The sequence below is a fragment of the Abramis brama genome (genome assembly GCF_963993115.1).
Source record: "Abramis brama genome assembly, chromosome: 16".
Lineage (NCBI taxonomy): Eukaryota > Metazoa > Chordata > Actinopteri > Cypriniformes > Leuciscidae > Abramis > Abramis brama.
Window position 1 is genome coordinate 25,347,845 of NC_139978.1, and position 144,179 is coordinate 25,492,023.

Below are 144,179 nucleotides of genomic sequence, written 5' to 3' on the forward strand. Positions count from 1 at the left end.
TTGTCTTACAATAAAGGTTGGGCTGGATGAATGCAGTCAATACCACAATTTAAATAAAATTGCGAAAATTACAGACCTTTGATGTGGAGCTGCACAATTAATCGTTAAAAGATCGCGATCTAAATTCAAACACCCACACAATCTCATTCCTAAACGACAACGATTCAAAATCACACCGGAACATTCGAATCTGCATTTGCGCTGCTGCTGACCCAGAGAGAGCAGTTACTATAGGTATGAACAAGCTTCACAAACAGTCTTTCCAACCACACAGTGCCATTATAACTGTGTTACAAAATTTCATATTATCACAGAAGTACTGGGATAAAAGTTCATGGTTCGGATGTAAACACTAATGTCTCCGGAAGCGATCAAAATAGAGCAAATCATCTTTTGAAAGTAACTTGTTGCTTCAAATAACAATTGTATAATGAAACAAGTGATGTATTTATGAGTGAGTCATTGAATCATTTAATCAAATTTAAATAATTGATTCAAATTAATTAAACATTTTAAATAGACTGCAGCATTTAACATTTTGTCAGAACCCTTAGTAAATTACATATTAATTTTGTTTAGTTGTCTGTTAAGAATCATGGGAGAATCATCTCTATATGAAACAAAAAATTCTCAATTTATCCATAGTCACGCAACTCTACTTTGATGCACTGTAAACTTGCTATTTTTCACTCTGGTAATAATTTTGTAAATATTAATTTAGTAAACATATCTAACCGTTCTCTCAATATAAAAATATAGGATTTGTGCCTCTTTAAAAAATATTCATGGGATACTAAAGTATGGAATGTGCCAGTTATGTCAAATGAATCATCCTTACTTGGGAATAAAAACATGGTCAAACTGCTGCTATGTCTGTCACCTGTATGCTGGACATGGTGGGGGGGTGAAAGGGAGAGTGGTTTTATAGTCGGATCATACCGTGATCACGCCGGGCAGAACAGACGTTTGGCGAAGGAGGCCCGTAATGAGGCTGCCAAAGGTGCAGGTGTATAATGAGAGCTTCTTCATGCCAGACCTGTGCAGAGAACGCCAGGCAAGAAAGGCAATTAGAGAAAGACAGTTCAGCGCTATCTTTCCTCTGCAGCAGTATAGGATTTCCGTCCGTTTTCATTTCATCCCTCTCTCTCTCACCTACTCTCTCCCTCTCTAACTTTTTGGAGTCTCTTTTTTTCACACAAGTCTCACGTAGCCAGACCTTTGAACTAACTGTGTAAATTCTGGTTCCCAATGCAGCTTATTCTGGCCAAGGACCACTTACTTAGACAGAAAGGGTCCGCCTGATCTACATGGCAAGTGACCAAGAACTTTGTTTAGATTTTACATTTACATTACGTTTTTTTTTTTACACCATTTGATGAATCAATAGAAAATGTACAGAAACAGCTTTTTTGTGAAAGTTTTTTCTGCTTTTGTTAAACTCATATTTCATTTAGCGCCTATAGTTAAACTTGAATTGCGCTCATTTTTGCGCTGAGATACTGCGTACAAAAGTGGTGTGCAACCCAACTCTTTAGCAACATTTTAGTGAGTATCTCTCAAAGATTCGATGCCACTAACCTGACAAATTTGACAAATTCAGTTAATTCACATTAACACACGTAGGTCTAAGATGTCTGTTAAATATCACTTCATCTGGAAAGAATCTGCTGTTTACTAAAATCTGATAGATGTCTTTAAGATGTCAGTTTTACATAAGACATTTTCTAAACGTCTATTTGACATCTGACAGGAAACGTCCTATAGTAGTATTGCAGATGAGCAAACACTCTTAAAAATACGTCTTCCAGATGTAAACACGCACATCAAATAGACGTCTCCGTGATATGTGTGCTATGACAAAAATATATTTTCAGATATATTTTAAAACATTTTTATTTGAAAATATACTTAAGCCATTCTGCTTACAACATATTTAGCATATTTGCTACAATTGGTCACGTTCTGCAAGTTGGCCTCTTGATTCTCACGGTTTGATCCAGCATTGATTTTACCAGCTTTCGACTTTTCCGAGTTTTTCCTGTTTTTGTCTTTTTCACACAAACACCAAAAAAAAAAATACAAAAAAAACAACATCACACTCCCCTCTGCAGTACAACTACACGCTAACACTCAAAGCATCACTTCTCTTTAGAAGATTCCTTCACCTCTAGTTATTTTGGAGGAGAGGTCCTGTCTTACCCTAATGAGCTGTGACAGGCCTTCACCTCTCTACTATAGGTCAGTTTGTGCTCATGTTTCTTGCCTCCATTCTCACCTTGCTCTCCAAACAGCAGTCAGCTGAACCTAGCACAGGCGCTGTCTAGCCTCTCTCATTAGCACCAGGTTTTTGTGCAGCATGCAGCAGATCCCAGGTCAGTGGAATCCTGCTGTTCAGTCTGACAGCTCCATTGATTATTCTCTTTGCTCAGTGCCTCTGCTTTAGCCACATGTCATGATGTAAAATGTCTTACTCAATGCATCCGTTCTCTAATTTGGAATGTGAGGACACTCATGCTATGGTTATACAACATGTATGAAGGTCTGCTGCTATTCTGAATTTGTTTAAGTACACAGTAATTTGTGTAGGCTAAGTAGCACTTTCAAATGGAACCACCTGGTGTGATTAGTGCTTGTCAGAGTGTGCATTGTTGTGCTGAACCTGACGAAATCTCTACACTGCAGTTTTATTATATATCTGGAACTGTGAATATTGTATGTACAAGTAGTGAATGAACACAGATGTGGGTTGCCAGATATACTTTCAGAACACATTGCCTATTAAAGCATGATGTTGTTTGGACAAATAGCAGATGTAATACAACTGCATTGAAACAAGCAAGCCTGAAATTTAATCGCCATCATTCTTACTTCATTGACATTCTTTAATGGGCAGGTACCCTATACAGCTGTCTGGGATCCAGACTGACACATAATAATGGTGATAGTAAAGTAAAAATGACAAAAAAAAAAACAAACAAAAAAAAGTTGCTCCTTGCTGTATTTGTGTCTTGATTGCCAGTAAAAATAAAAATCAGCCATTTAAAAAAAAAAAAAAAACATTTATTACCAATAAAAAATATAAAGCATCCTTGAAACAAAATAAAATCTGTAAAAGTACAAGTCCTACCAAGTATTGCTATTATATGCAACTTGATTTCAAAAGTAACTTTATCTTGTTTTAAGATATTTTTTTTACTAGAAAACAATAAAAATACTGCTATTACTACTACTGCTACTACTAATAATACTTATCTACTATTTTTATTATTTATTGCAGGGAGGTCAATTAGTTATTCTGTCCTTTACGTCTAATTTCTGTAATATTCTTCCGGGACTGGAATAAGACAGAACAATGGATGAGGACATTTCTGAAATCACACAAACTTCAAAACTGTCAGAGAGATATTAACTCAAACTGCAATGAGACGTTTTTGTGGTGTTGAAATGTTGCATTTGTGGTTTTGACTTCATGCAACATTTTCCAAAGAATCTAAAAATACTATGAGAAAACACAATTTCCAGCCTGAATCCAAATCCCACACACCACTAGGTAATTTGACATTCACCAGCAGCTGTCATTTCCACGGTATCACTAACTAACACTACAGAAAGCATGCATCTGTTTCCCAAGTTAATAACAATACAGAAGAATGGCGTCAGTGGACATATTGCCGGCTGTCGGCTGGCAGGTGAAGTCCATTGAGTTGGCATCAGGGGTCCTGACAGCCGAATACAAGCGCATCTGCCCACTCTGTGTCTGGAACTGGAGCTTGTCAGTGGGAATCAGGGTAAACACCTCAGTTAGTCTCAAACACAGATGCTGTAAAATCCTCTAGATAGTTTTGTTTCAAAAAAGTGAGTGAATGAACTCTGTAATATAAAAGTATATGTGACCCTGGATCACAAAACCAGTCACAAGTAGCACGGGTATATTTGTGGCAATAGCCAACAATACATTGTATAGGTCAAAATCAAACTTATCGATTTTTCTTTTATGCCAAAAATCATTAGGATATTAAGTGAAGATCATGTTCCTTTAAGATATTTTGTAAATTTCCTACCGTAAATATATAAAACATTTATGTTTGTGAGTGAATGCAGCACAATCGCAAACATAAATGGACAACTTTAAAGGCGATTTTCTCAATGTTTCGATTTTTTTGCACCCTCAGATTCCAGATCTTCAAATAGTTGTATCTCGGCCAAATACTGTCATATCATAACAAACCATACACCAATGGAAATCCTATTTATTGAGCTTTCATATGAAAAAAAAAAAAAACAACCATGTGACTGGTTTTGTGGACCAGGGTCACATATAATATTAATAGTGATTTTGATACAGTAGGGCTTAGATAGCCTATCTGTGTACATTAGTTTAATTAGTCATCCACCTGTTACTTTCATTAACATTCACTAATGAAATGAACACTTTACCTGTATGTATATCACAGTAGAGTTCAATGAAGTGAATCTTTTAGCTTCCTATCTTTGTGATTGCTATTGATTACAAATATCAGCTACAGGACATAATGAGATTTTGCTGTAATCTAGCTGCCAGGTAATGATGCTAATGATGCAATGCTAAAGGAAAACCTGCCATTCAAGGTGAGCAATCTGTTGCTCTTTCCATCTGGCACCTTTATTTCCCCTTAAACGCTCTCTTTATTTCAGATTTCCCTGCTCTTTAACCCTCTTTTCAAACCGATTCAGGCAAAAAGGAAATGCTGGGGTTGGTTCAAGGTCCTCCAGTTTGGATTGATGGATACGTGGCAGGTTCAGTAGGTGTTCTCTAGGCTCAGGTGCATGCAGTCGCAGGAGCAGCTGTTCCGGGCTTTGTTACAGCTCTCACTGCTACAATTCTCCCCTCCCAAGCTGAGCCAACTGCCGGTTGTCTGTAAAGAGTGTCTGGGCTATATTTAACACCTCTGGGGTTAATTAATAGGCTTCTATTAATAAAAATGAGAGCAGTTCCAGATCCTCCTCTCTAATTTTTTCTGTCTCCCTTTCTAAGTGAGCAACAGCTTTGCTAGTGCCCTATGGCCATTCCTCTATCTATTATTGATGTGGCCAATGCCTCTTACTCGCTCTTTCTCTCTAAGAACTTTATCGTTCCCTTGGTTTTGTGCACACTCTGCCTTTGAGTCATTCTACAAAATGGGTGCCATTTGTGTTCATTTTATGTGTATGTGTAAAAATTACTTTAAAGGGTTAGTTCAGCCGAAAATTTTAATTCTGTCATCATTTACTATGAGTTTCTGATGTGGAACAGAAAATAATACATTTTGAGGATTTCTACTGGTTGCTGTTTGTCAAGTAATTGCGATGAATGGGAACAGGAGCTTTCAAACTTCTTAAAGGGATAGCATTATAGCATTAAAGGAATAGATCATCATTTACTTAAAAGAAGATATTTTGAAAAATGTTGGTAACTAAATAGTTTTGGTGGCTTTGACTTCCATTGGATGGACTAGACAATTCTCTAAATATCTTATGTGTTCCACAGAAGGAAGGACCATACAGGATTGGAACGACATGGGGGTGAGTTAATGAATGATGACAGAATTAAAATTTTTGGTTGATCCTTCCTTTTGAAGGGACACACACACAAAAAAAAAAAAACTGAAAGTATCAGAAACGATATCCAAATGACTCAAGTGCTATATGCAAGTCTTCTAAACACATACAATAGTTTTGTGAAATGAAAAGACTGTTCTTTAATTCTTAATTCTCTGAATGGTTTTGTGAACTGAATCAGCTGATTCATTGGAAAGATTTGACTCAAAAGAGGATTCAGTCCCGATTCTGTCACTGCTACCTCTCTCATGAACTTTTTTCCCCAACTTACTCAAAGCTGTTGTATGGCTTGAGAGAAGACTTGAAATATAGCACACAAGTCATATGGACCACCAACTTTCATTGTTTGTCATTTTGAAGTTTCTTTCTAAGAAGCACCTTGTAGTACATTAATTATTATGTTAAATTGATGTTAACGGTATCAGCCCTGTTACCTTTCTGAAAGCATAATTCTATTCTGAAAATAAATTAAAAGGTATTAGCCTGGGATGGCACAATGAAATTATTTACCCAACTGAATGTTTAAAATCTTACAAATATTGACCTTATTTGGAAACTGGAAAAGGTGGGTGTTTTATGTAAGGTATCCTAAAGGGGTCATTCTTTCTCTGAACCGCCTCTCTCATCCAATACTAAATGTGTGTTGACTCATGCACAAAGCTAACAAAGGTTTAAATGAATGAAAGCCAAGCTTTGGTGTGCCAGGTATCCTGTGGAGTCCTTCAAACCATGTAACAAAGAACACAAAAGAGACAGAAATGTGATCCAGCAGAAGGACTATGCATCAAATAAAATGCAAATGCTAATTATTGAGCTACAACATGAGTCATAAGTTTGCGCTACATACAAATCTGTCCTCTGACTCATTGTTTAAGGCTTTTAATGGAGTTCACAGTCACTTCTTTGACAGCACTGATATGCTGAAAGAAATTTAAAACTAATTTCTATCTAGGTGTGAAGTCAATGAAAATCGTTCTGAGAGAGACAAAGTGCAATATACTGTTTATTGTGGCATTATTCTTCCACAGCAATTTATCCAGTGTGGAAAAGGCATGCGAATCAGCAGCTGTGAAACAACATCAACTGAGACATTTACATAGTGGAGAAAAACACTCACCTTAATGATATTGTGCCGTTTTTTCTTTATTTTCTTATTGCAAACTGTGCTACAATGACAGGAAGAAAGGTAGAATTGCTCCCAGCCTCACACTGTGAAAATGAATAATTTTCACAATACTTTGGACATCCAATGCCATTGACAAATTGTGCAAGCAAAGTGGCAGATTATAACAGGACTCCCTGTGTACTGGGATCTTGAATGGAAAATTTCCGCTGTGTTCAAGGAAGAGTGAATGCATGACTTAACCTCAGCGCTCATTTAAACTCCCCAGGAGAATAAAAGCAAGCCTTTCTCTCACGGTTTGAGGAACCATCAATAAACTGCCTGCAGCCTGCTGAACTGCTGTAGCAGAACGCCAAAGTACTCTTAAGTTTCTCATGCTTTGAGATATATGCCCCCCTTCCTTTTCGGTATTGGGTAAAAAATGGCACATGCACAGTTCATATTGAGTTACACTCTGCGAGTCATTCTAATGATTATTACAGGAATATATTTGTTGTCAGCAACATTCTGAAATGAATGGTGCTCATTTAAGTTAATTGGTCGAGCTAAAGGTCAAAACAGCAGATATATATTCATTCACATTCATGTGATTTTGACCTCTTTTCCCACTTGGTTTGGCCCAATTAGTTAAATGGGCAATTTTGCTAGCACTGAAGCAATCCTTCAAGACCGCAACGTAAATTATAGAGTGGCAAAACTGGGAAATCATTATCTATGCATTAAATGCATTTCCAATTCCTCAGGCAGTTCTACAGAATGCAGCTTAACCTTTAAAATTGTTAGGTACAGTATTTCATGCTGTTGTTGTGGGCTAGTCATAGAACATTTGCATACGAATGCTTGATACCATTTGTTTTGGCCGTAATCAAGACAGAACATCTAATATTCTGCACTATAAAGAAATGTGAATAACTTCTGTGTTCTGGGGTCTTTCAAGAGAGTTCAGACGTATTTTCGCACCATCTGTGTGTTTTTGCTACAACAGTTAGATGTAAAATTTATTCTCTGTATCCGTATTTTTGTCTTGTTTCCCACTAAAAATATCTAAACATGCCTAAAACAAGATCAATTTACTTGAGAAAAAAAAAAAAAGTAGGCTATAGAAGATATTAAGACTTTAAAAAGTGTTTCTTATAAAGTTTTTTCTGGATTTAGACAAATCTAACCAAAGTGAAACCTGTCACGAGTTTAAACAAATTTTGGACGCGGAAAAAGTGCGGAAAAAAAAACAGCAAGAGCAAGAAAGGAAAAAAACACCCAGACGTCAAAAGTAAGTATTAACAAAGAAATGTATATTTTTCGTATCTCTTTTAGATTTTTCTCTCTTTTAGTAACTCTTGAAATGAAAAAAATGAAAAAACAAACAAAACAAACAACAGTAGGCTATGTGCCTCTTCACTTGGAAAATCAAATGAAAAATAAACAAAGACAGTGTCTCAGTTCAAATGCAATGTCTCAGTTCAACTGCAATATCTCAGTTCAAATGCAGGAAAATAAATAAAAACGATGAAGAAGAGGGGTCACACGGAAAAAATGGAATAGTGGAAAAGAAAAAATATTCGGTCCAGTAAGAAGAGAAGAGAAATAAAACGGAAAAACTAAAGTGATCAGAGAGGGAAAAATGGCTTGTCCTACCAATCAGGGGCACCCCCAAAGGGTGGCCACCCCTAGTATGATTTTGCAGGGTACTATTAATTTGAATAAATGTAAATTCACAATACTTCATGAAGTGAAATAAAATAAAATGCAACACCCGCTGCAGCCACCAAAAAATAAAATAAAAAATTGTAGACTGATTGGCGCCACCAGAGTAGCTGTTTCACTGCCCCCTCTCCAATCCCGTCGTTGACTGCTCAGTCAGTGCAAGAAGCAGGACTGTCTTATTCAATCACAGGAGAGCATCTAATTTTTTTGGAGAGACGACAAACGGCAACGGGTATGTACAGTTGGTACTCAACCAGAATAATACTTTTACTGCCACCGTTCCCACGTATTTGCTGCCTTAGTTTTACCGCTAAGAGGCGCTACAATCACAGACTTTGAAAAGTGTCAGTTTATTCTCTCTATTGCGTAATCTGCAGCAGCGCCGCGAATTAAAACCTTAATTCTATTATTGCATCAAATTTAAGCAAAGTAGGCTAAACGTTAAAACTGTGTGTCCAATTTTTCTATAATTTAGAAAGGCTATGCATGTCAATAGGTTATGCGTCTTATAGGCCTACTTCGTGTTATTTCAAGTTTTCAGCAGATTTATTAACTGAAATATAACGAAATAAATGAAACTATGATTGTAAAATTAAAACATTGATCAGGACTTGCTAACCGATGTTAGTCGGCAGCATTTGTGTTTAATTTTCTTATGTTTTAATTTTCTTTAATAAATAGTGAAAACATTTCAACATAAAACATTGCAATAGAAAAATATTAGGCTACATCAATGAGCCTAAAGACGTTAAACTCACTATAGCTTTCAGATGATAGCTCTGTGGTCAACCCAACAACATGCGCCTTGCGGAGCTTCAAGTGTTCCGAGATTGAATCTCAGCTCTACCATCTTTATAATTTTGTCTCTAGTTTAATATTTGTCAAAAATTAAAACTTTTGAAATGTTCATTTATTGATTCGAAACACTTTTCGGAGCTTTGTTGTGTTTGATTTGATTTGTTGTGTTTTCCTGTTGTGTCTTCCTGTTGTGTCATTTTTATTAATAGGCGTTTAGACGATATTGAAGCCTACATGCTGTTAACCGATGTTGGCCGACAGCGTTTATGTTTTACCGTTCTTGATGCTTAAATAGTTAATAAAGTCAAGCATTTTGTTTAATTATCAATGGCACATTACAACATTCATTTGCTACATTCCAGTAGAGCTGCTGCACAGACGACAAAACTGCCAAAACGGCTGTCAGCTGATCGTACCAGAAAATGAAGATGATGAAGCTCGTCTTTAATCTGCTAAATTATTGTTTTGTGAATCATTCACGAAATTGAGATGACTGACAGTGATACCCGGCCATAGCAAAAACAGATCCATACATTGAACAAATCAGAAAAAGACTGATTTTGTTGACTTGGCTACCAAATTTTTAACCAAAAAAAGTTACGGACTGCGGCTTTAAAGTCATATGTTACATTAATCAGAAACAAACATAATAGTAAACAAGTATAACACACATTACACTGAATTTTTTGTTTGTTTTTGGTGCCACCCCAAGATTTTGTTGTGGCCTGCTCTGGCCACCCCTATTAAAATTCTCTGGGAGTGCCACTGCTACCAATTAGTCTCAACATTAAAGCAGTTTTCCATTAAAACAGCACATTCCCATATAGATGCACGTTGTCACATTCAAAATCTCAAACGCATCTTAAATAAACAGTAGAAAATACTACTCACCAAGGAGAATATAATCCAAATAATGAGAAAAAAAAAGAAACGATTCTTCTAAAAGCACATTGATTAGGCCCCATTTCTTCAATAAATCGTTGCTGCTTCTCTTCATGCAAATCTTTCTTTTCTTCAACTCAAAAGTGTCGACATTTAAAAAATCTCGTGTTTAATAGGCTACAATCTATTTTCAAGGTTTCATTCTCAATTTAAATGATTTGTATCTCTTATCAAAGCTCTGTACAACACTCGCTTTCGATCTCTAGGGGCGGGACTGACCTCTAGCTTCAACCAATCAACGATCACATTACTAGGTTCCACTTGCATAAACAATTATTTTTATAATTATTTATCTTATTATTATGATTACATTTTGAGTGCTATAGATACAATTCTTTTAACATATAAAGCACTTTTATTTCTGAAGTTTCTATTTTAAAACAAGGCTAAATAGCCTACTGATCAAAGATGTTGTTGACATGTTTATTTTAGTTTTAGAGTAACATTTGAGTAATGTTAAAGGATAATTCCGGTATTTAGCACTTTGAGTCTCTTTTCTGGTTTGTTTTGGATGAACTAGAGTGGTGGACACATACATTTTGACGATGGGTCCTGTTTCGACTGACTCGAACATGTCCTTAAAACAACCCTTAACGTTCGTTTTCAAAACTGTGCAACTCACGAGTGGTTAGTGGTGTTCTTGATGTTCCAATGTTATGTTCCAATTTATGTTCTAATCAGTGTTCCAATACAATTGTATATTGTAATTGTATCACAATATACAATTGTATATTGTTTGTTTTGTTCATTAATTATTTTATTACATTAACAGTTAAGCTGACTGAATTCCAACTAAATAAATAAGTGGGACCCTCCTTTCAATTAAATGAAATGTTCTCATTAATTTATGGAGAACAAAAGAAAAAGACTTGTTCAGTAAATGTAACGTTTTTACAAAAATTTAAAACAGCAACATATGATGGCAGAGCTTTCAGTTTATAGATTCCCCTTTTCTAGAGAGAGTGAATTGCTAAGTGCTAATCTGTCTAGATATGTAGCCTAATAAACATTTTGCAAAAGAAAACCTCAAAAAGGTTAATTAACCTGTTTTCGGTCAAAGTCCACAGTAGTCGATTGTCGAGTTCTCCACTGTTGCTTAGTTACCTATGATCTTGTGCGTGAACTCAACAATTGACTACTATGGACTTCGACCGAAAACAGGATGTAAATACAGATATGAGCGCTGGCCGAATTAACTTCATTTTTATTCATATCTTTCACATCTACTGCAGTCAGATTCACCGTGTTCACTCTGAAGGAATCACTCACATTGGCTGGGCACTTGTAATGACACATCAAGGATGTTAAGAGGCTAAAAGCAGGTTTAAAACTTGCCCCATTGAAGTCAACAGGGTGCAAATTTTTAAAAGGGGATAACATGGTGTAGGCAACACCGATTTTTGTCGTTGTTCTCTGTACTGACAGCACTTTAAACAGCCAAATTATTTGGCGCTGTTCGTGCAGCATTGAGTGTAGCTTTTGAAAGGGAACATGCTATGTAACGGACTGTGTTAAAATGCTTTTTGGGTTTTCATGCTTGCTAATGGAGTACTCCAATAGGGATCTCTGCAGTTGTCTTTTAATACAATGGTTATACAAGATGGCAATCTTACAGTAGAGTCTGGAAAAAAAATCTGAATACATCTTATGGCAATACACAGAACACAAGTACAGTCTAATGAAATATGGTCTTTCGTGTGTTTTATCAACACTGGAGACATATCGATGCAATTACAGCACAGTCAACCATATCTGGAGAATTTCTTCTAATAAACAGTGGAGGTGTCGATTGGCAGCCAGCGTGTGAAATATTAATTGAATGGAGCTGAGTGTCGTAGATGTAAAAGGCTGAATATTAACTGAGACTGAAGCCTTGATGATGATCAACATTATCATCATCTCGGAAAACGAAGCCATTCGCTCATTAGTGATGCGTGATAAAGTTCCCAATCAATATGCAGATGAGAGGCACTTCAAATTGCAGGGCTCTCTGCTGTCATACCCTCCCCTACCACTTTGAGAGATGGGATGGCTCAGGCCGCTGTCAGCCGTTGAGATGCATATCTGTGGCACAGTCACTTCTCTCATTACAGTACTTCCTGTCAACTCCGCTTAAAAGAGTCTGTGGAAGCTCCTCACGGCGCCTGCCACCGCAATCCTTAGGGGACTTGAGCAAGATTCTGGGTACTTTATTTTGATTACCACATTTCAAAAAGCCTGTCACTAACGATAATCTTGACTTTTGAGAAGAGATTAGAGGGTCGTGGAGAGATTTATGTAGTTTTAGAAGTTTTGGTTCCGCTCTCAAGAAGAAACAAATTATCTATCGAATTAATTATCAGCAGGATAATAGTCGGATTGAGGTCTTTTTAATTATGATATTGGATGGGATTTAGATAAGAAAGATGATTTTTAAGCTACACCCCTATCTGCAGCATAAAAATAAGTCTATCTAGGCAGGTCATCTACTGTACATTTAGATTTTTGTCCTTTAGGCCAAGTTGAGATGTTACTTACCAAGGACTCGCTGTAGACCATTATTAACGATGTGATATCACATTTAGACCCTCTCTCCTGTGCTTATTTGACCCTGGCGTACTGTAGAAGTGTACCTTCTGTACTGTTGAGTGATGACCGATGTGGACTACACTGGTTAAAAGCACTGACAAGGACACTCCAATGGAAGCATCTGCCAGTAAATCTGCTGGTGACATAGAAATAAAGTGTGTAATTACTCTTTCTGACTGCTGTCATGTTATTTTTTAATTAATGATATGAATAATTTATTTTCATTCAAACTCTCTTAAACCCATTTTGAGACCATACAAGCAATAACCTCAAAAGCTCTGGGAAGCACAGTGTTCACTTTTCATAACAGTTTTTTTTTTTTTTTTACAATCGTTATAGGACACATTTCTCAATACTTAGGTCACTTTTTCAAAACTCTTCACACAGTGATCACAACACCAGTCTACATGAGCTAAACTGTGGATCATTTATCGTTTGGCACAAAATGGATTCAATGACGAACATCTTTTATGAATTCTTTTCTCACTTAGACACAAACACCACGAAAACTTTATTTACTTTATTTATGCTATGTACTGTGTATATACAGGCCAATTTCCACATGTTTACATTCTCTTTTCAAAACTCTTTAACTTAAGTTCAAAACCTAGCACAACACAAAAATGATAAAACAGAAATTTGCAACATTTCTACAGTAATACAATATTGAAATATATTCTAAGTCTAAAAAAAAAAAACTATCAAAGCAATTAGATGTAACTGAACACCTACACAAGTGAGTCTTTTAATTCCATTACCATCTATTCAAAAGGGGAAACTTAGGAATAATTTTGTACTGTAATGTAAACATGAACCATGTAACACATACTGCAGTGAATTATAAGCAACAATTTTACAAATGAAAACATTGTATAATGCTATACCTGATGTTAGTGTTTTTAGGTCTGTGTTGTATGATTGACAGTGTGTGTTTGTTGGGTGAAAACCTTTGTTATGGCAGAATAAGGTGATTTGATACATAGTTTAATTTTTTATTTTTTGCTTACAATTTCTGAAACTATGGCTCCATTTCTCAAAAAACACAAAACCACACAACACGCATTCAAGATGCAAAACGTCACATATCTCTTGCAAAAGCAAACGCTTCAATAAAAACGAATTTAACTCTTCTAAAAAAGAGTGTTTTAGTAACACACAAACCATTATGATTAACCACATACATGCCAACTTCACACAGATGTGAAAAATGTAAAACAGTACTCTCTTGTGTCTTTTGCTTGTTCAGGGTGCAGTAGAGTCTTCAGGAGTTTGTCGTCGCACTCACACGTAAATGTATGCGCACTAATACAATGCATATACAGTATGTAGGCACAATTGATAAACTCTACAGTTATTGAACTGAACTGAATCAACACTGAACTGACTTGAGCTGAATAGTGACACTATTAGTGTGTTAGAACTGCTTTACAGCTGAATTTTAATTTATTACTATTGTGAAGCTGCTTTGAAACAATCTGTATTGTGTAGTGCTACAGAACAGAAATAAAGGTGGCTTGACTTACATATTGAGTATATGTATGCTATAAACAGAAATGCAAGAGGGTAAAAATTATTTATTTCTGATTTTTTAGTTTTTTTTAGTTTTGCTTTCAAGTGATCAATTTATGTATAAGTGTTTTTACACATGATCATTGGGTGTAGATAATTAGGTAAGGATTGTGGTATTTAAATGGCTGTGTTTTCTAAATGAAACACAAGCTGTTAGTTTTGAATGATGTGTCTAATGTTGAGAACTGTGTTTAGCATTTTGTAAAAAGTTTGTTTTACAATTGTAAACCGAGTGTAAAGCAGATAACGTGCTTGCAGTTTTGCAGACTACGTCTGAAGATTAGGTGAGTGAATGGTTTCTCTGAGTGGGCCTAAAGTACCACTTTTAGTGTGTAAGCAATTTTAAATGTAAGTGTTTTGGTAGTTTTAGTGCATTTTTGAATGTGAAATTAACTGCTAAGTTTTTGCATGCTTATTAGGTGGGTTGTCACATGTTGTTGTGATATTTGGTACATCATACACTTTTGCATGTTCTTGCATATTTTCTGCTTCATCATAATAGTTTTACTCTTTACGTTTAGCTGAAAATGTGATGAATAGTGATATTTAACATTAGCTTTCTATTGTGACAAGATGCCCTGCTACTGGCACATGCTGTCATAAGAAATCAGTGTGTATTAGATAAACTTTCTAAAGAATAAGCCAACTAGGGTATATGATAAACCTAACAGAGAATATGACTGTAAAATCCAGAGAGAAATGAATAAATTATATTGAAAAACTATGGAGAACTAGAAGATTCAGAAACGTGTGTGTGTGTGTGTGCGTGTGTGTGTGTGTCTAAAAACAAGAATCTAAAGCCAGGCCGGCAGTAGTACATTAGTGCCTCTCCACGGTTCTCAGTTTCCACTGATCTGCTGGATCAGGGCCTCTGAAGTGAAGTTGTCTGGGGGTCTGGAGTGCTTCCCAGTTTCATCTGAGGCAGGGTCTTGGGAGAGAATAATGTCACATTTCTACTACCTGAGCAAGGCCATGAGGGGAAAGGTTAGTAGACACTGAACCTTGCTCTCCCAGTCTCTCCAGCAGCGTTGGCAGACTGTCAGCAGAAAATCACCCCTGTGTCCTTCACATTACAACAACAAAGCCAAAAAAAAAAGAAAAAAAAAAAGAAAAAGAGAGATGTGGCCTACATTAGTGAAGACCCTATAAGTAACTTGGCACATCCAAGACATGCTCCATATTGCATACATTCATTTTTCCCTGTGTCATTGAACCCTATTACGAACAGAAATCTGGGCTCATATATCATAGCAGGTGTTCTGACTGATAGGATCATAGTGGGAAATGTGACTGCTTCACAGCTCTGCCATTTACATGAAAGATTTTTTTCATGCTTGCATTATCCTTAATGAGCATTAGTCAGCAATATATTGCAGAATGACTGGAGTGTCTTTGTATGATTTAAAAATGGTGCCAACCAACCAAGAGGACATTTAGCTACTATTAAGCTAATTTCCACAGTGGCAAAATATATATTTTTTTCAGACAGATTTTTTTATATATATCAAAATGTAAAAATAATAATAATAATAATAATAATAATAATAATAATAATAAAAATTCCAACAACGTTGGTTTGTCACAGTTATGGTCAGTTTGTTTTAGTTTTCATGGACATTCAGTTTGTTTTCATTAGTCACATGTCTTCCTTTGTTTGATTTTTCCCGCCACTCCTTTGTTACCATGGTCACGTCATTATGAGTTTGTTCTGTTCAGCTGTGTTTGATGAATTACCTCGTTTGAGTTCCTATTTAAGTTGCACCTTCTCAATAACTAATTTTCTGGAAATTTATCTGGATTCCAGCCCACATAAGAGTAGTCGGAAATGAATTAGCAGATAAATATGCAAAAAATGCAACAAATAAAACAGAGGTAGATATGGCAGTAAGTTATAGTAAGGCGGAAGTTAAAAGCATAATCAAAACAGAAATGAAAAAGATGCGGCAAGAGGAGTGGAATATGGAAACAAAAGCGAGAATGTTCTATAGTATCCAGAAAAGAAATATAATAGAAATAAAAAGGAAGAGGACATTATTTCGAGAATGAGATTTGGGCATACTGTATTAAATAGTAGGCCTACACTTAAAATAATAGGGAAACATGAAACTGGGTTGAGTGAGCAGTGTAATAGTAGTGAAACATTAGAACATGTAATTATTAATTGTCGTAGGTATAAGCAGGAAAGGATGATTCTGAAAGATAGGCTATGCAAAGAAAAAATTTGATTTGAAATGAAGAAAATATTACAATTGAATTCAGGGCATGTTGGGTATAGAGCAATATTTAGTTTTTTGGAAAAAACTGGGCTCATTAGAAGAATATGAGTTTAATTGTTAGTAAATATTAATAATATTGTATTAATAATGTTGTGAATGATAATGTATTAATATTAATAATTTTATTAGATATTTATGTATTTATTTATTTAATTAGTAGTGAGTAAAGTAGGCTATTTTGATCCACACTCCATTTCAGAAGGTGGCGGTAATGCACATTAAAAAGTTGTTTGCCAACCGCCATTAAAAATCAGAAGAAGAACTCATTGTCTGGTCACTTGTATGTTTAGTGTGTTGCTCTGCATGTTTGCCTGCTTTATTATTATTATTATTATTATTATAACTTCATGTTGCATCCTGCATGGACTATCATTTTCACTGTGATCCTGTCAAGTTTCATGTTATCACCACAGAGCTCAGTCAGTCCTCCAGTCCTGCTGCTGCAGGAGGATTACAGCCCTGCGCCGTCTCCGGGGATGCCCTGCTGTGATGTCCAGCTGCAGGTTGTGCAACCATCAGCAGCACCAGTGCAAGAGACTCCGCCTCGAGCCTCTGATCCCTTCGCTCCATCTCGGCCTGTTGACTTGTCGGCTCTGCCTTGGCTCCTCCCACCTTTGGCTCCACCGGAGGCCCTCTGCCTTGCGGCTCCACCGGGTTCCCTCGTCCCACCGGCTCCCCCTTGGTCAGTCGTCATTTTCGGTGGAGGCTTGTTCAGTTTTTATTCGTTTTCGTGGACATGAGTTTTTTTTTTTTCCACTACTCCTTTGTTACCATGGTCACATCATCATTAGTTTGTTGATGGGCTTAAAGAAACGCTTTTTACAACATTTAGAAAAACATATTTGAAATGTATTTTGGCCAAGAGAGAATTTTTATATAGTTTAGAAAGCCCTATAAAACAGCTCAGTATTGGTGCTATCAACCATCATAACAATTTAAATAACTCTGGAGCTGTGTGTCCTTTGGTCAATTCAGGGGAATGTGAATCAGTAAAAAGCATTTTTTTAATTGCTAGAATAAATCAAGTTCTTTAGTCTTAATAGCCAAAACAGGTGCGACAGCCTAAATGCAGATGGTACATACTTGTAGTAATAAAATAAACAAAGAAAAGAACAAAGCAAACCTAATTAGAGAATAATTTAACTCTTCAAGAACTTCTATTTTTGTATTGTATAAACTTCTTGCCTTTCTCCAAAATATCTTCTCCAAAATAGTTGCGCTATAAAATAGAGGTCAGTTAAAACCAACTTTGAAAAGTTTATCATGGACAAAAACAATCTTCAAACTACAGCTTAGTGTCTTAGCTTCATTTGTTCATTTTCTTCTTTTATACACTCCTGGCAGAGGCCTGCCGTACTGTAACGGATTACCATCCCAATGATGCTAAGCAGCGCACTAGCAAAACAGCTGACTCACTGAATTGTACATAAGCATGTGATATACCCATTATACTGTATATTTGCACATCTGCAGAGCCAATCCTCAGGCGACAAGGTGTTTTTTTTGGGGGGGGCTTCGAGGTTGCACAACGCTGGAGGAAGTGAAAGGAATTATACAAAAGGGCAGATGACCTCAACATGCATATTTAGGCCTACAAGTAAATATGCACACACATAGGCATTTCACTGGAGAATTCACAAGAAAGAGCCATCTGAAGAACTCTGCTGTGGTTGAAAATGAAAACTGGGTTGACATCAGAAACCAACAGATTGATGTTGAGTTCTGATATCAACCCGATTTTCATTTCCAACCAAAATGCAACGTCTGTCCGACGTTAGAGGTTGACGTCAATCTGACGTTGGGTTATGACGTCAACACGATTTTAATTTCCAACCAAAATGCAACGTCTGTCCAACGTTGAAGGCTGACGTCAATCTGACATTGGGTTCTGACGTCAACCCGATTTTCATTTCCAACCAAAATCCAACGTTGGGGCCCAACTTCAAACGTCATATTGATACCGTGCCGGCTGGGACTCTTTCAAGTAAACTCACAGATCAGATGTTTGATAAGAAGATTTGTGGCAACCAATAAAAACAAATAATGTTGCTTACCCTGTTGTTCTACACCCTCTGTCTCATCATTCACATGCTCGTCTCTATTCAGCTCGCACATGAACGTCAGTATGCCTGGCAACACCCCTTGTTCTTCAAAGAATTCAATGATTCTTCTTGTTGTTCTTCTATTACATTCATAGTCCATTTAATAAGCCGAAGTGTAATGCAAATGGAAATTAAAAATATCAAATTTAGGCTCAAATAATGGATTGAGGAGGATAAATTAAGCATAGTGTGAAGGTAGAACCTCATTAGCATAGCAGATGTCTTTTGCATTCTCTTTTGTCTTGTAGCCAGATGAATCCACACTGAATAATTAAGCCCGTGGAACAAAGACCCTTTATTGTGGAATATATGATGTGTTTTGTCAGCCAGTTTCAGAAAACTATTTTGCCCCCCCACCCCCCCCCCCCCCAAAAAAAAACCCAACAACAACCTAAAACTCAAAAAAAAAAAATGCAAAGAGCGAAAATGCCGTTGTTGAAAAAGGTTGACAGCATCAGCAGTAAAAGAGTGAAGTATTGAACTATTGTCAAAGCTGTATTATGCTTTTTGCCCCTAATTAGAGGTATTTAAATTTAATTCCTCTGTATGTTTAATGTTATCAGAATAGTGTCATGTTTGCAAATGAATATTATTTCAGGGTAATTAATTTAGTCATATGCTGCCTGGTGTTGATTATACATTTTACACCAGCTTATATAATATAAACAAATGATTTATAATTGTAGACTGTTGTCAACATATTTCATTAAACTTACTATAAATATAGAAAATGTATTTGTATTACAAAGAAATCCTGCCTGAAGATATTTAGCATGTTTGTCAACTGTATATTCCATAAATATTAAATGCATTTGGTTAAAAATATATTTTGGTAACACTTTATTTTATATTGTCCTTGTTGATAACAGTAAATTATGCATAATTATATGCAACTAACCCAAAACCAAACCCTGATCCTAACCCTAAGTGCATGTTAATTAATATTACTTAGTACTTAATTGTATAATTCTGTAACAAGGACACAGTAAAATAAAGTGTAACCTATATTTTTAACACAAATGAGAGACTCATCAAAGTGTGTTTCAAGTCACAAGTCTCCTTGGTTGAGTACTATGTTTTGAGTTCGTAAGAATAAAGGACCACACAGGTCTAGGAATCCATTCTTATTCTACAGCTTATTCCAAGCACAAAGTAAAATATGTTTAAATGTCTTTTAAATTTAAATTGTGGTTTATCAGCACTGCCAGAGCGTGATAAGTCTAAGGTTAGCATTCTTGCTTAGAAGAGTCATCGAGTCATCAGATTATTTTACCACGGTATATATTAGCATATAAATTCTGCCACACTTTACAAATCAGTCTCCCCCTACTAGCTCTTTGATCGCTTCCTGCATACAGCAGAAACTCTCAAAGCTGTAGAAAAGAGATGTTTCAGACAGGAAATGACACATCACATTCTCGCATGAAGTAACAAAATCTATTAGTAATTGATGACACAGTCACTCTGATGTTACTGACTGAATTACAACCTGCCACACCATTTGTGTGAGTCAAAATGCAACCAGAATAGTCCAGTTACCCTGAATCTAATCCAATTAAATTATTTAAGTAAATGTACTATATGGGAGACTAAAAGTCACTCTATATGGGTCTGGGGAAAAATCAGGATTGCACAACTGACTCTAACCACCTAAAATTAGTAAAGAAAATAAATAAACTTGTTTGGTTTTTTTTGGCCATAATTTAATTTGTATCATAGTGATTTGCATGAATGACTGAAACAGAATGATATTGTATGTACCAGCTCATTCTTCAGCAGATCATTCTCTGAGTTTCTAGGATTACATTTACCAAACACTGCAGCTAGACCAGCACAATCATTAGAATGAAAATGAGAGATGGTAAATGAGCTTTAACATGATGTATGAACGTGTTGTGTAAGTGTTTGTGTGCACGTGTGTGTATGTTCTTTATGCAGGCTTCATTTGTGAACAATATATTGTGATTTTTTTTTTCTAAAAGAAAATTGATGTAATCGTAAGACACGGCTGGCGGAGCGGGAGAGAGACGAAATAGAGAAGGAAAATGAAAGGGAGACTCTAAGTAAACACTGAAGGAAAACGAGGGGGCAGGTACATCCATATCTCTTATGTAGAGGTTGAGACTCACAGACAGCAGGCCAGGTTTGTTTATTATTAGTGTGGAGTATGACACCATGTCATAGCATGTGTTATGTGGATTTTTATTTTTTTGCTGAGAATGGTATAGGTAAAACAACACACAAAGCTTATCTATGTCAAAACACCAGTGTTCTAACTTGAAGTGTTCAGATACATTTAAATTTCATGAGAAAGACTTACCTGATTGTTCTGAACACCATTTTTAAGGTATTTAGCTGTAATCCAAACAAATCACCTTTGGCTTATGTAGCAGAAAAAAAATGACATGTTCTTATTTTAAACAGTCACTGCAGGCATGATTTGACATTTTAAATCTTTTGTAAATATCTGGAATGAACCAGACTCCCTTTAAATGTATTGTACTGTATATCCTTTGTTAAAATGTATTTATTATATTGGCTTACATGTAATTTTATTGCCATCATATTTGAAGTTCTTGTGTGTTTTCAGTTTCATAAAGACCAAAGTGATAATATAGATTTCAAATATACACTATCTCTAAACTATTGTATTTTTCTCCAGTTTTCTTTAAAAGTTTGGATGTATAAGCCACACACTTGATATTAAAACTCTTTCAGTTTTCAGCCATTGCTTTTTTTATCAACTCAAAGTTCAAACTGTTTATTTTGAGCCTCATTGAGTGAGCACACATCCTTTTTTAACTAAACTGTTTTCAGCCATTTCATTTGTTTTAACCATTCTTTACCTTTTTGCATGTCTTGATTTAGTATTTTAGTTTATTTTTAAAGAGCTTGGGGAGCACTTGTGTAAGCGTGACTACTAATACAAACATCATAGTTATCGCTAATATCAACGCTCAGCCAAACAGATTCAGTCAAAATAGACATTTGAGAATTTATTGTGGTTTTAAAAAACACAAGGAGCAGCAGTTGAAATGCATTTCAAAATGAACAAATGAAAGTCTGTAAACGGTGAAGTGCACTGAATAGACAAAAATAAACAGTCAGCTGGAGGAAAACAGTCCTCAAGCTGAGGAGGCAGAAACACTGTTTCATGAGTAAAGGAAAGTGGTCTCTGGGTAGCTGTACTGATGACATTTATCTGGAGATCCATTTAGTTCTTTTAAGCCATTCGTTTTACTCTCCTGCTTTAGCTAAAAAAAAAGAAAAAAAACTCATATCCCTAGCAGGTTATTCAGAAGTTATTGTTTGCTTCTGGCTCAGGTTCTTTCTATAAATATTGTTGAATATACAATAGTCCCAAAACATTTTCACAGTATGGAAACACTTAAAAATGTCTTTGCATTATATAACAAATTATCAAAGCTATTTATTTGAAGGAAATATAGCACAAGCTCTCAAAACGTTTTGCAAAGAGAAGCAATACTTTCTGGTTGTTTTAGAATCCATTAGAAATGTGTGTGTGAATGACTGAATAAAAGAGCATTCATAGATTTTAAATGATGCTTAAATTAGCTTTGAGCCCTTCCTTTAAATTGCACACACTTAAACTCTCTTTGAACATAAAGTATATGAACATTAACCTTCCAATGCTTGAGATATATTTCAAAATATTTGACCAGCTTACATAGGTAAATTAGCTTTTATATTTTAATTTTTAGATTCCCTATTTAAAGCCACTACAATCTAAGAAAAGTCTGTAAAAACAGGGCACAATGTTAATATGATGGAATCTTCCTTATTGATTCCGAGGTGTTTTAGCCGTATTTCGGATTACCCATTGAATTGTGTTTTAGGGTTATAGGAAATGTCTGTAAACTTAACAGAAAATATCTTACCAGTACCTTTTCCATGGATTTTTCGCATCTCAGTCATGCATCTCCATCTAACAGCATTAAAAACAAAAGAAGTAAGTGATCTACCATTATTTATTCTTTTTTTTTTTCTTTTTTCTACTGGCAACGTGTTCTTGAACAGTGCATGGGCGTCCTGCTGGCTTTGAGCTTTAATAAGCAGAATGGGCTCTCTGGCAGAAGGACTGTGTTTGAGGGTGGGGATGTCGGAGGAAGAATCATGTGATTGTTTAACATTATCAGCAGAAAAAGCACCAGTGCAGATGGGAATGGAGGTTGCATTAGCAGAAAGGCCAAGAAATATGTGACCCAAAAAGATTGTTTCAATGGTGTTAAACCTTCTTGAAAACTTCTCAGATAATTCAATGGGTTCTATCTGAGCGTTGTTCCTCAACAAGTGTCAGACTCAGATTGATAGATAAACAGACTTCATTTATTTAGTCCCAGAGGGGAAGTGGTAAATCGAGGGTGAGCTTTCTTTGACTTGTCTGTTTCCGAGGCACATTATTAGTGTCATAATGGCTTGTGTGTATCTACAGACGCGATGTTTGGCCTTCAGGAAAAGGTCATGTAGTAGCAGTTTAGCAGTACTTTTGGAAACAGCGTATAGAGGTTACAACAGTTTATCACAGATATCCAAGAGCACCCAGTCAATGGATAGAACGTGGTGCCCTTTTCCTAAGGCTTATAATACTACAGAAAATTCCTCTCAAGAGCTCGATCCTCCTCGGCAGTGATTTACCCTCATTTCTACAGACTCTGTGCCCTTTTGGTGAAGAACTATTCTTTCTAATCTTATCGTCTGTGTACGTGTGTCTATGTGTGGGAGCCATTTGTTTTTATTTTGTGTTTTAGCGTTTTTCTGCTGTCCGAAAGTCATATATATCTGCAAAATTGTCAGATGCTTATGCAAATAATGCTTTCAAAAGATTACATTGACATACAAGGTAATGTAAAATGCACACCCCTTCAGCTCTCACATGCATGCATTGAGATTTAAGTGCCAATCAATCACCGGTGACAACAGGCCTGACTGAGGAGATGACAGAGTGCTAATGTTATCGAATCTGCATCCTGGGAAGAAACACTGGTGTCCTTAAGCGTCAGCTACTGCTAACTGTAGATTTGGTGTGTATTTTCTAACTAGCAGCTTTGAGAATTTCATAATATTTAATACATTTTTGAGATTATGGACTGTACTTCTTTCAGTAGTATCTGCAGAGCCATAATTCAAACTGAACCAGGAATATTAGAGATTATTCAGTAATTTGAGTCATTGATGTGAACTTGAGAAGTGGATCAGTGAATAAATCATTGTGAAGTGCATCTAGTAATTGTTTGAAAGGAATCATTCATGAATCAGACATCATTGCTTTCTTCAGAAACTCTGACAAAAATGCCAAGGAGAGCTAGGACAGATGTCAAATTGTTCAGTCAATAACAACTTAAATTTTAGTCCATAGTATGGATCAGTTTTATGGTACTTTTGAAACTCGGATGCTTCCGTTTTTTGTTCACTGTAATTACATAGAAAAGAGCATGCAAAATCTTTACTTTTGTGCTCTGCGGAAGAAATAAATTCATACATACCTATACTGTAAAGATTTATGGTCAAAAATGGCAGCCAGAACTTTACCATAAAAACATTGTAGCAACATTTTAGGTTTTACATTTAACTTAAATATACATGTACAATAAAAAAGACATATTACATGAACTGATGTAATGTTCTCCCTGTCTCCAGCGATCCTGCATCTCATCTCTCCATGCCTCCATCGATCCACCACCATTCCTGTAAGAAGACACATTCCTTTCACTGCCAGCACACCACTCTCCAATCCAGCATTGTACTTCCTACTCACCTGCTTCCTGTTCACCAGCCCTGTTGTTGTCAAACTTCCTGTTTGCATTCATCTCTGTCACAACAAGTTTCAATCTGCACAAACACAAAACACCATCATGGTAACACACATGACACTAAATAATCCAATAAACATTAAACAACATAATATACAACATAAATGTACATAACCGATAAGTAAAAACTAAGAAGAAACTGTCATTTCGATGAAAAAACATCAAATGTTAAGTCTCACACAGGGAAGTCAATTTAATGTTTTTCCACTGTACATTTTAAGACTTTAGACTGATTCTTTTTCTCTTTCAAAAAAAGGTATTTTGCTGTACAATTATCTGAAAATGTTCCATTTATTTTTTGGTAACACTTTCTATGAAGCCCATGCTTATAATGATTTATAGCTCCATTTATACTTAAGTATTTCATTATATAAATATATTTATAAAGACTCATTAAGACCTATACTGCATTATAAGAACAGTTATAGTTCCATTTATATTATTTTTTATAATTATTTAAGTCATGCATTTATAAAGATGCAACAAGCATTACTATAATGTTATTATATTATAGTTACAATGACTTTTTAGTAATTCAGATTTATTTCTGTTCAGTAAATGAATGTATTGTTAGCTGTGTTGTGTTCTTATAAATACTTATTGTGAGTGATAATACAGTTACTAACCTTTAAGTGAAATGAAAAACATAGGATGCAAATTTCCTAAAGCAAATGTTAAGAAATCATGAAGATGATTGTTAAATGGACAAAAACAACACCGAAATCATTAATACAAACAGCTGAAATTTACTAGCAAAACACTGCAATAATTTTTTTTAAGTAAAATTTCAAACTTTTTTTGCTACGAGCAATACCATGCATATGGCTTAGGAGATATAGATTTTAACAAATCTATATGCAAACATTAGCCATTAAAGACATTGATAACTAATTGGTACAGCAAACAAGTGAAACTATTTCATATTTGATCATATATAAATCAATGTATAATGGATTATGAGCATGCACATTGAAAAAGCAAATGCATGATGGGGCTGGAATTCATCATAAGCATGGACTTCATAGAATGTGTTACCATATTTCCCCCACTGTATAGAGAAATTACAGTTAATAAATTAACAGGTTTTTACTGTAGCATTTACAGTCTTAAAATTGCGAAAAATGTTTTGTGTAGTGGTTAATGCATGTGCTCTGAAAAATTGAGCCATGGTAATTCCTCTCACTTTTCCTTATAAAATAGCACTAGAAAACAAAAGAAAAAGCATTACTGAAAAGCTTTCTCTTTTCCGGCAGTAATAACCGTGTAGAGCTGGGTGAGACATTGAATGAATAGCTGTTTTCTGCCAAGGTTTCGCACGGTCATTGATTGGCACCTCAACTCCTCTAGCCTGACTCTCAGATGTCCAAAAGTCTATTGAATGATTTTGTTCTGGGTCTGAGATGGATCCAAATGGACCGGAGCCATGCCAGGGTGTTTGAATGAGCTGATGAGGTCCATCATCAGGGCCCAGAGGGTAACAGTGTACTTAACTGATTAACACCAGTCAGCCACAGTGTCAAGTCAAAAGACCCAGTGTAGGGTTATTAATGAGAGGTCTTTTGCTTGCTCGATATCTCTTTTGCATTCCTCCTGTGTGTCATTGCACACAGTAAAAACACAGATTGTCCCTGTGTCCTTTCCTCTCCATTGCATCTCTGCTGTTCATTATAAAGCTGGAGACTGGATGCTATGAATGGGGCCAAAGCCTCTGTTACTACAAACCAGAATGTGCGTGAACTTCCTTGACGTTTCGTCCTTTCATGCTTTTCACTTTGCCAGTGGCTGTTGCCATGGCCACAGCAAACTTCTTTCATTCGGACTGCTGCTCTACCACTTTGCCAGATGTCAGTTCCTGTGATGAAAGCACAATGAAAAAGCAGATAAATAAGGGAGGCATCATTAGCCACTTATTATTGTGCATGGATGTGCTGTTGTGTTCTATGTATCTGTGCCTCCAAGCTAAAGTGATTTTGTGTGTGTGCGGGCCGCTGTGCCTGACAGCTGTACATCATAACAGTAATAGCAGGGGCATCGGGTATGTTTGGTCAGGACAGCGGGGCCATTGAAAGGATCCATAAAGCGCTCTTTCACTTACTCACTCTCTCTCTCCCAGAGATTAAAGACAAGCTGAGTAGATGAGGCTAGCAGAGAGAGAGTTGCCAGTCTTCACAGAGACCTGCAGCTGGACACTTCCTGTGCTCTGATATGAGGACTGATGAGTGATGGCTGTGTTTCTTCATCTCTGTGGACTCTCCTGACAGGAAGCTGTTACCTCACCTGACATATAGTATGGGCTTCAGGTGAGGAGACAATTATTCCACCCATGCAAGCCACACAGTAAGACTTATGTTTATAAAAGTGAATCTTTGCATAGCCAGACTTTTGTCTTGCGGCATAAAGTCTGGTCCAGTTTGTAGTTTATTCTGGCCTAGAACCGCCAAGGGCTCAAGGTATGGCAGGTTAGCATGGCCCATTTAGCCCCTGCTGGTAGATGCTGTAACTACACCATCTGGCAACGAAAAGCATTTTTCTTCATTGATGACTATCAAAAAGTAGTGTATATTCTGAATGATATTCTCAATATATATATGTATAATGTTTTTTATGAATTAATATATTAATATTAGTATATGAAATTATAATTTTATTTCTGTTATTTTAATTAATTTCATCATAATAATAAAAAAATACTCAACGAATATGCAATATTTATATATTTTACTGTATTGTATATTACAATATTTATATATTTTATATGTGACCCTGGACCACAAAACCAGTCACAAGGGTCAATTTTTTGAAATTGAGATTTTCACATATAATATATATTTATATATATATATATATATATATATATATATATATATATATATATATATATATATATATATATATATATATATATATATATATATATATAATTTATTTATTAAATTAAAATTAAATTAAGCAATATTGCAAATGTCAGTGATTATTTGTCTTTTTTAGTTCTATGTGTAGTTCTATGTGTATGTTTTTTAGTTCATATTCTGAGTGTGTGTATTCTATGTGTTGTGTGTGTGTGTGTATATATATATATACATATACACAGTAGTGCTGGTCAGAATTATTTGCCCCCTTGGTAAATATGATCAAAGATGGCTGTAAAAAATAAATCTGCATTGTTAATCCTTTTGATATTTTATTTAAAAAAATTAGCACAAATCGAACCTTTCATTGAAGTAAAATAATTGAAAGTGGGAGGGGAAATCACATTATGGAATAAATGTTTTTCTTCAAAACATGTTGGGAAAAATTATTTGCCCCCTTTTATTAAATACTTTTTGCAACCTCCTTTTTCCAAGATAACAGCTCTGAGTCTTCTCCTATAATGCCTGATGAGTTTGGAGAACACCTGACAAGAGATCAGAGACCATTCCTCCATACAGAATCTCTCCAGATCCTTCAGATTCCCAGACCATGCTGGCACTTCTTCTCTTCAGTTCAGCCCACTCATTTTCTATAGGGTTCAGGTCAGGATGGCCATTGCAGATGCTTGGCTTTGTGCTCAGTCACCCATTTTTGTTTTGATTTTTGATGTTTGTTTTTGGATCACTGTCCTGTTGGAAGGCCCACAGCATTAAAGGTGCTCTAGGTAACTTTTTAACCTTAACTGAACAGCTTTGGAGTCAGTGGAATGGTTCTATTACTTATTTCGAGTTGAATGGTGGTGGTTTCGCACCCCCCTGGTGCCCGAGAGCGGAAAAAACTCACTTGCAACTTTGGGCCGGCGGGTCGGCGTCAGGAAGTATCGCGTGATATCAGATCTCGCGATGTAACGAATTGCTTGACGGCACTGCACACGTACACGCCCCCATTCAAGCACCGGCTAGCTATAAGCAAAGGGCAATGATAGATTGAGTTATGGCTGAGGCTGTAAAAAAGATGCAGAAAGCTAGGAAATCTTTGTCGGAGGACCAATGAAAGAAGAAACGGGAGACTGACCGAGCAAGAAGTCAGACTCGAGTGAATATCGGACCGGCTTTTTCAGAATGGGGAGAACTGAGAGAAACAGAAGCCTGCAAAACGGATGCTGATCCTAGTGTTGCACTAGTAAGTATCTTTGGAATAAACTGTGTTTAATATTTAAATTTCAAGTAATTGCGACCTCAGGATGTTTGCTATTGTCTGTAAAGGTTTTTATTATGATCGCTGTCTGTTACGGGCTTACTAGTTCGCTAGATACTATAACTTTGATGTTAGCATTGTCATTAGCAAACACGTTTGATTTCTGTAGTTGTTTGGCCGTTCCTCTGTCAGTTTTATTTGTGTAACTTACACTTTTATTTTATGTCACTAAGTCACTAAGTTCGTTCCCGGTAAAAATAATAGTATGCATGACAACACAATAAAAAAAAATAATAAAAAAATCGCCATCAGTTGGAAAGAAAATATTGCTTTACTTGCCTCGGTAGACCTAACTGGTTTTGAAATAGCCTGTTCCTCTGCTCAGCTGGGTTGACAGCTGATCAGCTGGGTTGCTCCTGGCGAGGGGGGAGGGACAACAGTTCGTTTTTATGACAGAGTGTTTGAAAGCATTTACTACCAGACACTAGGGGGAGCTTTGTAGAGAAAAAACACTCAGACTTGCCTGGTGTCCCTTTAAAGATACAGCATTGTATTTAATTTTACACATGGGATACTTTTTTTTTTATCCCTGTGTGCACCAAACCCATCTTAAAGGATAATTCGGGTATTTAGCACTTTGAGTCTCTTTTCTGGTTTGTTTTGGATGAACTAGAGTGGTGGACACAGAAATTTTGACGATGGGTCCTGTCTTGACTTTTTGACTCATTTAGAATCGCCTTTGACCGCTTCAGAGTAGCTGGCTACGGGCATGCACAAACATGTCCTTAAAACAACCCTTAACGTTCGTTTTCAAAACTGTGCAACTCACAGAGTGGTTAGTGGTGTTCGTTGATCGTTTCCAACACAAGTAGCGTAGCGAAATACAGTTTCTGTCGTGTTTTATTTGGCATTTTGTAAAATCCCATTGATTTCTGTTGGAGGACTCATTGCTCGTTGATATTACTGCTCTACCGGAAACGAAAAAAGACGCTTCAGACTCAAATATCGAGCGGAAGTTTATATGCGGTTGTGAGGTATCTGAAAAAATAGTTCCACTATAGCAAATAACACGGATTGAAATCATACATTGCGCCGATATATTTGTTTTTAATCATCAACGAACATCACTAACCACTCGGTGAGTTGCACAGTTTTGAAAACGAACGTTAAGGGTTGTTTTAAGGACATGTTTGTGCATGCCTGTAGCCAGCCACTCTGAAGCAGTCAAAGGCGATTCTAAATGAGTCCACCACTCTAGTTCATCCAAAACAAACCAGAAAAGAGACTCAAAGTGCTAAATACCGGAATTATCCTTTAAGTGTTTGCTGCCAAAAAAGCTATTTCTTTGTTTTGTTTCATCTGACCATAGAACCCGTCCCGTTTTAAGTTACAGTAGTGTCAGTTACTTTTCAAACGTTCTATGGACAGATGAAACAAAAAAAAGAGCTTTTTGGCAGCAAACAATTAATATGGGTTTGGTTCTTGAAGGGATAAAAAAGTAGCCCATGTGTAAAATGAAATAATCTGCTGTATCTTTAAACCTGTGGGCCTAATTTTCTGGCAAAGGTCCTGGACATCTTGTTCAGATACATGGCATCATGGAGTCGATCAAATACCAACAGATAAAAAAATCAAAACCTGACAACCTCTGCTAGAAATCTTATAATGGGCCACGTTTGGATCTTCCAAAAGACAACATTTTGAACAGGCAGTTGTTACTTCTCCCCTGAGAACACAACACATCACATTTGGTATTGTGCGCGGCTGTGCTTAACATTGCAAGAAGGATAAATTTGCCCTTATGAGAAATGTATGATGAAACAAACATACCTTTTCCGTTTGATTTCTTTGCCATACAGGTATTAGAGTATAGCTCCTTTGTGTGTGCACGCTTTGATGACTGACTGGCCCACTTTGCTTGCATTCTGCTATATATAGAGCAGTAGGGTCCATTCATCACAACCGGTCAACCCGAGCGTAATCTCATTGGTAATGAAACATCTGGGTTCAGAGGACCACCCTGCACCATATACACACATGCAAACACACGCTCAACATACACACACTTTTAACATACACACACGTACACACACTCTATTCTGAGAATGAGGCAACAATCACCAAGGCCAAGATCATTAGCTCCTCTTTTTCCCTACAGGCTGGACACAGAGAATAACTTTTCTCTCTCTCTCCCTCCCTCTCTCTCTCTCTCTCTCTCTCTCTCTCTCTCTCTCTCTCTCACTCACTTTGCGTTTCATTTTTTCCCTTGGCATCTGCAGATACTTGGTTAAATGAAGACATACAGCCACCAGGTCTGCCTGCCTGTTCAAGGTAACCTCTGCTGTCAGTATGCGTTTACTAATGTTGCCTCCTAGCACTTTTCACAAATAATATGCCTTTGAGGTAAAGCCTAATGCATGAAATAAATTAATTTTCATAAGTCAAATTGCTACCGCTATAGTGTTACCTCAGGAACCTTGCCCAAATGTATTTATTTATTTATTTATTTTGTCAGTTAAATCACACATTTCTATACATATCAGTTTTTTTTTTTTCAGTGAGAACAATCGTATAAGCCAAAAACGCTGAAAGGGTAAAATACTGAAGCGTATGTTTTATGGAATTCAATTTAAGGACGAATATTTGCACCAAGCACATGGGATTATCACATTAAAAAGTGATATTTCTCACATTTATGTGTTATTGTCAGTGTTATTGTGCGCAGAGTGGTATCTAACTGAATCGCATATGCTTGCACTCTTTGCGTGCTGAACTCCGCTGTGACAGAGTGTGGAAAACTCCTGGTGTGTGCGAGAGAGGAGGGATGCAGAGTGCCTGCATGCATGGTTAAACATGTTAATGAATGCCAAAAGATTTTGCATAACAGTGCGCACACGCTTGAACAACGGTTCAGACTCGTAAATGTAATCATGTGAGAGAGGCCCTGCGTGCTCACGAACGGCTCCTCTTGTCGACATCAGAGCATTGGTGTTTTTTCTCTCTTTCACACTCTCGTGCCCTTATGTCAGATGCTTTACTTCTGTTTTGGTCATCATCATCAAAATTGCTCATACGATCATTGACATTATTATTATCATTGACATTATAATTGTCATTATCATTACCATCATAATCATCATTGCCTTTTCAACACTGTGCATCCTGTTGATAGATGAACAGGTTCTGGTGAACAGCAGGTTATGCAGATGGAAACAAGGACGGTTGTGCAATTTCTTCAGAGGCAGATATTCAGATATTTTGTATTTTCATAGTTCATTATTAGTGCATAATTCAACAGCATAATCATAGAGGGTACTTCTAGGTCAGAGGCATGTACTCAATAGAGATAATCTAAAGTTTATCGTACATTACCAAATATGACAGTATAAGCTAAGTTCTTGTTAGGACGGATTATGGCAGTACAAGGACCCAGGGCACCAATCGTTTGAATGGCGCCCTTAAAAGAAAAAAAGAAAAATAAGAGTTCAAAAGATAAACATGTTATGATACCTTTTGCGATTTTACATGACACAATTGTGACTTAGTTTTGACCTAATATAATTCTTGCTTGTAATTGGAATTTTATGTTTTGTAAATGCTTAAAAAGTAGCTTTTGAAAATCGAAATGATTTAGGTCTGCAACATAATTTTTTTCATTATCATTCATTGTGTACAGTGGCAGATCATGACTGGCAGAGGCTTCAGGCAACCGCCTAGGGCAGCAATGTTCTCTGCATATCGTTTTCAGACACGTTCTCCACTTGACCGTCGTTTTACAGAGCTGCATGTGTAACATTTTCTGCACATGTGTTTTCCCCATATACTTCTGCTGTGTGTCTTCCAATGAAAAAAAGTCTTTCATTTACCAATTTAATCAATTCGGTGAAATCACAAACGAAAATACAACCAAATGTGTCCCCATTATGTTTGATTTGTTTTAGTTGAGGAGATTGTCACATTCATGTCTTGTCTAGTTCAGAGTTTCATAAGCTACGTTTCCATTACAGATTTGAGCAAAACTTTTGCAATATTTTTTAAATGTTGAAAAAGAACTATTGCGAAATGACAGCGTTTCCATTAAATGATGTTTTATAAACAAAGTTCGGGAGGAGCACTAGCCATTATTTTTAATGGAAGGAGATGTAGGCGGAGACCCTTATACTTGGGAGCGGCACATGAGGTGTTTCTCCCTCATATCTGCTTCAAGGTCTTGATAAATTGTGGCATTTCTTTGTGGTTTAGAATCCAGTATTCACATAATTCTTTTGTCTTTTATGAGTTTAATAAAGAACTCTGTCTTGTCTTCTGTCTAAACATACCACACCATCTACGCCAGGTGATCTGTAAATGCGCAAAAACTGTTTCCATTGCAGTTTTGCTAAATATTCCTTTTTCGAATTGCCTGAAAAACCACCTCATGCGAGCGTAAACACTTTTTTGCGATATATGGGAGTTAGGGTTAGCAAAATTGACGTGTTTCCATTGGGCGTATTTTCAATTCGCAAATTCATTTCGCACAATTTGAAGGGTAATAGTAACGTGGCTATTGTCTTGTTCGGTTTAGTTTCTAGGTCATGGGTTTCTTTGACAGTAGGTGTGCTCGACTTGAAACGGCGCTGTGCAGACCGATCACTGTATGACATCAAAGTACTGCAACAGCGATTACAGAGCAGATGGCCAGAGATGGTCTTATTATTGGGAGAGACTATTGGCTCTATTGGAGAAAGCGTAAAGGCTAACTTGGATCACGTGTGCCTTGATAGCCAATCACATTACAGCCTTGATGTCATTGAATCATTTTATAACACTGAGCTAGTAGAAGATAAGATACAGAAACTAGACCGTGTCATGTGACTGGAACAGATAATGCAGTTTCAGTGTCTGTCTTCTCAAATCCATGATTATGAAGAGTTAACAGGCCCTGGTCTTGTTAAAAGGCTGGTCTTTGTTTTACGCTATCATGCATAAGGTCCCTGGCTCCTGTAAAAGCAATGTGTCCATGCATTTTTTAAGAGCACTTTATAGAAGAGAGTGCTATCTTGATCAGTGTTTTTTGCTTCAGGACCCAGATTTTACATTGCCAGTACAATAAAATACATGTAGAATTTTAATTTGTTTCGCTCTTCTAACTCTGCATGATTATATGGCTGGTTAGGGTTTGTCACTTGCATTTGTCCCATCAGAACAGACCTGCGGCCCATTTTTGGGTGGCGACCTACCAATTCAGAACCACTGATCTAGATCAGGTGAGAGATAGAGAGCATATTTTACACAAGGCTCTTTCTCACTTGTTCTGTACTACCTCTCTCTCTCTCTCTCTCTCTCTCTCTCTCTCTCTGTTTCATTCCTTTGGGAGGTAATTAGGAAAACCTCAGCTGAGATGCAGCCAAGGCTCAGCACAGCTGCTCAAAACAAGCTCCACTTTTCACAATCTATTGTACATTGATGCAAAGCAAGAAAAGAGAGGCACTATGTTTGAAATATGATAAGTAGGCCTCTGAGTGGAAGTGGAAAATGCTCACTTTTAATAACTGTTTTTGGATTGAAATCCACTTCTGCTTGTTTGAATATTTGTCCATTTTAATGAAATAAACAAGGCAATCTGTAGCAACACAACTTCGACAGAAGTACCATTAAAGCTTTGCTACCTATCTGACTCTGTCACAGATTTTTTTTTTTTCTCAGCTGGTCATAGCCTAATCTGTGGGCACAGGAAGGATGGAATGAATTTGATATGCCAGAAAGGTCACAATTATAATCGTTACGATTCAAGTTAGACAATCAAAACAAAAAGTCACGGCTCTGCTTTCCATCCCCACGTAGCATAATCACATTTCGTTGCTGAAGTGATATTTAAATGAGCTCTTGCCGTCCTCCTCATAGGCCATGCCCACAATGTAATAAAAGATAGTCAGAGAACGCATGATGAATCTTCATCTGTATCGGCTTTGATGCTTTAAATGTATCACTCTGGCCTGGGGACACACACTGCATTCTGTGATCACTCACCGTCGTATATGGTTTTGATCTAGTGTTAAATATCCATCCGTTCGGGTGTATTAAGGAGACATCGCATTCTCTGCACGTCGTTACGGAGGCCAAACCACATAGACTCATTTACAAATCACATGAGTTGAGTTTCAGCAGCTGTGAAGGAGCGATTTGAACAGATCAAGTGTCAAACGAAACACATGCTGCAATCATGCACGAGCACCTGCAGACCACAAAATGCTTTTTTTTTATTTATAGCAGTCTAAAATCAATGCCTTGTGATTGTTGATCTGTAAGTTTGACAATGTTGCCGGGGCTGGGTTTGTAAAACCATTTTATGAGTCAAGAAGGGAATATTCAACAGGTGTGTTTTCAGTAGGTTCTTTATTGGTTCTCTGTAGTTTATTTTTGCTGAGTCTGTATATAAGCACAATATGGAGTCAGGTGTGTGCGTATCTGTTGTATGTGTGCGTGTCTGTGATTTATGAATGCCTATCTTTGCTGGCGGTCTCCCACTTTGTTCCTGTCCTGCCAGAGCTGATGTATGGAGCGTCTCAGCTTATTACAGCCTATGAACAGCTTTATGGAATGGCCAAATCTATCTATAGCCTGTATGTGTGAGGACACCTTCAGTTTCCAGCCAATATGATAACTTAGCTTCAACGTTTTTTGTTAAACTTGCGACCTTTTAGATTTGCATGGGGCTGGTTTTTGGAACATGGTACTGTGTTGTTTGTTTCACTTCAGCCTCATCAGCAGGTGGTCTAGCTCAGGGGTTTACAGACTTTTTGATATAATGAACCCCCTTCATTACATGAGGGAACCCTTTCCTAAAATATAAAGTCAGCTATATATTTTCTAGCATAAAGAGCCATTTATATGATAACACATAGGCCCAATCCCAATTCTATTGTATACCCCTTCGCCTACCCCTAACCCTTCGCCTACCCCTTACCCAGAGTGGCAAGGCGTAGGGGTGAAAATATTCCCCTAAGAAATGGGACACCACTACTACAGCGTTACACGTCATTATACGTCGTTCCTAGCGCCTACGTCACAGGAGATGCGCCAATGTTTATCACAAACTTCCAAGATGCCGTCGTCAGCTGTAGTCACCTCAATTGCGTGAGTTACAGCTCTCTTTTTTTTTTGCATTTTTCTTCTGAAGTTCGCAGAAAACAACGGAGATGACGATATCTTCAACGCTTAAGTATTTTTGGACTTCAGGAAACGTTGCTCGTTGTCAGCGCGAAAACGAATGAGCCTCCGGGTTTCCTCAGGTGTCCCTGTTTGATAAAGAACATACAAGACTGGTTGATCATGTTGCAAAAAGCACGAAACTGTGTAAGCACTGTTCGTTTATATCGTGATCACATATAACCACAAGAAAACAATGCGTTCATAGCAGGCGTACGGTAAAAGATAAGCCAATTCCCTGCCGCAATTACATTCACCAGTTATCAGACATAAAATATGTTGCGGGACTATCGTTAACGAACTTCAGCGATTTTTTTTGCAAACGTTTCTTTGAAGAACATGACCGTAAATATGAACACAAGATTGAATGTGGCATAAAGAAAATGATTATTGGCAGTGTATGCAGGTACATTTCTCATACCCCTTCGTTTGAAGTGTGGTCCCGAAAAATCTTCGTTTCAAGGGCTATCTGGCCCTTCCCCCTACCCCTACCCCTACCCCTACCCCTCCCCCTCCAACCAAAAGAGAATCGAGACAACCCTACCCCTTCACGGGAACGCTCAAAACGGAGGGGTAGGGGCAAGGGGTGAATTGGGATTGAGCCATAGTAACAAATATCGATGGATGGTATTTACACTGTAAATATTTCAAAAGTATTTTCTTTGCAATAAGTTTAATTAGCAGTCAGATAGGCTACTATTTGCACCTAAGTGTATTGCAGTACATTATTAAACTAAACATTATAATAACGACAACATATTATGTGTATATATGATCATATTACATTTTTAAATAGATGGCACCTTATTGGGACCTTACATGTCCCTATCAACTAACAGGATGGGCTATTAGCAGTTATTTTAAATATACACTTTGACTAAAATGAATGTCAAATATTACCTTGAACATAATTGTGTGTGCGTGTTTATTATTTTAGTTCTTTTTATTATCAAATTAATAGATTATAAAAAACTATTTTACCCATTTAGAATGCAAAGTTAAATTCATTCATTTGTTTGTTCTTTTACATTTTTACACAATTTTACTCTGAACTTTTCTGCAGACAGCCTCTTGCAGTTCCTAATTTGAACCCCCCTGGTTTGACCTACTAATGACCATCCAGAAACAACAGAAAACCATCTACCATCATCTGACTTGTTTATCTGGGAGGTCTGTGGAAATACGACTGATGCCCATGAGCCATATGCTAATAATATATGCAAGTGTTTTTTCTTGACCGTATACATTTTTCACACTAAATTAATTACTTTCTGAGTTGAAAAATATCAGAAACATGTTTGTCAGTAGAGAAGAGACAATCTACTCTAATCTACTCTAGGAACAGGAGGGGAGGGAATTATTTTTGAATGTGACAAAAAGATGAAACCTTTTTGAGGATATTGCACCACCTCATGCTGTGAGAAAACTGTTTCCACTTCAGAGAGAAAAGAGGGGAAGATAGAATGAGACAGAATGATAGAACTCATCGGCCACAAGATAACTGATATCATTCTGCTGCCTCTAGAAATCATGTGGACCAGGAGGATCAATCCAAAGTCCTGAGTCTTACTCTGAAAATAAATCTATATGGTTAGTATCAATAACGGAAATTTAAAAGAATAGATCACATCATTTACTCACTTTCACTTTGGTCTCTGATCCTCACACAAGTTGTGTGCTGCTTTTATGTCCTTTTTAAAGCTTGAAAGCCTCAGTCTCCATTCACTGCATGGAGTAGAGTGACAATTCTTCAGATTTTCTTCAATTTCTACAGAAGCAAGAAAGTTGTACAGGATTGGAACAACTTAAGGCTGAGTAAAAGATGACAAGAGTTTTCATTTTTGGAGAAACCAAAATTCTGTTAATGCAGTTTGGCAGAGCAGAGTGCAATGATTCGCTGGTATTTTAGGTGAAGTTAGACAGGTGCACCAAAATGGCATTCTCAGTGTGGTGTTGCCATGGTGATGGAGCAGGTGTGTATTGTTTTGCTTGATGTATGAGGAAAGGTGCCCTCCAGCGAGCCAATCTGTCCTTGTGTTTTTGTCCCATCGGAGGTATGATGGATTCTGAAATATAGCAATAACAGGGCCTGATCCGATCGGACTGCTTTATGATGCAATATGAAGACGTTTTATTGGAAATTTTGTCTTTTTGAAAAAGTGCATGTCTGTCACCATACATTCGCCAATTCACTGGAACTGGATTGTGCCTTGTATAGCAAACCTCAATTTACCACAAATCAAACAGCCTTATACAATACCTTTTATATATCATGCGGAATATATAGTATACTTTACAGTGTGTGAGTTATACAAATTTGTGTGTATGTGTGTGCGAGAGGGTGTGTTTTTGAATTATATATCCGGTTGTCTGGAGCTGATCCATTTTGGCCAGAAAACTGCAGCGCCCTCATTTTTACTGAACTAACAAAACACAAACTTGTATCTCCTTCTGCTCAAGAGATGACTCAGGGACCAATGAAAGAACAACACAAATAAGAAGTCTCTTGTGCTCACCAAGGCTGCATTTATTTGATCAAAAGTACAGTAAAAACAGTAATATTGTGAAATGTTATTACAATTTTAAACTTTCTATTTTAATATATTAAAAATGTTCAGCATTATTACTACATTCTTCAGTGTCACATGATACTTCAGAAATCATTCTAATATGCTGATTTGGTGCTCAAGAAATATTTCTAATTATTATCAATGTTGAAAATTATTGTTATTTTTGTGGAAACATTAAGTTTTTTTTTTTTTTTTTTTTTGATTTATTAATGAGGGATGCATTCCCAAACATTTGTTTTTACAAATATTAGGACTTCTTTGAGAGAGGTATACAAATAGGGCATAAGCAAATCGTACAAAAACATACAAATGAGATCATACAAATTCACACAAATTAGCCACCAAATTTGCCAAACTGTAAAATAATTACGAAACGCCATGAGAGTGTGTTGGGTTTAATCAATTGAGAGACCCATTAAATCACTCAAAAAAACGGAACATTATTATTAAATCATCATAGCTCTTTTTGACTGTGACCACTGACTCTAGCCACTGACTTGCATTACACCTTCAACATTTCTCACATTATCACGGTTTAATCGCTATAGTTTAGAAAATGGTAATAAAATATGACAAGAACTCAGTTGAATCAGTTGATATTTGGCCATCCTTCTGTTAGACTGTCTCACAAACGAATTAAGTTGAATAACTGTCAGCTGTTAAAGGAGCTGTATGTAAGAAATCTATTTCAATTAATCATAAAATGGCCCTGATGTGTCACTAGACATTAAGAAATCATGTTAATTTCAAATACTTATATCACTGACAACAGTAGTATGGCTAGGATATTGTCATTTAAAAAGTGGACTTGCAGCCCTCAACTGATGTTGATGTTGTCATTTTGTGTTTTGGCCTGACGCGCCTCCCTCCAGCTATCTACCAATCACAAAGTCATTAAGTGTTTCAGGATCCGGGTTGCCAGCTTTGCTCTAACCTACCCTAGCTCTAGTCGGATAAAAATGTCTAACGTTACTAAATCAAAAAGACCTCGTTATTATTCAGAAATTTGTCGTGACAAAGTCCGAAATAAAACCAGAATTTGTATACGAGATGCTTTTGAAAGATGGAGACAGCTGAAAACGGAGAAGAATTTGAACACAGACGCCAACGTAGCTAATTTTCTCCTGGACAGGTAAGATTCATCTAACTTGTGCTTGGCTAACTTGTACTTGATGTCAATGCACATATCATATATTCATGACAGTCGAACAAAGTTATGCATGTTCGTGCAAAGTAACGTAACGTTAGCTCACATGGACGTATGTTAACATTAGCAATGCATAGGAGCCCGTTTCTCTGTCATTGTGCTGAGACGCTGAGGAAAACAACATTAGCACGCCCATTATGGCAATTTGAAACGTAATTGAGACAGAAGCCTAACTTTACCTCAGAAAAAATGATTCGACAATATCGTGGACTAAGTTACACATGCTGCAAGTTGACCTGTATTTCACATCACATATTTTAGCGTGTTATGGACGCGTGCTGCAGGGGAAGTAAAAAAATACAGCTGGTCACTTTCACTTATAGCATCAGCTAAATGAATAGCTGTATTACACATAGTGACATAGGCTTGTGCTTGTACTTACATTAATGACAGATACATAACGTTACAAGTTAGACTTACAGCTACCGTTCTGTCTGTCACATACGAGCATAACGTTACATCTTTACGATTACTGTCACATACGAGCATACATCTTTACGATACTGTCACATACGAGCATAAATCTTTACGATTATATTTAACTAATGACAATTAGTACATTTTTTATACATAATTACTTATCAAAATATCTCTCATGATGCATAAACATAATTAACAGAAAAAAACTTACTGTGTACGTCTCGTCGGAAGCTCATTGAAGCATACGTTTCTGCTGAATTCAGCTTATCTGGCAACCTCGAGTCAGGGGGGAGGGGGAGGGGATACACCGCTCTATAGTATTTTTAAAGTGATTGCAGTACCAGTTTTGGCCACAATCCTACATACAGTTCCTTTAAATTTAAGTACACAGTTAGATAATACCAATTTAGGTCAACCAATTACCAAGCAATGCTTAATTTTGTTCAGTCTGTGGTGTAAAAAGGTCGCATTAGCAATTAAAGAAAAAACACATAAGCAAAACATGGTCAGGTCAAAGTGTCTGAATAATGTTTGGTCCCAGTTTTTTTATATATATATAAACGTTACTGGTAGTCCACTGTATGAAGAATGTTTGGGTATAATATGTCAGTTACTTTATTTTGCTATCCTCACTTACATAAATGTACTATGCCTGTTCATAAATTAAATATGAACTATAGTGTCCTGCACCCACTAGTAAAAAAATATCAAAAATTATCTGGTGTCTGAATAATTTTTGGTTTGACTGTATATGAATCACCAAGGACTAGGGTTTCAGCTAAATATCTGCTTTACTACTCTATTGAAGAAAAAAAAAAGTCACCTACGTCTTGGATGGCTTTGGATGGTGAGTAAATTAATAGCAAATTTTCATTTTTGGGTGAACAATCCCTTTAATCGCTTACAATGACAGATGCAATATCCCAAAACTGACATGCCTTCCAAACGTTTTCTTTTTCCTCGTTGACATCTCCCAAGGATTCCATTTTTAAATTTGATGTCTGCTTACTGTGCACGACAGGCATTTCCACCACGACAGAATTCCATTAATATTTGGTGGAGGCCTGCGAAACACGGATAAATGTCTGGTACAGTGGTGCGCCACATACACACGCTCACTAACGTCCATCTGTGCTGAAGCGTGCCGTTGTGCATGGTTTAATCGTGGCGACAGATTCGAGCAGACGCATTTCAACACGCTACACTATGATCATTCATCCACACCAATCAAACCCACGGCAGCTCAGAGACGCAGCTCATCCGGCTGTCATTCACAGAGAGCCAGACGCAGGAAGTGACTTTGACACCACAGGAACTGGTCCTTGTCCTTGGCAAGCCTTCTTCCTCTTAACACTTCCAAACGTAACATTTTAGAAAGATTAAGCTATAGTGAAAGGGGGTGGGATGGTGCTGTTTATTCAGGTCAGAGATGGAAAGAGCTGATACTCACAGTTATTCAGACATTAGTAAACACAGCGTGGTGCGTGTGATAGTCTTCTTCAGCATGTGCCCACACTGAAATGATTCACACTCTGGGAATTTGGTGTGGCTCAAGATTAATATTATGTTAGCTGAGGAAGGATATGTTTTTGAAAAGAGCATTTGGATTACACTCGTACCACAGAGCAGAACGCTAAGACACAAAATCAAAGGCTCTCTCTCACAGAGACGCACATACTCTTTCTCTGACATATTTGTAAATGATGAAGACTGTAGCGATCATTTCTGTTGCTTTCTTCACAGTCCTTTCTCTGGGTCACAAACAAAGATAAATCGCTTGACAGTTTTTGTCACAAAATTGCCTAGATAAAATTACAAATAAATCAGTAATGTTTTGACACGTATGTCATCATTTTCCAGCAGTGTTCATTAATTGTTAGTCTTTATTGTCTTATTTTAAGGATTAAACTATTAAAAGGATTTTTGTAAATAAAACAAGATGTTTTACAAAAAAACACTTTTAGTATTTCTACTTCAAAATGTTGTTTTGACCCCTCTGGGGTCTGGGCTGTTTTTGGGGCCCTTGAGATGTTCTGACATGCCCTGACATTTTTGCTTTTTTCAGTTGCTTATAAACATATTAATGGCAAAGGTGTAAATTCACTCTATAAAGCACAAACAGGGCTACCATAATATGTGAGCCACGTGTATGTACATGTTTTCATTTTTGAGAGAATAATGTTTATGCATGGTTATTGAAAAAACTAAAAACTAAAATTTCTGAAATAAGGCCACAAAACACATAGTAAATATGTGTCATTAAGACTTTTGACTAATGGATGTCCTCGCCTAGAGTTTTTTCTTCAAAATTATGTGAAAATAGTCTTGCTTTATCGTTCACATAAAACCATACATTGATTTAAATTGATGTAAAACAGGTTTTGCTTGGAAAGCCAATATGCGAGGGGGGCGTGAACGAGGAGTGGTTTACACCTTAGAATACAATGTCCCACCCACTCTGCATAATGAGCCATGCATTCAGGTGTGAAACTGACTGAGCCACAATGCAAGGACAAAAGATATATTTAGAAGAAGACTTATATTGACCATTTAAGATTTTGCTTACATCTATCTTGTAAATATGTTTTGCTATTTTATTAAAATTACAACAATAATTACAATTTCAACAATATTTCAAGTGTACTCTTTCTTTGTAAAAAAAAAATGATTATAGGCCTACATTTTATCTATGTATTCATTAGTTTGAATATAGTCAACATTGGAACAGCTAACATTTTAGTTGATGACTTTATTTTTGACTTTAGGAATTGCTAAACAAAAGTTTATTTGACGTGGAAGTATATTCTACAGTAAAAACTGTACCCAAATCTAGTCAACAAGATGTTGTCTTTCATATTTCGTCTGATTGTAACGTTGTTTTCATGAAATATTAGGGCATATTGTTAATTTGCAGTTTAATACGTTGCTTATACAAATAGCCTACATTTTATTTCAACATATTTCAGTCGATTTTTACTCATCTCAGTATAGCAATACAGTTTGCTAAAACATCATCATTCATTCATACACGCGATTTAAATTTAATTTCTGGCAAAGATGAAGTTGACGATAGCCTATTGACTCGCGATCTTCGCAGTAGGCTAGTGAAAGCACCGGAGAAATGCACATTTATTAGGCTACATAGTTTTTTGTTTTGGATGGTTTTGTTTAGAACCAGCTTTCTGTAAATATATTCCTAGGCGGAATTCGCTCTTCAAAATGCTGCCGTTCGTCGTCTGTGGCATTGATCGGGGGCGTATGCGATGCATACTAGATCACCTAACTATTTACATGTGAATCGCGCCGGGGGGGCGGGGCGGCCTCAGCTCATTTAGAGATAATGAGGCAGAAGGAAAAACGGTACCTCTCCTTGCTTTCAAACGGATTACATGAGTTGAAAACATTTGTTTTTTATATAAATTACTTCATTTAAAAGAAGAGATTTCAAGCTTCATAGAGACATATCTCACGTGCCTGTGTGAGAAGTATTCGCTGAGTTATGATTCATTTTCGGACGCGTTTCAGAATGGACTACACTGGCAGAGAGAAGGCAGAACTCGCCTCGTGTTTATTTTTCTTTATTTGGCAAAAAGCACAACAGTTTGTTTTTATTGTGAGTATACACAAAAATAATACACATTTAACAGGATCGATTGATGTATAACACAAGCATATAAAATAAAAATTAATATTAGAATTTTGATTACTTTTTGCACTGATAAGGAAAAAAGCGATCAGATCACGCCAGCGTGATCGCCGACCTCTAAGGGTTAATTCATTGTGTTACTTGCTATTTCTTAAATTTGCTAGCAATTTTTGAGTGCAAATCGTTTTAAATTAAATCTACCACATTTTTTCAGTGTGTATAATTTCCAAGCTATTATTGCAAACATTTGATGAAAAAATTGACTGTATGTGTGCAAAAAATGGATAATAATAAAAGTTAAAAATAAATAATAAATGCAAAAATTTAAAATAAAATTGGACAATTAAAATTAGAGATGTAAATATAAAATAATCCATTTAAATTCACAATTTTTAATAATAATAATAATAATAATAATATTAAAAATAAATCCTTACTGTTGAGTCCTGAATGATGCCTCACATTGGGCTGCTTCGTGAGTAGAGGTGAGCAATTTTTTCGAAGCAATCAGACTCACAATTTTTGCCTAGTGGATGAACCTGGTGAAGAAACGCCCCTAGAGACTTATGATAGAGATATATGATAGAGACTTCGGAGTGGCCACTCAAAACCCCTTAGCAACCGGCCAGAACAATTTAGCATTGTGGCTGCAGGTTTTGTCTGGACAGGCATCACTTGGCATCTGTTGTCTTCAGAAAATATTAAATTCTAGTTGGGTGCTACTGGCTGACATAATTACTTATCTCTTGAAAGCAAAATAGCACTTGCAAAATTACAAGCCTGGCAAAAGAAATGGCATTAAACAAAACAAATTTTGACAGACAGTATAATAACAAGCAGTCAAAGAAAATGTGTGTGTTACATGAGAGGGTCTTGCTTCCCCAAAGTGCTTGAATTAGTTGTGGAGGAGCCATTTGTTAGTCTAATACGTGCACGGAAGACGCCGCGTTCCCACACGTCCAGCCGGGAGCTGCTCAGAGATCCACCCTGTCCTAGGAAAACAGGGGAAAGGTCATGCTGGCGGAGTCATGTCTGGGAAATATGAAAATCTCTCATTGTAATTGCAATCACACAACATTCCTCCTTCTCCTCTAAGGAGAGGAATCACGACAGGACGAGGCAATCACAACATGTCTGATTACAAAATGTAGAAATGAGAGCCACCCATCAGGCTTCATTGTGTTCCGTATGAATGGGAGATGCCGATTTGTGGGATATACGTGAATATTTATTGTCTTTAAGAGTCCTTTCCAGGCAGTAGCTGTAAACCAGCCACTCTAACCAAACAACTGTTGGTGGAAACTGGATCTGCCCCGTTACTGTCATGCAGAGCTGCAGATCAGTGCTTGTTTACCAAGCATTCACAAAGCCTGCCGCAGAGAAAGCTGATCTTTTGTTTAGCCATTTGATGAAGTTTGCCACAGGCTGATGTATTTAGGTCAGACCGTGTGGATTGAGTCAGTTGTTCTGTAGGGAAAAGATGAAGATCAGAGTTAACGTGCCAATTGTGGACAAATATTGTGTTTGTGGTGTGATCTCTGTCCTGTCGGATTGTGTCAGCACAATGTTTGTAAGTCCAATGGGCTGGCGAAAGTTAACACGATATTATTACGGTTAATTAAATTTTTCATTCTGCTTTCTAAAGACTGCTCGGAAATCATTTGATTAATCACAGCTGTTACTGACGGTAGTTCAAATACCAGTATGACATGAAAAGCAAATCTCCACAGTGTTTTGTCTCAGTCTTTGTAACATACATCTGTATGCAACATACTGTACAATCTTTCTGTGTTTTTCTCTTAGCTTCCGTTACCATTGTGTTGTGCACGGGGTGTTGCAAGGCGATATTCTTTCCTTGTCAAACTTTTTTGGAGGGATAATTGTGGCAAAAAGGGCTATTCAATGTAAACTTTAATTTAAATAACAATTTTGTTTTTCTTTATAGATGATCTGTTTCACTCAAATGTACATAACAATATGGAAGTAACTACTTCAGTTTCATTTCAACTTTAAGGGTAGAAAAACAGATTTGCTCTGGCTTCAGTATAGCAACAATATACAATCCACAAAGTCAGTATTAAAATCCCTTAATACTGCCATTTTTTTTTTTTAAATAAATAAACTGTATATAATGGCATACTTTTTCACACAGTCTTATACATGAAAATGTTTAGCTGTCCTCGGTTTAATGGAGATTCCAGAACAATGGAGAATGATGGAGGTAAATGCAGAAGAGTAGATGCTAGAGGATGTGTGTGTGAAGGACGGTCTCTGAAGCGGCAGGGCGTGACTGTCAGGAAGACAGCGAGAATGACAGCAGCTCCAGTGAGCTGAAGGTATTTCAGCTCCATCTTACAGCTGCTGTCCTCCACTGTGATGAGGACGTGGGCACTGCCTGCTTAATCGCAATTAATAGACTTACAGCTGGAAAAGAGTGTGTGTGATGGAGTCACTGAGCACAGAAGTGTGCGGAGTGCACATTTCTGTGGATGTCTGTCATATCTTCTGTGTGTGTCTGTGTGAGATGATGGCCTTTTGTCAGCTAGTCTGGAGTGTGTATGCAGCTGTCAAGGGGTGGAAAAGATGCAAGTGTGGCTGTCAGTCGGAATTCATGTATTTGTGCGTGTGTGTGTGCGAATAGAGAATCCAGAATGTGCGTGTGTGTGTGTGTGTCAGGCAGTCTAGGGATCAGAACAGCCTCATATGAATGCAGTGAGGAATCCTCTGGAGCAACAGGAGGCAGTGTGAGAGAGAAACGCAATTTGCTTTTTATGTTTTGTAATATTTACCTTGATTTTATCGCGCGTAATTGCTTTAGCAACACAAATACACTTGTCATGATTACAAAGCCTTTCGATATTTATTTTTGGCGAGTGTCACAGAGAGAAACGATGAAGCTAATGCAAATGTAGGCGTGTTAGTACCCCGGTCACAGGAGCGGCTGGGGTCCCACTAGAGAGACAGCCGAAACACCGCTGCAGCGCTAATGAAGATATGAGCAGCCGGCTGATGGGAAAGTTGGCAATAAAGAGGCAATTTATGCAATTCGGATCCCATCATCAGTTGCCTTGTGTGCCGTTTACCTGCACGTACACCCCATCAGTTTTTTTGTAGCAAAAACTGATCAATAAATAAGCGAGGGTTGTGGATGCGAGTCGGTCTGGTGCCGGGGTGATGCTTTTGTGGGGCTGACTGAAGCTCTAAGCAGAGATGTAAGCGGGTCTGACAACAAGTGTTCCTCTCCTGTTCTCGCTCGCAACACCCCAGCGAGGAGGCGCCCAGTCAAGAGAACCAATCAGATTAAAGAGTCCCATTCGATGGGGACATCAGATAAGAGAGGCAACAAAAGCATTCTGCCTGACAAACATTTATCAAATGGTTAGAACTAAAATAACTATGATGGGAGAGAAATGGAACATAATGATTAATGTTAAGTTATATTGACATTTAAAAGATTATCTGGTTACCATGTTAGGTTTTGTGGTTACCATTGTGCTGAAGAGTAGAATGCGGTTCGGTTCTGGGTGGCTTCATCAAGTTCATTTTACTAACTTTAAGTAATTATTGGTATAATGTATTGACAGGTGGTAGCCTTCACCTAATTTCTTTTAGCGTGTCATAGCTGTTTAATTTAATCTTTACTCAACACATGGAATGAAATCTACCCAAACAAATTGATTGCAAATTACCTAAATTCTGAGTAGATTCTGTAGGTTTGTTTTTACAGAATTCGGAATATAGAATACAATTAAATCAGTTTGATTCAGATGAGCCAAATAGATTCATATCAAATCTGAGCTGCCTTGAACTTATCTTCTGCCACTTTCATTGACTTTAATGAGCAACTTTTCGTAAAGCACCTGCTTATTGGGGTATCCATCAATATGGACAATATTTTGGCATTCTGTCGTGTTGATTTCATGGCACAATACTTTTCACAATCTCGTTCTGTCTCTCAGCCTCCTGTTGTTCCTTGGAGCATGATGGAGTGTTTTCATTTTCATGTTGATCGTCATCAGAGAAATGCTGCTCATTAGGCCTAGTCTTTTGATAAATGGCAAGACAATGTTATATTTTGTGGGAAATCATACAGCGGTCCATCTGGTTAAAACCTGGTAAGACTTTTTCATGTCTGGTGCTGCTGTGGGACAAGTCCTGATGGTTTAGCAAAAAAATACAAAGATGTCTCAAAACAATCTTATCTGGCTCAGTCAAAAAGAGATTAAATGTTCGAAGCTCCCAACAATCTTGTTCACGAAATGCAATTTTCGCAAATAGCGCTGGATGTGTGGAACCTGAAATAAATATTTTCACTAAACAATCAGCAGTAATATGCCAGCATACGTCGATTTTCTTTTTTGAATGACTTTTATTTTCAATATCATTTTCCCAGTCCAAATAACACCCCATAATCATTTTACAAACATTTGATGGTGTTTATAGAAAGACAGCCCATTTCATTTTAACATCTTATTAATAGCAACTTGAGAGAGTACTAAATGTACAGATTCATTCTGATGACAGCTGCATTTACAGTGGCCAAAACACAGAGAGCTTTAGAACAAGAATCAAAATCAATGTCACCTGGAAATGTAACTTTACCAATACCTACAAAAAGAGAAAGAGAGAGACTCAAAGACACAAAATAAAAGTACACAGCACTATTTTGACACAGAGACTGTTAGTTCATACAGCATCCGTGTATGTGTTTTCATGTGTTTTCTTGTTTATTGTGTTGTGTACTATATTCATAGATCTTATATAAAAGAAAAAAGAGGTACTCATCGATATATTAGACACAAATATAAAAAGTTAAGGTACACAAAGTACAAAGTTTTTATTTCTATGGCAACAACAGGACATTTGTCAGGTTGTTTTCGACTGGAATATGGAGCAATGTAATAAATTGTACCTGCAGCAAATCAAAAGCCAAAGACCATCTCAGATACTCCCTGACTAAGCCTCAGCAAAGAGTTTCCGGTTTCTATGTTTAAGCGCTTTTTACGGATCTCTGTCACACAAGGAGGAATTTGGCATAATCTCTCCTGACAGCCCTGGGCTTTTTTTGGGGAGGGGTTGGGGTTTGGGAGTACGTTCTGCACCATATGAAACCTGTCATCGTGAAACATGACTCTGCAAATGTGCGTTGCTAATAATAATAATAATAATAATAGAAAAAAAAGTCTAACAGAACCAAAGCCAGATTCCTGTTCGTAAACATTAAATACTTGTCTTTTATAAAATAACATGTTCATAGATAGATGATGCCTGAGTATAGTACAACATGAAAACAAAAAATTACAACACAACAAAATAAGCCTTTACAATAAGCAGTGTGTGATTTACATGTCAACAATGAGGAGGGCTCTTATTTAGAAGCATTTTTTCATATATATATATATAAGAAAAACAATATATTGCACTGGATTCAGCAGGTATAATTCAGAGAACGTTCTGATGAACTCTAAATGAATGAGAAAGCACATTCAGGTGTAACGCACAGATGAAAACGGTCAATTGACCATTTCGCTAAGCTCCGCCCCCTTTTGTTACTCGTTACTGTTGCCCACTTAGAAAAGCCTTACAGAACCTACCATAGGAAGTGATTGGAGATTTACATAAAAATTATGACTTGCAGTTAAATAATAATTAAAAAAAAACATATATTCTTACATGGGTTGGAATGAAAAGTGCAAATTATAGTTATCCCCCATTTTTTAAAAAGGGAAAGGGAATTTCCATTCTTTAAAGGGATAGTTCACCCAAAAATGAAAATTCTGTCATTAATTACTCACCTTCATGTCATTCCAAACCCATAAGACTTTCGTTAGATCTTCGAAGATCTTTATGATGAAATCTGTCCCTCCATAGACAGCTACGCAACTACCACTTTGACGCTTCAAAAAATTCATAAAGAGATCATACAACTAATCCCAGTCCAAATTTTCTGAAGAGACACGATCGCTTTGGAAATTTGAGTTTGGAACGACATGAGGGAGAGTAATTAATGACAGAATTTTAATTTTTTGGTGAACTAAACCCATAAGGATCTATTTAATTATGTAATAATGTTATGAAATCTTGGCAAAGTCAAGGCTAAATGTTTTACTATAATATAATATAATATATTGACATATTATATTATATTTTTTATTTCCTTGAAACTGCATTTAAAACTATCCAAACACACTTCAAAAAACTTAAAGTAGAGCAAATGCTTGTCTTATTATGCCAAATGGCAACAGTTGCTAAGGTAGAATAGGTCAGTAGTGTTTAAGGCGGGGCTTAGCACAGCGTCAATTAACCTTTTATCCAGCTGATTTTAATTCAACTGATTCTGAGCTCTGTGTCAAGACTGAAGAGCAAATCAACATTCCACACTCAGTCAAACTCCAGACATGTTTATCAGACTCACAGCACAAATCTTAACATCCTGTGCCGGCAGTCACATGGGCCTGTCGTCTATTCAGGTTTATTATTATTTATTTTTTAAATTGACGTTCAGTTTATTGAGCTGTCGACTGAGATGATTTGGAGCCATTGTCCTTCTCTGGGAGAATGAGAATGACAAACACTTGAAGTGTTTTTTAATACAATTTAACCAACAAAACAAAAAGTGTCTCATTTAGCACATTCTTCTTCGGATGGATTTCGAACTGCCTATCTGCCGGACAATCAAGTAAACAAAAAACAATCTTACTCTAGAAACCGGCAAAATGCCTTCAATGCATCTCCCATGAAGTTTCCTAGTATTAAAATGTGACGCAAATGACCTGGAATATCCTAATTATTAAGAGAACTACAGCTACAGCAGAAACAAGTGTTTTTGAGGCTTGGCACAACGTCTGTAACATCTGCAGCGACTTATGCAATGTAAACAAAAACCTTTTTCAAAGCTTTTTCCACTGATCCTGTGAAAAAAGAAAGCTTAAAAAAAAATCACACAAGATAGAATAAAGGTAAATATATAGAAAACACATTTACACATGTACATAATACAGAGCTTTAGTGTTCAATATGATATATGATTATTAAATATCTAACCTGATTGGCCAGTGTGATTCACATGAACTGGTAAACTGGTCAATTAATTATGGACAGTTGGGGTGGGGGTTGACATAACTTTATATGTATTGCTGTCTTCTGAATATGAAAACAGGAATCACAACTCTACTGGTTATAAACATTTTGAGTAACATCTGAAAACCTATGATTAAATTTACTCCAAGACGTTTCACTTTCAGAGACAGACTATTGCAAACAACTTTTTTCCTCCTTCACAGTGTTTGCCTTTGTACAATGTGTAATTGTAACCATTAAACATCTGTTTTTGGGATAAAATTATATAGTTATCCTCCCTCTTATTTTCTATACTTATCATGTACAGAATACTGCTAGCCACAATGGAGCTCTTTGGTCTAGTGATGCTTGAGTAGAGTGTTGTGATCTCAGACAGACGCACGCACACGCACACGTACACGTACACGTACACACAAACACACACACACACACACACACCTCCAAATGTTCGTCTATTTCCACTGGCTTTATCAATAACTGAAACTGATTGGCAAGTTTCGAGCTGTTTTTATATTACTGCATTTTTGATTGCTATTAAAATGATTGGCACTAGACGTTACTGTTTCTGCTGATGGAATATTTGCCTTTCAGTCAGTTCTGCTCAAATAAATCAAACTGTGAAAAACAATAAATAATAAACTATTAGCTTAAATTAAAAAGTAGAACGTAGCACACAAAGAAAGTGACATTCATGATTTTGTTTCAGATTCCAATATAGAGGTAAACTAATTAAATCAAGTAGGCACAAAAATCAAGTACACATACAATTTTTTGTTCGTTTTGAGTCTATGCACAAAGCTGATAACTGTTGAATGTTGTCTTTATTCAAATTAAGCTTTGAAATTAAAATGTTGTGGTTTATTAGCTATTTTATAATGTTCTAATGGGTAACTGATTGTGTTATTTAGGATCGACCCTCAAACTAATGGCTCTCTGAGGGTCTGTGAGTCCGTAAACATGATTAACCAGTACAGGTAATTTCTCATCAGTGATAAGAAACAGAAACTCAACAAGCGTCTGAAGCATGGCTTTGGCAAATCAAATAAGCTTTGAATGAATACTGAATCTGGCATCCATATTGTTTGGTAGCTTTAACAAAAAAGGGGAAAAAAAAGAAAAGAAAAGAAAAGAAAAACCCTTTAACATTTCACTGAACTTCCACTCGCAGATTAACAGTCCCAACAGTCCAGTTAAATTAGGTCTGTCTGACTCATTAGTGTCCTCGTTTGTATAAAAATAGAGACTATTCCTTTAAAACGGGGTCTAGTAACAATGTAGTGAAATTAAAACCTGGGTATTGTACTATTCCTCACTGGGTTCATTTTTTACTTTTTTTTTCTTTCATCTAAATGAATAGTGCTCCATATAAATATTTTTTGGACATTTGTAACACATTTCCTCAGCTATTTCAAAACATATTTCAAATACATATTCATACTTTTTATACAAAAACGGATGACAGATTGATATTGGGAGACAGTCACTGAAATTACTTGATGTTGTGTCAGTAATTTTCCACGAAACTAAACGCGTCCCATCTATATATGTAGTGGCACATAATGGCATTATTGGCACAAAGTTCAGGAGAGTGTTTTCTCCACACAAGCAGACGTGTCGTGTCAGAGAGCGTCCCCGCGGCCTCTCCGCAGCCGAACTCCACTCCAGCACACCCACATGTGCAGTAATACACGTATATAATATATCAGCTCTATATCATCTCTAAAATGATCACATGTCTATGGAAAATAATTTGGGAGTGGTTCCATAGCACTGCATCAGTCTAGAAAAATAAACATCTTCAGTCCATTTCTAGAGAGATCCAACATTTGTACAAAACTGCCAGTTCGTCTCAGTTCCCATCTCTGTGATTGCTTGTCGTTGTTGTTCTTGTGGTTTTGTTTTGCTTTATTGTGTTTTAGTGTTTTTGTGTTTGATTCACAGATTTTCCAATGAGATCCTGAAAGTACAGAAGATTAAATTTTAGTTGAGTTTGAATATTAAACTGATATCACTTTTTAAAGGGTTAGTTTACCCAAATAATTTAATTCTGTCGAGTCATTAATTACTTGCATGTCGCTCCAAACCCGTAAGACTTTCGTTCATCTTCGGAACACAAATGAAGATCCTTTTGATGAAATCTCAGTGCTTTCTGTCCCTCCATTGACAGCCTACGCAACTGACAGTTTGACACTCTTTTTGAGATCGTAAAACTAATCCATTTGAATTGAGTGGCTTAGTCCAAATTTTCTTAAATCTCGATCGTTTTATATGATGAACAGATTGAATTTAGGCTTTTATTCACATTTAAACATTCATCAACTCACACGTCAGTTGTGGTAAACGGAGCTGGCAGTTGTGTAGCTGTCTATGAAGGGATAGAAAGGGAATCTTCATTTTTGTTCCGAAGATGAACGTCTTACAGATTTAGAATGACATGAGGGTGAGTCATTAATGACAGAATTTTTGGGTGAACAATCCCTTTAAATAGAACAAGACTTGATAGTGTATAACTTTTAAATAAAATACTCTAAAAATATATATAATGCATTAACTGACATGTTACAACTTGAAATGTTAAAAAAGTATATTAGTACATGTAGAAATTAACATTAAACTAGATTAATTAATTGGTAACACTTCACAATAAGGTTCTATTTTTTATTATTAGTCAACTATTAGTAAACTAACAATGAACAATACTTCTAAAGAATTTCTTAATCTTAATGTTAATTTCAACATTTACTAATACATTATTAAAATCAAAAGTTGTATGTTAATATTATATATTATTAATATTAATATTGAACCTGAGGAAACTAACAGTCAGCAATTGTATTTTTTTTATAACTAATGTTAACAAAGATTAATAAATACTGTAACATATGCATTGCTCACTGTTAATGTTTCTTAACACAAGCTAAATTTCAACATTTACTAATACATTATTAAAATCAAAAGTTGTATGTGTTAATATTATTATTGAACCTGAGGTAACTAACAGTCAGCAGTTGTATTTTTTTATAACTAATGTTAACAAAGATTAATAAATACTGTAACATATGCATTGCTCACTGTTAATGTTTCTTAACACAATCTAATGAGACCTTAAAAACAAATGACTGTTTCATTGTTAGTTCATGTTACCTAATATAATGTAAGTGTTACCATTGTATATTGTCACATCACCTAATATTTCTGCTGTTGGTGAATGGAGGATAACATTTTTGAAAGTATATGAGCTACAGTACAAGCAACTCATTTAAATTCTATGACTTGTGAACTATTCTTTTTGAACCCCGAGGAACTGTGAATTTCTAGAAAGAACACAAGCACTGGAAAACCATGCCAAAATTACACCATGTGAATTTTAGAGCCATACGAAATATAGTACGTACCAGGACACAAACTGAAGACGTGGGCTCAACCCAAAGGTAGTAAAAGGGCCTCAACAGGAGATCTCGAACCATTTCTCAGACACAAAGGCCACAGGGATTAGCTGCCTTTCAGTGGGCGACGGTCTGAAATAAACAGACAGATCAGCTCTTCAATCCTGCAGATATAAGCACTTCTGTCCCACTCCCTGATTCAAGACTCTCTTTTTTAAAATGGCATTATACCACAAACAAAAGCGCCCACAGTTACATTTCCTCTAAACCCTCTCATCTAGGTTTTGTATTCTGAAGCATACAGTATTAAATGAAGCAGCACTGAAATTATTCATACAATTTAAGCCCATACTCAGTCTTTTATAAAGGCGAGGGCAATGGAAGGACAAAAAGCAAGACTACACAACTGTCTCAACATACTTATCTGAAAAATAATGACTCTCTGGCAGATTAAACTGGTTATTTCCAAAATGCACATTAAAGACTAAATTATTCTATAATTGACGATTGTAGCAAAGAAAAATATGAAACTATGTATTTTCAAACAAAGACACATTCAAAAACAGTTTGAATGGAACAGAATGCAGGGCTTTTGAGACCACTGCATTTTAAAAGTTTTACTGAACTTGACAAGCTGTCATAAATAGCTCACAAATAGCTCACGCAGCATGAGACGCAATGCCAAAGAGTCTGTCTGCGTGTGAATGGCTGCAGTGGTGGGGCATTAAAGAGGATGAATTTAACTTTTCTGAGAAGGTTTTAACATGCAAACTGTCTATAAGCTAAAACACAGCTTGATAGTTAAAAGTCCCACTGTTAAAAATATATAAAAAAAGAATATAAATAAATTAGGTGACCTTGGATGACCTGGATTGTGAAATTTAGTTTAAAAATAGTAAACTGCAGGGGTCAGATGTGATGTGCACTTTAAACAGCAATTTATACATTTGTGCATAATATGGTCAAGTGTTCAAGTTTTCAGAATGAACATTATTTCTGTCAGCACTAAACACTCTAAGCTATGAGGAAGCCAAACCCTGTAAGAAAGTACGGTCAATGCAGTCGACTCGCTTTCCAAACAACTTGGTCAGCAGCTCCAACATCCAGCCCAGTTGATCCTACTGAATATATATGAATCATGTCCTCTTGCCTGTTTCCATTGTAGGAGGTCTTGTAGATGGGTGTGTGCTGGATCATCTCGTCCGTGTACACCGGTATGCCAGACCGAACGCACTCGTGTGAGCACTGTAAACTGTCATTGTAGGCGGTGAAGATGTCCACCTTACTGGGCACGCGGGCAGGCGTGAAGTCGGTCAGATTCTGACAGCTCTCCTCTTGCTGGTTGATCTTTCTCTGATGGCTGCTGTGTCGGCCATTCCCGGACTGCGCACAACTACAAAAACACGCACCAAATTCACAAAGCCAACATAAAATCATACCTTGAACCGCTGTGTCTGTCCTACATTTAACACGAACTGGGGAGACAGACACAGACATATTAGCTCTGTTCCAAAAACCTAGTGAGCTGCCTTGCTGTGAATTTCATAAATAGGCATCCTAATTGAAATGAAACCTCATAAGCCCCTTTCACACAGAAATCCCGATAAATTAACGTAAAATTATCAGAATGACTTTAAGTAAATACGCAAATGTGCTGTTCACACAAGCAACAGTGTTCTCTCTTTACTGGTAAGATACCATTCACATACCACAATACTGGCAAACTCTGAATTCAATCATTGTAAATGACCTTTAAACGCTGAGCCGGTTTCTTCACCCACCTAGATGAGGTGAAGCACTTTAGTTTCATTTTAGCTACTTTTTTTTTTTTGTTTTACTTCTGAGTGACAGGCGTAAGGGGATGATCACACATTTAGGAATGCATATCGGAGCATTTTTACGAGTACGAGTAAATGAGCCCGATACCGGTTCAATTTAATGTTCAATCAAACAAAGGACAAATAAATGACTCACTGCTCTTGACTAAATAGGCTACCTTTAGTAACTTTACAAAAAGATGCATCTATATTTAATTTATACAGTAATAAATATGCAGTGTTTTTTCTCACTTGATTACTGTAGTTTTGTTGTAGTATCAAATTTGGAATAAATAATTGATATTTCACTTTTCTCTAAACATTTGTACCACTGACCCAATCCTCAGCACTGAGCCCTTCTGGAGCAGCTCTAAATATGTGCTGTACTGTACTATTAAATGAAAGATAAAATATGATAGAGCAATATGAACAGTGAAAGTAACAGAAGTTCATACAATGCATTTTAGCAGGCTTAATTAAGCATGAAAATAACTTAGCCAACTAATATGATTGATATTCTTTTGGTTTCTCTACTAATACATTTAAAAATTACAAATGCAGTGAAAATACAGGTATCGGTTACGATATCAGTAAGTACCAAAAATGACAGTATCGGTATCAGACTCGTTCTGGAAAAAGTGGTATCGGTGCATCCCTACTCAGAATGTTATTTTGCTCTTAAAAACACAAGATGAATAATAGTTACTTTAGTACTAGAGCTACTATATTACACAATAGTAACTGCAGAGTCACAGCACTGATGAATGGGAAGCAGATTTTTGATACCAAGCACCCCGAAAAGCATGATCTCTGAATTGAACATGGCACCAATATTGTAATCGGCCGTTATTTGACGTAGGATGGGTCAAGCTCCTGATTGGGTGGGCCAGGGTGTTGTTTATTTACCAGTAAAGACTGAATGTGTGAAAGGGGCTATGACTGATCTGAAACACTTTACATAGGCAGCAGAAGTGACTCGCCTGTCGATTGATTTCACTGCAATAACTTGAGAAGAATGGATACTTCAGCATAAATATAAATATGACACACAAACTAGTGTAAATTAGTACTAATAATTGATTTATGTAATTATGTATTTAATCTCGATAATGAACATTACAGTTTATAATTATTGTCAAGAGATTTTTCAAATCAAAAAGAAGAAATTATCTTAGGTGCCATAAAATGCTGCCTAAGGAGGAAGCTCACTGAGTTTGGGAAAAAAGCGATTGTGTCTGCATTGTTTGGTGCAATAAGGGGTCACTGTCCACATTGACATACAGAGGGATAGAGAAGGACAGATTGAAAAGATGATAAACAGATAGAGGGATATGAATAGGGAGAGACAGACAGACAGACAGACAGAAAAGTCATTGGCACACTGCTGAAAGAAAAGAATGTTTCCTACCAGTTTTTAAGGACTAGAGTAGTGATCAAGGCTGCGACGATCATGATGAGGGACACAGTGATGGTGATGATCTGGTGAACAGCCAGACCTAAGAAGAGAAAAACAAAGAGAGCATAGTTATCACTGTCTCCATGGCAACTAACATGAGCGCCAGTGCCTTTTGTAAGGTATTTGATTGCAATAACACTGATACTGCATCTTAACATGCACTGCTCCCTCTGCGCCACCATAGCTTTTTGTAAGCCCTGTCTGCCACCATGAAAGTAATTCAGTCGGTCCATTTATTTTACCATTTCACAAGGTCTGGACTATGAAACAGCTTGACTGAAAGCAACAGGGAGAAGATGGCAATCACACCAGCTGGCTAAAGGTCAGCAAACAACAATTAATGCAGAACAAGAACTCTCTGTTCCAGAATAAAGAGTGTCACAAGAACTATGAGCTACACTGTCTTTCTCACTCCGTCACTCCTGAATGGATAGAAATGAGACCCCGCGGGGAGCCGCAGTTACAGACTTTTAGATATAAAGAGTGCCACGACTTCCATTTCTTGCTGGAGCTGATAAGAGTGAAGGAAGCAATTTTATGGATTTCCCCATCAATATTAAAGTGTTTGTGTGCGGGTCTGCGAGGAACAGCAGCATCCATATTAAAGTATCTAGGAAATGAGAATGCATTACAGCTGGGTGCATTTATTTAAGTGGTTAGTTTGCAGTACCAAAAGGAGTTTCACAGTTACAACATTAATTTATTCACAGAACCATTTCAGAGTTATAACACTAGTTAACCTTATAACACCTGGCACAGAAGCTTCACATGGGACTAAGCATCAACCGGAATATAGGACAGTTCATATGAGTGTGCACTAATTTGCTATGCAAGTTCTTTCATAATGTTATCGTGGTTACATTTGTCTACTCATTTTGTGTTTTTGATATTTTATTGAAAGACATACACTGCAAATATTTGTATGCCACCTCTGTACATTACGAATTCAAGTACAAAGTTTGAGTCTATGCAAATGCTCCTTAGTGTGATCTATGGGTAGCTGACATGAAATCCTTTTGGGACATTGACGATTAAAATCATTTAAAATTTACAGTTATTATGCATGCAGTTTTTAAGATCTCATATTAATTGAGAGACTAAATGCAATATTTATACAATTGCATAATTTATTTATCACACCACAGGACCCTTTAAATGAATGAATGAAGGTAAAAACGTGAAAAACATAACTTGTGCATCTTGATTTTAGTTTAAATTGACATTTTATGCATCAACTACCCATATACTTTGCTTCTGCCAAAAATATCTGAGGCTGAAACGAGATTTACAGTAATGCATGTTGACTGGATTGTGCTGCATGGAATATTTGCTGTCATGAAGACTGCATCAGGCGTATCATAACCAGGAAGGAATCTGAACAAAAAGTTATCTTCCTCAATTTGATTTTGGTATATTTGGGGTGGCCAGAAAAAAAAAAATTAAGTTAAAACAGTGTTTGGCAGTAAACAAAAACAAACTCAGGACTTTTCTTTTTCTTTTGGAGATTAACAGAATAATTAATTAAACCACAGTCCTCAGTTTGCAACCACTACACTGTCTGACTGTTTGCATTATTCAGTATATAGTAAAATAAGAGATATATCATCTCACAAATGTATTCCTAATGCATTTTTTTTATTTATCTATTTATAACAGGGCAGCACATATAAGTGCCTGTGCTATGTGTGTGTGTTTGTCAAGTTGCACATCATTTCTCTTTCTAGTGCCCTTGTATTAGGCGTGTCTCATTTTAGAGTCAATTACAGGCATGTCTCAGTTCTGGCAGGAAGGGTCAAGTTGTGCTATACTGTGTTGCTGTACGAAGAAACACTGGACCGATTTACTTAACCCTAGAGACCTGTGGGGTGCTGAGTCCCTCAAGTTCTGGCTGAATAATCAATACCAGAAGAGAGAGAGAGAGAGAGAGAGAGAGAGAGAGAGAGAGAGAGAGAGAGAGAGAGAGAGAGAGAGAGAGAGAGAGACAAAAGAAAGAGAGAGAGAGACAAAAGAAAGAGAGAGGGATATAAACAACGGGGAGAGAGAGAGTTAAACGCCTTTTACACACCTGTACATGTATGTGTGAATGTGACGTTACATCTGGGCCAGTTCTGACAGATTACATTAGCCCTGAAGGCCAACAAGCTCTGCTGAGCTGTGCTCTTAATGTTACATTGAGAATGTATGAGAATTGCAAACTCCTCATATTAACTAGTCTTACTTCAGCAAGCATACTAAAAAAGTTGAATAAATATTTGTCTAAGAGAATTAACTGTAACAAAACACTTATTACACTTAATATGCTTCAATTATGTTTTTGTAACTGAAAAAGAAATGCAAATAAATGCAAATTAAATGGCTTTTAAAATCTCAGTAAATTTCACATCGCGTTTTAGCACTTTCGGTTCCATCGTCCAGAAGTCAAATAGGTTTACTGAAGCAGTTTTTGTTTAAATTCCTGAAATAAGTTCTGTGGTTAATATAAGCTCAATATTTTTTCATGTTTTATTCTACGACATAAAATACATCAGTAATACCCCCTTGGGATTTTACTTGTCTTGAAAAAGGTGGTTGCTAACAAATGGCTAAATGGGGGGTTGAATAGAAGTTGTCAGGAACATTAAACATCACACTGAACAGGTAATTTCATCTACTCACTAGTCCACTCTTGCAAACTTTGCTACCTCAAACTTTCACAGAAAATATTTTTTAAATAAAGACTGAAAGAGTTGTCAGATTATTAGTGGTGGTGGCTTTGAAGTCATGCAACCGTGTAGTTCATTTATAGCCTATGTTTAGCTTTTTACTTCTGGCGATTGTATTTAGGCTGCAAAGTTCATAGACGTTGGGTCCATTTGTGAAGATTATCATGACAAACGAAACATGTAAGAATCATAAACTTTTGTTTTTCACAGAGCAAATTATTTTCTGCAAGAATAATCCATAAGCCAATGGAAAAATAATATTGGGTATTTCAGTCAGAAATACTGCGCTCCCTTTTTGTTGCACTCGATCAGTGAAGTCCGTGAAGTTTGCATTCAGGACGAACCTTTTATGAAAAATAGAAATAGAAAACATTTATGTATAAGGATATAGCTGTAAGTCAAACGCTGAATGCACTGAACGGGGCCTGTCAAAGCATCTGAAATGGCAAGCCACGAAGAACTTTAAATGAAGGGCTTCAACCAAACTCACGTGTAAAGCATTCTCACGTTTTTGGACGTCTTGCGTTATGCACGTTTCCCGCAGCAGCTTACTTTGTGACCTCCACTATTTTTTAGATGCATTTTGTCTATAGACATTTTCACTACTGTAAAAATACATTACTGGTAGAGGTTTTCTGCACAGCCCGCAGACCCAGCTCTCTATAATGATACATTTCATTATTAACTATTACCTTAGCCTTTGTTAATAGCATTAAAGAAAAATAAATAAGTAAAAAAAATCCAACAAAACCTGTGAAGAAAATAAGTAATTTATTTACACTTTTAGTTAATAAAATACGTTATTAAGAAATTAATACATTATGACACATTTAATTAATAACAATTCATATATTACTTAATATATTAACCATATAGAATATTTATTAGTAACTGATGCAGTAATCATTAATTAATGGTTTAATTCTTCATGAGTCATACATTAACACATGATTATCTGTGCATTAGTTAAGCATGAATTAATGCATATTAGTGCACCCGTATTGTAAAGTGTTACCGAAAATAATCTGTATGCTCCAATGCCGTTTTGATTCACTACGTAGTTAAAGTCTCTTTAAGACAAGTCATTTAATCCGGCGGCCATCTTTGAAACGCCTCTCAGGGATTCAAATGCAGCTCCTATCTCTTTGAATGGAGATACATCAAATTCTCCAAAGCTGTTCACCAAGCTTATGATTAAATTTCATATTTGAAATCACCAATGAAATCTGACAACAGCTTTACCATAAATGTTGGATCTTATGCTCAAATAGCATTGAAAAAAAATCAACTTTTTCCACCATATTGTGTGTTATACTTTCTCCCATTCATAGTAACATGAGTGCACCGTCTTTCTATACATAAAGTCTTTGGCAGCGCCTTTTTTTGTTTTGTTTTTTGACCTAGAGGAAAATTCGTCACGGTTCAGAGGAGTTCAGGCACATGTTTACTTCATATTGATGTTCTGACCCTTCCTGAATGCTTAGCTGGCACTATGAGTGATGGAAGCATGCAGATGCATCTGGGAAATGCTTGCTTCACTTTCCCTCCCTGTGTCTTGCGTTCGGGTCAGAGCTGGATTAATTTTATCTCAGGCCCTGGCCTGAACACTGCTCCTTGGCATGGAGTCCCCCAGCTACACCAACACATAAACATATCGGACAGCTATTTTAATTTCCCTCTCTCTCCCTCTGTCCCTCTTGCTCTGAAATGGAAGGCAGCAGGTTAAATTGAGAGAGTGTATAGGGTGATATATTCAGGTGTTTATGCATCTGTGAAATTTTATGAGACGAGCTCTCCGTCCTCGACCTTGCTCTGAGTCGAAACGCTCATTGGCTTCTAGGCCTGTTGTTTTATGTATTGATTTCAGTTCGAAAGATTCATCCCCCCATCCCCCCGACCGAACCCATCACATTTGTGTAATATAGAGCTTTATAATACCAGAGTAGACAAATGCAAATGTATCTCCATTATATTCTTATTACTCCGGCCCAGGCTCAGAGAACAGGATGTATATCACCTTGTCTCACCTGGCCCTGCAATGAGAGAGATAGGCACACCAATTCCAATCAGGGAAAGTGTCAAAAGAGGAACACAGGCTGGTGCTGTGGTACCAGACCCCCTCCTTCCTAACTCTGCCAGTGATGGAGTCACCTTGCTTCAGGTGCTCGGGGTGAGCCTTTGTTTCCCTGGGCGCCTTGCCAATAATCAGGACAAAAGAGCCCAACCCTCAGAGGCACTATACTTCCCAAACTCCCCAAACCTCAGAGACGTGCAGCCCTTACACCCAGAGATACTGCTAAACGTCTCTACTAGAAGCTGAACTATTACACTTTTTCTGGAGTGCTGTTTGTTTAAGTTATTTCAAAGAGTTCAAGGTTTGGCTGAATAGCATGATCTAGTTAGCCCCCCAGTTAGTTGATTCTGTAACTACATTACCAGATTCAAAAATAAATAAATAAATAAATTCAGAATGTGTTTTGTGTTTTGTGGTGGTGACGATTCAAATGCAACATAAAATGCAAAACTGCCTGGATATGCTTTCTTAATAAAACATTCCTAGTCTTATTGTGCATGTTCCATCAGTGCATGTTATTCTAAAGGAAAATGTTTGTTTTTATATCTTTCATCAAAACGCAATAACTTTCTCATTCATTACATTTCTTTTATGCTGAAAGATGCATGGATAAAGGAAAATATATTTTCTTTTAAATGTTAACCAATCAGGCGTGTTGTGTGGGAAGAAAAGAATCCTCATTTTGCATGGTTGAGTGTAAAAGATTTCACCCCTCAAACTGAAATGACAAGAGAAGTTTATTCAATTATTCATCAAGACAGTTTAGGTTCATTCCTGTGATAAAAACTAGTCAATTTACTGTATGTTAAGACTTTTTAGTAAAATCAAGTAAATATTATCAAATAACCCCAATTTTATCATCTCTACACTGGTTACCTAGTTCCATATCGATTACAAAGTATTGCTACTGACCTATACGGTCATAAATGGTTTAGCTCCTGTGTACTTAACTGATCTTCTATCGCCTTACAATCCATCACGCTCTTCAAGGTCACGAAACTCTGGACTCTTGGTAGTGCCTAGGATATCTAAGTCCACTAAAGGCGGTAGAGCTGTTTCACATTTGGCTTCTAAACTCTGGATTAGCCTTCTTCATAATGTTCGGGGCTCAGAGGCACTATCCCTCTAAGCCCTTATGTTTATGTTGAAGACACATCTATTTAGCCAAGCGTTTACATAATACATCTCATAAACTTGCACTCCAGTTATATCAGATGAAATGCGCATGACTATCATCTTTTGGCTTGAAAAGCAACTATGCAAATTATTTTCCATTTGCTTTCTGTTTCTAGAGAACTAGAGATTACGCCAGCTCCAGTTTGGATTTCAGGTGACCGAACACCTGTGAAGAGATGATGCCAACTCCTGCGAGGACTTCAGATGACGCCAACTCTACATCGACATACACAACTGCCAAATTTTCTATATATTGTAATCATTACGATCACAACTTGTAATAATTGCTTTAATTAGCTCAATGTTTCTGCCTATAATGAATGCATGATGTTAGCTAACTACATGATTTGTACTATTTTAGAACTGTACATTTGGACATTACTTGGACACAGTCACCTCTGATAACAGATCACTCTAAATTGTAATGTAGAAACATGCATTTTCTGTAAAGCTGCTTTGAAACAATACAGTGTGTATTTCACAATTTTTTCACAATCCAATCAAATCATAAAAGATACTGTATTCTGCTGACTATTCTGTTTAAATTAGAAATACATTGAATTATGCCATGTAGTGTTTTCTTTACAAAAAAATATTTAGATCCAGGATGTATACAAAACACATTAGCAAAGACCTACTAGTGGCCAATAATAGCAGAGTTAACTGGTCCAGACAAAATTAGGCCTAACAAAGAGAAATGTCATGAGACTGACATTAAAATAGGACAGTAGTGGAAAGAAAAGAGTTTTAAAAATCTAGGACAAATATAAAACCCAAATAGCACAGTTTTAACAGACAGGACCTTGAAAAAAAATGTATGCAAAGGAGACACATACACAGGGGGCAGTATTTTAACTGAAGGTTATGAGTTTGTGCTGCTGGGGCCCCATAGAGCAGAGACCACAGAGACAGACACTCCTCTATCCACCTAAAGGACATTTAGAGGTTTGGAGCGGGACATAGTGTGGATCTGTCAGCTAAATGCACTATTAGTGCAGCCCGGGCCTGGCATCTGCAGCTACAGATGGCTGCAGAGGGCTAGTGAGATGAAGTGGAAAGGAGATGCCTTCACTGAGTGCTTTCAATCATGTTGCGGTTTGGCTGAGGGAGTACTCATGGCAAAGCAACAGCTTTGAGTTCACATTCAAAAGGGAAGAACGTGGAAACGTAACTTCAGAATTTGTATGCATGAGTATCCAGATCCATCAAACTTCAAATGAACTGCTGTGCAGACGCCAAGTTTAAATTTGACTTTACACCAATCTCACCAAAATCACACCTTGGAATTTGTTCGGTGCATATCCCAGCTCTAACACCGGTGATGTTTCACAGTAATCTAAAAAGTGGACTTAGTTTTAATGGGAATGTTGTAATTTGATTATAAGTGAAATCTCAGAGAGAAAGAGAGACTGACGGCAAGAGCAATCATTCTTCCATGATGACTGTTCGCTATTAAAAATGTTCTTTTTCACTGCGTGTTTAAAATGATGAGTCTATGCATATATTCTCTGTGAATACAGAATCTCGGGGGTTTAGGAATCTATTTTTAAATCATTTTCTAAAAGCAATTATGCATTTTCCGTAATATGGGGATTTGCAGTGGAAAGCCAAATTCAGAATCTAAGTCCCTCTTGCACCCCTCTTTCTAATGACAGATATAGGAATATACAGTAGTTATTGAGGGCATCTTATGGATGTTTAACCCACAGGCTGGGGGGCTTTTTAACCCTTTAGCTGCTTTTATATTTTATATATTATGATTTCTAGTGAGAACAAACTTCTTTGACTGTTTATGTTTGCAAACTTTTATCTTCTATATTCACTATTTCTATGCCCATTCAAATAGTGTTTGAAATAAGTCTTGTTTTTTTTTCACTAGGCTGCATTTATTTAATAAAAAAATAGTAAGTAAAACCATAATAATGACACATATTAATACAATACAATGTAATTTCTTCCTGTTAGGAGGAAAACTGGAGTATTGGCTGCTGATAATTCAGTCCTTCAGAAATCATTCTAATATAAGAAACATTTCTTTTATATATATTTTGAACTCAAAGATGGAAAAATTAACATATCATTTAATCACCCTCGTTTTTTTCAAAATTTCCTTCTTCTGAGGAACATAAAAGAAGTTCTTCAAAATATCTTCTTTTATGTTATGTCCCATAACAAGTGTGATGTAACACAGAAAGCCCACAGTTCTAGAATGATCCTTTATAATTCAGCAGAGGAACAGAATGTGCTTCATGGCCACTGAATATTACTTCTTAAAAAGTTTTTAAAGTGTGTAGACCGAAAAATGGATGTGAATGAGAGGGTTCCACTTATGAATGGAATCGTAACTTATTCATGGACAATAATAGGAATAGTAATACAAGTACAGGCTTTCTCATGTGTAAACCTTATTTGCTCAGTACATTATTTAAAAAACTGTTATTTCTGCACCAGTTCTCCTCTCGCAGACCAGTGAGAATGACTAAATATCTATCAGTTACATCCTTGAGCTCTTTGTGAATCAAGCTACATTTACGTTTGATTGCATCAGCTTTCTGTTCGCAGAGCTGTTGACTCCTGCTGTGTGCCCTTCTCTCATTCATTTGTGGAAACAGACTGGATAAAAATCTCTGCAAACCAACCGACACCCACAAACTGCAAATATCCAGCTCTAATTTTTAATGCATTGGAGCTGTAGAGGGGAGAAAGTGTTTGAAGTCTTTTCCTCCTCCTGGTGTTAACCTTGTCCCCCTGGCTCCGTTTGTTGTCCTCCCACACGCCCCACCTGATCGCTGGAAAACTCTCATCGCACCTGCTGATGGTTCACGATTGCCAATTAACGTAGATGTCAAGGTGTCAATCTCACTTAACTTCCACTGAGCTACAGCGTTCCCAAACCCTTACTGCAAGAAGGCCGAGAGAAATAGAGCAAAGAGAGGGGAAAAAAAATCCAAAGCAATTATTCTAAATGCCTTTTCCCAGTGTCAAAGGCTCCCCTGTATAATCCAATCGCTCTGTACAGTGCGGGAGGGAGGGGTGGTCAAAGTAGACTCTATGATTGTATTACTTAACAGATAATGAAGTTGTCCTGGATGGAACTACTTCACAGCTGTCTGTCAGAGCAGCCTTGTGAGCTTATCACATCTTTAAAAGGTTTACCTCAGTGAAACCGAACAGTCCTATTGGATGAACAATTTTGAGAAAGACAGCACTTCTAAAATATTATAGTTCATGTATTACAATGCAGGTAAGACACATCCCTAAGGACTTGTGAGTGAATTTAGCACACCTTTGACAAGGAAAATGTCGCCTTTTAATAAAACTGGAACACATCAAACTGAAAGCAATAACTAAAGCAATTTACCCAAGTCAGTGCACCTTAAAACATCTCACAAACCTGCATGCGGCTGCAATACTAGGTCATCTGGTAGGCCTAGAAAATGATGTCTTTCTTTCAGAATAATAACGTCCAGGGTGGACTGACACAATGGAAGATCATTGGATGTAATATGTTACAAGTAGTGTGAATGGAGGTAAAAGTGTATTTAACATATTTGTTTTGTTTTTTATTTAACATTTCTTTTGTTGTCTTCTGTAAAGTCATAGTGTAGATCTATAACTAATATTGACAATTTGTTTTACATATTTTGTCATTAACCTAATAAGTAATGCTACTTTTTGTGTTACATTTATACCATATAATTTTCAATTAAGTTATTCACATGACTTTTATATTTATTTCACTTATTTACTGACAAACACAATTTAAAACATCTCTATGCCCCATGGTGGGAGAAACTGAAGAGCTATAGTATGTGAGCATTATGGGTATTATAATTATGATTTGATTTACATTTCTGCCGAAGATTTGAGGGCAAACGGTAGCTCAGGTAAGTCCAAAAACACCTGAGGAGAAGCGTTAGGATAATACAACATCAGCAACCACAGACATTCGCATTCGGACAGGATTAGACTTCTCAGAGGACCGTTGGTTTGCCGAAAAACAGTAAGTAATTTGCTCTTGAATTTTTTACAGAGGTTGTGTGAGAAAAACACAGACTTGGCAGATTCGAACAGGATTAAATTTGCAAGGTAAATAACATCACCCTGGAAAACTAGTCCCGTTCCATTAGAGCTTATGTCGAGGTGAAAAACACCAACAAAAAAAAAATAAAAAAAAATAAAAACGTAAATGCTAAATTAGTTACTATTTATAATGAGAAATGCAATATTGTAACACATTCCTTTGAAAAGTAACAAACAATTACAACTACAGGTGTGGTTTAGCGAAAGTTTCAACACTCACATGTGAGACCCAGGTCAGATAAAGTATTTCCCCACAGTAAAATAGAACTTACTGTTGTTCATCTACAAAAGAAGGATTAGGTGTGGATTAGATGAGAAAATGCATTTGAGTGGAACATAGAAATTATATTTCCAGCTCTCCAGTAATTATTATAAATCTTATTTTACCATTGACACTCTTCATTGAGCAGAGCATTATTTGTATCTCACAACATAATTTCACTAAATTAACTAAAAAAATATTTTTTTCCAACCATTAACTTTTAAGCACAATATGGCTTGGATAAATGCATCATTTTGACTTTTCCTTATTAAATGTTCAATTAACCTTTGAGCCTGGGGACGTGATAACAAGCATGCAGTGCTGAACAGCAGGACTGTAAGGCATTTTAATCAACTCACGCACGTTGTTAACCTGACGGCTCCATCTGTGATCTTCATGTTAATGCTAGCATCTTAGATGGAGACAAAGGACACACACATACACAGGTATGCACATTTATAAAACCAGGAGAAAGCAATTTGTTATAATTTCTATTCATCTCAGCAGGTACATGACCCCTGGAGGTATGCCACTTGAAATATGACATCTTTGCTCTTGGGTGCTGACTTCTAATTCACTTACTTTCCACTTTTCCATATATACAATATAGCAAAATAATTAATTATTTGTGTATGTAAATGTTGCTTGCAAAAAAAATAAAAAATAAAAATAATTCCTACTTTGGGTCGGCCATCAATGGAAAAAAAGATGGTGTAACAAGATGGTGTAGTTACGGTCCCTACAAACAGGGACTAACTGGACTAAGCTAACCAGCCACACCTTGACCTCTCTGAATGCACATACACAATCACAAACACACACAGACAAACTAATGGGTAAACAGCTGAATCATGTTTGGTCTGCAGCGATAAAATCTGCCTTGTGCTGTATCAACAGACCCGCAAAGTCAAGGCTGTCACCAGCAGGAATAATACGTGACTCTAGATTATAGTCTAGTCAGCAATGAGCTGATGGAGAGAAGCTTGCACTTGATGCATTGCACACAGTAGAGAAGCAATGGTCCTTGGGGAAAAGCTTGATATAGTTCATCATTAAACTGAGTGAAGGGTTTCTAGACTGTCTTAGATGACCGCTATTAAAAGAAAATTTATGAGATATTTCATCCAATAAATAATTTCTGTCATATATTTGTTCCAAACCTAAATTACTTCTTTTTTTTTTTTTTTTTATGTGTGGATCAAAGACGAGGTATTTTGTAGAATAAAAGCTGCTCTTTTTGATATAATGAAAATGGATAGAAACTAGCTGTTGTCCCTGGTTACATAAGTAAATTCACTATATGGTCATACTTTAGATTAGGGTCCAATTCTCAGCATTAACAAACTTTTAACTAGGACTTTTGCCTCAATAAACTCCTAATACCGCTTATTAATAGTTAGTAAGGTAGTTGTTAAGTTTCGGTATTGGGTAGGATTAAGGAATGTATGGTCATGCAGAATACAGTATTAATATATGCTAATAAACAGCCAATATCCCAGTAATATGCATGCTAATAGTGAGAATGTGAATTTAAACTAAAGTGTACCATAATCATAAACTCAAAAGTTCAAATGTTGTTTTGGACCCCATTGAACTTCATTGCATGGACAAACTTTTTTTTTCAGAATGTCTTCTTTTGTGTTCCACAGAAGATAGATAGTCCTTCAGGTTTGGAACAAATTTTCAGCAATGGTAAAACATCTATAATGCCATAATGAAAGGATTTGATGCTGTTGGAGTCCTGGATTTAAATCTGGCATGTGAACAGTTACACTGACCTCCATGCACTTCCCTTGCTCTGACATAAACTCAGCTGAACACCCACTCGTATGCATGTCTAATGCTCCAGAGCTTTGTATTCAAAGCCCATTGCTTATTTTCCCCCCATTACTCTATATGTCAGAAGCAGTTTAGTACTGGTCCAGGTGTTTACGAAGGGCTAAATTTACCCGGGATGCTCACTGAATGAGGAAGCGGAGAGATTTCACCTTGATAGGTATTTCGTTTCATCAGACAGTTTCGGCTGTAGCTCGACAGAGATGGATAATTATGGCATTCCTTAAGGGCACTACATAGAACTCACTTTCATACTATTATATGTATATATATGAAAGACATGCCAAGGCAGCATACTACATAATGCACTTTTGACATTTCACATTTGAGACAAATATAAGACCTTCAAGAGACACCATGCAGCATTTGATGTTTTTACTACTCTTTCCATGTGGACGTGAATGATTGTGTTCAGGGATTTATTTATCAGCAAGCTCTTTTTTTCCATCTGCAGTTCCATTAAGTTTTAATATTCTCAGGTTGCTTGTTATTTGTTGGAGTCACTGACGAGTGACTTACCATTTTTTTTCTTTCCCCCATGGCAAAATAGAACTTAAAAAAGAGCTATACGGACTGTGTGCAGCAAACAAATTATTCAATTTTCACGCCTCAGTTGTATTAAAACTGCAATTAACACCGCTATTCTTCCTATTCACCAGATGATTCAAATATGCAAAAACACTGCAGTATTGTCTGTAGGAACCCATTACACTTGCTTATAAACCCAGGAGCATAAAAATGTAAAATAAAAAAACACAAACCAGTCAAATTAATTTAGCGGCAAATATTAGATTAAACTGCTTACTGCACAAATTGTGACAGTTCTCGAACGTGAGCCACTACCTCAGGGTTCCCGCAAAGCACAAAATAACCAGCAATAACCAACACATTTACATCCACTTTTTATATAAATGATTTATATCAGGCAAAATATTTATATAAGGTAACACTGGTACAATAGCTCTTTTTTTCTGCTGGTCTGTCCAGAAGTTGAGATTTTAACTTGCCATGTCAACATTTTCACCACAAAAATAATCATTTTTATTTTTAGCCATACGGTTTTGTGTCATTCATTTTTTACATTTAACATCTTAACAAAAAAAAACAACAAAAAAAATACAACATGAATTTTATTTATTATACATATTTTTAATTGATCCTAATTGAATACTATTTTAGCCATTTGAAAATCTCAGCTATGATAGCCAGCCTAATATTTAAGTCAGCAGAATTTGCAACAAATATATTTAATGCACTCTAGAAAACCAAATGTTTTACGTTTGCAATACACGGTCAACAAACATGAGATGATACAGTAATAGCCTACAGCACTGGCCAGCCAAAAATAATTAATAATAAATAAATAATGCAAAAATAACAAATAATTAACACGTTTCAAACACTCTCCCATTGTTATATTATGTCCAGGCCAGTCAGGCCTTTTAAATACATTGTAATTCCATTTTATACAACTAATTATACACTTAGTGGGATAAAAGCTTGCTTTGTTTTTTTATTACACATAGACTCATGAATGTTCTGTAAAGCTGCTTTGAAACGCGCAATACAAATAAATGTGAATTGAATTGAATGGAATATATGAGACATACATTTGAAATGATCCTACAATGTCCTCCATTAGTCTGTTAGACTGGGTGGTTGTGAACTGTCAGGTGCGATTGATATTTTACCTCGCCTTTATAAAGATCAGACGAAATGAAGAAGAAGAAAGGAAGAGAGGATTATTGGAACAGCACTTTAGAGATTAAGAGAAACCTTGCGCTGGCCTTTAGATGTAATGAGACTGCTGTCGTCACTCCAGACTGACTTCATTTGGCTAATCATTCCTATGGTTAATGAGGCCTTGACATTTGATTGGAGTTTGACCTTTGTGCTGAAATATAATTCGACATGCATGGATGTATGTAAGTTTCCATTCAGGGGAGTCATAAAACTATTCTCGCTTGTATATTACTCACCATGAATCTAATTTTATGGGAGTCTTTATTGTTAATATCCTTTGCAGCTAATATAATCTATGCCATGCTAATGTGCAAAACGTGTGAAGATTAATAACTCCACAGTAGTGTAGAATTAAGGGATTAAAACATCTTTTTCTGCAAATCATCAACGTGGGGTCATGCTATCTGTCTTTTATTATGTATACCACTGATCCACGCTCTTGTGTAAACTTAATTGTGCATTAAACTTTTGCCCACTTTGCAGGCTATAACAGATCTCAATGCATGGCATACACAGCTAGAGTCAAGCCAATTTGTAGAAAGTGTCAAGACATATTCCCCCCTTTTGCACAGATTTATGGAACACATCAGAGGACTTTGCATTGAATGGATGACTAGCCTAATACTGTGCAATACCAAACAGACAGGACAGATTGCCGCCTAATGGCATACATGAGAGCTAATGCCAATCATCATCTTTCTAGGACAGAGACTAGAATAATCATCCCAGCATACACAAATACAGCTGACAGATACTGAGGTTAACATATGTAGGCTACTCTGTCATGCCAGGGACATGATATCTAGTCTAGATTATGCAATGGAGCCAAAAATGATAAATGTAACACTAGAAGTGCATAGAAACCCTGTTGTTGCCTCTGCATGTGCAAAGACTAAATAGGCAACATTTAAAAAAACAAAAACAAAAAAACACTGTTTATACCAGGGGTAGCCAAGTTCGGTCCTAGAGAGCTTCTGTCCTTCAGAGTTTGGCTCCAACCCTGGAAAAAAAAAACTATAGCCATAGTAGTCCTAAAGACACTGGTTAGCTTGTTCAGGTGTGTTTGATTAGGGTTGTAGCTAAACTCTGCAGGACAGTTGTTAGGAACAAACTGGTATATACTACCATTTTTTTTTTTTTTTTTTTTCATAAGAAATTACTTTTTTCTTCAGAAAATTAATCAAAAGTGGCAGACTTTTACATTGAGACAAAAACTCTTTTTCAAATAAATGCTGTTTTTTTAACTTCTATTCATCAAAGTATCCTGAAGTATAAAAAGCATCAAGGTTTCTACAAAAATAAGGAGCATAACTGTTTCAACACTGATCCCAATCAGAAATGTTTCTTGAACAGCAAATCAGCATCGTTAGCCTCATAGCATAATTGCCTAAGTCTTTTTTTTTTTTTAAATATGACTTAGGCAATTATGCTATGAGGCTAACGATATCAGATTGATTTCTGAAGGATCATGTGACACTGAAGACTGGAATGATGATGCTGAAAATTCAGCTTTCTATGATTTTAATTAAAGAAATGCAGACTAGACGAGCATAAGAGACATCTTTCAAAAATATAAAAAGGTAGTGTTTAAATAAAATATATAATTATATGTTAAATATAATAATTAACAATAATTTATGTTACGTGTGTGTGTGTGTGTGTGTGTGTGTGTGTGTGTGTGTGTGTGTGTGTAAGTAAAAAAATCACTGAACACAACTTTCATTTTATAGACCAGCATGGAAGAACACTGTATTTCCCAGAATGTCATTACCAGTTCCTTTTCCTGTTATTCCGATTATTCATGCTATGAGTGGCCAATTCATTATAAATTTAATCTCAATTCACATTCAAACAAAAAAAAAAAGAGCCAACACTGGATTGCCATCTTTCCTCTGTATTCGTCCTGCTACTACTTGGTAATCTTGATAATCTCTACTTGGACACCACATTCCCATTAGCCCAATAACCAAAATGACCAAATTGCAACACCAGTACATTGTGTTATTTTTGCCTATTTGCTTGTTTTCCATAATTATACAGCAGCTGAGGTGTTTCACACCAAATTAAAATTTTAAGCCAATATTCTCACAAAAAAAAGCTAGCTAGCTAGCTGCATGCTCTTGGCCCTTCGACAATTCAACCACCTTCTTTGCTGTAAATAACTGGGCAGTTGTGTGCCAATTACAGCTTCGTGAGTATTTTCCACCCACAGTTTTTCAAAGAACCCACACAGTGTTTTTAATACACTGCATTGTGGTTTGTGATCCAAGAACCTCTGTGCCATGTTCATAAATGACCTTTCACCAAAAGCTGATTAAATATCTTACACTGATTAGAAAACAAAAGCTACATGAAAAAAGAAAAGAAAAAGTATAACAGTTGCCATTCAGATTTATGTCCTACCTGGTGTCTCCCCAAAAGGTTTCTGTGGTTTGGCAGTCACTCTGGAGTTGCTTGGCTGTGTGGTGCTGTGCCTCTTAGGATGCACGGTTGTAATCACCGCATACGTCCTCTGGGGGCTGCGTGTGGTAGTGCTAGTTATGGTAACTGTGGTGGTGGAGGGGGCTAAAGAGGTGACGGTGGTGTTCGGGGTCACCTTCGCCTCCTCCTCAATCACCTCGTCTGCCCCTGTAGGGCCCCAGTCAATAAATCCTGCCACTGTTGTGGTCCTCCCCTCCAGGGAGTCATAGCCGTCCCCTTTCAGCTGCCTCCTTGAGCGAGATAAATGCAGATTTAAATCAGATTTACTCCCCTCCGGTAGTGCAACCAACTTCCCTTTGTCGGAGGGGGTCCATTTACACTCCAAACAAAGTTGTCGTTTTTGGAGAGACCGGCGGTTTTTCCGCCCCCACAGTTTGGTGCCTCCCAGCTCCCCATGGTTACCTAGTGATGGCAAGGGAGGGGGAACACCATGAAGCAAGACACCCAGAGTCCTCAAGTGCTGGCCGTTGAGTGTGTCCCGGGTGGGCAGAGGGTGCGGCTGCCGGCGGGGCACTGATCTGGGCAGTAGTTTGAGGGTAAGCCCCTGGCCCGCTGGTGCACACAGAGACAGATCCATTGTGAAATGTACAAGGATGAAGAGGATCCACATTCTACATCCCAGCATTCCTCCAGGTCTCCAAGCAACCATGGAACTGGAGAGCAGAAAAAAGGAGAGAGAAATCAGCCACATTGGACAATCTCAATCAAAGTGTGTGATTTCTGCATCACAGAAAGAGTACGCGTGCACAATTTACACAACTTATTTACCTTAAAGACTCTCTTATTAGATCTTAGGACTGACTACAGTAGATTGGGCTTTACGGTACTCTTTGTAATGTCCTTATTTCCAACACCATTTTCCAGTCTAGTGATTTTTGCTCTAGGCTTCGTTCTGCTCTGTGACTCACTAAGTTTTCATAAATTGAACTCCAATATTAATTAGATGTGTGATTGTCCTTTAACAGCTAGATGCTAAAAGCAGACTTCAATGTTGTTTTCAAAGACATTTACTTTCTAAGTATTAACCCTCACACTCTTCAATTACTCGGCTTTGTAAACAAATTTTCTTGTAGCTGAATTGGTCTCATGACACTAGCAACATCAAGGTCATGGGTTTAAACGTATTGAAAAATGTCTTGCTGGAATGCATGGTATGTTGCTTTGGCTAAAAGTGTGCTAAATGTCTGATATGTTTTGGAATCTCCTAAAATTAGTGTCTGTCAGTGATCTAATGATGAGCCACAGACTTATTCAAAATAAACATAGCTATAAAATGTATACAAAATAAATGTATGAAAACCCATTTATATTATATTGAAAAAAAAAGAATTAAGTACAAATTTAAAAAAAATACAATTAATTATATTATATATTTATATCATTTTCCCCACAAACTATTTCCAAATATTTTGTTCCTAAATGCTGTCAAATAAAATAAAATAGCAGCAATTAATCTCATGATTTCTTAGTCTTTTAAAAGCAGAATGAACTAGTAATATGATCAAATTGGTGATTGTAAAAATAAATAAATAATAATAATAATAATATCACATTTCATTGTTATGAGAGCCATAAAAAAGCATTTTGTACAATTTCTCTCAATATTTTCATGGACACCCTTGCACCCCCTTGTGGTCCCCTGAGGATCCCTGAAACCAGTTTAAAAACCACTGGTAAAATAACAGACTCTTCAAACCATAAAATGTCCCATTTCCACTGTGATTCTACCTCTATGATTTGTTTTAGCTGGACTTCTACTTGAAGGGTGCTGTTTGTTTTGTTTTTAATTTCAGAACCTCAAACACATTGGAGTGAGCCGCCATACCCTCAGCTCGTCTAGAAGCCAAGAGTCTCTATTGATCCAAACAGAAAGAGACTTCATCAATGCATTTCTGTAATCTCTCCTGTCCTTCCACTATTGGTCACGGTCAAAGGCTAATTTAGAGGGATTAAAGAGCCCACACCTAGGCCTATGCTTAATGGCTTTTGCTGTTGATTTGAGTTTAGAGATGATGGATTTCTATTGAGATATCTGATCTATTGGTGAACCAGCTTGTCTGAACCAACAAGTCCAAAACATAAAGTGTAATATTTGAAAATCATATATCTGAAAATACTAAAAGAGTTAATAAAACCACCATTCCAAAGAGGAAAAAATTCCCTTTATCTAAAGAGCTCTTTCATTTACCTGTACTTAAGAGTGTGTTTGGCATGCTGCTTCATCTGTTCATGATGAAGCAGCATGTTAAGATGGATTCTTCAAGCACACTATGAGAGGGCCCTTGCTCTCTATTTTCCCCTCTTCTAGCCTCTCTTTACATTTTTCTCCGTTGTTATTCAGAAAAAAAAGCGCACTTGTGGTATCTGGTCTGACTGAACTGGGTCAGAACCTTGGGTTGGCCACTCAACAGAGATTTTACCCCACTAATAAGGTCCTTCAATCCCATTGGGCTGGACCCCGAGGGGCCTGACTCACACTCCCAGTGCTAATGTGTTACATTAGAATGTAATTCCTGTCAGGAACATCAATGTATTTACTTAAGGAGACTTAACGGAACCGATGTTGTGCTATTAATGATCACCCGCCCGCTGGTTTTTGATGAAATTGGGTGGCTGCATTGTGAATTCAAGGAGGCTGATATGATATTAATGAGGGCTAAATTAATGGTCACACAAGACAGGGTGTGAATTAGAGTGAGAAACACTGAGGACATTTTTTCATGAATAACCCCTCCCTGCTCTTTTCTTATAACGCATCAGCTACGATTCGGGTCAGTTCAGCATTGTGCAGCCCATTTAGATTCTCCATTGTTATTCAACACGTCAGCCACAAAGCAAAGGTCTTGTTTTTATTTCGATTTTCAAAGTACCCAATTTGAATTTCCAGACTACAAATACACACATTCAGGATCCAAAATTAGCTTTTTGCCATACTGACCAATTAAGATGGTCAACCCTCCCTACTCCTCATCCGCGCACTAACCCCCCAAACCCCACCCCCAAATCCTTCTTGTCGGTTATTGGCTGGAACAGTTTTTATGTTTCGTGGTGCGGGTTAGCCCAGTTTGTTTTTCTTGCCGTTTGTGGAGCCTGGGGTGTCTACAGAGACCGCGTTTTTTTTAGTGTGTTCAGGGGACAGGCAGCTAGCGGATGGTGAGGAGATGTTTGCTCTATGTGACAAAAAATGTTTTGGCCCAAAAAACGTGTGACATCGCTTAGAGCACCTTTAATAAAATGACCAGCCAACGGGTGAATAACAGTACTTTATTTTATTTACTCACCAAACTTGCATTATGTGCAGTTTTGATGAAAAATAAAAAATAAAGAAGAAAATACAATAAATCAAAACTACAAGAATTTCCCCTTTTGAATATTCATTAGGTTCATGTTTACTATGTTTGCAAGCTTGCATAAGATTTGTGCTTAGTTGCTTAGATTTAACAGCAGCACAAATATAGACTCACTGGGAATATATAATTTCTTTTCTCATCCATATTCATGATAATGGGGGGAAATATATAATTTACTTAATAAATGAAAGTGCCAAAATAACAAATTTCCTGAAACAAGCAAGTTAAAAGAAGCAGCTTGGGAGTTCCTAAAAAGTTAAATGGAAAATATGTGATCTGAAAAAGCCTGAAAGATTATGATAAGACCATCTCCTTTTAAATCTCGCTCTGTTAAAGGGAATAATATTCAAAACACTGACTGAACTGATCATGAGTTTGACCAAAGTCCTTTTAGGCCATCTTTGAAACACACCAGACAGCTACTTCCAGTCAGATATGCAAAACAGACTCCAGCTCTGTGGAAAGACTGAAATCTCCAAAACTAATGCCAAGCTTATATTTCATTAGCATTTAACAAATCACCAATAAAACCTGCCAAAATAATATGAGAAACGTAATATATTTAGACCAAAGCAGGCTAAAAAAGTATTCACTGCCAAAAAAAACAAACTTTTTTCCTGATCAGCATTTGTCTTCTTTTCTAGTAACATTATCTAAACATAGTAAAAACGATCAATTTAATGAGTAGCAAAATTGTGAGATGTTCTAATACATGTATTCTTTATATATTGCAAATAGTTTTTATGCATAAATGAAACATAATTTAGTGGTTTCTAAAATAATTAGCCAGTGTAACAAAAACTATGCCTAAGAAAAAATATGGAAGCTTGTTTCCGCAAAGGAATAAAAAAAAAAAAAATGAAAACATAATTGCGACTTTTTATCTTACAATTCTGACTGTTTTTCTCACAATTGCGAGTTAACATCTCGAAATTCTGACTTTTTTTCACAATTGTACACATTCTGACTTTTTTTCTCAGAACTGCGTGATATAAACTCACAATTCTGACTTTTTTCTCAGACTTGCGTGATATAAACAGTTTATTTTTGCAACTTTTTATCTCACAATTGCAAGTTTATTTCACGCAATTCAGAAAAATAATAATAATATAAACTATATATATATACAGTGAGGAAAATAAGTATTTGAACACCCTGCTATTTTGCAAGTTCTCCCACTTAGAAATCATGGAGGGGTCTGAAATTGTCATCGTAGGTGCATGTCCACTGTGAGAGACATAATCTAAAAAAAAAAATCCAGAAATCACAATGTATGATTTTTTAACTATTTATTTGTATGATACAGCTGCAAATAAGTATTTGAACACCTGTCTATCAGCTAGAATTCTGACCCTCAAAGACCTGTTAGTCTGCCTTTAAAATGTCCACCTCCACTCCATTTATTATCCTAAATTAGATGCACCTGTTTGAGGTCGTTAGCTGCATAAAGACACCTGTCCACCCCATACAATCAGTAAGAATCCAACTACTAACATGGCCAAGACCAAAGAGCTGTCCAAAGGCACTAGAGACAAAATTGTACACCTCCACAAGGCTGGAAAGAGCTACGGGGAAATTGCCAAGCAGCTTGGTGAAAAAAGGTCCACTGTTGGAGCAATCATTAGAAAATGGAAGAAGCTAAACATGACTATCAATCTCCCTTGGACTGGGGCTCCATGCAAGATCTCACCTCGTGGGGTCTCAATGATCCTAAGAAAGGTGAGAAATCAGCCCAGAACTACACGGGAGGAGCTGGTCAATTTCCTGAAAAGAGCGTGGACCACCGTTTCCAAGGTTACTGTTGGTAATACACTAAGACGTCATGGTTTGAAATCATGCATGGCACGGAAGGTTCCCCTGCTTAAACCAGCACATGTCAAGGCCCGTCTTAAGTTTGCCAATGACCATTTGGATGATCCAGAGGAGTCATGGGAGAAAGTCATGTGGTCAGATGAGACCAAAATAGAACTTTTTGGTCATAATTCCACTAAACGTGTTTGGAGGAAGAAGAATGATGAGTACCATCCCAAGAACACCATCCCTACTGTGAAGCATGGGGGTGGTAGCATCATGCTTTGGGGGTGTTTTTCTGCACATGGGACAGGGCGACTGCACTGTATTAAGGAGAGGATGACCGGGGCCATGTATTGCGAGATTTTGGGGAACAACCTCCTTCCCTCAGTTAGAGCATTGAAGATGGGTCGAGGCTGGGTCTTCCAACATGACAATGACCCGAAGAAGCACACAGCCAGGATAACCAAGGAGTGGCTCTGTAAGAAGCATATCAAGGTTCTGGTGTGGCCTAGCCAGTCTCCAGACCTAAACCCAATAGAGAATCTTTGGAGGGAGCTCAAACTCCGTGTTTCTCAGCGACAGCCCAGAAACCTGACTGATCTAGAGAAGATCTGTGTGGAGGAGTGGGCCAAAATCCCTCCTGCAGTGTGTGCAAACCTGGTGAAAAACTACAGGAAACGTTTGACCTCTGTAATTGCAAACAAAGGCTACCATACCAAATATTAACATTGATTTTCTCAGGTGTTCAAATACTTATTTGCAGCTGTATCATACAAATAAATAGTTAAAAAATCATACATTGTGATTTCTGGATTTTTTTTTTTAGATTATGTCTCTCACAGTGGAAATGCACCTACGATGACAATTTCAGACCCCTCCATGATTTCTAAGTGGGAGAACTTGCAAAATAGCAGGGTGTTCAAATACTTATTTTCCTCACTGTATATATATATATATATATATATTTTTTTTTTTTTTTTTTTTTTTTGCAATGTTAAACCCAGATTCATTTGATTTATTTGTGATTTCCAGGAGGACTTACAGCTTTGGTCTTTCTGTGTAAAAGATCTGCTATTGTAGTGAAGTCCAGTGTAATCCAATATCATGTTCCCATCCCATTCATCTTGCATTTGATGATCATTGCAATTTCAGCAAATTTGAATAATTGGCCTGGCTCCTCCTCCTCTTCATATTGTCTGTGGTTTCACTGATTCATACAGAATCTGGAACTTCAGAAGCACTTGTTCCTAGAGCTCTGAAGCTAAAGGTTACAGACACTTAGTTTGATGATGCAACAAATGATGGGGAATGATACAATAAAAAGGGTTTATTAACCATTACACTCTTTTGACTACTTGAACTTTCCCTCTCTTCATCCCTTCCACTCCCACATTTCTCTATTCTTCTCTACATTAACATGTGGATTCATTGTGTTGCTCAGTCAGTTCTGATTAGTGTTGCAGGGTGGAACCGGTCTTATTTGACTCCCTCTTATAGACAGTCATTTAGTGCCCCTCTCAGGACTAGATGTCAAAATCCAGCCATGACTAACACATCACACAGCATTTTTACAACCAGCAAATAATACCGACAGCTATTCAAGTAATACATATACCATAAGGTAGGCATATATAAACCATATATTTATGGTTTGATGTATTAAACAAGTTCATACAACATTTCAAAAACTGTTGAGGATAATATACACAAAAAAAACCAAAGGCTAATTTTCATTGTGGTCCTCTTATGTTTACAAAATGGAAGAACAGATCATATATGGAGAGAAAAACACCATCAAGTTGAGCAACTCACAATACCTCACCTTTAAAGTAATGAAAAACAAGCCTTTTTTTTTTACTTCCTTTCTAAAAACAACTTTAGGTTTGGTTTAGGCATAGTTGCTTGTAATTATGCATAATTTACTGTTATTACTATAGTAAGTACATGTAAGATATGTGACATGCACACTGTATAATAAAGTATTACAAAAAAAATGCTCAAAATCTGCAAAATTTTCCAGGTCTAAATGAATTTTTTAATCTCATATTGTCAATGTGACACCACATGTTACACAAAGGAATATCAAAAACATACACATGCAAAGCCTTATACAGTATATCCAGAGGGATTATGGTAAGCACTGTCCCAGGTTATTATTAATGAGATCAGACGTTTGGTAGATAAGCATATGGCTGGTGGAAAATACAGGAACATCCAGTACTAGTTACTCAGCTGTGTTCAGATCCGATGAGTGAATGTCTTCACACAAGACAATCAAGTGCTGTGAACTCATTTGTTCCATTACGAATCATCACACATACTCTCTCCAGACACAAGAAACGCAACTTGAGAAACCAGACTCGAATGGTTTCTGATGGCAAGCCAAATGCTCACTGACATATGACTCATGGTCCGATTTTTCAGCTAAATTACACTTCAGAGAAGTGTTGCAAATAAATATGGATTCCATGCCTGTATTTTGGATAAGCAGGCAGCTTAAATGTGAGTCAGTCTGATCCTCATACAGCCGAATGAATCCTTGGATCAGTCAGTTGGTTTATACTAAGCAGAGTGAAAATAACGGAAATGTAATTGAACAGGTAGAATTATCTGTATTTACAAATATTACTAATCTATTTTATAAGATAACCCATGGTAGTCTGAAAGCATCAAATTGGCTAATATTTACTTCCAATGACACATAATAATGAAGATATCCAATCTAATTTAGTTCTTATAGTCTGTATTTATACAAATGTATGGAATGCATGCCTACTAATACAGTCCCCCTGCTGTTTTGCTTATTAAAAAAAACAGGGTGATCAGATTAGTATTCATAGCTATTTGTATGTAATGTGTACACATGCATTTTTTGTAAGATGGTGTTAGAAAAATACCTTAAATTCGATTAAAAGATTAAATTCGACTCATAAAAGTCACTTTGTTTGACTGAATTTAAAGTCACCATGAAATCAAAATGGACAATTCTTGTTTTTATGGAATACTTGTGCTCTCATAAATACCTTCCCTTTCAATTTTAACAACAACCTGTCACTCACAAGAGAACACAGCAATAGCAAACCGCAATGATCCAATGATCCAATCAAGTCCTGGCCTACATTTTTTAGCCGTTTAACTCAGATATAAGTCACAATAGGGAAGAAAAGACTATCACAACTTACATTTCATGCCAACTTCAATTGCTATGTTTCCATCCAAAGTTGCAAATTTAACTTATGTGCAAAATTGTAATATCGCATAAAACATTTGTGAATAAAGCACTTTTTCCATCCAGTGAGCCAAAAAGAAAAAAAAATCACTCCCTGATAAACTGGCGCTAAATATCACTAAGAAAAATGGAAGTTGCTGCAGTATAGGAGAAGCCACTGTATATAGTAATTTCGTATATAATAATTTACTCGCCCTTCAGAGCACGCAGACGAAATGCAATAAAGTTATCTTGCTTTCTGAGGAGGATGCCTGCTGTTTGGGAACACAGTCGTGTAACAGTTCTGCCAGGTAATTATACCAAACCACTTTGACAACAGACTTTGCTCAGGCATTGCACAATGACACTTTTTTTATTTGCATTTTTAAAATGTATGCACATTTTGGCATTTCTATCCAACGTTTTTTTATGCGATATCACAAAATGTGCATAAAAATAGGTGGAAGGAAACATAACTAATTATAATCAAACCTCGCCAAGCAGGAAATATAAGCTGAGAATATAGCTCAATTCAAATGCACAAAAAAGTTAACGTGAATACCAATTAGACCGCACTGCAAAAACATACCATCATTGGACACAATTGCACTTGTCTTTTATATATGGTTCATAAATGAACTGGAAGGATTTCACGTTACATATTTAGAGACTGGCAGTAATGAACAGGCAGCTGTTGCCCTCACACTGGCCCATTAGCACATGAGCGTATAGGTAGCGCCGCATCAGAATATGCTTCCTGCTGGACCACTGGGATATAAATGGCTGTTTCACATGCTCTGATCTGTGTGCTACCGAACAAGTGTGTGTGTGTGTGTGTGTGTGTGTACCACTGGAGAGCTCAGCTGTGTGAGTGTTTGTGTGTGTTGTGACTGTGGGGGAGATATCTCCAACAGCCTTGCACTGACATTTCATATCCCTGACACAATGATGACAGAACATGACTCCCTCTTCACACATACACCCTCTCAACACACATATACATACGCGCGCACACACACACACACACACACACGCACGCACACACGCACGCACACATACAATGCCTCAGAGAGAGAGAGAGAGAGAGAGAAGTCTTAAGGCTTGTAATGATAATAAAATTTTAGTATGCCAATGAAAAAAATTTATTAAAATTTTATTCATTGCCAATGAAACTTTACAGATTCTCTAAACCTTTTCTTGAAACCACAGCAAAAATGAAATGCTGCTGCAAAAACTAAATGCTACCTCTATATAAAAAAGTTAATTTAAATGTTTTAAGTATTATTAAGTATTATATTAAGTATTAGAATTAAAGTAGGTATTATTAGTATTATACATATTAAAGTAGGGAAACAAACAATGTTTGTTTGTTTCCCAGTAAAAAATAATAATTACTGTTACCATGATCAATAGAACACGTACACTAATACCACATTGTATATACTGTATTGAACTGAACAGCAGTACTTATTTGTTTGACTTAGAAATGACCAGTGGAAAGCTGTTCAGAAAGTATCTCTTAGTAATTACATGAATATAGAAGCGTCAGAAGCAAACTGGAAAGACATGACAGGGGTGTCTGCGTATGTGAGTGTGTAATGAGGCTTAGCCAAGGAAAAGGACAAATCTCTGCTCTCTCATTGGGGAGATGTGACGTCATTGCAAAGCCCTGCCATTTACTCGCTGTAGGAAAGATTTCACACATTAATCTGCTGACAGGTCTTAAGTAGTACAGCAAATCAGTGAGATTATCTTCCCAGTTTTTCAAAGATATGCCTGAGCACTTCAGTGTAAAGAAGTTATTTCTCCAAACAGATTTATGAATCAGCAAAAAAAAAAAAGTGCCATACCTGCAGAAATAAGACATAAAAGTCCCAAGAAAGTGCACTGGGATTACACTGAACAACATTTTCTTGAGTTGTTTCAGAGACGTGCTAGACAGCTGGTGCTGTCTGGAGCTGAGACTCAAATCAAGTGAGCAGCAGGTCTCTCTTCAGCACCTTGGACAGCGCCTCAGCTTCTGGCTGCCAGTCACAACTGCACAACATTGGGAAAAGATGTCAGGGCAAGGCATGGGTGGGCAAGAGTAGAGAGAAAGCTCATTTGTTGTTTTTTTTGTTTGTTTACTGTCAGTAAATTGGTTGTGACTGGTGGTTGCTTCACAATGAGACTTTCTAGAAGCCTCATCCTCTCTGTTCCTCTGAATGAGCGGCAAACCTCCACTTGCATTCATGTATACATCTTGCAACCTCCAATCATTGCATTCGGTCCAAAAAAAAAAAAAAAAAAACCCAAGTAGAAACATAATTATCATTAAATAATAATGTAACCTGTATAATGTATTATTATAACGTTAAAAACGTACTTTTGTGTAATTTTAAGTTTTAATTTTAACCTTTAATATTATAGTGATGTACCAACTGTGATTCCCTGTATAGTTTATAGTTTATAGCATTAGTTGAGAGATATTTAAATTTGCTAATGATAGCCCCTAATTAATCAATATCGAATCGAATCTCAAATCAAATCGCAACCTTGTAAATTAAATCGAATCGAATCGTGAAATTTGTGTCAATGCCCAGTCCTATTATTATCAATATTGAAAACAGTTGATGCCTTATATTTTTGTGGAAACCATGATACATTTTTTCAGGATTCCTTGATTAACAGAGAGTGCAAAAGAACAGCATTTATTTAAAACTGATTTTTTTGTAACAGTTTAAAAGTCTTTAAAGACACTTTTGATCAATGTAACGTGTCCTTGCTAAATAAAAGAAGTAAACTACCTTTCAGTAGTAGGCTAATCATAAAATAAAAAAAATTCAGGTCAGTTCAGTCACATTAAATTACATACTTGTCTTCATGTTAATGATGGTAATGTCATCCAGGGTGAGCAAAAGATTTCTTGATTTATTTGACATTCAGAGCATTCATCTTCTCTGGGTAGACAGGGAGTAGTACTGAAGATGCTACTATGCTGAAGATTCCGAGAAGAAAACGTAAAAATAAGTAAAGATGGAGGTCATTTTGAAAACCGCATCGGCATAATCCATCATGTGTTCATACAGTGTTGGGGATTTCTGATAAGCATCATGGCTTGTGGCTCAAGAGAGCATAAGTGTTAGTGAGCAAGTGGGTCGAGCAGCCCTGAAATGATGAGATCCTCCAAACACTCAGCACTGTACACACATACACAGCAGCACATGCATACAGTAAATGTGTGCCAGAACACACACACACACACAGTTCCTGTCCATTCAGCCCATCTTTCCTGGGTTGTATAGTGAGTATCTCCCTGAGCAAGTCTCCATGCTGCTTTTCACACACCTAAAATAGAACTCCGCAGATACAAGAATCCTTTCATTTGCATTGCGTTAGAAGAAGAAGCTCATGAATAGCTCCATGAGGGTCCTTTTGCTCTCTCTCTCTCTCTCTCTCTCTCTCTCTCTCTCTCTCTCTCTCTCTCTCTCTCTCTCTCACTCCCCTCACGCATTTCTTGCTCCGGGGGCAACTCTTCGTGATCAAACATGCCTATTCATCTAACTGGATGGAACTGCCTAAATGAAAAGCCAGAAAGATAGATAGACAGATAGACAGAAAGAAACAGAGAGACAACAGCATCAACCGTTTTTCTCTTTATCTGACAGTGATATTTGCCTTTTCCAAAAGCAGTCTGATGGAAAACAGATAACTGATGACCTCCAGTGCATTCGCTTTATCCCTCTCTTCTTGCATTATAGAAGGAGACTTTAAAGTTTGCTTTTGGGATCTCCCCTACACTCGGACAGAGAAAAGGACGGATTTCTTAGTGCCTGACAGGAATAATACTGACAACCGCCTCTCCAAAAAAAATGTATGCAAAAAGACCTATAATAATAATGAAATAAATGTGGTTTCTATGGATTCATCAGTAAAACGGAATGGACAGCCCACATGTCCTCGCTTATTCCGGATCACTGAGTACCTGTCTATAAAATAGGCCTCTTTAATGCTCAGTGGCTCAGTGTAATTCTAAATGACAAGCATCAACGTTGTTTAATTCTGGTCCTAAAACCACAGGCTATATATGCTCTATTAATAATCTATGCTTTCAGCTCGGCTGCACTACGAGGTTGTCTCAAGCACGGGGCGTGGGAGCAAGACGGGAAATGCGCTGTCTCACCTGCACACGGCCTCACATGTAACCTATCTGCGATGCCCACAGGCTTTTCTAAAGTTGGACAAACAGCAAGCCGTGAGGGAGCATGAAATACAACTAGAAGAGGGGAACTAGATTTCTTACTGAAAAAAAAAAACTATAATTTTATTCAAAAAGGATTAAATTGATCAAAAGTGAAGAAATGTATAATGTTACAAAAGATTTCTAGTTCCAATAAATACGGTTTAAGAATCCTGAAAAAAAGAAAAAAAAATCAGTTTTCACAAAGATATTACTCAGCACAACTGTTTTCAACATTGTTAATAATGAGAAAAGTTTCTTGTTCACTAAATCAGGATATTAGAATGATTTCTCAAGGATCATGTGACACTGAAGACTGGGGTAATGACTGATGAAAACTCAGCTTTGCCATTACATCACAGGGAAAAATTATATTTCAAAATAGAAAGAAAAAGCTATTCTTCTTCTTCTGAGGTAAATTCAAGGCTTATTCCACACAGCCCATCTACTTCAAAACTCGTTGAAAAGCAGAGGAATAATGAAGCTTGATGCAGTTTATAGAGGTGAAGGGGGCGTTTACAGGTTCGCGTGGTTCACGATTGCCATGTGAATTGCCTGTGCAGCATGTGGTCACATTAAAGGAGTAGTTCACTTTAAAATGAAAATTCTGTCATCATATACTCACCCTCATGTTGTTTCAAACCTGTATGAATTTCTTTCTTCTGCTGAACACAAAGGAAGATATTTAGAAGAATGTCAGTAACCAGACAGTTTTTGGGTCCCATTGACTTCCATAGTATATTTTTTTCCTACTATGGAAGTCAATGGGACCCAAAAACTGCCTGGTTACTGATATTCTTCTAAATATCTTCCTTTGTGTTCAGCAGAAGAAGGAAATTCATACAGGTTTGAAACAACATGAGGGTGAGTATATGATGACAGAATTTTCATTTTAAAGTGAACTACTCCTTTAATAATAATGAGAAGACAAATGAGAAACTGTACCTTTCGTTGGTTTCATATGGATTACATAAACAGAGAATATTTGTTTTCGATATGAATTACTAAATTTAAAAGTAGACACTTCAACTTTTCTAAGTCATATCTCTCATGTCTGTGTGGCAGGTATTCGCTGGGTTTCGGTTCATTTTTGTCACGTGTTTCAGAAAGAAGTTCACAGAGATTGAGACGGCAGAAAGCACACCCTGTTTGTTTTCTTTATTTTACAAATAAAGCGCAAGTTTTGTCGTTATTGTGAGTGTACACAAATAAAATGCATCAAAGTATGCTTTACTCGTTTCTGTATGACAAAAAGTGACGGCGTATTTTAAGTTGTTTCCGCTGTTATGAGAAAAAAAATCCAGAAGGACGAGCCAGCGTATCCGTTGACCCAAGAAGATTAAATGATAATAATATTTCACAATATTACTGTTTTTAGTGTATTTTGTTACAATGAATGCAGCATTGGTGAGCATAAGAGACTTCAAACACAAAACAAAACAATCTTACCCACTCCAAATTTTTGAATAGTTGTGTATTTTACAAAATGTATCTCAATAGCAACTATTTAAAGTCTTTGTCTTTTCTTGTACTAAAGAAACTATTATTTTGGTACTTGGTATCAAATGCTGGTCAGGACTCCAAAAAGCTCTCAAATGGCTCCCGAGAGAAAAAAAAGTGAGAAAGATAGCCGAGAAGGATTCACAATAGATAAGAAACAATGACTTGTTCTTTTCACTGTCTTTAATAAGAGTTTATACCTTTAAGGCAGAGTGGATGAGAATAATAACAGTTGGAGCGAGGAGAGAGGTCAACACTGCTGCATTTTAAAGCCTTAAGGTCAGTTCTGGCTCAAGCGTCTGAGCAAAACGCCTGTCCAGAGGAGCAAAAAAGCAAATTATGAGCAGTGCTGGACTCCATTTTCTTCTGCACCGCCAGATTAATCCTGCCATTCTACTTCACGAGTCTCCCACCACACACATATGGAGCAGTAAAGACAAGACACTAATTAAGCGACAGTGAAGGAGAAGGAGAGAGAGAGTTTCCCTAAGCAGATCTGTGAGATGAGATTACTGACCTTACTGAACATAAAGGAAGATCAGTGTAGAGGAGCCAGAGCGCTGCTGAGATGATGAATGTGGATGTGTGTGTGTGTGTGTGTGTGTGTGTGTGTGTGTGTGTGTGTGTGTGTGTGTGTGTGTGTGTGTGTGTGTGTGTGTGTGTGTCTGTCTGTGAGTGTGTATAATGTGCCCTTATGCCACAACTTGATTTGATGGTCAAAGCAATTTACGACTCGGCACACCAGAAAATTCATCAATACATAAATTACACACAGATGAGAGAGCCTGCAACTCAGAAAGTAATCCTGAACAATATTCACCCTCATTTTCTTATGTTACCTAAAATACTCTCTGGCTCTGACCTGCCTTTAGGAGTATCTATAAAGAGGACCTATTATTATTTTGTTTACATTTTTAACTTTCTTTAGTGTGTAATGTTGCTGTTTGAATATGAAAAAGATCTGCAAAGGATCTAACATGGTTATGGTAAGACATATCCGAAACGCGTTCAAAGCGGTTGACCAATCACAACACACTGATCCAGCTGACCAATCAAAGCACATTGCGCTTTTTGGAAGGAGGGCCTTCATCGGGACAGGAACTAAACAGACGTTACTGACAGACTGGAAAAAAGAGGAGCTGCAACAACGTAAAATAAGGTGTCATGAAAACATATTCTATAGACCCCCGAAACAAAATCAAGAAATAATATTAGTTGTCACTTAAAGTCTGATTCATTGAGGTCAGAACAAAGTCCCTTTAAGACAAGTCATTTCACTCAGCGCCCATCTTTGAAACGCCTCTCAGGAATGCAAGTTCAGCTCCTATCTCTTTGAATGGGGAAACATCAAATTCTCCAAAAGTGTTCACCAAGCTTACGATTAAATTTAATATTTGAAATCACCAATGAAATCTCACAACAACTGTCTCATAAATTTTGATTCTAAACGCTCAAATCATGACAGAAAACAAATATTTTCAGGCTGGATCAAGCTAATGCACATGAGCAGTGGAAGCGCGCATCTGACTGTTACTATGGGAACCGGAGCTTCTAACAGCAGCTGCAGTGATGTGATGACTTAACCAATTGGCAATTGAAAGGGCGGGACTTATTCAGACATATTAAGAGTTGCACTTTTCCCCATTCAAAACAATACGAGTGATGCATATTGTAGAGCGGCAACCTTCCAGTCTCTCTCTTGAAGCCAATACGGAAGTGACTTAAACTGCAATTCATCAACTGGCTGCTAGAGACAAGGGAGTCCAAAACGGAGTCAATTCCATATATGCCCCATGTTAAAATTCCCAACTTTAAAGCAGAAAAAAACATATTTACAGCCTGGTACAAAAATTGGTTTTGGTCTATATAGCTAATTTTGCCCTTCAACTGTGAGGGGGTGAATTTTTTTTATAACTCATCCGTTTAAATTATATCAAGCCTTAAGTTCTGCATAATTAAGGGCGTGGCCACTTGAGTGACAGGTGGATTGCCGCTGCTGTCACTACTAGCAGTTTGTCTGCTGTTAGCGTCACGTCACCTCAGCTTAATTTCAGCCGCTGAACTTGACATCTCTGCCGTGTTTGTACTTTTTTTCGGGATTATTTCATACAATTTAATACACCCATTATACCTTCGCCCACGCCTTTGAATTCCGTCATTGTCAAGTATCGAGGGAACAACCAGCGCTGTTTTTCAGTTGGATTCTTTTGAGAACATGCACTACCCACTAAACACTGGACGTCGGATAGAAGTGCAGATCATGTCTATATTGGGTCCGTCAGTCCATGACCAATTCTGGACATCTATTTGACGTCCAAACTAGGTCCACTATTTGGACATCCAACCATGACCTAACTTGGATGTCATATTGACGTCACTTTGGATAAATGCGTCTGCCAAGTGTATAAATGTAAATGTTAACACATGGTACAGAAAAAAAGTCCTCCATCCTTTTGAAACATGGGACTAAATTAGTCTAAATTTGATGTTGAAAAGACGTCCACAACCGACCACATTTGGACGATAAATAGCCCTTACACGGAGGTCCCACGGACGTCAACATTAGACGTGCGTTAGACGTTGAAAAAAGACATCGCCTGGCGTTACAAAACAACCCCTTTAGTGGACCGAAATTGGACGTCCAAAAATTAATTAGAAAAGACGTCACTCCGATGTCACATTGCGCAGTGGGATAATGGATGTCTGACAATTTCGTTGCTTTTTGGAGTTTTCATTAAAAAACGTCTATAGATATAGAGGCTACACTCGTTCTGCGGTACCGTTGCTCTCAGGGAACAGATAGACTTTATGCTTATTTACCGTCAGATGAAATCCTGCAGGTGTCAGTGCTTTCTCCGTCCATGCAATAAATGCACATCCTTAAATGAGCGAGGATTTCTAGCACATTTACTTGAACTTCTTAGGTAATATCTATGGTTTGACCCATTTGAGAGATGACCAAAATCAGAATTTAAAATGGACTAAATAAAGCTCTCTACGAACTCGACATGCGATGCTGCGCTGACTGACATGTATGCGCATGAATCACTGTCACACGCACATGCTCAGAGCATTATTGTTACTGCATAATACATTTTAAACTAGCAGAAATAATACAGCATCACGATACACAGTCTCACTTTTAGCTATGTCTTTTAACTATTATAATATTTTGAAGGGAAGAAACAGGAACTTTAACTTTTGGCTTTACATCATCAAGTCAGCTGTCACTTTAGCGCAAGATCCTGTGCGGTCGCACACTTGGCACAGCCCTTGCGACTGTACTGAGCTAACTTGATCACGTCGAGCTAGGCGGGCGTAGTTTCAGCAACCAGGCACCTCAGCTCCACCCACGTCCCGCCTCTTTGCCCATTTTCTGTTATCCGGGAGTGATGCGCTGCCAAGATGGAGACGGCCGGGTCCGCCCACTTTTGGCTTAAAAATGCTCTTCAGAAACCTACGGGTGACGTCACGGACATTACGTCCATATTTTTTTTACAGTCTATGGTTTTTTACAATCTTGTGTTATTCTATAGTCTTTGGGTCAGAAGAATAATGTAAAATATTTTTTTTTCAATAAATAATCTAATAATAGAATAATGAAGAATTTAAACTAGCTCAACTAATTAAAGTTTTTATTTTGTTAGCCAAGTGAAAGTGAAATATTTACTGTATAGATTAAATTCGGGTATAAGTAAATTAGGGTAATATGGTATCATACATTAATATTATTAAAATTACTCATGGGTTTAAACATATTAAATTCATGCTAGTGCATCTAAAACATTTTTAGTGTAGCATTCCAGAATCAGTCATCTGATAGATAAATGATTCATGTTGAGTATGCTGTATTGCATAACTGCAGGAAAAAAAGGCATAAATAAAACTGACTTGCATTCCAAAAACAGCAGGAACCCTGATGCACAACGCAACGTCATATTGCATACTGTTGAAGCATGCCTCAAATATCAAAGCATTTAACTTACACACTTAACTACATTCTAAGACTGAACTTAACACACTTTCAGACTGTTTCCAACGACTGGAGCAGATTTTAAACACCGACTGTGAACACCGACTGAACACAACAGTCTGTGACGCTGTGCGCTTGAGCATGTTCAGTCGTACGTATAAAATTACATTCATAATCGGCCTTACAATCGTCAAGTGTGTCCCTGACTTCTCAGCCGACTGCTAATCAGGAACAAAACACTGAGCTCTGTCAAGGAATACCACTGTCTTCTTTTTCTTAGGGAGAAAAGATATAGTTTTGCCCATGTGAGGATGTTCAAATCTTCCTCATATTGAAGTCTTCAGTAGAAAATTAATTGGTTAACCAAGCATAAAGCCGGTTTGATGGAATCATCTTTAAGCAGAAAGCTCCCCATGAAGGCAAATATGGAAAAGTGTGGAGAGGGCCGTGGGGGTCTGAAACCGTCACTGAAGCTGAATTTTATCTAAAATGCTGTCTGGTTTCAAGGTCATGACTCAAATCTCAAACTGGGCATCAAGTTTCAAAGGGGTGAGATTCATCAACATTTAGGTAAGGGATAATGAACATAATGATAATGATAATGTCCTCATCATCCTGTCGGGGGTTATTTTGAGAGAACCACCGGCTGGATGTACATTATCCCGCTTATTACACGGCTACTTGCCACATAAGTAAATAATAAGACACAAAATATTGATCTGAGTTTAAATATTTGATTAGGTCTTTGAAAGCAAAGCTTCTGCGGAGAGAGCCGTTGCAACCTGGAAAGTAAACGGACATTTAAGAGATACGGTATACCGTCATTCATATCACTTATTACACAGCATTTCGCCACACAAATAATTATGGGGATAAGATACAGTATATTGATTTCAGATTAAACTGTTTTAAAATCGTACCTGTTTGTATCTCATAATCCAACAGTGTACAAAACAATAGTCACAAAATGGCAGCAGCTGCGTTTGTATGAAACAAGAGAAAGCGAGTCCACGATACTGGATGTACACAAAATACTGATTCGACTGAGTTTTAATATTTTATTAGCTCACCAAACGTTCCTAGCAGGCGAATAGCACTGCTGAATTCAGTGACCCTGATGAGCCTGCGTTATCTGTTTGGAGCGCTTGTTATCTGGGAATAACTTCCCGCTGGATGGCGTGATTGACCAATCAGAATCAAGTATTCCACAGAGCCGTGTAATAAGACCTTTTAACGGATCTGAGTATATGGAATATCAGTAACCGCTGGATCAAAGCAACTCCTAACTGACCCCCGAGCTGGATATTTTTACCTCAAAAGTGTCCATCAGATGACTCTGCGTGCTCCTTGGACAGAATCTGGGGCAGAGTCATCTATTTTCTCTCTGTCATACTCCTCTACTGCTATCTGCCAAGCGTTATACTACTTTGTCATTACTGTTCATGTCCAATCAAATGTGATGTCAATCAAATCTCCATAGAGACATAATAAGCTTCAACACAAGTTCATTGAATTAATTTTGACTTACCAATTCTGATTGAGTTTCAGCCTAGTGTTTAGTTCCAGTAATGGCAAAGTACTACTGTTCATAATGTTAATTCATCCAAAAAAAATTTTTTAAAACAATATCCTATAAATCCTTTATAAATAAATTTTATTATTTGATGTTGCATGAGTAAAATGTTGAATATGCTGGTATTGGAAAAAAATTCTGCATTTATTTGATAGAAAATTCAGTAGAAAACAGTAATACTGTGTTTAAATCATTTTAACTGTATAAACAATTTGAATGTATTTTAAAATGTAATTTATTCCTGTGATGGCAAAGCTGATTTTTTTTTCACATGATCCTTCAGAAAATTATTCTAATATGCTGATTTGCTGCTTAGGAAACATTTATTATTATTATTATCAATGTTGAAAACAGTTGCTTAATATTTTTGTGGAAACCACGATTTAGTACCATGCAAAAGTTGGATGCAAAAAAAGGATGCATTAAATTGATCAAAAGTAACAGTTAAGACATGTTATAAATCTATATTCTATAATATTCTATTCTTTTAAACTCTTTTAATCAAAGAATCCTAAACAGAATGTATCAGTTTCCACAAACATATTAAGCAGCAAAACATTGATTTTCAACATTTATAATAAGAACCATTATTAATAATTGAGCACCAATAATAACTGAGAACCAAATCAGCACAAATGTGATTTCTGAAGGATCACGTGACACTGAAGACTAGAGTAATGATGCTGAAGATTCAGCTTTAGCCATCACATGAATAAATGAGATATTAAAATAGATTCAAATAGAAAACAGTTGTTTTACAGTATTTAATAAAATCAATGCAGCCTTAGTGAGTATGAGGCATTACAAAATCTTTTTACCAATAATCTATTTATACACACACACACAATCCAAGCCATGGCAGAGTGCATTGATCCTACCAGATTTACCTCTGTTTGCTATGTATTAAATGTGAAAGGATGGCTTTACTGGTATATCCATACCCTCAGTGTGCAAAGTATATGGCTACGCAAACAACTCTTTGGGCACCAGCTGATATGGACTCAGAGGATTCATTGGTGCACAGAGCACATTAATTTATATCTCTTCTGATAGCTCCTATACCAACAGAAGCTCATGTTTGGACTAACATGATATATGGCATTTCAGCACATTAATGCCTCGTCACGCTAAATAAACGATCCCTGCTTGACCTCAATAAGTCACAGTGTATGTAAAACATCCAGTTAGCTTCAGGAACTCTCTGTGGCAGTTTATGTGTCCCTGGTGTCCATATTGCTGTCACGCATAGTTAGCAATTACACTGTCCAATTACATTTCTAAACTATCTGAGACTTGTAATTAGCATGTAAGCTAAAGTTCCCCTGTCTGCGCACTCTGATGTGGTGTTATGGGGAACTCGAGCACAAATCATTATCACAGGCAAAAAAACATTGACCTGAAAGAAACTTAAAGACTGAGGACAAATGTTTCACTTATTCAATTAATCAAACCATAGGGCTGACTGAAAAAATCCTAGGAATATAAAATGAAAAATAAAATCTTAAAAATAGAAAACAAAATAGAAAACTGCTACCTTAAAAAAGAGCAAAGATTTTTAGTTAGGCAAGTTTATTTTATTTTTCTGAATCTCTAACCGTCTGTTTCATTGAATCATTTCTTAATCGTTTGCATAGTCAATAAAAAAAAAAAAGTTTTCTGAAGAAGTTAAATATTGATGTAGTCAATATAAGGATTAAATAAGTGTAAATTTAGTGAAAAATAGTAAGGAAAACATCTTTTTTCTGTGTGTTTCAGTTTTTGCATTACATATTTTGAATTTATTTAACAATAATAGCTTTCTAAATAAATAAATAAATATCACCCAGCATTTTCAGACATAATAAATAAAAATACGGAGATGTATTTGTCAAATATTGTCAAAAACCTGAAAAATAATGAGATTAAATGTTTCTATAGAAAGAAACATTTCTGGCAGAGGCAGAAAGTGGATGATGTGTGGGCATCTAAAAGTGTGGGTGGGCTGGAATAATTCACATCTTTTCTTTTTGGAAGAAAAAAAATCTGCATGGCACTATAAAGGCCCATGACTTAAAGGTGAAGTATGCAAGAAAAAGGTATGACACACGTATGACACGTGGAACGAGCTGCAGTTGTTGTTGTTAAATAAAATTTCTAAAATTCTCCTAACCACTAATTGCCTGTGAAGTGGAGCAGAAAAACGTTCCATCAGTCCTCACTTCATACTCTCATTCACAGACACTTTATTTTGCGGGAAGGGCCATTTTTACTGTTTGATAAATATATAATATTTTGATAATAACAATTTGATATAATATAAGCAGCACGGCATAACTGTTCATATATATATATATATATAAAGTCATCTCTTTAAAACAACGAAAAGAAGCAATGTAAGAGAATATTATCAAATACTTTATATACAGAAAAGGACTTTGATAGTATGCAAGAGGGAAACTCTGTATATTTGCATGTCAAAAAAAATCTAAAATTCCTTTCAATTGAAACAAAATGTTTGCATGTAAACATAGCCAGTGTTGCCTACTTAACTGCTTACTTGTGACACATAGCAACACAGCTAAAAGTATTCCTCATATGATGGACCTTATTATTGTCTATTGTCTTTTAATATAGTCTTCTTGTTGAGACATGCCTTCTCAAGCCCACGTACGAGCTGTGTTTGTGATATTTGAGTTGAGGGTCAGGCGTGACACATGGAAATTCCGCTAGGTTCCACTAGTGTCGCAGAAACTAAATACTTCACTTTTAAGCACTAAAGCTCCGACTCTAATTGCACAATTGCTAACGGTCTGCACGTGAAAATGAAAACAAAAACAAAGCAGGAGAGAGATGTTGATATTGTCATAATCCTAATTAGCTGTTAGTTCTCTTTCAAAAGACAAAAGTGCCAAGTTGTAACGGCGTCCTGTCATCTTTGTCTCGACGTGTTTCTTTCTTAAATGCATCACAGATGGACATTTTTGTAATAACATAAAAGGGACGCTGCATGTTGGAATCCATATGGCACGTAACTGAAGAGATTATATAGCTTATACTTAATATTAGAATACAGTTCTAATGCATGATAAAACAAATCACATTTAAAATAATTATTGAAGAATTGTTAAACGTTAGAAAATTACATTGTAAAAAAACAAACAACAGGGTGAGGCAAGCTGATAGATCCCACCCATAGATCCACCCCTGAACCAGTCATAAGTGAAACTGAAAAACTCAGTGCGAGTAGATTAAATATTATTCAAATTCAAGCAAGGGCCAGCGATGTATAATGAATGAACAGAAGTCTGTGAGCCATTACAGCTAGCTGCCACCTCTGCTACTAGCAGATTCACAAGAACAGATTAGTGGAAAATTATGACATAATTTGATCGTAATAAATGTAATGGTTTTCTTTCCTCTTGAGTGGATGAATAATGGACGGATGCCACTAGCATCTCCTCCAGTACAACTGTTTGGCTGAATCGTGAAATGTCATATTTCTGCATTCTGTTTACTCCCATTAAATCCAAAATGCCAAGACAATGCTAAGATCAGATCCAACAAATACTACAGTGAACGCCAAACAGCAACCTGACGAATGATCCAAATTGTAATCCAATAATTAGGCTGAATGGCAGAATGAAACCTTTGAGCGGATTAAATTGGTTGAAATGGAGATCAACCCTCAAATAAATAAATAAAAATAAGTGAAACTGTGCACAAAAAAAAAGATATTAGAATTTCTTCAGCATCTACACACATTTTGTTATTTAATGGTAAAGAATATATATTTTTCAGATGTAATTTTTCAGATTGTTAAACAGATGTTCAGGTGAAAATGAACGTTGATGCCCCCACTTAGTCATTTATGAACAAATAATCCAGTAAAGACATTTTTTCCAATGACAACAAGCCAACGTAAACTGGTTTAAACTGCCTCGAAAGTAAATAGGAACCCGCTTGCTATCCTTTTCTTCATGGGCGTTAACAGACTGTGTCCAACGCTGGATGACTTATATGTGTGTGTGTGTGTGTGTGTGTGTGTGTGTGTGTGTGTGTTATAGTAGGTCAAGTAAGTACAGTCAAGTGGCTCTTTAACACAGTAAACAACAACAGAAATGTGCAGGCACACACACACACAACCTAACTCTCTATCTGTGTCTAATACAGAACATGGCTTGGAGGAGAGGATCAGCTGTTATTACGGATGAAAAGATCTGCATTGCATTTGTACTGCAGGGATCTTCCAAACTAAAAGTTTGCAGATAAAAGAGCCAGAACAGCCACCGGCATTTACAGACCCATTACTAAAATCCCTCAGCATAACTGTGTACATGGCCCACAGTCTCAATAAAACATGTGCACATACATTCAAGCTTAAAAAAAAAAACATACACTTCTGCATTACTAAATGTTTCCTTTCTTGCTCTCATGCCGAACCTAGACATCCTGGATATGTGGAAAAATCCTCAGAGTCCTTTTAACCTCATATGAAAGTGTTTACCGTTCATTTTCAAGATTGTGTGTGGAAAAAGGAGGAGAGGGAGAGAGACATGGCCCTGGAGGGCTAGCAAGCCACTGCTGGTCTTGTGCCATGACGGATAAATGTGAGGCTTTATAGAGGTGGTATTGATTGAACAAAGGCACTACATGAAACGTGTGTGTGTGCGGTTCAGGTGTGCCCCCTCTGCCCTGTTAGACAGGCCATGCTGAAGGGTACAGGGCACTCGGCTGCCATGGTGACTCAACATTGAACTCTAAAAAATAAAGGTTCCAAACAAAGGGGTGCTGCAGCGACCATTTTCGGTTTCCCAAAAAACCTGTCAATGAATAGAAATAATCTTTTTTTTTTTTTAAACAAAATAATCTGAAGAACTTTTTTCCACTACAAAGAACCTTTTGTCCAATGGAAAGGATCCACAGATGTTAACGTTTCTTCATGGAATTATAGACGTCAATAAATAACCTTTATTTTTAAGAGTGTGCACGTCTCGAGAGTCTGTATGTTAATTACCTCTGCTTTATAACGTATGCGTTCAATCTGACGGGATGCTATATAATATTTTGCTTGACTCCGATCAAGGCTTTGAAGAAACTCTATGAATGTGCATATGCTAATTTCCCTTGTGAAATGGCAAAAGTTACATAACCAGTATGTGTCGAGCTCTACTTTTTAAACACGGTGTCTCAATTTTATTTATGCCTTTGAAGTAGTCAAAACCTTGAGTGACTATTCCTGAGTGGAATCGTAAAATTTGTCTGGCCTTTAAAAACTCTACTGATTAAAATAACTTCAGCTTTACTGACTTTTGCGCCATTAGCTGTGGTATGGAGAGTTGTTTCTGGCTTATTGAACCATTGAAGACGTTGTTACATAATAGTTCAAGCGGGGGTGGGCGCAATCAAATCGTCCTGCCATTATATCAAACCATCAAGAGTGCCAAATGAAGAGCAGAAGCACTCCTCGCACTAAACAGGCATGCATTACTGTGTGCGAGCGAGCGAGTGAGCTTACATCCAGGAAGAAAAAAAATTACAGAAGTGGCATGCTATTACACGCTACAGTGTCCATGGTAATGCAATAGTTGTGTGCTGCCATACAAGACATTGACGGCTGTACAGCGTGCACTTAAAGAGCCCCGTCTGACAGGGAGAAGAAGAACGTAAAAATATGATCAAATTGAGTCGTTTAAACATTTCAAAAAAATTAAATCTACCCACCGGCTCGTGTCGAAGCAAAAAAACAAGCTAATCCTTTCCAGTGACAGAGCCCGTAATGAACCAGCTGCTGCTCAGGTCAGTACACGGGCTGATATTCCCAACATTCCCACGTCACTCTTTACTCCCATAAAGGCTTCCAGGTCAGTTAACTGAACACTGAGAGCCTTTCGCCAGGTTGTCTTAATATGAGAACATCACCGTAATTCCTCAAGGTGCACTGGAGAATCAAGGCTCTCGGTAGAAAGCCAGAACCGTGAGAGGATGCATAACCTTGATGTGAAGATATTAAAGCAGTTGATGGAGCAATTAAAAGATGCAGCTAATAATCTTCATCAAGGCTGTTCAGCTTACTCGGGATAGTGAGGAATTTTATAAACCGCAAAAGAGAGAGATTCCCCGCTGTCTCATAACTTTGGCAGCTGATCAACCTCAGACCTTGATGGTGTGCAACAAAGCATGCCTTAATATTGCCACTGTGTATTGTAAAATTAATTTAAAAAAAATATGTGGATATATATAATGCATGGGGAGGCTACATTTGTTGTATTTCATTGTGTTTTTTTAGCAGATCACCCAGATCTAAAGTAAAAAAAAAAAATCCTCTGGTTTACCGGAAATTTCATACCTAATTTTCTCCATATGTAACACTCTGCTAAACTCTAAACTTTCTTCTTTGCTACTGTCATACCATACTGAACTGTTAATAATTATTGATCCTTTAAATTAACAAAACGCAGAGAAAAGCCGCTAAAAACCAAGATACTTGAGTTTCTGTACACTTTCTGTCTCTGAACATAAAACAACAACGGGTTTGCACAAATGTTTGAGTAAGCCCAACTAACCATTCTGGATTGTGTTGGAAGACCAGTCTGGACAGTATGACATTGCTCTACAAAGTAAGAACTCATCTAAACAGAACATGCAGCAGAAGTGCACCTTCTGGAGAAACGGTGAATGCAAGATGTTGCATTCATCAGGTAGAGAATGAACACTGATGCTCACCTGGCTCCATCATCATTCCCACCTTAAACATGCTCTCCACATGCCTCTGGAACAGCTGCTAAACAGATGTAATGGCAAGGACAGCAGTCAAATTCTGCCACTTTGAATAACTGAACTTTTAACTGTGCCATTTTCATCATCTTTGGAATGGGGTTCCTAAGTGCTAGGAAACTATTTAGACTTGAGTAATGAACATTTCAATGAAAAGTGCTTCCTTTTTGTGGGTCTTATATTCATGGGCTGCTGTAATTCACGAGCATAGTGCATTACTTAACATTTGGCTGACTTTTTGTCCATGCAGAATGTATAATAAAGATGTGTTGCATGCATGTCTGATTTAATCCTACTCTTGCCATATAAGTTCTAAGAACTCCTGTAAACCATAAATAAACCCCTGGCCATTACAGCTCTTATGATTCTGACTCAACTTGACTTTTCACTGGGAAATTGCACACCATTTGAACCCTATGATCAAAATGTCACACAAACAGTGAGAGATGTGATTCATAAAATTGCATAAATGTCTTTACCACACAGAAAATGTTGTTCTGGCATGGTATACTGTGGTATGTGAGGGTGTGTTTAGCTGATACTCGACCTAATTTGCGCGCGTCAAGTCTTTGGTATTGAATGGCGGTTATTTGGCGGCCCCTAGCGAGAGCTGTGTGAATAACTTCAACTCGATTGCAATCTTGTTAATTACGAGCCCTCTAGTTATTCATAAAAACCAGCATCACTTAAAAGGTTTCCAAAGAAATAATAACAAAGCAAAGCTGTGAGGTTTAAGTAAGACATCACATTAAAAACAAGTTGAGTGAAAACAGCATGACGCGCATCAACTTGCCACAAAACTCTTCACAGATGACAGGATTTTGGCAATGGGCGTTTATTGCATTCAGCCTTTAGCTGAGAGATCTCAAAAGGGATATTTATTACCTGCGTGTGACACACCGTTTCAGCCACATTTTTCCAGACAACAATTCCGAATCAGTCCTTCTGGTATTCGTCCATTTATGCGTTCCAACAAACGTCGACGCTCAAGCGTAATGGTCAGCTTAAGTTAGACACCTTACTCCAAATGTTATGGATGCTAGCATTCTAATGTTATATCCGAGAAACAGAACGCTTGAAATAGCTCCACGTCTCTCCAGAGCGCACCAAACGAGGACTGTGCGAAATATTCACCAAAAAAAACAAACAAACAAAAAACAAGGACGCGTCTTGTCCCCTTTTTAGTTGCTCGCTGTTTTCTCCTCAGAAGTGCGCACGGACGTGCAGAGCGACCCAGCGACAGCGTGGGCAGCTGGACGGTTCAGTTGCTTCTCAACAGTCGCCTTCTTTTACATTCGCAAGTTCATCTAGATTATACTCCACTGGAGAAAAAAAGTCAAGAAGCGATGGGAACCAGGCGGCAAGGTGACGGCGTCAACATCGCCCGTGCGCTGCGCTCGCGGTCACCGCGCACTTTTTCTACATTGTCATTATGAGACCGAGCGCAGGCAAAAAACGACAAGACAAAACATTGAGATTTCCGTGGCGCAAAAGCATGTCATTCATCGGCTGTAGAAGATCTTCGATAGTTCGCGCAATCTTCCAAGAGCCCAAATAAATTGGTGATGCGGGGGGGAAAAAAACAAGAGTGAGGAATGAACACCACTTCACGGACGCGCGTGATGAGTAGAGCGCGTGAAAGCAACGCTCGTCATTTGGTAGATAGACAGATAGTGTTATCACCACTGCGCGCGCTATCCACCCTCACTCCATCTCTCTCTCTCTCTCTCTCTCTCTCTCTCTCTCTCTCTCTCACATACTCTCTCTCCTTTCCTCCTCCTCTGACTAACAACCTGCCAGTCCTGCTTTAGCTGACAAACCTGTGACGTCATTTTAAAGTAAAATATGTAACATTTTAGACATCCTTCCCCTTTTTTGAGTTCATCCGAACTCAATTCTATCACAATCTTTGCTTGCAGAGATAAATCAGTCTGCATATGGGCTATGAAAAGCTCAACCAGTAATGTACTAGTTTCTGCTAAGGGGGAGATCAGTTTCTCATCCCAAGGTTAATACAGTGTCAGGTGGGTTTACTGAAGCAACAGAGCCATATACTGAAAATTACATGAGAGTGTAATGCTACATTTTTCTTCCTTGTGAAACATAGAAACTCTTTTTTGTTGTTAAGATGATTGATCTTCCACTCCATATAAGAAGAAGAAGAAGAAGAAAGAGACAGCGGTGGCGTTAAATAATCTTGAATTCCTGTTTCTTTCACAGGCTTTAGCCGGCTGAAAATGAATGAAAACTCTGTAGACTGTCGGGCAACAGCAGGAAAGCTCATTAAGCTGGTGCGTTTGAGAGAATGGTTTTGTGAAAACAACCCTGATGAAGAAAATACACTCTTGCTGTTATGTTATGAAATGTCACGTTTTGCCTTCATTGTGGACCAAAATATCCACACAAGGATAGTTAAACCTATCACACATTTTGTGGTGACCAGCTAATGACCCCCACGAGGAAACGGCTTAACAAACACAATAAATAATGCCTTCATAAAAATCTAAAAATACAAAAAGGTTTGTGCAAGGATTACGTCTAGGGGTAAGGAAAAGAAAATGTAATTAGCTCACTATAAAAACAAAGGAAAGACATGAACATAATAGCAGGCTTATATGTATACCACTTTCTACAGCAGATAAGCAGAGTTTAAAAGATGAATTTTTTAAATGCAAGGCATACAAGGTTTACAACGTCTGTGATCATCTAGGAAAGCTGCTTTAAATTGTGCCAGTATAAATCGGGTGTTTGTGGAAATAGAAAATGAAGAGATAAATAAGCAGCATTAAAGAGCAGTGCAGCATATCAAATCCAGCCTTAACAGCAAATGTTCAGCAGATTCCATCAGCTCTGCATTTTATCGCCATTACAATCTTGGAAATGCATTTTGGAGAAACTTTATATTTTAGCATATGTAAGAGATCATTTACACTATCTTAAAGGAATAGTTCACTTAAACATGAAAATGCTGTCATCATTTACTCACCCTCAAGTCGTTTCAAACCTGCATGAATTTCTTTCTTCTGCTGAACACAAAACAAGATATCTTCTTAAAAGATATTTAAGAAGATATTCGGTAACCAAACTGAAATGTTTTCATACTATGGAAATCAATGGGGTACATCAACTGGCTTGTTACAGACATTCTTCAAAATATCTTCCTTTGTATTCAGCAGAAGAAATCAATTCATAAAGGTTTGAAACACTTGAGGGTGAGTAAATGATTTTTCATTTTTAAGTGAACTATTCCTTTAAACCTGATTTAATGGGAGAAAAAAAGGATACATACTTTGTCAATGCATTTAACCTCTATGTAAATATATTATATCAGTTTTGTGTTCAATCCACACTGAAAAAGATGGAAGAAAAAAAATCAAACAAATTGAGAATCTTCATTCTGTGGGTATAGAAGACCTACAGTCATTTCACTTCCTGTAAAACACGAAATCCTAGCAGAAACCTCAGTCCTTAGAAAAGAGTTGAGCAGTTTTGCTGAGTGAGTTATTCATAACGTTCTGCATGTATCAGGCTGGGTATTTACTAACACAGGATTACTGTGTAATCCTTACACTGATGATTTAAGCCTCCAATGTACAGAGCCCGAAATGCTGACTCAAAAAAGCATTTCGACAACGACATCGACCACAGCAATTCCAGGTTCAATAACAATTTGGGCACGTTGCTAACCTGCAATAATTCGATAACTCTGATTAGTTAAACTTGTCAAGAAACTGGGGTCTTATCTGTCTTGTTTTAATTGAGCCATTACTTCAGCTTCAGACAACTGTATTATCATATGCAAATAAAGTGAAGTTCACAGCGTATTGTCTTTGGTAATTAGCCGAATCTTACTGCATTAATTTAGCTGCTTCTAATTTGAAAGGCTAAGGGGTCAAGACCAAGAGTTATTGTGAGTTAGTGTATATTGTCAAGGAGGCCAAAGGTGAAGGCGTGGACAAGAGAATTCTTTGTCATGAATTTAAAGCAGACGTTATGCTAATGAATAAAAGTTTATTGGATTCTTAAAGGGGTCATCGGATGCCAATTTTTCACAAGTTGGTAAGATTCTTAAAAGTCCTAGTGTAAAGTTTGTAACATACTTTGGTTAAACTTCCTCAATGGTTGTGTAAAACAACACCCCTTTTACCTCCTCAAAAACAGCTCTGTTCACAGCGACCCGTTTCGGTGCATGTCTCTTTAAATGATAATGAACAACTACTATTTTTCATTGTATGGTAATTGTGTCCACACACTGCAAAGACACATTTATATGCAATTTTGCATCCGATGACCCCTTTAAAACTTTCATTTTAAACCTATACAGATACAGTCTTGAAGCAGCTGCAGGATTTTTCAGCTTTAGATGTTTTATGATGATTAGATTTTTCGAAACAGACCAAGAAAGAGATTGCAGATATTGAATCACTGTTCACCACACTGTCCATGGGAGCCCAATGTGATTTACACAAGACAGACACGTTGTTGGGATCAACATCCTATCCATCAAATCCCTAACCTTAGTCGGACCGCCCACAGTACATCCACTGACAGCCTGATACATAATCACAGGCAAGTCAATCCGATTCTATGCTTCTATGCAATTTCTGACATTTGGGGTGCACTATAGTCCATCTGGAAATAAAGTTGTGTTTAGAAGGTACAGGGTTGATGCAGTGAGTGTCCTGTTGTTCATGTGGGCTAGACAGAATTAGCCTGCAGGCGTTTCTAGGCCAGAATAATCTGCAAGGATGTTTCTTAATTGTGTAAAGCGTGTTAAAAACCAAACATGCCATTCAACTTATTCAACATTATGTATTTATGTTTATATTTATGTTCAACAGTGGTTTATGGACCATTCACTGTGACCATAAACCCAATATGTTATGGTGATGCGGAGGAGATGAACCCAAATGAAGACAGTATGTAATATACACAGTTTATTGATACAACTAGACAGAATAAACAGGAAAACAAAACCCACAAGGGGGCAAAACAAGACAGGATAGACTAATTTGGACTGTCAAGACTAGACTAAGACTCAGACAAAAAACTAACAGCTAAGACAGGATCAAACTCTTCTTTCTAGACAAGACTTTCAACAGGTTACTCACAGATTGTTTCACACTATGAATGACAATGAACCAGCACAGGACAGCAAACACAAGGGGATTAAATAGGGAGAAACTAATGAGGGAAACAGGTGACAAGGGTAAAGCAATGATGACTAAACGAGGATAACAAGGGGGCGGGACGAGGAACGAGACAACACAAGCACATGGCCCAAACAAAAGGCCATGTGCTTGCACACAAAACATGGGTCTGTCATGATCCTGCCTCAAGAATTAAAGAATGACAAGGACTAGATGGCAGAATCATGACACAATACTTCAACCAGAGCCATAAATTCAACAAACAAGAAACAATATATTTTAAAATTCAGTTTTTGAACAAAGTCTCTTATGCTCGTCAAGGCTGCATTTACCTATTTAATTAAAAATGTAATTAAAAATACAGTAAAACAGTATCATTGTGAAATATTATTACAACTATTTTCTTTTAAAGATTTTATATTTAAAGATTTAATATGCATTTTCAGCAGCCGTTGCTCCAGTCGTGAGTGTCGCATGATCCATCAGAAAGCAAAAGAAGCAACTCTGAGACACACATAACCTACACGCATATAGCCAAAATCAATACTATTACAATAATTATTCATAAAGGCTGCGATTCAATTGAAAAAAATATGTATATTTAATATATAACCAGCAGGGCATATATTTTCTTCAACTGAATCGCAGCCTTAGTGAATTCACAATAACACTATGCTATAGTAGTTTTTAAATGGCTTTACTAGCCTATATCGTGCAGCCTTAGAAAACGGTATAATAATGCGGTTCATGGATTCTCGTCCGTGGAATGCGCCACTTCCTATTTTGCTGTTTACTCCACACGGCAGACTCGAATTTAAATTGAGGAATCGTGACAGCCCTAAACTTTTAAACTTTTTTTATTTACTGACCCCAAACTTTTAAAAGGTAGTGTATATTTGTAATAAAAATAATAATAATTTTATGAATTTTACAAGGCATACAGACAGTTATCATATGGAAACTATATATGGAATATTTAGTTAATAGATTTGATGCTCATTCAGTTTATACTTTGTCCACATCTGGATAAATACATACACATTTTTACTAGTCACCTGACCATACGGTTTAAGCTTCAGTTTTGACTAGTAGTGCATAGTTAGCATGTGTCAGACCTCCGTTCCCCAAGTCACTTCATTAATGAGATACTCACTAGCAATCAATACATCAAGACATGTTTATATTTTGAGGAGTTAATCAATGCTCTATATTTAGAACTGTAAAACTACATAATGATTTATTGATCCTTCTGCTGAACCCGCAACACAGTAAATTATAAGTGGAACACCTTGAAACCAATATAATATTTGGCCAGGGTCAAATCAATAATCAGTTACAAGATGACAATATGTTTTTGACTAACTTTTTTTATGACTAATTTTTTTTGACAGTTTTTAACAGTTGTTTTACTCTTACAAGAGAACAGTGGGGCTTGTATATTTCAAGGAATGCTCTGCATTATGTGCTCAATATTCACAATATTCAGAGCTGTAATAACCCCTTAAAAGGTGTAATAATTGCAAATCACTTTGAACACAACATGAGACACAAATAGCTGCCACAACAAGACAGTGACCATGACAACCGGACTGAAGAGAGGACATCTCCTCTATCTGATAGTGAAACGTTGGAGATGAGAGAAACAAAAGGGCCTATTTGAGCACAATGAGCAGTGAGACCAAGATAGTTAACAGAGCAATAAGCACCTAAAAGGGCTCTTTGAAGTTTTGGTTTGATAGATTGGTCACTAAAAAGTTGCAAAATGTTCGCAATGATGATGCTGGACATATTAGACTCAAAGAGATCCCTTGTGAAAAAAAGAAGTACACTTTAGCTTACATTTAAAAAGAGTAGTTATCATAGAAAAAACACTTAATCAAATAATCAAACATAAAAATAATTAAACACAAATACTTAAGTGAAACTGAATGTAATGTTTTCAGACACTTAAGAGCATGTTATTTACAATTAAATGGAAATGTAGTTTAAATTTACATTAAAAACAATTAGTTGATTTTAAGAGTGCTTTTTTGATCCACTTTAGTATATGTATTTTTCATAATTGCTTCTACTGTCTTTGAAATATGGTTAAAGTGTCCTGTTGAATGTACTGACAATAATTATTTATGGTGAATTATATTAAACGTTGTCATTTCTATTGAAACTTGTACAGTATGTCATGCATTTAACTGTAATTACACATTTGTAATAATGAATTTGCAATTAAGTACATTTAAAATGTATGAACTTAACATGTATTTACATATATTTTTAAAATGACAGACTACAGTTGAAATCATAATCAAGTACTTTACATGTGTAGTCAACATATTAAAATCAGTGTGCTTCTTTAAAAGATTAAGATTAAAGCAATGCTTTAATGCTTTAATTTTAAGTGTGTTATAGTCATGAACCTTTACTCTCTTTAAGTACACTTAAGTGGCCTTATATTTCATTAAACTAAAATAGAATTAAGTGCACTTCTTTTTTTTAAAAGTGAGAATTCACACAAACACTTAAATTCAGTCATTATTCACTCACTCTTACATCATTCCAAACCTATATGGCGTTCTTTCTTCTGTGGAACAGATATTTTAAAGAATTATTAACTCTTTTGTCGTGAAGGTCCAATACAACATCCGTATGGACCAATTTTTATTTATTTTTATTTTTTACAAATTTGGGATTTTTCAAAATATCTTTTGTGTTCCACTAAACTTAAAGAAAGAAAGTCAACGACATGAGAGTAAGTAAATAATGCTATAATTTTTTATTTTATTTTAAGTGAATCCCTTTAATAGGTCTATAACCTTTCAGAAACACTTTTTTTCAACAGCCACAATTCCTTGAATTTAAAACCGGTGACTCAAACATGAAAAAATATCAGTATGCACTCCAGTAGAGCAGTCTTGAGTAGCTACTTGGGCAACAGATGGTATTATTTAGTATACATCAGAGAATCCATTTTCTATCAGGTGTTTAATACAGAATGTATTGTGAAGAATATGTATGTTATTCTCTGTGAAGAATACTGTAACGGTCACCAGCTGGAGTGCCCTTGAGAACCACCAGAGGGCACTCCACACCAGACTCTCCTATTATCACTCACAAACTACATTTCCCATAACTCACTGCCCGGACTCATCACTTATCACTGATCACATTCACCTGTACCTATTCACTGATTGCATTCACCTGTGTCTCATCATCCTGTTAGTCTGTCTATTTATACCATGTTCATTCATTCACTCACCGCGAAGTCTTGTTAAGTGTTACACTGCATTTCTGAGCGTTTCCCTGGTTTTCTTGTTTCTTGGTTTTTGATATCTTGCCCTGTTCCCTGGATTACTCTCTTGCCTCTGGTCCCTGGATTACTCTCTTGCCTCTGGTCCCTGCTTGTTTTGTTTGTTTTGTTTGTTTCTTTGTTTTGACTACCTGCCTGTGTATGACCCTAGCCTGTTCTTTGGATTACTCTGTTTATTAAAAGCTGCATTTGGATCCCAACCTTCAAGTCTCGGAGCAGTCCGTAACAGAAGACTTCGCCGCACCCAGATCCAGCAGCAATGACCACCATGAATCCAGCGGCACAGATTATGTGTCTCCGTCAGGGAGACCGGCCCATAGAGGAGTACGTGAGAGACTTTATTGAGCTGGCACCTTTGGCATTTTTCGATGAAGTATGCCTAATGATATTTTTCCGTGGAGGACTATCCGAGCCGATCAGCTCCCTTATGCCACTTCATCACCCTGGCTGGAATCTTCAAAAGTATATAATCCAGGCTCTTTTACTGGCTGAGTCACTTCACGTCAGTCCTGCCGAGCCTGAGCTTCGCCACGTCAGTCCAGCCGAGCCTGCACTTCACGCCAGTCCAGCCGAGCCCGCACTTCACGCCAAATCTGCCAAAGCCAAGGCAGTATGCGTCATGCCCGCCGCCCCTGAGACTGAGAGCGTCATGCCCGCCGCCCCTGAGACTGAGAGCGTCATGCCCGCCGCACCTGAGACAGCAAGCGACATGCCCGCCAAGCTAGAGCCCTCTTCACCGCTGGTCTCGTCCAGCACAGAGCCCTCTTCACCGCTGGTCCCGTCCAGCACAGAGCCCTCTTCGCCGCTGGTCCCGTCCAGCACAGAGCCCTCTTCACCGCTGGTCCCGTCCAGCACAGAGCCCTCTTCACCGCTGGTCCCGTCCAGCACAGAGCCCTCTTCACCGCTGGTCTCGTCCAGCACAGAGCATTCACCGCTGGTCCCGTCCAGCTCAGAGCCCTCTTCGCCGCTGGTCCTGCCCAGCTCAGAGCCCTCTTCGCCGCTGGTTCCGTCCAGTTCAGAGCCCTCTTCATCGCTGGTCCTGTCCAGCTCAAAGTCCTCTTCGCCGCTGGTCCTACCCAGCTCAAAGCCCTCGCTGACGCTGGTCCCATCAAGCTCAGAGCGCGCTGATCCGGATCCCGAGACTGAGCTTCACGTCACTTCTGCCGATCCCGAGACTGAGCTTCACGTCACTTCTGCCGATCCAGAGACTGAGCTTCACGTCACTTCTGCCGATCCCGAGACTGAGCTTCACGTCACTTCTGCCGATCCAGAGACTGAGCTTCACGTCACGTCAGCCGATCCAGAGACTGAGCTTCACGTCACGTCCGCCCGTCAAGAGTCTCGTCCCTCCGAGACTGAATCTGTTCCTGAGCCTGAATCTGTTCCTCTTTCTACGCCTGTGTCTTCGGACAAGATGGCCGAATCCACGCCTGTGTCTTCGGACAAGATGGCCGACTCCACGCCTGTGTCTTCGGACAAGATGGCCGACTCCACGCCTGTGTCTTCGGACAAGATGGCCGAAACCACGCCTGTGTCTTCGGACAAGATGGCCGAAACCACGCCTGTGTCTTTGGACAAGATGGCCACCGCCGAGCCAGTGTCTCAGGACAAGATGGTCTCCGCCGAGCCAGTGTCTTCGGACAAGATGGCCACCGCTGAGCCGGTGCCTGTGTCTGTTCCTGAGCCTGTGTCTGTTCCTGTTCCTGTCCCTGTGTCTGTTCCTGTTCCTGAACCGGTGTCTGTTCCTGTGCCATGGTCGCCTGAAGGGTCGTCTCCACCCTGGTCGCCTGCACAGCCTGCTCCGCCCTGGTCACCTGCACAGCCTGATCCGCCCTGGTTGCCTGCACAGCCTGATCCGCCCTGGTCGCCTGCACAGCCTGCTCCGCCCTGGTCGCCTGCACTGCCTGTTCCTGAACCGGTGTCTGTTCCTGTGCCATGGTCGCCTGAAGGGTCGTCTCCACCCTGGTCGCCTGCACAGCCTGCTCCGCCCTGGTCACCTGCACAGCCTGATCCGCCCTGGTCGCCTGCACAGCCTGATCCGCCCTGGTCGCCTGCACTGCCTAATCCGCCCTGGCCGCCTGCACAGTCTGCTCCGCCCTGGCCGCCTGCACAGTCTGCTCCGCCCTGGCCGCCTGCACAGCCTGATCCGCCCTGGCCGCCTGCACAGCCTGATCCGCCCTGGTCGCCTGCACAGTCTGCTCCGCCCTGGCCGCCTGCACAGCCTGATCCGCCCTGGTCGCCTGCAGAGCCTGCTCCGCCCCGGCCTTCCGCCCTGCCGGAGTCTTCAGGTCCTCTTCCGCTGCACGGGCCTGGCCCGCCATCCCGCCCCCAGGTCCGCCTCCGCTCCACCTCCCTCCTGGAGAATTTTATGAGCGTCTGGAATCCGCTCCTTAAAGGGGGGGCTATGTAACGGTCACCAGCTGGAGTGCCCTTGAGAACCACCAGAGGGCACTCCACACCAGACTCTCCTATTATCACTCACAAACTACATTTCCCATAACTCACTGCCCGGACTCATCACTTATCACTGATCACATTCACCTGTACCTATTCACTGATTGCATTCACCTGTGTCTCATCATCCTGTTAGTCTGTCTATTTATACCATGTTCATTCATTCACTCACCGCGAAGTCTTGTTAAGTGTTACACTGCATTTCTGAGCGTTTCCCTGGTTTTCTTGTTTCTTGGTTTTTGATATCTTGCCCTGTTCCCTGGATTACTCTCTTGCCTCTGGTCCCTGGATTACTCTCTTGCCTCTGGTCCCTGCTTGTTTTGTTTGTTTTGTTTGTTTCTTTGTTTTGACTACCTGCCTGTGTATGACCCTAGCCTGTTCTTTGGATTACTCTGTTTATTAAAAGCTGCATTTGGATCCCAACCTTCAAGTCTCGGAGCAGTCCGTAACAAATACAGAGTGACAAGATTTGTTTGAAATGTTTGAGAGTCTCAGCTGCTTCAGAAAGCTCATTTTACATCAGTCATTCTGCAACTAGTGAGGCTTTCAGTTCAACAGCCACTTGTCTTACAAACCTCTTAAGAGTAATAGGCCAGCAATAAGCCCCACCATGGGCCTTACCCTCCAGGCAAAATAACCCAGAGCATTCAACTGGTATTTGATGCACAGAGCTCTCGTTCAGGCAGTAAGAGACTTCTATAAGAGGATGATGGGAAGAATCACAGGTGATAGACAGTGCATGAGAGGGACAAAGAATAAAACAGAACTGGGACAGAGTAAGCGAGATAGAGGAGCCAAAAGAGGAGGTGTGAGTCCTGGCTGTGTGCATTAATTCTCTGCTCATCTATACTCTGTAGGGCAAGACATGACGTATTACCACTCCCCCCCCGACACACACTGCCATCTAGAGATGCACACTTTGGTATGCACATGCACAGTGTAGATGAATATTGACTTTTAAATATTTGCATTTCTATCAGCACACATCAGGTCAGGTGTATGTTTGATGTACACTTGGATCTGAGAACTCATAAACATGCAGACGCTGATATGGACACATATAATGGACCACCTTCTGCCGTTTTTTAAGTGGGGATCTTCACCCAGGCAATTTCAATAATCTCATCTCCAGGCTGTGGAGGCGGACCTAAGATTTGCCCGACATCTGATGTTGTCTTTGATTAAGATTCCTGACAAGACCTCTGGAGTCTAGAGTGTAGCACAGTTCTCACCTGGGAAGGGTCTGAATGCTGAAGTGTAGAAAAAGTCATTGCTATGGAAACAGGCATAATACTGAAAGCGTAGAAATGCATTTGAAAAAAGAAAAAACAGAAGGAAGCAGATTACAGGGTACGGTCGGGTCAGCAAAGTCTTTGGGGGGAAAAAATATGAGCAGACCAAGAGCTATTCTGCCTGACTTGAATGGTATCACTAACTGGCTGTGATCAATGCGCATAGGTGACACTTACTATGCCTAGTTACCATGGTTATTTTAGTTAACCATAAAGATTCCTGTACTAAACTGAAATAAAGTAAAATATAACAAAAACAAACTTCATTCATGACAACTCTCTGAGGGTTTGGCATGATGGACAGGACTTGACATTAACTTTTTTGCTCACCAGCCACTGTGGCTAATGGTTTTCTAAAGTTACAAGCCACTCAGCATTTTCACTGGCCACAATTTTGACATTAATACCATGGGGGGAAACTGCCATGTGGATATTTTTAATATTATCTCATAATTTGTCAGTAGGTATATTATGCTGCTGTCACTTTAAGACCGAATGCACTGATCAATTATACTGTTACACACAAGTTTTCTTTGTCAAATGTTTATGTTTTTTTTAAAACATAGGCCTAACTGAATGTGTTTACTTGAATACTTACCAAGATCAGCCTTTTGACATTATTTTGTGTAGCGAAAAAGAAATGGGTGTGAGCACAAAATCTGCGGGAATGAGTAAAATTATGCACAATACGTGCAAACCCACGCAGAAATTCAAGCCCTGTAACACCAACAATATTCATCCGGATCAGATTAAATGAGTTAGTGAGAGGGGAGGCGCTGTCGGAGAGATAAGAGAGCAAGAAAGAGCATCTGGTATCGTGTATCTATTATGTGGAAAATGAGTATTGGAAGCGTTTAAGATATTTCAGTATCGATATGTAGCCACTTGAAATTTCAAGATTTTTCAAAATGGCCGATGGCCGACACCTTAGTGGAGCAGTTAAGTGATATAGTGGTCTATTTGCTGATACAAGCATGAAAATTGGCATGAGCAGTCTCTGATGGTCACTAGACAATAAGCCACCCACAGCTACTTGAAATTTCAAGATGGCGGCCATTTTTCAAGATGGCCACCACCAGTGGAGCAATTAGGCTTAAGAAATCATTTACTTGGTGATACAAGAATGAAAATTGCCATGAGCTGTCTCAAAGGGTCATTTTACAAGAAACCGCCCACAGCAACATAAAATTTCAAGATGGCGGCAATTTTTCAGGATTACTGCCGCCCGCCATGTGGATCTTTAAATGATACATTTTCTCATAGAAATGTATTGGGTTCCTCAAAAGACTCTGTCAAGAGAGGTAGTTTGACTGTGTTTTGTCTGACTCCTCACCCATGACCTGTCCAGTTTGGTAAAGCCTATCAGGAGTTGCCTCCCACCGGCATAGCTCTCAGGGTTCATTGAGGTACATAAGCTCCCTTACCACGACAAGGTAACAAGTGACCCACAGAGACTGCTCATGCCAATTTTCATGCTTGTATCACCAAATAAACCACTATATCACTTAACTGCTCCACTAATGTGTCGGCCATCTTGAAAAATGGCCGCCATCTTGAAATTTCAAGTGGCTCGGACAATTTTCTTGTCAGGTGACCCATGGAGACTGCTCATGGCAATTTTCACGCTTGTATCATAAACTGAACGATTCTGCCAAACATAAGCACTTAGCCGCTCCACTATTTGAATAAATTCCCATCACATGAATATTTTTTTAAAAATATATCAAAATGGCAAACAGTTATTTTAAATTGTAATATTATTTCACAATAGTACTGATTTTACTATATTTTGGATCAAATAAATATAGCTTCTTTCAAAACCATAAAACAAAAACTTTTGAACAGTATATATATTTATTTATTTAAATGAATAGCTGTTTATTTTGTCATGTCAGCATGTAGCTGATGCATCCATTTCATAATGCTCATGAAGAGGTTTTCTGAAAGTCTTTGAAAGCAGCTGAAAGCAGACCCCATTAAAACACTCAGAAAATGCAAGTGTACTGTACATGAACAGGTGCAGGTTGCTGTTGTTTTATCGTTTGTAAGACAGCTCTTATGTAAGTCCCAAAGCTTGACTAACACAGCAAAAACATTTTCTTAGACAGTATGGCTTAATTCCCAGTAAAAGTATTTAGACATCCTCAAAACAAGATACATTTACAAAAGCAGAAATATTGCACAAGATATGAACACTTGTTTTTATATGTTTCTTGTAATATCGTAGATATTGTAATATTTTAGATATCATATTAGGGGTGGGCGATATAGCCTCAAAATTATATCACGATATTTCAAGAATATTTGCGATAATGATATTTATGACGATATAGAAAAAAAAATGTATACAATTTTTTTTAATTACATTTATCTCACCTAAATGTTTGCTCACTCATTGTGTTTAATTGGGTAATTTTGTTTTTAAGAGTTTACACAACACAAGGAAGCTTGATTTCAATCTTTGAATTAAATTGAAAAAAGTAGCAAAAAATATATACAAAATAATAAAGATACAAATAAAGAGAAAAGTTTTTGAGTAGGTCTAACACTAGTATTCAGAAATGCTACAGAAATTGAATAAGGTAATCAAATGTAAAATAACACTGATAGTCCTGAGTCCTGACTAAATTAAATACATAATTCTGATTCCTTACAATGAAAGCTATCTTTTGTTGTTTTGACGACAACATTAATGACAGACACATATGGCTGCTGTCACTTTTAGAGCTAGTGCCCGGATCCATTGCTGTTTTCATTATACTGTCTGTCACACTGTCATGCGCGTTTTATGCTTATTTAAGACATAACCGACTTTTTATGAGTATACAAACCATGACCGGAATTTTTACACAATTTTGCGTGTTTTTTCCATAGACTGTAAAAAATAGTTTTTTTCCCCCGTTAAAGCGATATAATCCGCGAAAAAGAACTTTTGTTACTCGCGAGCTGTTTGTGAGACGGCTTTACTGTATAGGCTTGTTTGAGATGCGCCTTGCCTCGCCTGAAATGTATGCGAGAGTAAGCGGCTGCAGTGAGGGGAGGAGTGAAAAAAGCGCAGGCAAGCCGGACAGATCTCTCTTCTCGCAGTGGATCTGACACCTGTGAGATCAAAGATGGATATCGCGGGATTCACGCTCGTGCACTCGTGTTGCTAATAAACTGGATGTAATTCAAGTTCTGTTGCTTTTATATGAAAATAAATAAAATGAACAAGACACCCAAAGTACTTATTATTTAATTCCATACCAAATACATGTTTATCAATATTTTTTTTTTCTTTACAGACATATGTGTTTTTATTTATTTTATAAAAATTAAATTGCATAACCCAAAGAGATCGCACTGTCAGATAGTTTGGGAATATTCACACATAACATATATACACATAAAACATGATATTAGAGTTTTAAAATCACAACATTTTAAAAGAGAACAATACATCACAGTTGTTTAAACCAATGAGCATTAAGCTGTGTCATCAGCAAGTCGTTTCCCATCTGCTTTTGATCAGCGCAGTCAGTGGAGAGCAACTGCGCTCGACTGCAGAATCCAACACGTGCGCCTTGCGCTCGCGAGAGATTTTTGGAAAAAAATTGGTTGGTAAAATTGCGTCTTGGAGAAAGTTTTAAAATTATTGATTTGATTTTATAATCTGTGTGGATTCATTTAGGCTACTCATACAATGTACATGCTAAAGTGAATCAATGTTTGCGGGGGAATTTCCCGCATTATACATGGGTAAAATCTTTCCGTGGCAGGGGCAGCTGCCACCGGCGCCTGTCACTCGATCTGCCACCGCAGACCTGCGGGAATTATTAAAATACTATTTAAGTAGCTCCTTTTTAGGTACTAAATCGTCATTGGAGGCTGACTTGCTACTCTAGCACTCAGACAGGTGTTGTTGTTGTGCGTGCTAGGGAACGTAATGCGCCATACGTCATTGCGTCCTTATAGCAGTGATATGCGATATGACAATTTTTTATCATGTAAAAATTTATACCGGTATTATCGTGGACGGTATGATATGGCACACCCCTGTATCGTATTCCACACTTTTTTTTTCTAAGCATAGGCTACAGTAAATCAAACAAAATTTAGTCAGCGGATTTTTGCAATATTTATTCTGTAATTTTAAAGCCCGTAGTAACTGATACTTACTGTCACCATATGTTATTTTTATTTTTTAATCTATTTAAATGTTTTATTGTTGTCACTACCGTGACAAAGCAACAGCAAATAGGAGTGTTTAGACGTTTGTTGTCTGTAATGGGCCGCTAATTACAGCAATTAAACATCATACTTTAATTTATCAGGGACAATTATTTTATTTTATTATATTCATACTGTGATTTATTTAGCCCTAAGCACAGCAGATATTTAAAATCTTTGACCTGAAAAATAGTTCATAATCACATTAAAATAACATTAGAATAACATGCATATTCAATGCGATTTCTTTGAGTTCAAAGGTAAAATTTTATATTTACATATAAAACTCATGCGTCACTGCAAATGATTGACAGGAGCTGATATACCAGCCTGTATATGAGAGTTTCATGGACTCAAGCCAGTGACTATAGCATGCAAACAGGGAAGAAAGAAATCTGTGCATCTATTTTAATTCAGCAATTGTCACATCCTCTCTTCTTCTATTCCATCTGACAGCTCACTTGTCCTTTATCACCTCAAAAATGAAACTGAAGTGTGTGCTGAAGAACTCAAAATACACTGAGAGTGATAACAAGAGGATCCCTGATGTATATAAACAATAAAAGTGTTCATTTGAGTGCCTTCGGTGTGATCGGTAATCACACTCGGTTATTAGGTGCATTTGTGTATTTTAATAGATCATTAGTGACCCTTTTATCCATTTGAAGGGAAAGACAAAGACAGAATGGATGCATTAAAGAATAAGAGAGAGGCAATGAGTAACATAATAATTTAATTTGTTACATTTATATAGCGCTTTTTCTGAGACCTCAAAGCGCTTTACATAGAAGGGGGGAATCTCCTCAACCACCACCAATGTGCAGCATCCACCTGGATGATGCGACAGCAGCCATATTGCGCCAGAACGCCCACCACACACCAGCTTATTGGTAGAGAGGAGACAGTGATGAAGCCAATCAGTATATGGGGATGATTAGGAGGCCATGATGGACAGAGGCCAAGGGGCAAATTTGGCCAGGATGCATATGTGTTTTCCCTGAAGTCATGTTCCCAGCATGTGCTCATATTGGTGAGGTTAATGCAAGGTTAATGGGTGGTATAGCAGTACTTCTTTACCCCTTCAGTGACCCCGTGGTCAGGTTTAAAATGCCGGCAGCGGTTGCTCTTTCTTTGGGCTCTGTGCCGCTGTCACCAGTGAGACCTGAGTCTTTTACCTGTCCTGACACTTTATGAGATCTGAGTGTGAAAACACTAGCCCTTTTCCAAATGAACCCAAGTCTACCTCTGACCCTTTTAGCCCTTGCACCTCAACGTGTGTTTTGTTATATAAGGTGTTGAAAGCGAGAGATTTGTGGACTTTTTTAGGTTTTTAAAAAAAACATTTTCCAAAAGCTGAAAAAGGTATCACTTTATTTCAATGGCCCACTTCAGACATTTTACAAACTATAAGTAACTTTGCAACTATGTCAACTAACTCTCTTTAGAGTATTAGTAGACTGCCTGCTGCTTCATATCTGCTAACACTTTATTTTGATGCTCCCCCAAAAGACATTTTACTACTGACTATATGTAACTTTGCAACTATGTGTCAACTTATAATAACTACTTAAACCCGTACCTTAACACCTAATCCTAACAGTCTACTCACAGTCTTCAATCTTCTAATACTTTAATGAGAGTTAGTTGACATGTAGTTGACTTATAGGTATATTATATCATATTATAGTATGTATTACTTATAGCTAGTAGAAGTCTAAAGTTGACCATCGAAACAAAGTGTAAAGGTCTTTAACTTTCGTCCGTCATTAAAAAAATCGGATCGATTTTCTGTGTTTTTCACATCCGTAGCAAGCATTTTGAGAGGTGTTTTGACAACTCAGAGCCACCGAATGATGAGTAGGAAAATAGGTGAAAATTTCAAACTCGGTGTTTGCTTCATATATAATAAATAGCTGATGCTTTGGGCATTGCAGTATCTTGCTTATCAAGCTGCATCTCTCAATAGAGAGAAGTCTAATGCAAAAAGCTCCTGAAGGTTCAAAACATTTTCAATGTATCCTGACACTATGCTCATACACATTTCATACATATGCATAGATAGAATAGATTCATGTTGAGTAGCCTACCGAATATATGGCAATAAAAACAAATATTAAAATCTCCTGATTAAATGTTGAGTAATGTAGCCCTTAAAGTTTGCAAAATGAATAACAATTGAGAAAAAACAATACTGTGCTCTCAAAAGAAAAACGTGGTGCAGCAGGCACGAAAAATACGTCCCATTGAAATACATTAGATTGAAAGTCGTGCTGAGTGACACACAAAAAAAAAAAAGGAAATTCGTGCCCATGGACACGAATAAATAGATTCATGTTGAGTAGCCTACCGAATATAAAGCAATAAAAATGAACACGAATCAATAGATTAAATTTCGTGACTATGTCACAAACTGCCGTGAGACTGGGTTGCATATACTGTACATATCTCATACATATACAGATTTCTTGGCAATAAAGAATCTGATATATTTAAGCATTTGCCAATCAATATGATAATGTTTTTTATTTCAAGTCTGAGTAGTTTGGGGTTCTGAAAAAATTCTTATTAAAATTGTGTCTGTTAAACTTAAAATATCCACCAGCATTCCAAGGCCTATCATCAATATTCAATAAGATGGAGTTTCTCTACAGCTTCTGTAACAGTATATTTGTTATGATTCCTATCTTGTGCTCCTCTTGTGTATAAGGACTCTTATTTTGAAGTATAGGCTATTCTTATTCCTATTGTTTCTGCTCTTCCTGTGATTAATTACTATATTCAATCATTAAAAAAAAAAAAACTCACAATTTCCTCTCCAGGCTGAAGAGACCATTTCAAATGCTGAGACCCAAAACATTATTCAGTGTTCACAATCTTGGCACACTCAGCTACTGTGAGATAATAAGGATGAAGTAGGATCAAGGTTGACTGGATAATCTTTTAAACACACAATTCTAAATGAAGTTCCTTTAGGCTCACTATAAAAGGCCATTGTACACACGTCATTTAAGAAGAGGAAACGTGATGCTGATTTATGTCAAAACAGCAATTTATTAAATTTATAGCTCAGTGACTACACCATATGCAGTGAGCAGTACTGTTTTGAAAGCATGAAAGAAGTATCAAAGGAGACAAGATGAATGCAGAAATGCCAATGAGATGTTCAGGACTCTGGTGAACACCATTCAGATGAAAATCCCTCAGAGTCTCAGATAAATGCCGTTTAAAGCAGCTGATGTTTAACTGTGAGCGGTCCATCTATCTCTCTCTCCTCTCCTCTCCTCTCTCTCCCCTCTCTCTCTCTCTAAGGTTTATGGCTAAAGTTATAATTAGAGCCCGACCGATTTGGATTTTTTGGGTTTGGATGATTTCGATATTAGGGAGTAAAAAAGCCCGATATCGATATATCGGCCGATATTATTTATGTGTATATTATAATACAGTAGCAATATTATTTATGTGCATATTATAGTACCTTATGGACACACTTTCCCATTCGTGTGTACAAACCTTTGACTGGTACTGTATAGAATACAGTATACATAAACAGAATATAATATAAATACTTTTTTTTTTGCAATGATCACTCAAATGTGGTGATCAAACACTTGTGTGACAAAGATATGTAATGGAGGCAGGGTGAATGAGAATGATACATTTGAGCTGTAACCAAACTAGTTTGCATTGCATGTTCTATTCATATATTATATTCTAAATACTGTTGCATAATCTTCACTAATGACTTTGTCTTTTTATTTAGTCACGTTATATAAAAATAACTTATATCAATAAATATATCAAAAGTGACACTGGCAAAACCTTGTATTATTAGTCTTATTCCTCTAGTCTCTACCAGTGGAGGAAGTAGGCTACTCAGATCTTTCTACTAAAGTAAAAGTAATAATACCATAATGAAAAAAATTTATATCTTAAATCTTAAATACTATTTTAAATAGGCCTATAAGCAAAATGTACTAAACGTGAAACTACTCATTGCAAAATGGCCCTATATAGTGTTACAATTATATAAATTATAGGAATATTGCTTTATGTTGTAACGTAGCATTATATGTAGAATGGGCTCACACGGTGTCTACACCGGACGCGCCCGTTGTCGCTCGCGTCGCAACAGCTGTTTACCCTGGACATTGCGCCCGTTACAAAGCAGAATGAGGCATCAGTTTACTGTCGGAGATTTGTCGCTCGCGCCGCGCCACATCCAGTGTAGACAACATCACTGATTATAATGGGTTCAACTGTCTTTTGTCGCAAGTTGCTAGTTACCAATGCGGTGGTAGCTTGAGTCTGTTGAATGGTGATTCAACGCTACGTTGTCACCTAGTTGGTGAGACGCTATGCTATAAAGGAAATAAACAATGTCCCCGTCTTTTACTCTCACAACGTTTTCTACATTAGCTAGCTAGCCATGTTTCATACCTTCTCAGTGGAATGGAAGCTAATGTGTGCACATCTTACACCGTGTCTGAAGAGACCTCCTTACTGAAGTGAAAGGGTTGGCTGGTGTCACTGTACTTGGGTCGCCATTGGCCAACAATGGAGCACGTTCTGCTGGACAAACTACATAGTTACAAAATTTACAAGCATTTTATCCGCGTTATATGTTCTGTAAAAAAAAAAAGTTCATATCGGCGCCATATCTGCGTCATAAACGCTGATACGGATATATCTGTGACAGGCTCATATCGGCCGATAAAATCGGTCGGGCTCTAGTTATAATGCAGAGATGATCACTCTCTTTCCTTCACTCACATACACACACTGACAGGCTCCTTTCTAAATGTCAACCTCAGAAAGGATGGGGTTAGAGAAAGAGTGAAAATGAGTCGGGCGGGGTGGTATGGAAAAAGAATGAGAAGGAAAGACAGAGTGCTAGATAGAGAATTAAAGGGAAAGTTCATGCTAAGAGTGCCTTAAATCTCTGCTGTGACATTTTTTATAGCTTTTCGGGAATGATTTAGTCGAGCCTATCAGTTTGACCTGTGGACTACAGCAATGAATATAAACTAATTCAGTATCCATGACCGCCCACCCACATCTCTTCCCGTCTTTGGTGTTTTCCCGAACAGATCAAGTTTAGTTTGGAAGATATGCTATGGGCTGTGGATCTGATAGTTACTGAGTATGTGATATTTAGAAAAGAAGGCAAGTTGTTTAACAATACATGCTGAAAAGACACTTATGTTGTATTTTGGATGCTGATCCTCTACATGGTATGATGATTTGTTTGTGTGCTGGGCAGGAATCTCAAAGGAATCGTTCACCCAAAACTAGAATTGAAATAAATGGACACTGGAGCTTTCAAACTTCAAAAAGGATACAAGAGTAAAAAATATCATACAATTTATGCACTGTATTCCAAGTCTTCTGAAGTCAAATTATAGTCACACATATTTTGTCTGAGAAACAAACTTTTAATCAAACTTTATTGTCAATTAAAATCTTTTTATAAAGTGCTATTCTTTATGAAAAAAAGCAAAAAAACATGAGCACAACAAAATATAAAAGAAAATCAAAACACTTAGGTCTACACATCCAGAACAATACACATGAATAAACAAAATGGAATAAATATTATAAACACGTTTAAAATATATGAAGTTTTAATCATTTCTTGAACTATGAACCAGATGTCAATGAACCAGATCAGTATGATGAATCAATTGCAAGTATTGGGAACTGGATCAACCGATTCAACTCATAATTAATTGATTCATTTAGTTAATTTTTGGTATGTTTCTTGCACAAAGAGAAAAGAGGGAAAATAAATGGGTTCTATGGGTTTGAATTTGAAATAACATGACATGACATGACATGAGGTTGAGTAAATAAAAGAATTGTAGTGTAAACTATCCCATTAAATATCTTGACATCCATGTCAACTACAGTATCTTCACCACAAATACCATGCTGATCTACCAGCTTTACCAACTGCTTTCTGCCAGTATTAAACTAAGGTGGACATTTTTTTGCAGTGATGGCCACCAATCAACCACATCATTTGGATTTAATATATGTGCGTTTTCTGTTGGCTCTCCAATAGATCAGGACTGATTAGCTCCACATACAAAAAGCTTTACCTTCATTAAATTATCTAACATGTGCCTGTCTTAGCAATGCACTCCGACACAACCAATTCCATTGGCAGAGAAAGAGGGAGAGATCCCTTGGGAGGTCCTGCAATGGAAATGTCAATTTTTTTCTACATCATCTGTTTTCTGCCAATTACCAAACTGCCTTTTAATGTAACTGAAATGTGTTGAGGCAAAACATTGACATTTAGTCAAGCTATATTGGCAAAATCCTGCCTCATATGAATCTTGCACTACATTATCTAAATTTCTAACCAAGCTTAAAAACACCTAAAGGTGTTTTTCTTATAAAACTGTGACTTTAAATTCTAAAACTTGGTTTGCATCATGCCGTTTCATACATCTTTGAAGGGCTTTAATTAGTTGAATGTTAAATATGCACAAAACTCCTAAGGGCTGTATTTATTAGAAACTACACTGTGGTACTCCTGCTGGTCATAAAGCTGTTTCGCTGTGCTTACTGAGAGTGAGCTTAGAAAAAGATTTTCTTTGACTCATACGAGTTTCTTTGTACCCGCCTTCAAATATCCTCCACTGAGCTCAAGCAAAACATGATACATTATAGCTGATTAAGTCAGAATCCTCAGTTCCTGAGAGGCATCAAGGCTTCATAAAATACTGGCATGAAGTGAATAGTTGACTGCGGTCTATATGCCAGTCATTTGTTTGAATTTCTTTCAATAACTTTGCTGATGTGAAATCAGCTCATTTTCAAAAGAATAAAGTGATAGGAAACTGATCTCAGAACAGCGCCCTTGGATTCAGAAGTGTGATACTTATGGGTTCAAGTGTCATTGAGGTGATGGATTGGCCTCAGAGTGCATGCTGACTGATGCCGATGATTTATAATGTGCTCTATGTATTGGTTCACGTCTTGTTCAAATAAAACTGGCTTCTCTTGCCAGCACTTCCCTGATTAGGGATCTACTTTTGCTAAATGCCCCAGGGTCTTCTAAACCAAAAATGCAACAAACTCATCAATAACTGCACTGTTATAACAGTTCCTAAATTTTATGAATGAGTGTTAAATGTTGTAATGTTTGCACTAGTAAACATGAAATTAAATGTTAGTAATAAATTGTGTTTGTGACTCATTTTAATCATGTCCAAAAACACATAAGTGTGGTAATGTGTTTGGGAAATGTGTGTCTGGTCATTGTGTGGTAATGTATTTAGGAAGTGTCTTGTAGGCTGTAGTCTCAGCAAGCCCACAGACCACCCACGGACCGCCAATGGGCTGTTCATAGACCGTCTAATACAGCCATTTTCCTACTGTGGGAATAAGTGGGTCGTGCAAATTGGGAAAATGGTGGTGTGCTCATGCCATGACAGAAATGTGAAAAAATATGAGCTCTTATAATCAATAAACAAGTTCCCTGGTGGGCAGAACTTGATGTAAATGATGCACCACAAGAGTATTACACATACACTACCGGCCAAAAGTTTGGAATAATTACAATTTTTTTTATGTTTTTGAGAGAAGTCTCTTATGGTGACCAAGGCTGCATTTAGTTGATCAAAAATACAGTAAAAAGTTAAAACAGTAATATTGTGAAATATTATCATTAGTACTATTTTAATATATTTCAAAATATAATTTATTCCTGGGATGGTAAAGCTGAATTTTCAGCATAATTACTCTGTGTCTTTAGAGTCACGTTATCCTTCAGAAACCATTCTAATATGATGATTTGGTGCAGTCTTCAGTGGCATGTGATCCTTCAGAAATCCTTCTGATTTGGTGATTTAGAGTTTATAAATCTTTCTTCTTATCAATGTTGAAAAGTTTTTGATGCTTAAGATTGATTGTTCAAGTTCAAGTTCAAGTTCACTTTATTTGCATAGCACATTTACAACAGCCACTAGAATGACCAAAGTGCTTTACAGAACAACCAGATTAAAATATATTAAGACCTGCATAACAACACATATAACACAAATAAGAGCAGCAAAGCTAAGCGAAACCTTAAAACCTGAGTGACAAAACAGTATCAGACTCAAATATAAAATAGTAAAACAGGAGTAGCATAGCAGTGTCAGACTCAAATAAAGAATGAACAACAACAAAAAAAAAAACAGCAGTAACAAAGCAGTATCAGACTCAAATAGAGAATGAAAAAAAAAACAGCAGTAGCAAAGCAGTATCAGACTCAAATATAGAATGTAAAAACAGGAGTGGCAAAACAGTATCAAACTCAAATATAAAATAATAGAAGCAACCATAAGAGTAGAGATCAATATACTAAATAAAACAGGTAGGTTTTTAACAGAGACTTGAAAACAGACAGAGTAGGGGCTGTTCTAATCTCAAGGGTCAGGGTGTTCCAGAGTCGTGGCCCTGCCACCGCAAATGCACGCTCCCCTCTGCGCTTGAGTCTAACGCGAGGGACTACCAGCAGAGCCTGGTCGTTGGATCTTAGGCTTCTGGAAAGAGTGTAGGGATGGACAAGTTCAGAGAGATAGGCAGGAGCTAAGTTATGAAGATATTTAAAAACAAAGAGTAGAATTTTGAAATCTATTCTCTGTCGAACTGGCAGCCAGTGTAGAGATTTGAGAATCGGAGAGATGTGGTCATATTTGCGACACTTATGTAGAAGTCTGGTCGCAGCATTTTGGACTAACTGAAGATGAGCAATTTGAAAACTTGATGTACTGCACTTTAAGGAATTGCAGTAATCTAGCCGACACATAATAAATGCATGAACAGCCATTTCCAGAGTTTTCGGGGTGAGAAAGCCTTTGATTTTAGCCAATAGACGAAGTTGGTATAAACTGGAACGGATGAGATCTGTTCTTAAAGGCTGGTCAACAAGAACACCTAAGTTCTGCACCCCTGGGGATTTAAAAGCCGATAGACTCTCTAACTCTGGACTTATACACTGAGAGTTTTGGGCTAGCCATGCTTTAACCTCCTCTAAGCATCGCAGAAGAGAATTCATCGCTGCAGGGTTGTTTCTCTTGATTGGAATATAAATTTGAGTGTTATCCGCATAAAAATGAAAGGATACGCCATGACTCCTTAGAATAGCGCCCAGAGGTAGCATGTATAGAGAAAATAGAGAAGGAGCCAAAATAGAGCCCTGTGGAAGACCACGGGTCAGAGGTGCCATAGAGCTGAAGAAATTACCCATCTTTACTCTAAACTTTCTGTCAGACAGGTATGACTGAAACCATTTCAGGACAGAAGCTTTTAGGTTTTTTTTTTTACCCACCCAATTTTCTCGAATAGCTTAAAAATGAAAGGTAAGACTTGAAAAGAATTTTTTTTAAACAGAAGGATCTAGTGAAGGCTTCTTGAGTAGAGGAGTGACCGTAGCCACTTTAAGATTGGCAGGAACAAAGCCCGTTTTGAGACACTTTTTGATAAGAGATACCATACCTGGCCCAACCGAATCAATGATCAATTTTAAAAATCTCGGGTGAATGATATCATTAGGACAAAATGAAAGTTTGAGCTTGACAATCACATCCTTCAGTGTCTGGAATTTGATAGGATCAAAAACCTCCCAAAAAGCAGAAGCAGGTGTCAAGATTGGGGGGACAGTTAAATTAGGGCAGACACTAAGTCTTAAGTTGGTGACGTTGTTAAAGGAACACTCCACCGTTTTTTCATATTAAACTATGTTATTCCCTTAACTAAGATGAGTTGATACATAACTCTCTCGTCTCAGAGCGTGCACTCAATCGCTCTGGCGCGCGGCGACACTTTGATAGCACTTAGCTTAGCCCAGTTCATTCATTAGGGACCAAACAGAGATGAAGTTAGAAGTCCTTATTTAAATACAGTTACACGAGTAGTTACGCAACCAAGTATGGTGACACAAAATAAAACGTGGCGCTTTTCTAAGCGGGTAAAAAGGATAACTATAATGTATGGCGGAATAGCACTTGGGAGCACTTGGACTCGGCGCAGTAAAAAGTCACGTTGGTTCTAATGACAGAAGTGAGAGGGAGAGGATTTTTCAGGCGTGACTTTTTTTTCAGAAGTGCTCCCAAAAGTGCTATTCCGCCATACATTATAGTTATCCTTTTTACCCGCTTAGAAAAGTGCCACGTTTTATTTTGTGTCACCATACTTGGTCGTGTAACTACTCGTGTAACTGTATTTAAATAGGGAAAACGTAGAGGTGTTTGGTCGCTTCTAACTTCATCTCTGTTTGGTTCCTAATGAATGAACTGGGCTAAGCTAAGTGCTATCAAAGTGTCGCCGCGCGCCAGAGCGATTGAGTGCATGCACTGAGACGAGAGAGATATGTATCAACTCGTCTTAGTTAAGGGAATAACATAGTTTAATATGAAAAAACGGTGGAGTGTTCCTTTAATAAAAAAAAGAATCTTAGGAAGCCTTCACACAGAGCATCTGAAGCAACAGACAGTGTGTTAACAGAAGGATTAACAACAGACTGAATGACAGAAAACAGAACCTTTGGGTTAGAGTGATTGGATTCATTTAAGTTTGATAAATTAAGTTTATGATTGATTAATTGATTGATTGATTGATTGATACACTACCATTAAAAAGTGTGGGGTAAGTAAAAATATATATTAAGAGAGGATGCTTTAAATTGATCAAAAGTGACAGTAAAGACATTTATAATGTTACAAAAGATTTCAAAACACTTATAATAAGAACCATTATTAACAAAGCAGCACCAATAATAATTGATAATATTTGAGCACCAAATCAGCATATTAGAATGATTTCTGAAGAAAAATGTGATACTGTAGACTGGAGTAATGATGCTGATAATTCAGCTTTGACATCACAGGCATTTTTTTTATATATATAAAAAAAAAAAAAAAATGGTATATACCATTTCTCAATATTACTGTTTTTACTCTTGCTCAAATTATTTGAGAGCATAAGAGACTTCTTTTAAAAACATTTGAAAAAAATATTCCAAAATTCTTACCGGTTGTCTGATTCAGAAATAAAATGACTAGGGGAGAACCGGGGCGAAAGTAATGCGGGACGAAAGTAACAAAGCAATTTTCTCAGAGCCCTTACTATATTAGCATTTCAAGCTATGACAGCACGTTTAGTACGCAACCCTTGACAGAGCTGCCAAATATCACGCGATTTCGTCATCGTTTCCCGCGGTTAGGTCCGGTAAGCAGTTTTCGAGTGCGATAAGTAAATTACTGAAGCGGTACTTTTTTTCTAATTACAAGTTGTGTTTTTAGTTTCATGTCACACAGTAATGATCAATCTACAGGTTATTAAGTGCTGTAACACATCCTGAAGTTTGCCTTGTCAGAGTTTTTCAGTATAAAAGTAAATTGGGTTTAAATGTCCGGAGTTCCTGTCGGGACGAAAGTAACACTTGTTACTTTTGTCCCTCTATAGTGAAAACAAGTGTTTCTTTTGTCGCGCTGCTAATGTGGTGACTTTTTCTGTGTTGCAGCATTTATTAAAACATGTTTATGTCATATTATACTAACAGAATATGGCAAAAGTGAGGGTCAGTAAGACAGATAGAGGTCTGATTCAGCCAGATTTTATGAGAGGGCGTTCACATTTAAATCAGCTGATTTCTGTGTCACCATTTTTTTTTACACTCAATCTGTTTCCATTTACCCTAGTCACATTTAGGTTTTAGCCATACCTTATAGCTTTTCCACCTCCACCTATGGATTTGCAGGGTTTCCATCCTGATGTTTTTATGCAGATTTTAAAAACAGCTTGATGGAAACATGCCTATTGTTACATTATGTTGAGAATTTATATTATGGTAATTTAATTTAATTTTCATATTGTTCATGTTGAAAACACATTTTATAAAATAGATTGACATTGCCAATAAAAAAAAAGATTTTAAACAATTCAAGTTTGTACTGTTGGGTTATTTGAAACATTGATGAAACTGAAATTTAAAATGAAAATTTAAATGAACAATTTTTTGCTTATATAAAGGCCAAAATATGTTTGCAGTTACATGTTAACAAGGTCATATACTCAGGTATATTTAGGCTAATTAAAAAAACAAGAGTAACACAAAAAATTTAGCTTGTATATTGTTGTGTTACTTTTGACCCACCTGTGTGTTACTTTCGTCCCAACTGACGGGGTCGAAAGTAACATAAGCAGTCTTAAGTTCAAAGTGAAATTATACTGAAGTCCTTCTACATTTTTTCAAAATACCACCTGCTATTGATAGACCACACTTGTAAGTGTCTGACCACAGCAAAAATATATCTCTGTCTAAAATATCATCTTTTCAAATTAAGTTTTTCTGAAAAATGGTACTTTCGCCCCTGCTCTCCCCTACTACATGTCAGTTCTTTACTCTAAAAAGTAATTCAGGTGACCTGTTACAAAAACTTAATTTGTTTTAGTGTAATTATTAGTTTAAAAAGAACCAAATCTAAATAATTCGGATTAATCCTTCACTGATTCATTTTTTTTTTTTTTTTTTAAATCAGTCAGAGCAGCTATACTGCATCAACATAAAATGACTACTGAACTGCAAGTTCAATGTTTATGCATCATTACTTCAATAGCCTATTAGGCTGTACTTCTCTCTTGCTGTGCCACCAAGAAAACAAAAATAGATTTGCTTCTTTATCTGTAAACCTCACAGTCATGCCTTAATGTGTATTATACACAAAAATAGTTAGAAATTTGACCCCTAAACGTCTTGTAATAAGCAAACTACTGTATAGCTGGTTATTTCTCATTTCTTACAACCACCAGAAAGTCTAAGTGGGCTGTAGTTCTTGGCTGTAAGAAGCTTAAATGGGCCAGACTTTATGCAGAAGTCAGGGGCAGTGGTGGTTTTGTAGAGTGCTGTTTGAAACATCCACATGAGAAGCAGTGTTTAATCACGTACTCTAAGCTCTCTTTCACTGCTGTTGCCATGGAAGGATGACAGGCTGATGTGCTGCTGAGTGCAGTTTGTGTGCATGAGCACAGCATTTTTTATCCACAGAGTGAGAACAGAATGAAGCCACTTGGAGAACATCTAAAGCCTGAACAGAAGACTTTGAACTGCCAGATGATCACCTCAACTTCCTGATATGAGTGGATATATATACTGCTAGTGCCACAGATTCAAAAAGAGACTATTTTCCTTTAGGATCCATGGAAAACTAGATTATTACTGATTTTAATCTGTCTGAACCAGAGAGTTTCTAGTGAATTTCCGAAATACAGAAATACAGCATCCTCCTTTTCTATCAACATTCTTTGATGTAACCGAATGGGAGTCAGTGTTCCGAAACCAGCTGGTTCCAAGTACAAGGATAAAGTGTTAGAACGGATTAATCTGACTCCACACAAAGATTAATGAGTCTCCATATAATTAATATGACTCCATCTAGTTAAAGTGATTTAACTGATTATTTATGATTGATAAGGGAATACATTTTTCTTAAATTACTTTTTAAAGGAAATCATAAGGTTTACTGTAGGCATAATAATAACGCTCCATCCTGATAAACCAAATCACTGTGCAAAGTAATGAGTCGGAGGCTCTTATAAAAACAGCCTACTCAAAATCCTCAAATTATATGAAGAATTAGAAGTTTAGTCACCTTAAGAAAAGAAAATCACTCTATTAAGAGTCTCAAGATATAAATAAATTACTAAGATTTCAGCTCAACGGCGGTGCTTTAAAAAAACGACAACATTTATTTATTTTTTTGGTTAGAGATGGTTAGAGAGTTAAAACAAAACTATAAAAAGTATGGTATATGTATCAGCATGATAGAGAAATTATAGTACCACTGTACTTGTTTAGTAACAACAAGCAGGAAAGGAAAGGCTGACTGTAAACATCTGCTCTAAAGTTGCGCTGCGCATTGATGTGCAAGAGAAGTTGCATATAGACATCTGCTCGAAATTGTTTATATTCTGGTTCTCGATGTGTTTCTTCTGATGCTCGGATGCACATCTGAAATACTTGACGTAAACTGCCACTTGTTATCTGTAAGTACCTCTATTGGACAGTGAACTCTAGGAAATGCCTCATCATCTATACAGCAAACAACGCTTGACATCCTACAAAACTGCAGTTTAACCTTCTGATAGAAATACCAAATGTAACTTGTATTGCATGGGTCATTCCACAAAACAAGTATCATACTTACTACCTTTTACTCCTTGTCACCTTTATGTTGTATTGTCTAAATAGTATTTTAACTTACCTTTTTATTAGCTTTTCAACAACCCTCATAATATGAGATTCTTCCCAGTTGCACTTTTTCACATCCCATTGTTGTGAATGTGAAAGATGTAGGCCTATCTTTCAGTCTCTGTTTTACTATAATTACAAGTGAATGATTCCACCTTATCTCATCGTATACTTAATAGTGAAAATGTAAAACTGACATTCCCAGAATTCCCTGTGAAGCAATTTCTGAGAAACGCTGTTGAAAGGATCGGACCGAGCACCACAGCAAACTTGTAGCCACAATCAGCAGTAGGGGGAAGGTGCGGTCATGTTGGGGAGGGAGATTTGAAGAAAGAATGACTGTAGAAAGAGAGATGAATGAGAAACAATACAAAAGAGAAAAGATCAGAGGAAAATGACTAGAAAAAGAAGGGTTACGATCAGGCAAGAGCTCTAGGAACCACGTTAATATTAGAAAAGCTTTCCAGCGCTGAAGAGCCCTAAGTGGAAATGGACATTGAAAACAGACACTGATGTTGCATTGTTTCTGCTCCATACGCGAGTAACATTGGTTTTGCTTAACTTCAAGTACGGAGCCCCTAAAGGGACGTGGGGGTGGAAAAAATTTAGGATGGGAGATTTTTTTTTTTCCAAATCTTTTGCATTCCCTCGCAAAACGTTTGCGTTCCCCCAAGAAACTTTGCGTTCCCTCGCAAAACTTTTGCGTTCCCTCGCAAAGTTTTTTGCGTTCCCACGCAAAACCTGTTGTGAGCTCGGACAAACACTTCCTGTTTAATGTCCCGCTGGCAGTGCTTCAGAGCTCCATACGTTAATGTAACGTTTTGAACTCAATTGGACTCAAATATAAAGAAATGCGGTCAGTGCTTAACTCAAGGAGTTCAGTGAAGTTGGCAATATTTTCACATATGCTATTTTTCTCAAAACGAGCTTTATAATATAAATTTGTCTCTAACCAGCCAATTGAGAGACAAGTCTGAATAAGGGTCCGTCTGTAAAGTGCAAATCCCAAAACTCGTCTGCACATTTTATTAAACATACTCAATAGCTTCACTGTGACACACTGTACTGTCACCAAATTCAGTTCACACATCACTGCTCTCCTGCTGGTTATACTACAATGATAAAAATGCATATTTTTTATGATTATTTATTATGAAACAAAATCACTAACTTCACCCTTTTTTGAAAAAAATATTCAATAACTTCACACTGTTATACAGTGTAATGCCATCAAATTCAGTAAGCTAATATAATGCAAAAGCTATGGCTGTAACTATTATGTTAGCTGCGTACGGTACCAATATAATTTGTGTAAAGAATAGGCCTACTTATTTTTATGTGCAATTACTTCCCAAACTAAATGTTGTATAACCAACATTAGAGCAGTGATGTGTGAACTAAATTTGGTGTGTAACAGTGAAGTTATTGAATATTTTTCATAGTATAAAATGTGCAAAAGCAGTGTAGTATGACCAGTGGGACACCATTGATGTGTAAACTGAATTGGGTGACACTACAGTTTGTAACATTGAAGTTAATGACTATTTTTGTAGTCACATTTTTTGGGTTATATTGCACTTTGCAGATGGTCCCTTCGGACTTGTCTCTCAGCCGCCTGCTAATAGAGATCCATTTAGCCTATATTGTAAAGCTTGTTTTGAGGGAAATTTGGTTGTAGTGATTGTAAATAAGTATAATTTGTGTTTAACAACGTTTAGCTCACCAGTTATTGATCCGAGAAGTTTGAATCTGTGAATATATATAACTCCACCTTGAGTTAAGCACTGACTGCATTCCTTTATATTTGAGTTCAAGTTCAAACACTATAAACGCTACATTAACGTACGGAGCTCTGAAGCACTGGCAGCGAGACAGTGTCTGTCCGAGCTCACAACAGGTTTTGCGCGGGAACGCAAATATCTTTGCAAGGGAACGCAAAAGTTTTGCAAGGGAACACAAAGGTTCTCGGGGAACGCAAAAGTTTTGCGAGGGAGCGCAAAAGATTTGAAAAAATAAAAATAAATCTCCCATCACAATTTTTTTTTCCACCACCACATCCCTTTAGTGGCTCCGTAATAAAGAGATATCCACTCTCGCATTGCATGTTTATGCATTTTGGGGGCGGAGCAAGGAAGGGAGGGGTGTGTTTGTTTGGGTTGATTTCGAACATCAGTGTTTCTCACCTTTAAATTTGTATTTATTTAAATAATTATGTTTCTTCTTAGTTTTTTGTTATCAGTTTTAAATTTCAAATTAGTGGCATGAGTGTTACCATGATGATAGTATTGACCTCAGTTTGAAAAACTACTTATGATGGGATGTTACGTGTTTTTCTCATTTCCCTTTTTTTTACCACCTGTGTTTTTATGGTGGTTGTCAGTGTATTATAAAGGTACAAAACAGATTGCATTACTTCAGAAGGTTGGTATATTAATATTATATAAGTTATTGATATATTCGTTTTTTTACTGTTCAATCCATAAAACCTAAAATGTTGCTACAGTATTTTTATGGCGATGTTCAGGCACCCACAGATGTGCTGTTTTTGTATTGTTTTTTTAACAATGTTTTTCATCTTAAATAAAAATATTAAAAACAGAATATGGAAAGGTTAACAAGACCAAAATAACAAATACATCTTAAGGGATCTTGTAAAGGGATAATTTTTTTGGGTGAACTATCTCTTTAAATTGCAACAATATCACATCAACATCTCCCACGAGTCTGTATCAGTAACACTTCATTATCTTTGTTTATCCTGAGGAACATATCTATGTGTCTATTAAAAAATCTGACCAAGGAGCATACAACTGATAATTTATCCGTAATAACAGGCTGGAGAGAGTTACAGCTGAGGGGGGGGGGGGGGGGGGGATGGGGGTTAAAGTGCTCCCAGAGTTCCTGCTTTAATTTGGAAAGTGCCTCTGGCAATCGCAATAACTGCAGATTAGCAATGAGGGAATTTCTCTAGGGAAGAGAGCTATACACAGAGAAACACCTCCGTCACATTCCTCCGCAAATGTTTTCCTTTCCAAAGACCAGATTTCAACTACTGAATTGTCCTATGTTGCCCAACACACACTCGCTCATCCTCTCTCTTGCTGTTTCTCCCACCTTCTCTGTTTATCTCTCCTCTTTTACAGCTCTTTCGAGAGATCATTTGCACGCTCTGGCTGGGAGTTTTATTTGTTGGTTCTTGGTGGAGGACATCAAATGAAAAACATTAATCACACGGGTGTCAGAGCAAGATGGGGATACACAGAAAAAAAAAGGAGAATATTTTTTGGGAAGGGGGGCATTCTAAAAAAATAGATAAAGAAAATAACAGAAAGCATATAACAGAAAGAGCAAAATGCTATAAACTGAAGTGTAGTGGTGTTTTACAGAGGCACTATAAGACCCATCACTCTGTCTCTTCCTAAGGCAATCAAAAATTGTCAGCACAGACCATAGCATCACACACACCAGAGTGGCTCAGGGCCCAGAATCCTCTCGAAGACTATATCAGATGGCTGTACATTTTCATCTCCTTCATCTCCTCCACCAGATCACCTATGGGGTTATTCTTGTGCCAATAATAATGAACGTAGCTTTTCAAGAAACTAATGAAAATATAAATTGAAACTAAATAAATTATCTCTGAAACTGAAAAAGAATAAATCGCAGGCAAATTTTTTGACTTCGTTTTTAATACACTGCATGTTTTGCTAACTATTTCTTATATTTCAATCGCTGATCTGAACTTACAAATGCGCTTCCAGAGTTTTCATTTCCGCTTCTGAAGTTTTCGTTCGCCGTTCTGACACATTTCTCTCGTGGGGGCGGGGCTAGTGGCAGTGTGTTCTCATTGGTTACTGAGTTTTTGATTGACAGCTTCATGACCTGGAAGTGAAGACATCAGTGGTGTGTTTATGTGTGGATGTGAGCGTCTGTAATCGCAGCTTTCTATTTCATTTTAGTGATATTAAGTTTATATCTGTATTTATTTGCTGCTACACTATATTGTTGAGATGATTTCTTATAGAAGGAATAGTACAGACGAATGATCATGTCATATTTATCATGTCATCGTCGCTATATCAGGAGGATACTGGATAGCGTTAGCCTACTCGTGGTAAGTCTGATATATATTTTTTTTTTTCATTAATACTATACTAATACTATTTATAATACAGTACTGGCTTTTTTCAGGTGGAGAGGCATTTTAGAGCTCAGTGAGAGCCCATAACATTATACAGCTGTGTTGTCTTGATTTAACTGTTAGCCCAATCATTAGCAGCTACATGACTTGTTTATCTACATTCGGTTACAGTCTTCGATTAGATCATATTTGCTTCAATTAGATCATATTTCCCCCCAGCCACCCCAAACAACATTGGGCTAGAGTACTGTACAGTATCTGTACTGTATCAGTCAATGACCGATGCCATAGGACCAGAGCGCTATCAATCACTGCCTGATTCAACTTTGGCAATGTAAAGCCTTTTTTACCATGCCAATAAAGCTATTTAAACCTGAATTTCTCAATTGCTGATTAATTTGCGATGCAGAGTTTTTGAAAGAGGAGAGACACGACTTGACCACAGACCACGTCTCTGTTCATAACATGTAAACAATCAATTATTTTGACGTATCGCCCTGGTCACAGTATTTATTCTGATTACTTTTGTGTGATGAAGATGACTGATAAAGCTATTATATGTATCTAGTATGAGTAACAAAATGCTTTTTCTGTGTCCATATTTGACTAATAATAATGAAACAAAGTGCACTTCAAATGAACATTTCTGAGAAAAATGTTTAATCTTTAATAGTCTTTAATAATAAATATAATGTCCAAATTCAAAAATTAATACATGCAAGTAATTATGACTGAAAACATCCAGCAACTAGGGAATGCACAGCCATGGATATATGTTTAAATATAGGGCTATACAGCCATCTACTGGTTACACAACAGTATTACAGATGATAAATGCTGCATGACTCCGAGGTAAATATTAAGTGCTGTAAAATCCCTTAAATATATATATAATAAATATTTTAAGTCTGCAACTTGTTACTGTATGTGGGAGTTTAAAGCAGTTTGTATTGTTAGATTATAATACATTTCCTCTCTCATTTTCCAGGAAGTGGAGCAACTTTTCCATAAACAAAATTCTGATGCTGACACAGAGTGATGCTGATGGAGTGATAGTACCAGAGATCCACTGTCCCTATCAGACAATAATCTTACTTTGTTCAGACACATCACCTTTGAATGACTGGGATCTTGATCTTCAGACACCTGATTTATTTTAATATAAACTAGCAAATATTTCAATTTCCTCTAGATTAAAACAAACATAGTTCACAAGTACACAAGAGGTTTCACTTTGTTCTTATTAGTCTATGCTGATCTTGGATTAGCATACCAACAGCATATGAATGTTAAGGGGATAGTTCACCCAAAAATAAAATTCTCACTTATTTTACTCACCCTCATGCTGTCCCAGATGCAAAGGAAAGTAATCCATCTCTGCGAGTCCTAAAGACGCTTTAAAAACCACACACAGTGAGCGTGAAGCGTAACATGCAAAAGAATCATCAGGAATAAACAAATATTCTCCGAAAACATTGGACACTACAATATTTTAAGTATTATATACAGTACTTTAATGTAGGCCTACAAATACACCTGAATAGACTGAATAGATCTCTTGTGCTCCTAAAAGCTTCTGCCAACGAAGTAGCAGCAGCAGGTAAATACAGATAAAATAAAAAAAACAAACATAACTTAATATCAAAAGAGGAAACCCAAAGTCTAGCTAGGACCAAGGAACAGGACCGGAGCAACGTTTTAAATATTTTATTATTGGTAGTAAACGACTAACGTTTCGACGCCCATGCGTCTTCTTCAGAGTCAAACAATCAATGGCAACGATGTACAGATTTTAAAGAATCAAAGTTCAAATCATTGGCCACAGGCCTAGATGGGTGTGGTACATCAATTAATCAATTATATACAAACACTCAGGTGTAGACCCCAAAAAAAGAAAAAAGAAAAAAAAAAGGAAAAGTACAGATATAAATGTAAAAAACCTAATGGTCTTAATGAGGAACTGGGCCTCTCATGCTTTTTATAGTTCATATTTTGAGGCACTTGTATACATGTTGCTAGTGGATCTGTATGTATATTTTTACATTTATATCTGTACTTTTCCTTTTTTTTCTCTCTTTTTGGTATTTCTATATCATGAAAGGCCAATTGGGGCAAGCCTGGGGCAGATAATAATGGACTAAAGAAAACTGGGGGTAACAAATAAGGATCGGAGCCTAAAATTGACATTTTCTCCAGGTATCTCTGTCTCTCTCTCTCATTCAAATTGGCAGTTTGGGCGGCCATACCGGGCGAGTCGGTCGTAAATATGGCGGCGTTCTATTTGTAGTGACGTAGGTGGCATCTATGAATAGGTAGACGTGGATCAGCTGAGCGTCAGCTGATGCGAGCTTGACTAAAGTGACCTGCCAGAACAGGATGGTTCGGAGTAAAATCAACCTAGGGTCCTTTGCACTATGACCTCAAGCCAAACAGGGTCAAATAGGGTTAGCGGTAGCATGAGCCGTCAGGCAAGTGTTATTTAAATAAACTCCTGATGTACTTACAAACTTTCCAATGCCTCGTTTTATGAGTACAGAACCTATTTCCCATTCTGGGCATTATTAGTGGGGTAATTTACGGGATACATCCTTGGATCCATTAGCGCCTGCACTAAGACATTCGGCTGATGTCTCTAAATAAGCTCTAACTTTAATAATGTTCGACCAAAGGAAAAAAAGCTTCAGGGGGGGTGTTTGGCTCGAGGTCATGGTGCAAAGGACCAAAAATGTCAAATTACTGAATTTATTTTTATTTGATCAATTGTGAAATATTACAATTTAAAAGAACTGTGTTCTATTTTAAGGTATTTTAAAATGTAATTTATTCCTGTGATGGTAAAGCTGGATTTTTTCTGCTGAATCTTCTTTTCTTTTTCATTTCTATATCTACTTTAATTAAACAAACAACAAATTTGTGAATGAAGAACCAAAGGAAAAATTGTAAAAGCTATTTTGTTTCAGTTTTGCACACAATTTAAAGTAAATCAAATCACAGATAAAATTGATTTTCCTCTATAACCATACCATTTATTTCAAATGCGCATATGAATGCTCAATTTTAACTGTAAAAAGATGCAATAATTGAATATAACTGAAATGATATGTAACTGATTTTACATGTAGTCCACATGTATAATCAACGTGTGTTTTAAGTCTGATAAAAGGGCTTGCTTGTCACATTTAAGGAGCTCATGAAGCTCCAGATGTAATTAATTAATAGAAATAAAGGTGGAGTTGGCAAGGGAAGGTGAAGTGATGCCACAAAAATTGCAGGAGTGAAGCAAGCAGCCACTTATCCATCATTAGCATTTTGATTGACTCCATGTATGACATTCTCCTTAACAGCAATTTAATCAATGATAAACATGTTTCATAATTATATTACTGTTCTCATCAGGACTTGATGAAGTCTTAATGGACAGAAAGCCTCCTTCTCCTTTGATTGCCTTTTTAAAGTAGAAGTGTATTCAGACTAAATTAAATCTTTGGAAAGCAATACTTGCTAATATTTCATTATAGATGTTTAGTGATAGATGAATGTCATTATACAGCAAATATCTGTAAAATAAAAGGCATTTGCTGTAATTTGAAGGTCCACTGTTAATTTTACAGGTAATTGCTTGTATTTTGGTTTTACATCAATTTTACGTTTTTTAAAAGGAACTTGTCATTTACATAAAGTTATGTGTAATTTTACAGAAATTATTAAGTAATATTTTACAGATTTATTTTGTGAAATTAGAGTAAAAATGTGTATAAAAGAAATGGGGAAGGTCTTTTTGAGATCATTGAAAAGTAAAAAAAAAAAAGCTGGTGTGTTTTGTGCCTCTCATTTGAAATGTGTGGGTTATGTGTGAAATCCAGACAGAAGCTCTGAGTAATGTGTGTGATAGCAGTGGATACAAATACCGGATGTATATAGATGCGAAGTCCAGATTTCACCAAGCCCAACATCAAACTCAAAAAAGCCCATTCATAAGTGACCAGCGATGCTAGTTTTCAGCATAGAAGGTGAAGCAATTGAGTGCCTCATACTGTATATTCATTAATTCATCACTCTGACCTCTAAAGACATTGCGCTGATTTGAAGCGGCACAATGTTATCATCAAACTTCAGTCTTGTCTGAGATCAAAGACCAAGAATGAGACCAGGTTTTTATGCTTCGTAAATGATAATGAGACCAAGACCATAAAAGCAAAAATCGGTTTGCATCCAAGCCTCTCTGGTAGTTCTGCAGCACAGTGTGCTTTGCTGAATTGGCCTTATTAAGAAGGAGTGTTAATTGAAGACATGAAGCTCCAGTGTAAATCTATACTGTAATCTCCAGTTCCTCATCAGCTGCACTTTCTCACCACAGGAGCATATCAATACTAACACTGCCTTCCCACAACACAGTGCTCCTCTATAACAACATTCCTCTAATGCGCTTCTAATGCTCTCCTCTTATGGATCAATGGAGCCTGTCAGTGTTATTGCAAGCGGTATTTGGCTTGATTGACCCTTTTGAGAAATTGAGTTTAATCAAAATCACACTTACTTCACTTTATTGCAAAAAATCCCCTTAATAAAGCTGTCCTCTTAAATTGTCAAGAGATTCGTTAAGGAGCAAATTCACTCAACCTTTGCACCACTTTTGTGTGCAGTATTTTAGCTGCATAAAAAGGGTTATTATTTAATCACCCAGTTTAGCCACATGTTAAACATAGTTATATGCTGAGAACATTTAAATTAAATTATTGTCATTCTTTGTCAAACATGGCTCCTTTTATGTAAATTAGGTTTATTAGAGCTTGTGCTTTATTCACAATACCTAAAACAATTTTAAATTAATTTAAATTAAATGACTTGTTCATTTGAAACTATGACAGAAACTTGAATTTGATATGAATAATCTTTAAGTTAAAGGCCACATGAAATCAAAACTGAACTATATTTACTGTTTAATAAATATCCATAGTGCACCCTGTTTGAAAAGAATCTTTCATATAATTCAATTCAACTTTTCTCTACTGAAATGACTTGTTTTTCACTGATGAAATAAAGGCTGTGCAGGTGGTGAAAAGTAATATTAACCAATAATCTCAAAGAGAAGCAACCCAACAGCGATCCAATCAAATCCTGATGCACAAAATCAATTAGTTTGATTTTTTAAATGATGTCAGTAGATTTTTATGCATAATGTAAAGTCAGTGATATACAAAGTTCCTGTTTAGTGATGGATGTCTATAGCTGGTTGCACACAATGACCCAGGGTGATTCACTAAAGACCACACAGACAGGCTGCAACAGAGAGTTTGATTTAATGTCCAATTAACTGAAGAGCGCATGACCTGCAAGAGACTACCTCAGCTCAACACACACACACACAATCACGGCTTCAGCTCATCAATGCAATATTTGAGAGCCCTTTTCTGAGATATAAAAAAAACCAAAAACATTTCCTCTAATTGATGTCAGTAAAATACTATTTTAAGCTTCATCTTGCAGCACACCAACGGTCACAACACTGATGTCCACCACTGTTCTAATCCTCTAACTATGAGATTCAGGTGAAATCACAAGAAGGCTAAATGTACAATATTCTACATTTTCTAGATTCACTGGATTCAATGAACCATTGAATACAAGACTGCATTTACTTCATCCAATTACTTGTTCTTATTTACCATTGAGGCACTTTAATTCAGGATGTTTAGTTTTTCCCTCTGATGAATCTTAAAATTAGATAGTATCAAGACCATAACACACAACTAAACCTCAATGTTTGTATTTTATGTTTGACTGTGGCCAATGAGTAATTGACAACATAAAAACATATGGAGATTAAATGTTAGGGGTCTTTCTGTGAAATGTATAACATGCCAATTTGGAAAAATCTGCAAAAGCATTAACTCACAATTGATTTTGTCCACAGTATGTAATCTAAGCAAATAATTATATTGCACATAAAAATATTCAGTAAAGTAACCCATTACAATTACACTGAACTTTTTTAAATACTTATTTATTTATTTATTTTGTATTAAAGGGTTAGTTCACCTGTCATTAATTACTCAACCTCATGTCGTTCAAAACCCATATAGAACCCGTGACACATCAAGCCGGTTATTTGTTATTTTCATAACAACATGAGTTGTTAGTTATTCTGACAGTAATTACTCACCCTCATGTTGTTCCAACCCCATAAGACTTTCATTCATCTTATCATCTTGATCATTCATCAAGATATATTGTCATATATCATATTGAACACATATTAAGATATGGCTCACTCCTTCATAGGCTGCAAGATAATTTCATCTGCTGGACCAGAAAAGTTAGTAAAGACATTGTTAAAATAGTCCAAGTGACTACAGTGGCTCAAACTTAAGTTTATCAAGCGACGAGAATACTTTTTGTGCAAAATAAATAAATAAAGACTTTCTTTAACTATTCATTTTCTTCTGTGTGGGCCTCTGACGTGAGTTCACGAGAGCACAGGAACTGAGAAGATTTTTTACTATCCCATGAGGCCACAGGAGAGGATTTATAAACGGTAGTGAAGCGACATAACTGACACTGGTAGGTCACATGATAATGGCAGCATGATAAATGTAGTACGTCCAGACATTCATACTACACACATTCATATAGATTTCCTGTAACTCAAACAGTAGAGCGTTGGCGCTTGCAACGCCAAGGTCATGGGTTCGATTACCAGGGAAAGCAAGAACTAAGAATGTAAAAAATGTGTACCTTGAAAAGCAATGTAAGTCGCTTTGGATAAAAGCATCTGCCTAATGCATAAATGTAAATATAGAACATACTATTTAAGCAGTCGTGAAGTAATTACTTAGTCAAAATAAGTACCTACTCAAGAGAGTATGTGATTTCGGACGCAGCCATAGACAGTTAATTCCTTACATGCAGGTGTGTGCTAGTTTGCAGTCGGCTGTAGTCTGTGCTGTGTGTTCAAGACAAGTGCAGCTTTTTGGTCCAGACGCACCCAATGTGAGGAGACGACAACATCGTCGGTTTTCGTCACCGCTAGTCGGCCTGGTGTGTCCCAGGCTTAAGACATTTGTTTAACTTTGGAACACAAATGAAGATTTCTTTAACGAAATCTAAGAGCTTTCTGTCCCTCCATTGACAGCCTATGCAACTACCACTTTCAAGCCCCAAAAAGGTAGTAAAGACATAATTTAATCCATGTGCAAAAAAAACTAACATAATTTAAACATATTTTTAATTTAAAGATTTTTTTTAAATAAAGAAAGCACTCGCATCGAGTTTAAACCACTGGAGTCACATGGATTAAATAATGTCTTACTACCTTTCTGGGGCTTAAAGGTAGTTGCGTAGTCTGTCAATGGTGGAAAAGACCTTAAAAAGATCTTCATTTGTGTTCCGAAGATGTTCAAAAAGTCTTATGGGTTTGGAACGACATGAGGGTGAGTAATTTAAGGGCACATAACACACACAGTTTCTGCCAATCTCATGTTCATTTTGAGTACAGAGTAGTATTGCATCCTTCATGTCTCCGAAGAGTCTTTAGTTTTACCAGATTTGTAAATGACAGATAAGAGTTATAATGTTACGCTGTACCGATTCTTTCCGAAAACAGCCGAGCTCCTGGACCAACAGGGCTTACGCCTGGTCTTAAGGTAAGTAGGTCTTAACTCAGCATTCTAAGTCCGACCTAAAAGTTACGACAGTTGCACCATCCAGGCTTAAGTCCTCTTCTCGCTAAGACCGGGCGTAAATCTTACGCCTAGTCAGTAGCAGGCGTAAATTCAAAATCTAGGCATATAATAGCGTTAACAGCCGTTATCCGACAGATAATGTTTCTATAGTAACCACTTGATAACTCAGCAGTAAAGACATGGCGCGCCTTATACACAGTGAGCAGGCTTTTAGACTGGAGAGAGTTATTAGGGACAGAAGCAATCCATTGGACATTTACAATGATGAGGAGCTGATAGAGAGGTTTCGATTCTGTCGGAGAGATATGAACTTGTTGAAGAGCTGTCACCCGACTTACAGTTTGTGTCGAACCACAACACAGCATTGACACCAGCATTACAGCTGTTAATAGCGCTAACGTTACGTTTTTATGCAAATGGTGGGTTTCAAAACACTGTTGGACACATGATTAATATCCACAAATCCACCGCATGTTGGGCCATTCGCAGAGTGTCACTGGCACGGAGCCATCGCCTTCCGCGATCTGCTCACCTCCCCACTGAGAAATTTCCTTTCCTTTTTCTTTGCTCCTCCATTGATACAGCTACAAGTTAACAAAACAGCGGAAGATAGTTTACAGCGTAACCTAGCAACGCACGCTGCTAGTCAACCGCACATGAATGCGCAATGCTAAGACCAGGCGTAGTTAAGCCTAGGCTTAAGTTTGGTTGGTGCAACCGACGTTAGGTCAATTCTAAAGACTGGTCTTAACTAAGACCTACTTAGCAGTTAGGACCAGGCTTACTAAAGCCCTGTTGGTGCAACCGGCTCCTGGAGGCGTGCCGTGGGCGGAGCTAAAGAGTCTTGCACATACATAATTTCATCTGGATAACTTTTGATTCACTATGTTCGATGTAACGATGTTTACATTATATGCACTTTTGATTGCCAACAAAACACAGACATTTAATGTTACTTACCGCCTGCAATTCTGACTCATGACTGGGATATTTTATCGCAGCTCCATCTTTCAGTTTCAAACGATCTGCAAATCCAACGTCAAACTGGGCCTTGTTTATAAAACTTTTGTCACCGAAATGCCTGGAAGAAACAAACACACTTGCACAACTCTGTTGCTGCCCCGGAACTGCATCCACTGTCCCCCTAAGGCTGGGTTCTTGGGGAAGCTGAACAAGGTTATCTTTCCCTCACAACCAAAAACACACTTCTTTGGTGACACTGTTAATTTCGTGGTCTAAAAACAGAATGACAGCGTTGCAGACGGCCTCCGTAATCCGAACGAGGTTACGTTCTCGCTCGCTCTGGTTGACGTGTGCACACGCTCTTCCAGGAGAAGTGCCCATACAAGGAGTTCCGCCCTTTATGACGTTATACTGGGACATACTTGAAAAAACTCTCAGAAACTTATACGAATCCTGGAGTGTATTTGGCACAGAAATACTCCGTCATACGTCCAACTCCTTTATTGAAACTTTGGCCATATTTAGAATGAGAATCCAACTCTAAAACAGTGTAAATACGTCAGAATGCATGAAATAGCATGATAGCATAAAATAATTTGCATTTCTGGGTGAATTAACCCTTTAATACCTTTTGGTTATTCAGTGAAA

The 144,179-nt window shown here is 37.3% G+C and overlaps 1 protein-coding gene across 1 annotated transcript; it reads right to left on the reverse strand.

Annotated features, from left to right (window-relative positions):
• Window positions 1–47,977: 47,977 nt before the first annotated feature.
• Window positions 47,978–101,798, reverse strand: ajap1 (adherens junctions associated protein 1). Its single transcript, XM_084138501.1, has 6 exons — window positions 100,980–101,798; window positions 73,647–74,377; window positions 57,320–57,407; window positions 55,245–55,487; window positions 54,104–54,226; window positions 47,978–52,665 (listed from the first exon to the last, which is right to left on the reverse strand). The coding sequence occupies exons 1-5, from the start codon at window positions 101,006–101,008 to the stop codon at window positions 54,154–54,156; spliced, it is 1,164 nt and encodes a 387-aa protein (XP_083994627.1). The 5' UTR covers window positions 101,009–101,798; the 3' UTR covers window positions 47,978–52,665; window positions 54,104–54,153.
• Between the last annotated feature and the right edge of the window lie 42,381 nt (window positions 101,799–144,179).

What these genes read in the sequence shown, in the direction of transcription:
- ajap1 (XM_084138501.1), bottom strand. Translation starts at nt 101,008, where the DNA reads ATGTGGCTGAAACGGTGTGTCACACGCAG. An exon ending in AAACGGTGTGTCACACGCAG is followed by an intron (nt 74,378 to 100,979) that starts GTAATAAATATC and finishes TCTGCTCTCCAG; the next exon opens with TTCCATGGTTGCTTGGAGAC. An exon ending in ACCTCCTACAATGGAAACAG is followed by an intron (nt 54,227 to 55,244) that starts GCAAGAGGACAT and finishes TGTTTATTTCAG; the next exon opens with ACCGTCGCCCACTGAAAGGC.